The following is a 142334-nucleotide window of genomic DNA, read 5'->3' on the forward strand; positions in this document are numbered from 1 at the left end:
AAAATGGGCGTTTCTTAACAATGTGTGAAAGCTGGTCAGTCTGGACTTGAATGGGAGAGATAAGCAGTTATGTAAGCTTGACTGCTGTTGGTATGGCCTCCCTTGAAAAAAAGATCATGGCTGCATATGTTTTACTGACCTCTCCTTATTTAATACTTTACCTTTCTGTGTCTTGTCTCTACACAGCAGTGTAATGGACAGGGACAACTCAAAATGTTGAAAGATTTAAAAAAGTAAGTTTCTTTTTTAATCTAAAATTGTATTCTTTCAGTACAGTGGGTCTTAGCTTACATGAACTAGGTTACTGTGAACTCATTGTCCTCAAATACAACATTTCGTCTTCTGACACCAATACTGCCTCCGGACTACAACAAACCTGTTTTCTAAACCGCACCAACTCCCACATTGTTATGAGAGTTGCAGTACTGGCTCTTACTGGATTTTGCTTGTGTATGTGAGCATGTGTGTGTGTGTGTGTGTGTGTGTGTGTGTGTGTGTGTCTGTCTGTCTTTCTGTCTGTATGGGTGTACGTGTGTCTGTGCCCGTCTCTTGCTCCATCTCCCCCAATACACCTCTCCACAGTGCATCCAAAAAGCAGAGGAAGCAACAGTCTGCTGTGGTTGACTCAAATAGACCATATAAACAACACTATAAATCCTCCCTTCAGACCTCTAACTCCATACAGTTAAGGTTTGGATTATCACATCTCCACCTCACACATGGCAGACAGGACACGGCCATGCAACCACTAACCATCCCGGCGGCAGAGGTGACTGACACTCTGTGGCCGCTTGTCTGAAAACAATTTATTTGTCTTGCTCCCAGCTTTGCAATGCGTCCTTTAAGACGTTTCCTCCTGTTTTTTTCCTTCTGTTAACCGACCAAAGAAAACAACAAGTACAGGGAACATTCATTTGGGCCTAATCGAATCATCCTTTTCCCTACACCACAACCCTCTGCTCTTCAAAGCCTTTTCAGCCTACGAGTTGTTTCTATATTTACTGCTTTTACTACAGTCTAAGAGGTGCCCACGAAACTAGCCACTGGTGCCATAAAATCTTTTGTGACGATTAGAGATGCTGTGAGGACTTGTTTTTTAAATAACAAAACCCTCTAAAGACGACATGGCAGTGAGCTGAGCAGGGTTAACACCGCACCTGTGGGGCTGATGGGAGGACAACTTTGGTTCAACCGCTCTGTCTGTGTTTACACTGAGTGGAACTGGCCTGACCACAGTGCAGACACAACAAGACACTCTGTAACCCATACATGGCAATAGACACTTAAATTGTACACAATTCATGGCTGTTGCTGCAGCACAGAGGTGGTGGAAGAAGTATTTAGCCCCTTTACTTAAAAAAGAAAAGAAAAAAAAGAAATCAGTTATAAGTTAGAGTGCATTCAAGGTTTTTGACTGAAATGAAGTTAAATAAGTTTGTTTTCATTTTAGTGCTGGAGCATTATAAGGTCAATACACTGAGGTGTTAATAGTGGCACATGTATTTACATAGGCTATATTTTATTATTGGATTATTGATACTGAACTATTAACATATAAAAAGCAATTTAGAACTCCAGGCGTTATTGCTTTGTACTGATTTAATTGAAAGTGTGTTTGAAAATGCATCACTAAAGCACAATATTTAAAGCATGACAGCACTGACGTGATAAGAGCTTAAAGGTAGGTCCTACTTTAGTACATACTTTTTACAATTTAATCTATTTTGGTGTTGGTATATATAAATACACAAAAGCACAATAAACAAACTCGAGGCCCTCCTTGGAGAGGGGCCCTTTGTCAAAATCACATTTCAAGACCTTTATTATTTCATTCATTTTGTGATTTTATCAGTGGTGGAAAGCAAGTACATTTACCCAAGTAGGCCTACTTTACTTGTGTATTTCCATGTTCTGTCATACACTTACACACAAAATATTGTACTTTTCACTCGACTACATTTATTTGACAGCTGCAGTTAATAATTGTTCTCCAGATTAAGATTTGACATTAAAAAAAAGGTACATTGAGTAGGATTTTGCTGTGATCTGGAAGTTTTTTGGGCATCAACCTCTATAATAAAGTAGAAACAAGGTGCCAGATTGTAAGCATGCATCCAAGAGGAAGCTATGAAAATGGTGGACACGGCGCGGAAAAGAACGCAAATATAGTGAGGTGAAATGCCAAGCGGACAAAGCTTGTTCCAAAACGAGAGTCAATCTGGGGATGGCTTTCCCCGTTGGCGAGCACCGTAACACTCGTTGAGCAACTTTGAATGTTTGTGTGCTTACAAATCACACCTGACAAGTCCTACTTATTCCACCTTTAAAGTGGGACCAGTGGTTCTATAGTTTGCAATTTCACCAGAGACATTTCCCCTCTAAATTTCTCAGATGGTTTTATGTAAATTACTCTTTGAAGTTGAAAGAGGTACAATTGTCATATAATTATATTTCACAAAAATGCAAAGATTAGGAAAAAGTCAAAAAAAATAAAACAAATGTGTGAATCCTACCTCAACCCCTCAGGTTTATCCTGTGACCCTGAGATTGGGAACCACTGAGTGAAAAAATACCCAACTGTATATAAAGAACATAAAACTAGCTCCATGCCAAGATGAAGCCATTTTAACTACTTTATATATTGTCAGGTTAATTATATATGCCTATATATTATTTTATAAGCTGATCATATGTTTTGTGTATGAAATCTTTATCTGCAAAGGAACTGTCAGATAAATGTTGTGTACTGTAATAATATGTAGAATCTCCCACTAAAATTTAGTGGAGTGGAAGTACCATAGAATACAAACACTGAAGCAAAACACACTTTAAACTGTCGAAACTGTGCTTGGGTTAATTACTTCGTTAGTTACTTCCATCAATGTATACTATCTAAATAAATGTAAATGTTTTGTTTGGGAAAGATGTGGTGGTTACATAGTAAACTCGTATGCTTAAATATCTACTCTGTACCATCTGTTGAGTCAGAGAAACCTAATTACTAATGTCTCCATGCCCACTTATCCAGACTTGCGTATGTAGTTATATAAGACCTGGTTGAGAAGGGAAAGTAACCTCATTCACTGTCACTTTGGTCAGAAACACCACACAGAGATATGTTTTCCAGAACTTTCAACCCAGCTCTTCACATGGTACACAGCGTGCATGAATACTACTACACGCCAACAAAATGGTAAAACCTGAGGGAAATAATAACATGATGCAACCATCCTCAGTGTGGGCCCGAGGACCATATCCTGTTATGGTTGGTCTGGGTGAGGCCTGGTGCTACCAGTCTGAAGCAGACCACAGCCTCCCACTCCTCACCCGTCTGATTTACTGTTTACTTAGACAGGAAGGCCGTCCACTATACAGCATCATCATCTGCTGCTCCGTGTCTGTGACTCGCTTGTGGTTTTGGAGAAAGGAGGGTTTGTGTTTTCCCCGACGGCCAAGTTTCTAAAAGCAGAGACAAGTTAAAACCAAATGCTTGGAGGAGTAGAGCCTAGCCTCGGAAACCACTGCTTCTCTGAGCTGTCTACCTTTGAAGCCTCATACTGTACGCCCCCACCTCATGGAAAAAAACAGAGCCCTATTCAATCAAAGTAATAACTGATTCAGAGCAGATCATGATTCAGTAAAATGTCACTGTGTAAAAACTCAGAAAACAGAGTCAAAACAAAGTCATTTTAAAGTGAATGAATACAATAGAGATTTATAATGTGACTGGAAGTTCAGGAAAAAAATAGTAAGTAAAGGTTTTTTTGGGTCAGATTTTTGTATTTTTTCCCCATAGTTGGAGACCCAAGGGCCTTTAAAGCCTTTTTGGGGCCCTAAGCAGAACTTTATTTGCTCCCACCCTTCATTCACAAATTTGAATGACCTAAAATACAGCAATGAAAGGGGATCTGCTTATTTCATACTGGTTTCGGGAAATAAAATACATTAAAAGTGCCATATTTTACTTTAAAAAAGACTGATTTTCTATTCCGACTGAATAATAATACACCTGCAAGATTTCTCTTTTTGTTTGCCCCTGCCTCTTTTTATTACAGACCCAAGCAAAATATTTTTTTGGTCTTCACATTACAGTGACCCCGTTTTAGAAAAACAGCAACCAGTGTTGCAAAATGCATTCATATACGGAGCCACTGTATTTAGGCACACAAAGAATAAAACAAAAAAAAAATCTAAACCCAAAGTCAAGGTACTGAAAACTATATTCAAAGTGTGGTTTCCACTGCACCGCCTCACATTCATCAGCATGGAATCAGGTTGCCCTCCTCCCTGAGTCTGGACCCCTCCATGGCCACACTGTGGTGCAGTTTCCGCTCCAAGAAGGACTGGGCGGGGGTGGACCAGGCCATGTTGGTTTTGACTGAGTTTCCTGCTGTAGTAGTAAGTATAAATTTAGAGTTTTATGTGAATAGGAGGGGGTGAGCTAGACGGTTGTGTTGGGATAGAGAGGAATGTAACCTACTTTTCTGTCAACAAATGCCTGTTTGCATGGACAAAAACATCTAGTGTTTACCAATTCAGTGACAATTAAGGGTTTGTGGGGGAAAGTTGAAGCTGAATTGGGAACTAGGGCAAGAGTCAGTAAACCAAGCTCGGTCCTGGTGCTCTTATCTACCAGCTTGTTAATTACAGTCAACTACATTGACCTGGCATCCAAGGTGATCAGGTAATCTGGCCATGATTAGATAGGCCTACTACATGTAAGAAAAAAACAGCAGAGGATGATGTTTGTGAAGTAATGTTACTAGTTTACACCCTAAATGTGGGTGTGTGATGCATGGAAGACAGAGACTTTTCATGAATAATAAAAAAAAAAAAAAGATTACACAGGATGAACTAACATCAGATTTCCCTCTCTGGCTGAAGGTGTGCTAATCAGTAACATCCACCGGTGCAGCACATTTGCCCATCAAAGGTCAAGATCTGTCGAAATTCATTCTGATCTCTGCTGACACCTGGTGGACTGAGATGCTTAATGCAGTCTATACAGTCAATCATTGTGCATGTGGGACTGAAAAAAGGAAGTTTACACCATGTTGCGAGCACACACACGTTTGTTTCACTATCTTTGTGGGGACCCGTCACTGACATAATGGGCCCCACAAGGCTATGCAGACCCCACAAGTATACTACTTGTGGGGTCTGCACAGTATTCCCCGGTTTTACACACACACACACACACACACACACACATTTGTGTTGCTTTTATTACTAATTGTACAAACAGGCGTAAGTAGTGCATAGAAGCCTCTTGAAAGGTCTGTTAAACAAATTTACAGATGTTGTGTTTGGCGGGGGCAAAGTTTGGTACATATTAACATCCATTATCATATCATCTGAACCCCAGAAATACTGTCAGTTATGTTTAGTGCAGACCTATTTCAACAACATACCTGTTTTATAACATTCAACACTAACAGGGCATGAGGCCCAGGAACAACATATATTAACACTTTATCTTTAACAAAAGACAGCATACACATTGATTCTCCTGGTGGGAAGTACCAGCATTTGATGATTTAGTCCATGTCTTTGGTTTGTGGTGAACTTGGCAATGTCCGACATAAAGGACATACCAGACCTTTTGAACGTTTTAGCCCATTTACTAACAATCACATATACTGTCTATTACAAATGAACCATTTCCCAAAGCATAGTACAGTCTCGTAGTTTTTGAATGAATTTTTCCCAATCCATTTCTTTCAATAAAGACGGTTTCACACTTTCAAATTAAACAATTCTCATTTCCTACTGCAGTGTAGGTATAAAGATGGGTGAGTGTCATCATACAAGTGAGGGGACAACGGGAGTCAAGTTACCAGATAACAATTCATGTCTCTGAAGTCAAACATGATATTACAGTCTTTTCTATAATACTGTACTACTACAATACTACAAACCAAATGTTTAAAGCCAATCTCAGTCCTAGTATAACAACTTAATACCATTTCTAAGCATAAATTGTCCCCCAGAATAAAAAAAAAAGTATTTTAGTAGGTGGTAAACAGATGGACTCAAGTTGATTTCTAACACCACAATTCCAATTAAAATGGTCTGTACTTTAAAAACCCACTGAGACAAGAAACCTGCTTGATATCGGCAATAAAGCATTGTAAAAACCATGTCTACTACATAATATTCAGCGTGATAAATTACGTGTATTAGGCACGTTTTAAGTAGATTTTAATACAATACCAATATGAATGGCTGCCTGGATCTGGTTGGAAATCTTAGCTGTATCTCATCTCTCCTTCCTCTGCCCTCACTTTGATTCTCTCCTGTATTTAAAAAAAAAAAAAAAAAAGGCCTAAAAAAGACCAAGAAATAATCTTTATTAAAAAAAAATCTAAAATATTTGCACTTTGGAAAATGGTCAGCAGTAATTTTAACGTATAGCTGATATGTAATAAACAGGCTAAAGCACCTGTATGATCCATTAATATAGCAGACAGACATACTTTGGGATCCTACGTTCTTTTCGCAGGTTTGGCAATAAGCTGCCTTTCTCTCTCAAGCTCCTTCTCACGTTGCTGCTCCTTCTCCAGCGCCTCCTTCTGCTTCTGTTGCTGCAGCTTTAATGCTCTTTTCTGAGAGAAAAACAGCAGTCAACATTTGTTCAGTGTTGTGTTACTGGCATCCATCCACCAAATTTAGCTACTTATCTTTGACTATACTATGTCAGCAAAACACTCATGTTAAATCTGACTGAGACGAGAGATACCTTCAGTTTAGTTGTTTTTTCGTGAAGCATAATCATCTCTTTCCTAATGTTCACCAGTTTATTATGGTAAACCTTCGCCTCTGTAAACTGAAGACAACAAACTGGATTAGAAACCATTCCTGCTGGCTGGTGTAGAGAGTAACAAACAAGAGGACAAATGAGAGTATAATTCAGTCCAAACATACCAGTGAATTGAGGTCCAGTAAGGCATTGCATTCCCTGAACTTGGTGACTTCTTGGTCCAGTGTGTCTAACAATATCAGCTGATTTTGTCTGTTTGAGACAAAATGTAAGAGGAAGAAATCAAGCACACTTTTCCCTAAATCAATGGGTATCCAAATATAAATATTCTAATCATTGAGACAATGACAGGACGTTTCAGGGTAAAAATATGATTCTCTGCCACGATTTTTTTCTCACGAAGTGTAATGTTTATTGCACACTTGAACCATGACAAAACAAGTTGGCAGTAACAAACCTAGATTTCTTTTTGGCACCTATAGCACATTTTTGTTGTCACATTATGTTTTTTAAAACTCACAGATGAAAGTAGTAGCGTTTGTGATGCAGTCGGCTCGTAAAATTAAATTAATTTATCAAAGTCATTTAAAAAAAAAAAAAGAAAAAAAAAGATATATATATACACACACACACACACACACACACACATACATACATACACACAGTGGGGAGAACAAGTATTTGATACACTGCCGATTTTGCAGGTTTTCCTACTTACGAAGTATGTAGAGGTCTGTAATTTTTATCATACACGTACACTTCAACTGTGAGAGACGGAATCTAAAACAAAAATCCAGAAAATCACATTGTATGATTTTTAAATAATTAATTTGCATTTTATTGCATGACATAAGTATTTGATCACCTACCAACCAGTACAAATTCCGGCTCTCACAGACCTGTTAGTTTTTCTTTAAGAAGCCCTCCTGTTCTCCACTCATTACCTGTATTAACTGCACCTGTTTGAACTTGTTACCTGTATAAAAGACACCTGTCCACACACTCAAACAAACAGACTCCAACCTCTCCACAATTGCCAAGACCAGAGAGCTGTGTAAGGACATCAGGGATAAAATTGTAGACCTGCACCTGCTGGGATGGGCTACAGGACAATAGGCAAGCAGCTTGGTGAGAAGGCAACAACTGTTGGTGCAATTATTAGTAAATGGAAGAAGTTCAAGATGACGGTCAATCTCCCTCGGTCTGGGGCTCCATGCAAGATCTCACCTCGTGGGGCATCAATGATCATGAGGAAGGTGAGGGATCAGCCCAGAACTAGTCTCAAAGAAAACCATTAGTAACACACTACGCCGTCATGGATTAAAATCCTGCAGCGCACGCAAGGTCCCCCTGCTCAAGCCAGCGCATGTCCAGGCCCGTCTGAAGTTTGCCAATGACCATCTGGATGATCCAGAGGAGGAATGGGAGAAGGTCATGTGGTCTGATGAGACAAAAATAGAGCTTTTTGGTCTAAACTCCACTCGCCGTGTTTGGAGGAGGAAGAAGAAGGATGAGTACAACCCCAAGAACACCATCCCAACCGTGAAGCATGGTGGTGGAAATCTGGTATCGCGAGATCTTGGCCAACAACCTCCTTCCCTCAGTAAGAGCATGATGAAGATGGGTCGTGGCTGGGTCTTCCAGCATGACAACGACCCAAAACACACAGCCAGGGCAACTAAGGAGTGGCTCTGTAAGAAGCATCTCAAGGTCCTGGAGTGGCCTAGCCAGTCTCCAGATCTGAACCCAATAGAAAATCTTTGGAGGGACGGGGAAAGTCCGTATTGCCCAGCGACAGCCCCGAAACCTGAAGGATCTGGAGAAGGTCTGTATGGAGGAGTGGGCCAAAATCCCTGCTGCAGTGTGTGCAAACCTGGTCAACTACAGGAAACGTATGATCTCTGTAATTGCAAACAAAGGTTTCTGTACCAAATATTAAGTTCTGCTTTTCTGATGTATCAAATACTTATGTCATGCAATAAAATGCAAATTAATTACTTAAAAATCATACAATGTGATTTTCTGGATTTTTGTTTTAGATTCCGTCACTCACAGTTGAAGAGTATCTATGATAAAAATTACAGACTTCTACATGCTTTGTAAGTGGGAAAACCTGCAAAATCGGCAGTGTATCAAATACTTGTTCTCCCCCATATATATCATTTTTTTTCCTTTTTTAATAAAAAAATAAAAATCGAAGTTATTTAAAAATCAAATCGTGAACAGGGTGAATCGAGATCGCATTTTTATAACGATTAATCGTGTAGGCCTATTTAGAAGTGTCCCACATAATTGAACATGTTTGTGAAAAACAGTTAGGTTGTTTTACATGACTTAACTCATGAGTGAACGCCAGCATGTTGGTAGTGATACTTTCCCAGAGTGGATGAGTGCTTATTAACAATTTGTGGTGACATAATACTGGTTTAAGGAGTATTATAAAGTATTGCAGCACCTCAAGTGTTGTGTGTCATGAAACACTAAGCCAGGTAATACTCACGTGAGCTCTTGGAGGGCCCGTTTAGAGTTCTGTAGATCTGGTAGGTAGTGAGAGAGTAATCCCTCTGTGAGTTTGTCCACAGCTTTCTTATCCACAAACATGTTCTCTGCAGGGGCTAAGCTCTCCAGATGCAGTGGTTCCTGCTGTTGCAACTGGAGATCTGTCAAATATTTAAGAAAATTTTTTAAATATTTAGTATTGTGTCACACAAGTCTCTTCAATCTTCAAGATTTTCTCGACTTGGGCTTGGAAAATTAAATTTTTTACAGTTACAAACTAGGGATATGAAGTTTGAAACATGAGGGTCTAATGCTGCTTTCATGTCATATAGGAGAGATGGTGAAGATGAGAAAGATTGGCATGTTTATGACTTGTGAGTGTTCATGTGATTTAGACAACTCAAGATATGATTGCAGAGTTGGTTGAATTAGGGTTAAAAAACAAAACAGCAATGACAATACAACACTATATTAAATTTAGGTTTCATTACCTTGAAAAACACTTTGGCTAATGTGAGGAATCCAGAATCCATTCACTTCTTTATTACCAAGTGCCAAGTCGAATATATCAGAGCTTTCAGAGTATTTCATTCACACAGGAGTTTACAAAAATAGCAAAAACAGACTTTACCAAAAGGTTATTTCATATAGACTATTTATTGAATTAAGAGAAAACATGTTATATATCGTGATAAGATATGATCGTTATCAAGATATGCAATGACCTCTATTGGGATAGAAGATTATTTTGGCCTTGAACCTCTGCTGCTGCTTTGATTTTGAAAATGTGTCAGTTAGATTTGAATGCCCAGCCAATCTACTCCCAACAAAAGGTTAAACAGATACATAAAACAAACTGCATGCTTCACCTTTAACTACTAAACATTGTTTTGATGCTCAATGTTCCTTCTTTCAACCCCCACATAAGTTAATAAGGACGCATGAGCTCATTCATCTTCATCTTCAGCTTATCTCTATACTGAAGTTCATACAGTCTGGTCATCGCAGGCCAGACAGGTGAAGACAGCAGAGAGCGAGCAAGCGAGCAAGCAAGCAAGCAAGCACGCACGCACGCACGCGCGCGCGCGCACGCACACACACACACACACACACACACACACACACACACACACACACACACACACACACACACACACACACACCTTCACTGTGTGGAGGTTCACTATGGGTCGAAGGTCCTTCATCTTCCATCTCCTCTACCTCCATATGCAACGACTCTGTTGACCCAGACTGCTTTTATAACCTGAAAAACGGCGATACGAAATCAGACAGATTTGTTCAGATGGAAATTATCAGTTGAACGTTAGCTTAGCACCACATCGAGCATCTCCGTTGAGGAAGTATTTTAACTAGCTAACTGAGCTGCTTCATAACGTTACAGCGTGACACATTAGCAACCAGACAATCTGTAAATATCTCACCTCAGTCAACACCGTCTTACCTTGTGACTGTCAATTTAACAGTAACTGTAGGTGTGATAAGTTGAGTTATTTCAACCAAAAGCAGGAGAGACAACGTCAAAGATTTTTGGATTGTTGTTGAAAAAAAAAGGTCACGTGTCTTCCACGTCATCACGTGACTGCGGGAGAAACCAAACTTGCTAGTGTTGCTTCTTGATGCGGAGGTAACAGTGTTCCGACTTTGATGTTTACACCACTATTACCATGACAGCTTTTAATTCAACGACGAACTAAGTCAGTACATTCGTAAAGTACATCTATTAGGTAAGTCCCGGTCACATTTCTTTCCAAGTACCACACTGTAAGGGTTGTCTGTGTCGCAAATTGACACGAAAAGGTAGCTTACATTTACTAGCTAGCTTGTTACTGTTTAGCCCAGGATGTTTTTAAGAGGACTTTATCAGTTTATTATCAGCTCATGTGGGGAATATGAGAGACTCAAGGACGTATCTTTATAGTCACCAACTTGCCATGAATATGTCTGTTGGGATATTGAGTTGTTGAAACTGCTGAACTGTAACGTTAACGTAGAGGGCCGTCCACACCAACATCGATAACTATAGCCTAGATAGTTTTAAAAATCGTTCTAAGTGGATAGTGGAGTCGACTGTGGCGAACGATATCGTTGGGATCACCTTCACCTTTAATGAACGATAGAAACACTGACAGCCAATCACAATCCATCTAAATTGACACTATGGCACAGCAGATGACACTGCGGAGAGACGTGTAACGTTATTTGTTACACACAGGTGGGTCAGTGGCGTGGCGTGACCTTAACCATATATTTTTTCATAAAATGTACCCGATATTTGGATATACAGATATTCCTGTAATCTTACCTTGCAACGTCTGCTGAATTAGTGTATTATTATCATCTATATCTATGTGTGTGTGTGTCACGCACTGTTGACATCACTGTTTCCAGAACGTTGGGTAACACTTTACTTGAAGGTATCTACATAAGAGTGACATGACCAAAGGCGTAGCACAACATTCTGGGCCGTGTAGAAAGGCATTTTCTACGCTTCCACAGCTATTCATTCTAGCATCTTTTTGGGCCCTCCTCACATGAGGGCCCTGGGTACTCAGTCCCCTTTCCCTCCCCCAGGCCGACGCCCCTGGACATGACACTGTCATGAACACATGAACCCTAACCGTAACTCTAACCCTAACCCTAACTTGTCATGACAAAAACTGAATGACACTTCATGACAGAAGCGTTATGTCATAAACGTTTATGACTTGTTTATGACACGTTCATGACAGTGTCATGTCACTCTTATGTAGCTACCTTCAAGTAAAGTGTAACTGAACGTTGTTGTTCAACTGTGTGGATGCTCACATCGTTATAGTTATCGTTCTTGGTGTGGACGGCCCTTTACGGTCTCTCTGGTGTCCCTTTCATTTGGTTGTCTTCTCTCAGGTGCTTACATGGAGTAGAAATGCAAGATTTCAACCTACAAAGATGTGAATGATTACCTAGGAGGACAGTTACCTACAGGCAGTCACAGAGCCCACCCAGATATACCTAGTCGTTAAAGATGTCAGGTGGGAACCTGTTGAGCAAGGTGCGGTCGGCCTTTAGGAGAGAGCGGAGCGACTGGGACCTGAGCGACACGGCGCCCTTTGACTTCTCCGACGAGCTGGTGGACGATGACGCACCCAAATTCAACAAGCTGAAGGTTGTGGTCTCCGGAGAGATGTCCGACTACTCTGCCGGAGCTCCGTCCAACGGGATGGCGGTGAACACGCTGGTGATGGCAGATGATGATGACTCCCTGCTGGACTCATCTTCCAGCCTGGGCAGCCCGGCTGGGTTAAACATGGACCCCTGTGACAGCTGCACCAAGAAGAGGGAGAGGATCAAACACAAGAGAGTGATGAAAAGGCTCATAATTGCAGCTTTGCTCTATTTCCTTTTCATGACAGGTGAAATCATAGGTAAGCATGTGCAGAATGAACCTACATCATTATTTATTTATTAGTCAGTGACTTGTCACCACAGGAAACTTAATGACCAACTTGTCACAGAGAGGTGGAGGACAAACTGGTTAACCCCTGTAAGGCTTTGAAGATGTGTTTGCCTGAACAAGGCTGGGAACACAGGAAATTCTCTATATTTGATAATCATCTATTGTTTATCGTCTAATGTATTGTTACTTTTTCAATGCATTTAGCACCACAAATCACATTCTATTCACCCCCATTGTATTGTGGTGGAGCGAGGAATCTTAAGAGACAGATATCTCTAAACCTGGGCGTACCAACCAAAGTATTTGCATACCTTAATATCTCGAAAGAAAAGCGATCATATTTTTTATTGTAATTTGGCCGAATTGAGCCCAGGATTTTAACATACAATCCAATAATCACCAAGTGTGACCAAGTTGCATACTGACCATTTTAAAAACTATTAGGTTTATATGGCCTTTTTATTATGTTTTTGCTGATAGTGTGTGACGGTTCACCACCTTTTGGTTATTAGATTTCATTCTCTCTGGGGCAAATCATATACAATTGTATGCCACAAAATTCAATTATCTATCAAGTAAAAAAAATCCCAAAAAATGTACCTGTGGCTCCAAAGAGCATCTGTCACAGCATACCTAGAAATCTACTTTGCTGTCGATGTATATCTGCATGGAGCCAACACCCATCTAAACTTGTGTGTTGTATCTCACAATCTGTGCATGCACAAATAGCTTAGATAGATCTCAGCGGATGCCATTGTAATTGTCTTTCCTTTTTACTTTCAGGTGGTTACTTGTCAAACAGCTTAGCCATTATGACTGATGCTGTGCACATGCTAACAGATGTGGTGGGCATTTTGTTTTCTCTGCTGGCTCTCTGGCTCTCCACCAAACCTCCCACAAGAAGATTCACTTTCGGACTGCACCGCCTTGGTAAGTCTCTGATCTCAGAAGCCTTACCACATCCTCTTACCATTTCCCCTTTCTCTCCGCTCCTTCTGTGTGAGACAAACAGATTTAGGTGGTTTTGTTGCAGATGAATCATGTTCAAAAAAGAAAGGGTGTGTTCAGCAGTGCTAAAGGAAGATCAGATTCCAGATATGATACTTTGAGATTCAATTAGAAGTATATAACTGGAACAGACACAGTCATTAATAGAACAGAATAACAGACAATAAACAAGGTACGGGTTCAATTAAAGCAGTTACTGCCAGGTACTGTAGAGGACATTTATTGAATAGTCTTGAAGATACAGAGAGCTACATGTGTTTTCATTTTTAGATGACATTGCAGATTGTTCCATGAGGCTGCTGCACTAACAGTAAAAGCAGTCATTGCTAGATCACGCTGTTCCTGAAGCATTGACCAGTGACTGCAGTGGGTTAAGAACGTGCCAGAGTAGCAAATATAAGGTTAACTATGGCAACTGTCCAACCAGGGCTTTCAAAATAGCTAAATACCTGCGACCAACTAACTTTGTCATATAAAATGCAGTGGTGAGTGAGTCTTCTAATGATCACCTTTCATGATCTTAAGGACAGCGTGGTGAATGGAATCTAGGGGCCTCAGAGTGGAGGCAACACCTCAAACACAGGAAGTGAAAGAGAAACGGCTTCACAATCCTCTTTCTCCACGTCAGAGGGAAAGCTGGCTCTGTTGTAGTTGTAGTTTCCCATTAGGGTTTTCTATGTCATACTGTATTTAAACGTAATGATGCCAGATGCTAAGATATTGGTATTCCAGTACCCAGTCTCAATATTAAACCCAGTCAGAGTTAAGAAATGCTTTGTAAATTACTGTAATCTATATTTCTGGATCTGGAGAATATCATGAATAGTTTTTTTTATTTTCATAATGGACTAAAGTGGGATTAAAAAGTGAATCTTTCAATGTTTTTAAAGCTGAGAGTTGAATTTGACAGTCCCACATGAAAGGATACAATCCTTTCATGTGGGACCTGTAGGAGCCAGTAATGCAAAATAGATTTGATCAGAAACAGCATGTAGCATAGAGACTGAGATGCATCGCTATATTGCTTAAAGCTAAACATGGATCATGATAAATATTACATGTTAACAGATTGGATAATTAAAATTGTTAAATCTGCCACACACAACATATTGGGCATTTTGGTATTGTTTCCTACACCAGTAGATATTTGTAAGCAGTTTTTGCCCCATACTGTTAAGCTACCCAGTATTGTTCATCCCTAGTTATTAAGGCACATTATAAATCAGGTTTTTCTCACGGCTGTTCGTAGGGCTGGGCAATATATCGATATATCGATATATGAGGCTAGATATCGTCTTAAATTTTGGATATCGTAATATCCTGATATGACACAAGTGTTGTCGTCTCCTGGTTTTAAAGGCTACATTACAGTAGAGTGATGTACTTTTCTGAACACACCAGACTGTTCTAGCTGTTCCATTACTGTTACTTTGTTTATTGTTAGGAATATGCTCTGAATATACAACTGATTGTGATTTCCTGACATAGAGGTGGTATCGGCAGTCCTCAGTGTGGTGCTCATCTACATTCTGACAGCCATACTGCTCTATGAGGCGGTTCAGAGGACGGTACACCAAGAATTCGACATAGACGGAGATGTCATGCTCATCACTGCAGCTGTGGGGGTGGCTGTCAACCTCATGTAAGTAACTATGTATGTATGTCATATGTAAATGTCTGTTTAGAGAAAACTGTGAGGCTTTTACAAAGCAAAAACTGAAGTCCAGCTGCGTAACACTGCTGAATGCATCCCTGTGACTGTGAGTGTCAGCAAAAACAGTTCAGTCCAAAGTACTGCCTAAAAATGCACTTCATAGCTTCAAGTTGCCGGTCCTCAGTGTGTAATGTTTGACCATAGTCAGTAGGTAAATAAATAAAGACTCGCTGACTGCAGTTTCTAAGTCAGTCAAGCCATGATTGGGTAAAATGTATGTAACGTCAATGCCTAAAATAAATCCCTCTTTCTTTGTTTTCTTGTGTCTTACAGAATGGGTTTCTTGTTAAACCAAGATGGTCACCTCCACTCTCACGGCCATGGTCACTCTCACGGCCATGGTCACTCTCACGGCTCTGCAGCTGCCTCAAGTTTACAGTCAGCTGGGTCAGGTCAGCAGCAGAGGCAGCACGGCAGCCTGGCTGTAAGAGCTGCCTTCATCCACGCTTTGGGAGACCTCGTCCAGAGTGTCGGGGTGCTCATAGCCGCCTACATTGTCCGCTTCAAGGTACCCTGCCTTATTAAAGAATGGTTTGCCATGAATGTTAACAATTACCACAGTTTACTTCAAGATTAACTGTATTGTCCCACATTGTGGGAAATTTGTCTTGGGCACTTAACCCATGCTGCAGCCATAGTAAAAACATATAAACACAAAAGGCATGTACAAACAACAGATACTCTACAACAGACCGTACTATGGTCCTGATGGTGTACAGAAAACCCAACATGGTGTCATGCAACTTGTAATGTTACTGTGCAGAATCATTGTTCAAAAGCCTTTCAAATCTCTTTCATCTGATATAGCTTAACATTTTCTTCGGTAGCTAGATTTTCTTTCTATGAATATAGACAGTGGCGTAACGAGCCAACACCGGGCCCCTAAGATTATCAAGGCGGGCCCCCCTACTACAGCACGTGATGACGGCGCAATGTCCACAAGTAGGCTCCCATCAATAGGACAGGATAGGATCATAGAGACACAGCATATAAGAGATGAGATGACTGACAAAATCAGGAGTAGCCTACGCGCACCACAACAATAACAAAACACTGGTGAATGCGCACCATAACACATGAAAAAACACACAAGGGCAGTCCCTCCAGGATTTCGTGGCCTTTTTTTTAGATTGTTGCAGCCCAAAATGCCGGATTTTGCAATAAAAGTTGCGATGTCTTTTGTATGTTTGTTGCAATGAAGTTGCAGAAGACAGTGAAAGTTGCAAAAAAGGTTTTTTGTATAGTTCTTTAGGAAACTTAATAAAATGAATTACTCTGGGCTGAGATTTCCTAGGAACTTTACCAAAAAGGCTCAGGATGCTGCAGATGTTGGTATAATATGAAAACGGCTGGTGGATTTAAGACAAAAAGTAATAATTTATTGAATGAATCAAATAAAAAACGAGTGTAGCTGTCCTCAATTTAGGTCAACCTGTACGTCTCATCTCCGGTTTTTCCTGCATCCTGTGTGTGTGTGTGTGTGTGTGTGTGTGTGTGTGTGTGTGTGTGTGTGTGTGTTTGTGTGTGTGTGTGTGTGTGTGTGTGTGTGTGTGTGTGTGTGTGTGTGTGTGTGTGTGTGTGTGTGTGTGTGTGTGTGTGTGTGTGTGTGTGTGTGTGTGTTCCAAAAACCGGGGAATACTGTGCAGACCCCACAAGTAGTACTACTTGTGGGGTCTGCACAGCCTTGTGGGGCCCATTATGTCAGTGACGGGTCCCCACAAAGATAGTGAAACAAACGTGTGTGTGCGCGCAACATGGTGTAAACTTCCTTTTTTCAGTCCCACATGCACAATGATTGACTGTATAGACTGCATTAAGCATCTCAGTCCACCAGCCCCGCCCGCTGCAGAGATCAGACAGGATGTAAACAGCAGCAGCTTTCAGTGACTTTAGAGTGAAAAAACGTTACCGCGTACATTGATGTTAAAATGTTTACAGGTTGGCAGGACGGTCTGAAATGTTCTGCACGGTCTTTCGTTGTACGTTGTGTTGGTAAATGTGAGATGTTCGAGTCACACACGTGACGAGAACGGTCTCTGAAACAAGGAAATGAATTTGACCCGTTCTCACTCTCGCTTGGTCAGTGGCCAAAAGCGATAGGGGGCCCCGGCTGTCAATCAATATCTTCCAGTCACGCGGGCCCCTGATTGGTCCGGGCCCGTAAGCACCGCTTACCCTGCGTCTGAATATAGAGGATTATTTGCAGCTGAATCGTGCATAACATAGTAATGTTGTTGTGCGTACAAAAATAATAATTTTACTTCATAAAACTGTAAGCATGGTGGCCCAATGGTTAGCACTGTGGCCTCACACCAAGAAGGTTCTGGTCTTGAATCCAGGTTGTTCCGGGCCTTTCTGTGGGGAGTTTGTATGTTCTCCCCATGTTTGCGTGGGTTTCCTCCGGGTGCTCCGGTTTCCCCCACCATAAAAAAACAAAAACAAAACATGTACTAGGTTCTCCTTGATTAAGGCACTGGCTCAGACCTGGAGTTGGTCCCCAGGTGCTGTAAATGGCTGCCCACTGCTCCCTTGAGGGATGGGTTAAATGCAGAGAATGAATTTCGCTACATGTATGTGTATGTGACCATAAAGTACCTTTACCTTTACCTTACTGGTAATTTAGATAGTGGTTGAAAATGTTGTTGTACAGAGATGATCCCAGAGCACAGTGTGAACCATTTAGTTGTATATGCATGCTCAGTAACAGGGTAAATGCAAGTGTTAGTTGAGCTGACTGTTATGTGTCTAACTCTTGAAGCTCTGCAGTGATTTACCTTTGTCAAACACTAACTTTTTTTTAAAACCATTTGCATTACATTTAATCTCAAACAAAAATACAGACATTTCTTTCCACAAATGCAGTATGTAAACTTGACCAACAATACCTTATTGAACTCATGGAATTATACCATGCAGACATTCATTTTCCGGTGATGTATTTCTGTGTAATTGTTGACTTCTAATTGATGGTCCCTAGTTTTAAATAAAGGGATGGCTGAGCATGCAATAAGCGTCACAACAAATCCATGCATTCATTTGAAACTTTGACTTTAATGGATCTGATGTTACCCTCTGACTTCACAGCCAGAGTTTAAGTTGGCAGACCCCATCTGTACCTACATCTTCTCTGTTCTGGTTCTCTTCACCACATTCCGCATCATACGAGACACAATAGTCATCGTGCTGGAGGGTAAGTCTTTAGCCTTAATCCCAGAGTCCTGTCAGATTATGTTGTTGAGTATTCAGAGTGGTGTAGTTGCATTGTGGTGTTGATTTTTATCCTGCTGTGCCAGGTGTTCCCAGGCATCTGGACACCCGGAGAATCAAAGAGGACCTTCTGAAGCTGGAGGACGTCCAATCAGTGGATGAGCTGAATGTCTGGGCGCTGACAGCTGACAAGACTGCAGCGCTAGTGCACCTGCAGCTCAGTGAGTAGCTACATAACATCAGTACACCCAATACGGGAAAGAGGGATTTAAAACAATATGTTTCTAAATACAGTACTATTATGTGAATTATAGTCAACTGTGGAATTTATTATTCAGACACGATAGTAATAGTTGCCCATATTTACATTTACTTTAAAAACAGATGTTCAATATTTACTGATTTATTAGGACTTGTTTATTAACCATCTACATGATAAAGTTCTTATTGTAGGTTTTTAAGTAACATTAAGGTTTAAGTAGACATGTATATAAAGAGGCATCAGCACATATTCAGCACTTGTGATGTTTTATACAGATTGTTCTAGTGTTTCAGCCCTAATTTGGAAATGATAAAACTGAGTTTTCTTGTTCTATTTTTTGTCCTATCCTATAATTAACTAGAAAATTCCGGAAGAAATTTTGACAGTGTGCCTACTACTTGGTGCATATCCAAATAACACTAGCTAAGTATTAATAGCAGTAGCTGTATTGATGTACATAGGTCACACTGTCACTGAGAGAGACAGAATACAATTGTTTAACAATAGCAATAGGGAATGGATGGATGGGCTTACAAGACACCACAAATGCATACAGGTCAAGACCAGAGTACAGCGTAGTACCACTTACAGAAAGGTTAAAGTACTGATTATTTACATGGAGTCTGGTGGGTTTAGGATGCTTAAAGTACTGATTATTTACAGAGATAGACCATTTTTAAAACCCATTTAAGACCTTTCTGTTTACCAGAAACAGCTATGAAGTAGCTGGCGCTAAACCCACCAGACTCCATTTAAAAAATCAGTACTTTTAGCGTGTATAGAGCCAACATACATTTTCACATGTAAATCAGTAAACTATGTGTTTATTTCAACCAACACTAGAGTTGTGATGGTTGGAAAAGTGTAGAGAAGATGAAAAACAGCTTTTCATAGTTTTGTTTGGTTTCTGTCAACTTTGAATGGAGTGTGTTTTACGTTGCTAAAATGACTTTGTTTACATGGAGTCTGGTGTTTTTTTTATTTATTTAATTTTTTTAAAGACTATTTTTTGGGGCTTTTCCCTTTTTATTATGAAGTGACAGTGGATAGACATGAAAGGGGGAGAGAGATGGGACCTGTCTACCCTTTGCAGCAAAGGGTAGCAGGTCGGATTCGAACCGGCACCACTGCAAAGGACTCAGCCAACATGGGGCGAACGCCTATAGTTAATATCATTAGTTATTAACATTAACATTACATTAATATTATTAACTGATCTGAGCTACCTTTACTCTGCTGTTTGACATGTCCTGTCAAGAGAGGACAACATGGCCTACAGTAAATAGTCTTTATAATAGGAGCCTAGGAGGTGTGTGTGTAAGAAGTTGTTGCTATGGTGATTTCCACAGTGAGGGAGGGGGAGACAGTATCGTCCATGGGTCAAACATGTCCATTTAATGATAATTATACCGCTTAAGTTTGTTCTGTAAATCAAAACGGTGGGTCCAAACGGCAAAAATATTATCATCACAAGAAAGATAAAGGTCTGGGGAACGCATTGATGTGGTTTTTATGTTTATGGTGTCAAATATATGCGACACAGAGCAGGTAACAAACAGGGAACCGCCTGCGTACTTACAGATATTTAATTTCATTGTTTCTATCGGCAGTTGGTATGAACAGAGCCAAAAGTTTAGGTCCAGTGGATTCCATAGTTACATGTCTGCGACCGGCACAAGATTTCCAACATTTTGACCAACCATGATGTATGAAGAGTGAAAACTGTAGGGGAGAGAGCAATTTGTTTGGAAAACTTTCAGAGAATCATAATGCAGCTCCACCCTCTGTCCCCCCCTTCTGGTCTTCAACATTCCAGCCCCATACGAATGAGCGAGTGAGCGAGCGAGTGAGTGAGTGAGTGAGTGAGTTTTATATTTGACTGAAAAATGAATTAAATGATTCATCAAAATAGTAATCCATGAATTGTTTCAGCTTTAATAAAGTGAATTGCATAGTTACTGAAAATTGAATGCAGAAATGTAATTTAGATATATTTTAGAAATGTTTTTTCTAAATTTTTCTGACATTTGCCATGTCAACACGTGTTATAAATACCTTTTGGCAGTAATTGCAGCTTGACGTGTTGTTGGATATGATTGTTAGCTTAGTGTGTCCTGATTCTGGCACGTCATTTGTTTTAGATTTTCTCAAACTCAGTCATGTAAGATAAAGAGTGTCCAGGCACATCTACCTTCAAGTCTTGCCACAGATTCTCAGTGTTGTTAATGTCAGTGTTCTGGCTTAGCTGCTTTTGGCTTGCCCACTTTGATTTAGAGGCTTTCAATGTTGTTTTGGCAGAAATATCTTTATCCCTCTGTAGCAAGGTCTGCTCTGGAATTTGCTTGAGTTTGGCTTTGATCTTTGTTTCGGGGATGCTGCCACCATTAGGTTTCACGGTAGTGATGTTGTTCGATGAATGATGTGCTGAGACTTGTTTTTGCCGAATGTAGCACGTTGCAGTATGGCTCAAGAAATGTTTTCGCCTTTCATATCTCAAGAAATTTATGTGCCAGTTCTTCACTTTGATATCCCCCCCTTTATTCTTGCACTGCTCATGTTAAAAAAGCTGTTGTATCACAAAATGTAAAGCAAATGGGGCGTAAACCTTTACTGAAGACATTTAAAAAAAATGTTGGTCTTTGGTATTTGCTTCTGAGTCTCTTTACCTGTATTGATTTATTTTACTTATTATTTTTATTTTGGTTTACTCATATTTATGTTTGGCAGGCTCCAGATTCTTCACAAGAGGGAGCAGTTTGGTCATTTTCAAAGCAGTTCTACACATGTGACCTGCATCACCTATAGGAAACAAAAGTAATAGCAGCAGCAGTTCAGACCTGCAGATGTAGACATGTCGATCTAACCTGCTGCCGTGACTTCTCTGCGGCTCTGTCTGATTGATGCTATAGATTTGAAGTCAGAGTCACAGAAAGTACAAATCCAATTGTGACTTCACGTGTGAAACAAAATGCTCCAACCTTTGATCTCATGTCTTAATCTGTCCCCCAATCCCATACTACACACAAACTGTCGCAATCACATATATTGATTTTTTTTTTTTTAAAGATTATTTTTGGGGCATTTTTTTCCCTTTATCAGATAGTGACAGTGAATAGACAGGGAAGGTGGGCAGCAAAGGGCCGCAGGTCGGACTCGAACCCCGGGCCGCTGCAAAGGACTCAGCCTACATGGGGCGCATGCTCTTAGTGGGTGAGCTAGAGGTCGCCCCAAAAAAATAAAAAGTGGGAGTGTCTGAAGAATGCGTTCACAAGGACGGATAGCCAACTTCAATAACTTCATAAACCACAAACTGTGGCGACAACCAGCGTGCCCCAGTTCTGTGCATCACTTTTAAGTGTCCCCTGGAATCAGTTGCCGTTGTGTTGTGAACTTCTTGCTGCGCTTTTTCTGAACGCTGCGCATGTGCCATCAAAATGATGTTTTCGTGTGTTGTCAAATTAGTGAAGATGTTTCTTCATGTGCTTGTGTTGTCTATATACATGTGTTTTCTTAATTTGCAGTGCGTTGAGCTCTCAGGGCTATCGTAGAATAGACCCTTACCTCAGCAGACATTAGGCCCGTTCGAGACAAGCCAGGCCTGCGCAGAATAGATCACCAGCGATGGCCGCCCAATGCATGCCGGTTAGATTTGTGTCCGACTTGATCCCGACTTGCTCTGACGTCTATGAGTACGTTTGTGAGTTTGACACGTGGGCAACGATAACCTCACGAGATCAAGGCGGCCACATTTTTTAGAGCCAGGCGCCGCAGTTGCTCTCCACCGACTGCAAGACCCAGGGCATGATGGGGAAACGCCTGGCTCTCAGCTGATCTAACAGCTCATTGGTTCAGAATTGACTCAACAATATGACGTTTTATATAAAAGTTGTATTGTTTTTGAATTGGAGAGATTTGAATTGATATTTGTCTGATTGAAAGGCTTATTGTGTAAACAGAATACATGTTGTGTGGCTGATAGTGACGTTTAGTAGTTAGAGAGACTAAATCCGTTGAAGTTTACGGATCATCTACAGTTGTTGTATATATTAACATCAGTAAACGGATCGCATGCAGAGCACTTTAACAGCTACTCTGTCATAATAAAAACGACTGGAGACTGTGTACGAGCTGATATATGGGTCTGATACAATTTTAATAAATCGGAATCGGATCTAACGGGATGCGAGTGTTTCTGTGACTTCCTGTTCAGACTAAAGTTCTGCCTGAAACGGCTGGAAACTGTCCGGCTTGACCGCGGCCTTTTTGCCACCACCCCTGGCTACTGCCGCCTGCTCCCGTCCACTTTACAGGCGAGGCGCCGCTCATCTCTAACGAGCCTATTAACAGGAAAACACAGGCGTAACTAATGGCATTAACGATTACGGCTCAGTGTCCCTGAAGGTTTCTTGTTCCAGTGAGTCAGCACCAGTGCCCTGAAACTGGCTCACCTAATCTGAATGCAGCTGGTATTAATTTGATTGATTACACCTGTGATTTGTCCTGCTGTTACATGTGGAAAAAGATCTGTTGGGACATACTGCAAGTTGTCAATACATTATATTCAAGTGCATTTTTGTGTTCACAGCGCCCTCTAGCGCCAGCAACTGGGAGGACGTCCAGGCGAAGGCTCGCCACCTGCTGCTTCACACCTACGGTCTCACCAGGTGCACAGTGCAGGTCCAGACGCACAGGCTGAGGCCGGTACGCAGTTGTTCACACTGCCAGCAGCCCAACGACTAAAGCGAGAGACTCGTGTCTACATTGACTTCCACAGTGCATTTCATGGAGCCAGACGGCAGAGAGTACAGCACACAGAGGGCCTGGATGTCGCACCACTGTCACAGCTCAGTGCCATAGCAGGTGCCAATAAACGGTATGTAAATGCAAAAAAGACTGGTGCCAAAGGACAGTCAGTGGAAAAACAGAAGATGCACATTTCTAATAAAAAGATCACTACAGCCTCCAGGGACCTTATTCTCGCAAAGCTTAGAGTCTCAGCCAAAAAGAATGAATACAAAAAACATGCTCTTAATTCACCATTAAAGCCTATTTTAACAAGTAACTTTTTTGTATTTGACTGTTTGATTTATCACAAGTTATGTTTTGTCATCAAATGTAAACATTTTTTACTAGGTGTAAGGACTGTATACTAGGAAGGCAGCAAATGAAAAAAAAAAAAACATGTTATTTGATAAATAAATACTGTAAGCTGTCCTCGCCACAGGCAAAAGTGAGGCACTTTATCATTGTGTCCTTTAGTAGACATGACATCTCATTAAACACACTTAATCATTATTTTCTTCAGCCAAAGTCTGTTGTAAGGCAGATTTTTAAAAGGACAACAACCTTAGATCTTAAAGCAGTCTGCACCGACCAACACTTAAAATACCAACACTTTTTATCGCTGACATTTTATTTCTAGCATGTCTCTTAATTAATTGTGGGGAGCACGCAACTGACAATCAAAGTGTGACTGACTTTGAACATTTTTACAGTGGTTGGACCGACTTCACTATGGTTTTAGCTTCACATTCTATACTCATCTTTTGTTTGTATCGTTAACGGACCATATGATAATGCAGTCTGGTTTGTGGAATCTTCAGTATTTCAGAGTTGCTGTGTTTTCAGGGAGGGAGGTGCGAGTTGAAATTAGCCAGTAATGGTGTTTATAGTGTTATAGTTTAAAGTATTTCTCTGTGAAGTGTTGAGAGGCTGTGGGGGTTTATGGTCAACTTTTCCCACATCTCTGACATTAGTCAAGGGAAATCAGGAACTGGATCACTATTTGTTTGTAATAAAGTATTTCATCTTTAGTGTGGCTCTTTGTATCTTGTTTTTTTGTGGACAACTTCATGTTAGGAAATTGAAACTTTTATTCTACACAATTTATCCACAGATTTTTTTTTTTTTTACAATCAAACTGAAAGTTTCTACTCAAATCTGGATAGCTATTTTCCACTGAATCAGTAACTGTTGCAGACGGTTGACCAATCTTCGGCCACATATGTGTTATTTAAAATTCCAATCAAAGGAGTACTTATTAATATCGATTTGAGACGGTTAGTGTGATGTAGCTGACTGCATACTATATAAAGTGCTGGATATGTTCCTGTCACTTTTCAACACTAGGTGGTGTACTTTTACAATAGCTGAGAATTTTGTTGTCATGACATGGCCATTTTGATAAGATAACATGCATAAATATAGTTTGCATTACATTCTATTTAACCCCTTAAATGATGCACACATGGGCTGAACTGTAGCATAAAACACAAATTTCTGTTCTTATTCTATTCATAAAGAAACTGCTTTAAAAACTAGTTTTTGCATTATTGGTTGCACAGGTTTGGTGGAGAATAAAGCCTTCCTCTGGGACAAATATGTATGTATGTGAAAAACCAGTTCATAAATATACGGCTGAAAATTGGTGAATTGGTCCTTTTTAAAATGTCAAAGCTGAGGAATGTTTGAATATATTATCTAATTATTTGTTAAATTGGTGAAAACAACAAAAAACGATCTACTATTGTATGTATTCACAACGTATTTGAAATAATGAAACAACTAATTTGAGGCTTTTCACACAAAGGTTACAAGGTTAATAATTAAAATGTAGACATATCAAGGTTTAATATTGACAACATGAGTTAAGTGGGAGCGTCTCAGTTTCCAGGCAACTCCTTTGTTTGTATTGCAGCAGAGCCAGTGCCCTGCCTTACATTAGATTACCATAAACTTCTGTAATGAGCCCTTCATCGGTCACTAGTGAACTGTGGAGGTAGGTCTGTCAATGCGAGACTACTAGTGAACAAACCATTTAAAGAAACAATATGCAGGTCAAAAAAGTTCACTTTCTAAATGTGTTTTCATAGTTAAAGCATTGAAGTATACTACTAGATAACACATGGGGAATTCCATCTCCCACTTCTCATGCACTGTTAGCACTACCTGCTTTACATGCTAGTCACATGTTCTGTGGTGTCATGATGTCTGTGACCGAGTCACGTACGCAAGTTCCAGCACCGCTGTATACTTCCTCTTCTGTCATTGTTTCCCTAAATAACCTTTCAGGCTCAATAGGTTAAGATAAGTTTTCTCTCTCTCTCTCTCTCTCTCCCAGTATATTTAACTACATGATACTAGATAGAGTGATAGATTAAAAAGTAAAAGTGCAAGAATGATTACTAATATTAAATATAAATTGAAGATAAATATATGAACACATAACCTACAGTCCAGCAAAAGGGGATTAAAAAGTAATTACAGTGCAAGAATGATTACTGTGGAAAATATAACAAATAGAGGGTAAATATATAAACAAATACAAATTGTGCTGACTGACAGTCCAGCCGCCCAACGTCAGAATGCAGGGGAGCAACAAATGCCACAGTACCTCCTGTTGACATTCTCTAAAGCTATGAAATGCGACTGGGAATCATTTTAAAGCAGATTTAAAACATATTGGAGGGGATCTAAACAGTCGCAATAAAGAGAGGAAATGTTTAAAAAAAAAAAAAAAAAGTGAAACACCCTTTCTGACATAGTCATGTATAGCTCAACGTGCACGTACAGTAAGTGACACCAAATAGGAAAAGGGTTTCCTGATAAAAGAGCAACTCCAACAGACCAGGAAACAATACCTAAACCTTCTCTCTCTCTCTCTCTCTCTCTCTCTCTCTCTCTCTCTCTCTCTTTCTCTCTCTCTCTCTTTCTCTTTCTCTCTCTCTCTCTCTCTCTCTTTCTCTCTCTCTCTCTCTCTCTCTCTCTCTCTCTCTCTCTCTTTCTCTTTCTCTCTCTCTCTCTCTCTCTCTCTCTCTCTCTCTTTCTCTTTCTCTTTCTCTCTCTCTCTCTCTCTCTCTCTTTCTCTTTCTCTCTCTCTCTCTTTCTCTTTCTCTCTCTCTCTCTTTCTCTTTCTCTTTCTCTCTCTCTCTCTTTTTCTCTCTTTCTCTCTCTCTCTCTCTCTCTCTCTCTCTCTCTCTCTCTCTCTCTCTCTCTCTCTCTCTCTCTAGTCATACCCTTTGCTTAATAATTCATTAAAGAGTTTCAGATTCAACAGTCCAATGGGCTGTGTATTCCCAATCTTGCCATAGTCGGACACTGTAGGAGGGAGGGTTTTCTGATGTTGTTGGTCTCTTCTGAGATATGAGAGCTACGATAAGAGGATTGTCTGTTATTATGAAACACAATGAATGCCCATAAAGCCATAAACTAAGCAGATGAGTGCATATGCCCATTGCTTTCATGGCAATAATTACTTTACGGCTGCCCTAGCTGTTTTCTTGTCTGCAAACAACATTCAAACAAATACTGACTGCATCTTTTAGATAAAATAAAAAATATTTTATTATTAAATTAAGTCATTATTGACCTTATTAACTCACTCTCACACAACTCTGGTTTTGTGCATGTTGGCTTCCTGGCAAGTTTCACTGCCATCCTTACAATTATTAGTTACAAACATGGGTGTCACACTGGGGGTGGAAAGGGGACTGAGTGGGGAGTGAGTACCCAGGGCTCTCATGTGAGGAGGGCCCAAAAAGATGCTAGAATGAATAGCTGTGGATGCGGGGAGGGGCCCTTAGTGAATGCCTTTCTACAGGGCCTAGAATTTTGTGCTACGCCCCTTGTTACAACTGTGCTCTTTGTGCTGAGTCAAACTGTCTGCTGTATTTAATTATGTTTTTACTGAACATAATCACAACTCGAAAGAATAGGCTGGCATTATCTTTCTTAATGTGAACAAATCCTAGGAAAAGACTAAAATCAACAATACATTAGTCAATTTTTGAATACATTCTGACTTCCCCAGTCTGTCTGAGGCACTCAGCCACAATGCCCATTTGTTCCTACGTAACACATAAATCTTTAAAGGAATAGTTCGACATTTTGGAGAATACGCTTGTTGGCTTTCTTGCTGAGAGTCAAATGAGAAGATCGTCATGTTTGCATGCTAAATAGCTATGAAGCTAGAGCCAGCAGACTGTTAGCTTAGCTTAGCATAAAGACTGAAAACAGCCCTTTTCTGTCTAAAGGTAACAGAATCCAACTACCAGCAGCTCTAAAGCTCACTAATTAACATTGTATCTTGTTTGTTTAGTCGATACAGAGAGTAAAAACAACACATTGTGGGTTGTAAAGGGGGGTATGTGTGCAGGACTAATTTTTATCCAGGTGCAATAACTTCCTTTTACACCTTAGCCTTTACATAGTATTTGTACGGATTAAACAAACAAGCTGTAACATGTTGATCAGAGAGCTTTAAAGGTGCTAACAGGCAGATTTTTTGAAAGTTTTCGATGGAACCAGGCAAGCTGTTTAAGCTAACGCTAAGCTAACTGGTTGCAGGTGCTCGTGTCAACCCTGTCATCTGACTTTCAGTACAAAAGTGATCAAATCTGTCAAACTATTCCTTGGGTCACAAAAATATATTTAAACTTGAAAAAAGGCTTAAACAGCTGGTCACTGTAGTTTTTTTCCAAATCTTGAATGAATGGTGGCTGAATTGTAGCTGCTTTGGTTTCAAGGTCCTGGTATTGTGAATGCTGGCTCACTGTCACACGTTAATACAATGGACCCATCGTTAATGCTTTCAGTAACCCCTGTGGTTTTCCTACTATACTAAATCAAAATGCCTGCCGTTAAGAAGGCTGATGGAGCTCTATGGCAAAGAGCAATATAAGCTAAATCAGGCTTTGGCGACACAGACTGTTAGTGAGATCAATTCATTGTTAGTTTTGCTCTTTTGGGATTTGGTGACAAAAGAGAAAAATATAGTTTTTTATTATGTTTTGTGATATATTTACATTAAAAGAGGGGATCGATGCAACACCTCTTCTAACCAAACTCAACTTGTTAGCACTGCATTTATAGGTCAGACCATAGGGTCGGACACACTTTTTTGTGAGACAAATGATGCTAAAAGGAGCTATTACTATTAGCTCTGTAACACAATCCAGACTAAGAATATCAGTCTAAAGACAAGAATACAAATATTCCCGCATAAATAAAGTTTATACTTTTTTGAACAAAAGACACTGATGTTCACAATAATTTATTGACACTGTACAGTACATTACTTATTAGGACATTATTATATTACAACTGTGTTTACATTTAGAAACTATCGTACGTTCACATCTACTGTAAGAGCAATTAGACACCACAGCTTATTCAATGTAAATGTAGCTCTCTAGCTGTAATGACAGAAACCTGGAGTAAGTATTTTTTCAGTTTATGGGAGTATGAGTATCAGTTACCATAGTTTTCTACTGTTGTGGATGGATGTCTTCGGGCTGGGCCACTACAGAGCCAAGTGAAACCCCAACAGTGGAGCAGAAGCATATCCGCACACTGAGTGTAAAAGCATCCTAGTTTGTGCAGAAAGGATTCTGTTAGACTGATGGGGGACAGGCAGGTGGTCAGACTGTGGATCTTTCTAGCAGATGCCCGCCTTCTTTTACTTGGTGAGGCTCTTTACATACTCCAGCTCCTCCACTGGTTTCCATTGCTGATTGATGGTGATGAGCTGCAGCAAAATGTCAGAAATAAAAATGAGGCTTTGCCGGACGTATTTACCAGTGTTACATCAACTTAAAGTGACTTGTAACATGAGTAGCATGCACCAACATGTGTGGCTACACAAACAGCATTAATCTGATGTTGCAATCGCATGCTGGTACTAATTTGATAATATTTCCTCCTCAGTGACTCAGCAGATTATAGCTGCATGCCAATAAGAATAAAAGGGCTTGTTAACCACCATACAATTATAACAATCCAAATTTTATAAAATGTGAGGAATATTAGAGATTACCTTTTGGGGTTTTGATGGGTTAAGTCTCTCCCATGGTTCTGGGTTTCTGGTCTTATTCAAGCTAAAAACAGGGAATGAAAATGTTGCATCATCATTAAGCATTTTTTTTACATGCCAGAGGCTGATAGAAGTCAGAATAAAGCATGAAAACGGGGAAACAAATTAAGTGCATTTAAACCACTTTATATTTTAAAATAAATACAGTGGAATATAGTTTCATCAAAATCAGAAAAATATAAAAATAAACACTCACATAACATCAGGTTTGGTTAATAGAAAGTAGATAGCAGCAGAGGTGGCTCCTGTTGCAGCAAAAGCCATGAACCCTATTAGAGGGATCAACTGAAATACAAAAGTTAAAAAAAATAGGTTTTCAAATGTGCATCATAATATTAAAATGCATGTAATATTCTAAATGGGCTACAAATCCAATATCCACAAAAAAAAAAAAAAAACTTAACATAGTAAAAATGTAGACAGCTCACCTCCTTTTTCTTCCTCAACATTTGGAAAAATCCCACCATTTTTGAAATTTCTCAAATACCTAAAAGAGAAATTGATCATATTTCCACTTAATGATGCTGATAGTCAGTTCACTGAAATAAAGTCAATAAGTCATAGAGGCAGCTGTGTGGAAGGTCTCACCTGTTGTTGCCGAGAAGTCCTTGATGTCTCTTAGTGCAGCATCCTGTGAGCCTGGCTGATGTAGGCTGAATGACGGGAGGTAGGACGAGGTGAAAGGCACGTAGACAGACACAGCTTCCTGCACCGAAATGCTACAGTGGAGTCCAATCCATTACATATCTAGTTTGCTGATGATCAATACATTTTCTGGGTGTGCAGTACCCTCTTGTGGTCACATTTGATAACTGAAAGTCAATGGCCAAGTAGGTGGTTTGGAGTGCAGATCACAAACATTAAGACATTTTAAATGCTTGTCAGCGACGAAAACAAAAACAAAAGAAAATACCATACACCAAAAGTCAAGTTTTACTTATTTTATTTTCAAACCATGTAATAATACATTGTATCAATTCAGAGAACATGGTCGTATGTGGTTTGTCATCTTGGAGGTTTTTGATATGTTTGGATCTGCTGAGCAGTGAGAGAGGGTCTCATTTTGCTGAGGGCCCGAAGGAAGTATGTGTGTTTGATTATCGAAGCCTCCATGTTCTCCTCTTGTAGCACCAACAGAGCAGCCTGGAAAAACAAAAAGAGTTTTCAGGCATGGGGGTGACCTCTAGCTCACCCAGTAAGAGCGTGCGCCCCATGTAGGCAGTCCTTTGCAGCGGCGCGGGTTCGAATCTGCTGCCCTTTGCTGCGTGTCATCCTCCATCTCTTTCCCCCTTTCCTGTCTATCCACTGTCACTATGTAATAAAAGGGAAAAGCCCCAAAAAAAATAATCTTAAAAAGAATATATATTAATTAATTATTAATATTAAAATAAAACTATGTTTGTCTATGTCAACACTTGGTACCAGGATTATATTTTGTATTTCAGAAAAGAAGGTCTTCACATTACCTCTTTACACAGATTTTCCAAGTCCGCTCCAGAGTAAAACTCGGTCTTTGCGGCCAGCTCCTCCAGACACACATCAGCACCCACGGGCATCGACTCTGTACACACCTTCAGGATGCAAAGACGAGCCTAGATACACGGATATACAAGGTTAGTTAATTAAAGATACGCTGATACAAAAAGGCATGGTTATCATCTTTCAAATCACTTCTGACAATGTTCTTACAAGATTGCTCTAGTACAGAACTTTTTATTCCCTTGAGACAAATGACTTACCTGCTGGTCAGGGGGTGGGACATAGATGATGTGGTCCAGTCGGCCAGGTCTGAGGAGGGCACTGTCTAAGCAGTCAGGTCTGTTTGTGGCGGCTACAACCATCACATCTTTGTTGCATACTTCCTGGCAGTCCAACTGTCAAAGAGCAAAAACAGTTTGTAGCATAAAGTGTTGACTAAATCACCTCATACTAATCAGGTGTTGTGTAAAGTAATAGAGGGAGGAGTGACAGACCTTTTCCTGCTTGCGATTCTCCTCCACTCCCTCTGCCTGGAGGATCTTCTCTGTTCCTCTCCTCTCCAGCGTCTTCAGGCCAATTCCATCCATCTCATTAAGCAGCACAGACAGGAGGCGTGTCTGCACGCTGTTCGGTGTCTGACTGTTTGACCGCGAGCCAATCAGAGAGTCAATCTCATCAAGGAACAGGATACAGGGAGCACAGGCCCGCGCCTGGCGAAACAGCTACATGCGGACAGACAGGTGCAGGTGTTTATGGATGAAACAGGAGGACACAAACACAGCAGCCATTCTCAGCTGTTATTATAGACTGTGAAAAAAGAAAGTACCTGCGCTAAAGCCTTCTCCGAGTCCCCGACATAGGGAGAGTAGAGATCAGCACCACCGACAGACAGGAAGGCACAGTGAGATGAGCTGGCTGCAGCCTTGACAAGCGTCGTCTTTGCACATCCTGGAGGTCCGTAGAGCAGCACGCCACGGGGCCGACACAGACCCAGACGGACAAACGCCTCAGGGTATAACATCGGCCACTCAATACTCTTCGATGTTTAGACACAAAAAAAGGACAGATGAGAGAGATATGAGTACTTAATTCCATTCACAGGAAAAACATGCTCAGATGACAACTCTATGAATTGTATGTAGTATAATTCAAGCACTGCCGCTCATTTACCTGTCTTAGTTTGAGTTTGACCTCCTCCAGGCCTCCTATCTGTTCCCATGACACTGAAGCGAGCTCCGTCCTGCCCAGGCTGCTCCGCAGGCAGGAGGGACGCACCGCCTTCAGGGCCTCCTGGAAGTGCTTCATCCCTAACGCCTGCTCTCCTAAACTCTGCAGACAACAATAACAAGAACACAAGAAAAAAAACATTCATAAATCTTCAATGGAATCAGTTTTTACACTCAATGTCAGCTCTATTCCATTGATTTGATTTTTATAACCCACTTAGTATTAATACAAATTTCCAAGGAGTCCTGGGTACATACACTGCATGTTATGACCCACATTTTAGGTTTATTAGGTACACGTGTCCATATATGCAATGTAGCATGAATGCAAGTGCGTCTATGTTTTTTCAAAGGAATGCCTGGTCAACCTTAACACATACAGCACAACACAAAGCCCAAACAGTTGTTTTGACTGTGCCACAACTTTAAAATATGCATACACACATGTTGGGTTGCTGAATAACCACCATAATACTCTTTTATAGCTGTACAGCGATAACTAATGTTAATTATTCATGTTCAGCCCCACATATATAAACAAATATGAGTGAAGCATAGGCCTGTAACAATTATTACTTAATTGTTTTTACATAGTCGCTTTTTCTTTGTTTAACCGTAATTAATTGCTAACATTAGCTAAGATCTTAAGGCGCGTGACTGGTTATTGTTGATTTTGTTTAGATATGCCAAATTGTTATTATATATATATATATATATATATAATTATATAAGTGATTATTGGTCAGACTATATATTTTAATTATAATTTAATTGTTGGCACTTGACCCTATACACGTTCATAGCAACAAAATTGACATGTTTTATGATAAGAGGTGTAGTTTACTTCATAGGCTGCGTATTTGCGTTATTACAATATCTGGGTCACATGACAGTGATATATAACCAAAAGATGTATCCTGGGATTCCTTTAATTCATTTAAAAAAATAATAAATAAATTAAATTTGACCAAAAGAGACAATTATATTGTTAATCGCAATTATTTCTGAGACAATTAATTGTACAGCAAAATTTGGAATTGTAAACGGCTCTAGTGAAGCAGCATAATATCATCACAATCATTGGAGACACATTTGAGACAAAATGTGTAAACTGCAATCCAATCTGGATAGATCTTGACAGAAGGTACTACGTGTAGCTCTGAAGGGAGCTGCCAATGTTTCCCTAAAAGTTATAAAATATTAGTATCTTATTTCTATGTGATACGTTGTTCGATTGCTGTGATTGCTTACCTTTGAGTTTTCCCGTATAGCTTGCATGGCAGCCTCTCTGCACAGGGCGCTGAGATCTGCCCCGACATAGCCTGTGGTTCTCTGTGCGAGCTCTGCCATGTCCACACTGGGACACACAGGCATCCTCGCACACAGAACAGACAAGATGGCTTTCCTCTGCTGCAAGGTGGGAGCTCCAATAAAAACCTGAAGGAAAGATGTAAAAATTCAGAGCCTCATAGATGCATTTACATTTTGTATTATGTATTGGGTTATGTTTTTCATAATACATGTCTATTTTCATCCGCACCTCTCTGTCAAATCTTCCAGGCCTGCGCAGTGCCGGATCTAAGCTGTCCGGCCGGTTGGTGGCTCCGACGATGAGGAAGCGATCTGACTGATTCATCCCGTCCATCAGTGTGAGGAGCTGAGCAACCAGGCGGTTCTCTGGCGCCGACGAGCCGGTTCTCTTCGGACAAAGAGAGTCTAATTCATCTAAGAACAGCACACAGGGACCCTCTTCAGCTGCAGATCGAGCCCGCTCAAACACAGCACGCAACTTCTCCTCGCTCTCACCCGGCCGTGATCCCACCACCTGAAATAATCAATCACAATACAATAATAATAATAATAATAATAATAATAACAACAATAAAGTAATTTATTTTAAGCAATCTCAATCTATCGGGCACAACTCCTTGAAGCCTATAATGCAAATAAATATAAGGCACATTATTATAAAAAGAACAGTACTTTTTAGTAGTTTTAGAAGACTTGAAAATGTGAAGGAGAACTGACTTTCCATGAATGGTCAAATCCTCTTATAAAACCAAGGTTTTAGCCTTTAATATCTGTGGTTTTACCACTGGGCAATTGTGGCCGATGTTGCAAAAAGGGGAAGGTTTTATATCAATATTGGATTCAGACAATTCATCATAATACACATTGGCTTTACGGAATACAATTGCACATTAAAATGTAAAAGTTATTGTTATTATTTTTTTTTTACCTCTGGCCCTCTAACCAGCACCAGGCTGGCTCCCACCTCCCCCACCACTCTGCGGACCAGCAGGGTCTTGCCCACACCTGGCGGCCCAACCAGGAGCACACCTCTGGGACACGACACACCCAGAGAGCTCAGGGTGCCTGGATAGAGCAGGGGCAGCTGCAGTATTTCTCTCAGGGAGGCGCTCACCTACCATACAGTAAAAATCTAAATTAGTTGTCACATAGTGGAAATACACACTGTGGATGAATACCAACAATGTCATTACAGTGAACATATGCTGACCTCCTCCAGTCCCCCGAGTGGGACGGTGTGCTGGTCCTGCAGCTGACTCATGTAATGGCGGACTGTCTGGATGGCAGCTATCTCCACACCAGTTTTTGAGGTGATGAATCCAGCACTGGCAGAATCCAGATTGATGCTTTCAATAATAACATATTTAATCTCTGTATCAAAATCCTCCAGGTTGATCACATTCTTCTTGTGGACATACACACCTTTAAGCATGTCCTTCACTAGCTCATGAACAAGTCGAAGAGATGTACGTTTCTTAAAATCAACACTCTGGACCGCCACAGTTATCTTTACAGCTTTCAGTTTGGGACAGGGCACAGGTGTCAGCTGGCCAGGGTCCAAGTTGAGATGTGTGGGTGGGTGAGAGATCAGGCTGGGAGAGGAACATTTCAGGTCCATTTGCAGGAAACCCTCTGCCAGGTCAGGTCGAGGCCAGGCGGTGCACAGGCAGCTTCCCCCGGGAACAGACACCAACAGAGGGGAGCCCAGACTCAGACCAAGCGCAGACATCAAGCCTGGACCCAGCCTGCATCTCTGAGAGCCCCGGTCTGATGGATCCACTGACAGCAGCCTCAGAGACATTATTGTCCATCATCTAACAGTGACACTGACAGAAAAATAAAGGCAGCAAATAACGATACAGAAGGAGTGAAGCTAACGTTACCTACTCTAGCTGCAGTGTAAACCTTAGCTAGGCTTACGTAACATGCTACTAGCTGTTAACTGCTAACAATTCTTAGCTGCGATAAATACTTCTTTTTTTGTTTTTTGTTTTTTTTAACACAAACTGTGAGACAGTTATACATACCAGACAATCGGTGAAACTAGTGAATGGTGGCCAAAACGTGGTTTTGGCTGGCCGAGTACTTGTTTACAAAAATCCATGCGGCGTTAAAGAAAGATGGCCAACCAAAACGTTTTCCTGTGCTAGATTGTTTACAGTGTGGACGAGACGTTGAATTGTTAAAGCTGGTTTCCGCTTCGCAAAATGTATTATGAATTCATATCGAAATAAATCATATCTGGTATTATCTTGAAAGTCAAAGGATATGATCTGATCCGTAACACCATTATTATACTTTTGTTACGGTTGTAATTTGTTTAAAGATTATTATTATTATTATTATTATTATTATTATTATTATTATTATTTTTTTTATTTTTACATTATATTAATAGTCTATATTTTTTATGTAATAATGTACAACTTAATTCTGCAAGTCCAGAAGGTGGAACTATTTCTACTGAAATACATATAATTTACCACATTATACTGTACAGCCTAATAAGCAACAACATGAGTATGGTACATTTAAAGAATTAAATAACCGACAATTTTAATAAAAAGTCTACAGTAACTAAGTTAAACTTTTTACATAAGGTGAGAATTTGGAAAACTTTAATTTTTTTCGCAGTTTTAATAAAGGTTTTATTTTGTCTGTTTGGTTTTATAATTTCCTCTGCTACTCAAATACATATAAATAATTACTAAATAATACAATTAATTACTAATTAAATAATAAATAAATGCATGCCAAAAGATGAATCATCACCGCTAGTACAATAATAATAATAATAATAATAATAATAATAATAATAATAACAATAACAATAATAATAATACGTATTATGATTATTAAAAAATATTATTATTATTATTATACATATTTAATAGGCCTATGTAAATAATATAAAATATATTCCAATAGTTTGGAACACGAAAAAGGAAATAGTCATGATCGTCCAACAATTAAGTTACATTTACACATTTCTTGTCTCTGGCACTCTGGCGTCACCCTGCGTCCAGAAAATAAAATGCCGTGATTTTAACGAATGTAAACAAACATATGTCTAGTAGATAGTCCCCAATAATGTGTGTGTGTGCGTGTGTATAACTTGAATATCTTTGTTTTGTTTTAGAGCTGCATATAGGAAGAGAGAGGGAGGGACTATCGCGAGACCGCGTGTGTGTATATACCTTTTGAAAATAAATTTACCAGGGACTATTTGTGATAAACATGTTAATCCAGCCTTTAATTCGCAGGGCGTCTGGCAGCGGGGAGTTTATCTGCTTCAGGGGTGGTTCATGAGTAAAGCCACATGACTTTCTATTTATACATAAATAGTGTGGCAGCGATGTCGAAACTGCGGAAGGTCGTTTGTCTGTCGGTCTGTTCCTGCAAGCAGACGAGGAAAGGGTAGGACGTCTCACAGGTGACCCTGCTGCTGAGAGAAAGTTGAAACATAAACAGCTGCTCTTTCTGGAAATCTGAAAGGCAAGTCTGGCAATAACAACGCAATCAACAAATCAACCAATGTATTAATGAATTAGTAAAAGTGGATACTGAAGAGATGATTGACTGTGTGATTCAGTGAGTGAATGAATGAATGGAAAAAATAGAACTACACAGTTGCCACACTTTGTATTTGTTTTTTGGTGATGAAAATTGTGTTCTTTAAGAGACCAGTATTTATATTTAGTACCTTTTTTACAACTTGCTTGTGTAAGAAGATGTGTGGGTGTCTGAGTCCTGAGCTGTCCCCTCTAGCCCAACAACATTTGATTGGATTTCTCTGCCCTGCTCACAACCATAGACTGTATCAAACAGCTTCCAGCAACCAGGCCAGACTTGGCACAGTCCCCCCCACCCTGTGCCGTCATAATTCCAGATCTCGCGAACAAGCCCGGAGTGTGTAATCAACCCTGGGCCCTGTGTGTGTGTGTGTGTGTGTGTGTGTGTGTGTGTGTGTGTGTGTGTGTCTCGTGTCCAGCAGAGCTGAAATGTCACTTTGCTGTCTGTAGGCCTTGCAGCACAGGCACCCTGAGTGTGTGACTAGGGCTCAGGACCTACTTGTGAAGGGGGGATTATAATGTGCTTTGTTATTTGACAGCAAGTGCAGAAGTAGTGTTAACTTACCATCTACCTCTGCTTGTTTGTTTTCATATTCACGAGCCAGAGAGAGGACACTCAGTGGCCATGTCGACCCTCCTTCGCTGCATCTCCAGCTCTTCTGTCGTTTTGTTCCAGCGAGGGGTCCACCAGAGGATACCTGGAAGAAGGCATTTCAGGACTTTCCCTGTGTTATGGGACCAAAAGGCCTCTAGAGGTAGGACATGTACAGCTCTATTAAAATCTCTCCGCTTAACCTTACAATGTCTTTCATAGAGGACAGCCTTTGCCTGCATGCTTTCTTTTCGTTTGGATTGAGAGTTTATTCAAGGACACTTTTCCTCTGGCCAGAAGAAGGGAAAACTCCACAGATCATTAACTGTTTGCAGCAGGTTGCTAGATATGTTCCCAAAATAGGGAGAGCTGTAGTGAAGCAGGCTGTGGCTATACTCACTGTAGGAGCTGCTGCTAACATGTGAGAACATATGAGAGGTCAGTTAAAGGTGACATGTTAAAGTGTAACAGCAGTCTGACAGATTATGTTCAGACATTTGTTTATGGAGTCTGTTCGCGGGGGTACATGTCAGCAAGTGTTTGTGAGAGTTTTGCGAGTTACTGAGTGCTTTTAAGTTTGAATTTTGAGAGTGTCTGTGTAGGAGTGTAGGCCTCTCTGTGTGTGCTGGCTCCGAGCCAATCACCTGCTAATAATGTCTCCATGGAGGCGAGGTCACCATGCCAAGTATGGAGAGAAATGTGTAACCTGACACTGTTTCCAGCTACACAATCTCGGCTGTACATGCAAACTCTCCTGTGTAGTTGCACAAAAAGATAAAGAAACAAAAGCTCCCCTATATTTTATTATAAAGTGATGTTGCTTTTTGTATGAACGTTTCTAATAGTTATTTTAGTTTTTAGGAAAGAACTGTTGATGCATTCCATAGCTTTTTTAGGTTCTGCAGACTCAACTATTAGCTGGTTTATGTGCTCAGGTGTGCTCTACAAGGACCTGGTGGTTGGGGTTCCTAAGGAGACGGTACATAGTGAGCGCCGCGTGGCGTTGTCTCCTGCGGGGGTGGAGGCGCTGGTCAAACAGGGCTTTAACGTGCAGGTGGAGAGTGGAGCTGGAGAGGAATCCAAGTTCTCTGATCAGCAATACAAAGATGCTGGAGCCACCATCACTAATGTCAATGGAGCCTTTGGCTCAGACTTGGTCCTTAAGGTCCGTACACATCTTCTATTTAGTTCTAATAAGACAGTTCTGTGTATAGTTTGTTTGAGTCTAGATAGTACTGAATTTCTCTTCCTCTAACATCCCTTTTCTGCTGTAGGTTCGAGCCCCCAGTTTGAGCGAGGCAGACCTCCTGAAGCCTAACTCCACCTTGGTGAGCTTCATCTATCCAGCCCAGAACCCAGAGCTGATGGAGAAGCTGTCAGAGAGGCGGAGCAATGTGCTGGCCATGGACCAGGTGCCCAGAGTCACCATCGCACAGGGCTACGATGCACTCAGCTCCATGGCTAACATCGCTGGGTAAAGAAAAATATACATTTACGTGCAGATTCCTATATTTGCAGCTGTTTGCAGGAATGTCTTGTTACTGTAAATGTAACTTGGATGTTTGTTTTGTAGGTACAAGGCTGTGGTTTTGGCTTCTAACCACTTTGGCAGGTTCTTTACTGGTCAGATCACAGCTGCAGGAAAAGTACCCCCAGCTAAGGTAACTGTATACATGTTATGCAAGTCAACATGAGTGTCTTCCCACAGTCTTTCCTTTTTTTCTTTTCAATCGACCTCAAAGGTCCCCACTTTGTACAATAATGCTTCTGTTGCACTAAGGTCCTGGTTATTGGAGGTGGAGTGGCTGGCTTGGCAGCAGCAGGTACAGCCAAGTCGATGGGAGCCATAGTCAGAGGGTTTGACACGAGGTATAAGATGGAACATTATGTCTCAGACTGCAGACTGAGTGATGATCATGACATTGACAATAACCTGACTGTTTCTTGGCTATCAGGCCAGCAGCCTTGGAGCAGTTCAAATCATTTGGGGCAGAGCCTTTAGAGGTAGACATCAAGGAGTCTGGCGATGGAGTCGGAGGTTATGCCAAAGAGATGTCTAAGGAGTTCATTGACGCTGAGATGGCCCTTTTCGCCAAGCAGTGTAAAGAGGTGGACATTCTCATCAGCACTGCTCTGATTCCAGGTCAGTCGCACTGGTACCTTCTCCCTCTCGTCTTTTCTCTTTTGGTGTTTAAAGCCGCATTAATCAATAGTTGTTACATAGTAACATTGAACCAGTGGGATGAACCCACTGAGAACTACGACAGAACTCTACAAGGCCTTTTGTTTTAGCAGCCTGGAAATATACTTTATAGTAGAGACTCGGCTGTTCTCATCAATCCTTGTTGGCAGCTGTTTCCAGCTAATAAAAACCTGTAGGCTACCTGCCCACAGCTGACAAAGTTTCAGATTGGCTGGTGGTAAACATACAAAATTTATCATCTAACAGGTAAAGACCCAGACATTTTTCTTAGAAGTTGGTGGAGATTAAAACACAGCTGAAAGAAGGCTAAATAAATATATGTCAGGTGGCCAGACACACGATTTCAAATAGATGCAAATGTTGCTTTGTGTCCGTTGATTGTGTGAGTAGGCAATTAACTGCTAACACATTTGCCATAGCAACTCGATAAGCTTGTTCAGATATTTTTCAGCCCCCTTGTGGCCAAAAATTGAAATGCGGATCCACTATCCTCTGACTTTCCTGTTTCTTAGGTTGCATGATGTAATGAACATTAGATGCATCTCATCTGTCCTGTGTTTCCTGTTCCCATGTAGGGAAGCGGGCTCCCATTCTGATCAAGAAGGAGTTTGTGGAGTCGATGAAGGACGGCTCTGTGGTGGTGGATCTGGCTGCAGAGGCAGGGGGCAACATCGAGACCACCAAGCCTGGAGAGCTGCACGTTCACAAGGTGAGGTTTCTGCGTAGCCAGCAGACTTTGATAAAGAACAAAAGAAACCTGTTTTTATATTTTGTTCACCCCTGTGTAAAATGTACTAATGATGTACTTTCTTTTTTATTAACTAGGGAGTAACACACATTGGCTACACAGACCTGCCCAGCCGCATGGCCACCCAGGCCAGCACTCTGTATTCGAACAACGTACTGAAGCTGCTGAAGGCCATAAGCCCAGACAAGGAATACTTCCACTATGAGCCCAAAGATGAATTTGACTATGGAACAATTGACCATGTCATCCGTGGGACTCTTGTCATGAAGGTGGGTTTCTATTTGTTGTAACTGTCCACTGGCAGCCTCCGTCTTCGCTGGCATCCCTCCCTCCCCCCCTCTTGGCACATCAGATCCTGTCATGCTAAGATACTGTGCCAAATGAGTCCTAAAAAACAAATCCCAGCTGGGAATAGCTCATGTTGGATCCCAGTAAGAATGTTATGAACGTTTCAAAATATACTTATCCAGGAATTTTGGCTGCGACACATTGTTTATGGCAGAAAAGGCATGCAACCTCAACAGGACATATCAGGTTACCCCTTGTTAAACTAAGCATTATTCAGGCCCCTTAAAAAAAACACTAGTAACTGGTTCGTGATTGCTGTTTGTTCAGTATAATCGCCTATGTGGTCCATGAGTTTGTGTTTTGAGTGCTTCCACCATGGAGCTGAGATCTCCCACAATGCAAGACTCCAAAGTCTTGATGTCTGTTTCTCACGCAAAAATCTGTGGATGTCCTCTGTGTTCTCACACTAGTCCTCTTGTGTGTTTTCTAATGTGTCCAGGAGGGCAAGAACATTTTCCCGTCCCCTCTTCCAAAAACAGCCCCCCCAGCCCCAGTGAAACAGAAAACAGTGGCAGATTTGGAGGCTGAGAAAAAGGCGGTGATCTCTCCCTTCAAACGCACCCTGACCTCTGCTAGCGTCTACACTGCAGGTCAGATACGAATACACAGATGCATAAAGAAAAAATGACTAGACATCTGGCACAATTTCATGTGCAATGAAGTTGTGTTGTTACAAGGAATTGGAAAGAGGTTGTTTTTTCCAATTCTGAAAAAGAGACCCTTCTCTACTGAAGAAAAAACAAAATTAACTGGATAGCAGTATAATGACTTATGTAGCTGTGTTTGGCCTAAATTGCTTGTTAAAAATTTGTTAAAAAGCGTTTACCATATATTTCTTATCCTGTTAAATGTTGGTTGTACAATTTGTAGCAGTTCAAAACAGAGCTTAAACAATTAGGTGATTGAAAAAGTTAATCACCAACTATCTTGACAATCGGTCAATCGAAAGTACATTTTCAAGCAAGAAGGCCAAACATTTTGATGATTTAAGCCTCTCAAATGTGATAAAGATTTGCTGCTTTTCCTTTACATCATAGTAAACAGCATCTTTGGTTGGACAAAAAAAAGCAATTTGAAAACATCCCCATGGGGAAAATATCACCTTGGGGGAATTATTTGGACTATTTTCTGATGTTTTATTGACCAAGAAAATGAAGAAAAAAATCTGCACATTAATTGATAATAAAAATAATTGTTCGTTGCAGTCCTAGTTCCAAACAATATCTGGACATATTTGGACATTTTTGCCTTTTTTTTTTTTTAAATTATTATTATTATTATTGCAACAGCACAGAGATCACCACCTTAATGGAACTTAAATCTCTTTTTACTCATAAAGAACAATCAAGTTACATTCTTACATGAAATACATTTGTTTTACTTTTTCATTTCCAAAAAAGAACCCCCCTGGCCACCCTCCCCCAAACCCACCCTCATCAGAACCTCTGTGTATCTCAGTATGTCACCGTTCAAACAAAAAACAGTAGTGAGTCACCCGTACATTTACACATAATCCAGTAATAAAAAACCAAACCAGTAGTACATAAAACAATAATGCAGACTTCTTTAGGCCTTGGCCATCAAACTGTCTTAGTGCTTTACATGTCATTAGGGAATCTCAGGCAGAGACTTCAGTTTTTCAAAATATGTTATTAATGGGTTCCAGATACCATAAAAAAAAGGTCATTGGACCCTCTAAGTACATACTTTATCTTAGATACATCATAAGATCAGTTAGCCATACAGATACTTTTGGTGGGTATGGTGATTTCTGATGTAAAAGAATTTTCCCGCTGGCAGTCAAAGTTGAAAAGGTTAATACATCTTTATACCTAGCAAGCCCTATATGGTCGCTCTGCACTGTCCTTAATGGAACAATTGAATGCAGACACTCCGTTATAATGAAGCACAGTGGGGAATACAGTTTTGGTAAAGTATGACGTATGAGTTCAGGAGAAACTATGAATCATCACACATGCATAACCTGTTATGAAAATAGAAGTGTTTGTGTTTTTGCCTGTTCAATTATTCCATTGCTTTAATTGTGAAAAAAAAAAAAAAGACTAGACGAGACTGGAAAACATAACTGCATATTTTTTCCACTACATCAATATGGAAAGAACTGTAAACAGGCAACACTGCTCTCTCTGTAGGTGTGTCCACCTGTCTGGCTCTGGGAATCATCTCCCCCAACGCAGCCTTCACTCAGATGGTCACCACCTTTGGCTTGTCTGGGATTGTGGGATACCACACTGTGTGGGGCGTGACCCCCGCTCTGCACTCACCCCTCATGTCTGTCACCAACGCCATCTCAGGTTAGAAGTCAATATAAGATGGTGGCCAAATTGAGAAACACGGTATAGGTGTTTTTTTTCAATTTTAATCCCCCCCCCCATATGTTCCGTCTGTCCTCTCCGACAGGTCTGACAGCAGTTGGAGGTCTGGTGCTGATGGGTGGAGGTCTCACACCCTCCACCCTTCCTGAGGGTCTCGCTCTTGCTGCTGCCTTTGTTTCCTCCATCAACATTGCTGGTTTGATGTTCAACACCCAAACACAAAAATGAACAACAGAGAACAAAGAAAGATTTTTCCCTATCCAATCAAATGAAAAATGTGTTTTCTTCTAGAAATGTGTTTTCTTTCTTTTTCTGTGAATGCAGGTGGTTTCCTGATCACCCAGAGGATGTTGGACATGTTCAAGCGTCCCACTGACCCTCCTGAGTACAACTACTTGTACATGCTGCCTGGGGCTGCCTTTGTTGGTGGATATGGAGCCTCAGTGGCTGCTGGGTACAACATCGAGCAGGTCACAGGATAAATATATCTTCATTCCACTCACATTTGTTCTCATTCAAATATACACAAGTAGCTTGTTTTTATATAACCAGTATTAAGTAGCTTGTCAGTCAATGTGGTATGTGCTACCCAAGATGACTGTGGTTGAGTTTAAAGTGAATGTTCTGTCTGATAATTGAATTGATGAGTATTAGGGTGGCAGTGTCCTTAAAACTATAAAATGTCAGAATATTTAAAGGACAATTCCAGCACGAAATGAACCTAGGGGTTAATAACACCTGTGTCGACCGTTCTCTGGGATATGTTTTCATGCTAATCCAATGTGTCTCTAGCTTGAAACAAGCTACCGCAAACCGGGGGTTAGCTGCTAATGCTAGCTTTCGGGGCAGAGGGTAAATCGCTATTTGATACCACTAACAAGGCTCGAAATAGCACCACACTTAAACGGTGACACTTAAATCTTGGATAACGGTCATGACCAGTCGAACGACGAACGCCGTGCAACCAGTAACCAGTAACATAGCTCAAACACAGCGTTCGTGATTCGACTGCTCATGACTATTATCCAAGATGGCGGCCGCATGTAAACATTAACGCCCATATATAGAGATTTACTCCTCGACGCAGCAGCCGCAGGTTCGACTCCGCCCTGCGGCCCTTTGCCACAGGTCATTTCCCCTCTGTCTCCCCTTTCAGGTCTTCAGCTGTCCTAAAAAAATAATCTTTAAAAAAAAAGAAAGAAGAAAAAGAGTCCAGAGTGATGCCTTTAACTTGTTTTGGGAGACCAATAGTCCCAAACGTAAAGATATTCAATGCACTTACATTAACAGTTTTTTAATTAAGCTTTTATTCATACTTTTAACTTGACTGTGTCTGTAACCGTGTTTAAGCACTACACAAATAAGTCAGACTAGTGTTTTTTTTTTTTTTTTTACCTCAGATGATGTACTTGGGCTCAGGTTTGTGTTGTGTCGGGGCGCTGGCAGGCCTCTCTGCCCAGGGCACCAGTCGCTTGGGAAACACGCTGGGCATGATGGGAGTGGCAGGGGGCATCGCTGCCACGCTCGGTGCCCTCAAACCCTCACCAGAGCTGCTGTCTCAGATGTCTCTGGCCATGGCCACTGGGGGAACCCTGGGTAGGTAGCTTCCTGCTTTTAGAAGATCTACAATTGAGATACACGTGATGATCGACTGGCTGCAAAATGCCCACTCTGGCACTGATTATCATCACCACCTGATTAAGTTTCAGAACAGATCTTGTTGTTATTCACTATCTAAAGCCCCTAGAAGGCGTTGTGTTCTGTATCATGGCAAGGAGACTCACAGCTAACCAGGGAGCGTTTTAGTTTCCATTTAAATAGAAACAAAAATAATAAAGCTTGGGCATGTCTCCTTTTGAAGTCAACAGTTTGTTTAGAAAACTACAAGATCATCATGAATGAATTACATGTTATTAACTCTGTATGCAACTCCTCCGGTCTTTGAAGAGTGTGAATATTTTGCTAATTCATAACAGAACATCAATCATCCTGCCCAGATACAGTGGATTTCGTCCTTGTGTGTGATTGTTGTACATGTTAATAGTAATCTAAGAAAGCAGGATGATAAATTACATTTTAATCAACACACACACACACACACACACACACACACACACACGCAGGCAGCAGAGCATGAGGGTTTGCTCAATGATAAATTAGTGACCCTATGTTTTTGAGGAAACGCACTTAAATACTTAACTTAGGACTCATTAGATTGTCTTTGAAGACAAGGCCCTGTTTGTTAAGAGTAAAATTACTGAAAGCAGGTGTTTGCCTTTTAACCATTTGCTTTTTAAAAACTTAATATTTTCACTCTTTTGTATTATAAACATAGCCAATGTGCATGAGAAGTGGGGGGCCTGGTGCTTGACTTAGCCAGACAAACTAGTAGCTCCCAGAGATTTACTCAAGTGTTTGTTGGATCTTCATATCTCAGGTCTGACCCTTGCCAAGCGTATTGAAATCTCAGACTTGCCGCAGCTTGTGGCCGCCTTCCACAGCCTTGTGGGGCTGGCAGCTGTTTTCACCTGCGTTGCAGAGTTCATGATTGAGTACCCCCACCTGGACACTCACCCAGCCGCCGGTGTACTCAAGACTGTGGCATATCTGGGCACCTACATCGGAGGCGTCACTTTCAGTGGCTCACTGGTGGCCTACGGCAAGCTTCAAGGTAATGGATGTAACTTATATTTTTAACAGAAACAGTATATAAGTACATATATTTTGCGTGTGACATGTTTTAAATTCTGTGGAATGTTTCCTTTACAAGTCTGATCATTGTTCTCCATTTGACACAGACACACTAATATCTATATAAACACACTGAGCTTTGCGTCCTCTGGTGCTGATTGTCTCTTTCATCTAGTTAAAGCCAAAGATCCTCTGGTAAATCCAGGCCTGGACTGGGGGGGATTGTTTGCATGTGTCAGCAATTACTAATTTACATTGCAGTGTGACTGATCAAGAGGAGACACATGAGACACATGAGAAGCTTTCTGGTAATTTGTAATGGGTACTGGCCGCATGGCTTTGGCTGGTGAAGGGCGGCTGTCTGATTTGTAGATGGGACAGACTCTTAGACGGCTGATGAGAGGCCTCCACAGAGAAGTCTCAGAGTTCAAAGACACATGACACTGCTTAAGAGAAAAGCGTGTTTACATCTTTGTAAAAGTATTCCCCTTCAGCCTTAAAAAATGAGTGACAATCATTTCTGGCTTCTCTGAATATTTGTTGGAAATGTTTTTGGTTGTAGGCATCCTGGACTCTGCCCCCCTGCATTTGCCAGGACGACACATGCTGAACGCCGGTCTGATGGCAGCGTCAATGGGAGGCATGGTGCCCTTTATGCTAAGTTCTAGCTACGGTACTGGCATGGGGTGTCTAGTGGGAGTGTCTGGGCTTTCCACTATTATGGTGAGTTCCATCGATTCACTAAGCTGAGAAAAAGTGAAGCAAAAAACATATAAAAAAATAACTGGATGACGTTGAAGATGTGCAACTTTTTGTCAGTAAAAATGTATTTCATCAATTTAATATTAAAAATGGATTTGGATTGTAATAGAATGCCAATCACTCTTTTTAATAACAAACATGGATTACATTTTTACTTTACTAAGTTGGTACCTTGTCACGTCAGTGACTTGTACTCTGTGTACCCAGTGAGTAAAATGTGATGTACTATTGGTTAAACATAAAACATTAAACTGCCGGTTGTTGCTACAGATTATGCAGAAGCTGGGTTTTAGTTGGCTCCTATGTGGCTCCTATGTTTTCTTTCATTTCTTCTTCAACCTCCCCATAGGGTGTAACCCTGACAGCAGCCATCGGGGGCGCTGACATGCCTGTGGTTATCACCGTGTTAAACAGCTACTCTGGATGGGCGCTCTGTGCTGAAGGCTTCTTACTAGATAACAATCTGATGACGATTGTTGGAGCTCTGATTGGCTCCTCCGGTGCCATCCTCTCCTACATCATGTGTGTGGTGAGTAGACACATACATGTATTTCCAGCCACATGTGTGATCTTGTACAGTGTACTCAGCACAATGACCTGAGCCTGTGTCCTCTTCTCTTCCAAGGCTATGAACCGCTCCCTGCCCAATGTGATCTTGGGTGGGTACGGCACCACCTCCACAGCGGGCGGTAAACCCATGGAGATTGTTGGCACTCACACTGAGGTCAATCTGGACCAGACCATTGACATAATCAAAGAAGCCAACAGCATCATCATCACACCAGGTACACACTACATGCAACACGAGACTTTCGTGATTCCACTGGGTATTTGGGTATTTTTCCCCTGGGTAGTTTTAACTGAGTGGCCAAAATTAACATATTGGCTCACCTGCCGTAGGTCGGTTAAAAAAAGTCAATCAAAAACTGATTTTAATTTTTTTTTTAAACAGCACATTTTTATTATTTGCTGTATGGAATCAGGTTACAAAACAGTAAACAAAGTGACAGAGGTTTAATTTAATATTCATTTTTTGTTTTGTTAAAAAACTGTCAAAACATGGGAATGTTAAAAGAACTGCCGATTTAGCATTTCACTCTTATAACATTGTTGTTGAGTCCCTTGAATGTAACGATTCGGGTGTTTTATGCTAGTAGCGGCTAAGGTAGCCTCGAGCTGCTAGCCTTAAAGTGTAACTCTCGCCAAAATGCAACCTAGGGTCTTTTTGTGAATGTACCCGAGTCAAACTTTCGTTTAAAAGCATATTTAAGACGGAAGCGTCACTTTTAAGATTTACCGTTTTCTCGTTTTTCGGTCAAATGGCCTTTTGAAAGGGAGTCCTAGGGGCACTTTTATGCTAGCCTCAAAATAGCTATTTTTAAAACACTAAGAAGGCCGACACAACATGAAATTTGCTCGAAGTATCGCCAGGGGCTCTACACATGAACGCAAGCATTGAGAACATTGTTTGGGTACACAGAGTTTACTAAAAAAGGTTTTAAACAACTCACTGTAGCTGCTGTCCGGTCACTGTCTATCGAGCCAGTCAAAAATAGTCGAGGGAGGAGAGTAAAGATAGAGAGCTCCTAAAGCTTAGTTCCATATAAATGCACGGATAATTCGTTGTTTTGTTGCTAGTGAAACACAATATTGACCATGTAGTTGAAAAAGGAGCCTCATATGACGAGTCCGTTCATTCGCATTCGGAGATCGCCTATTTTGGACTGGGAAAATGGCGGATAGCGTAAACAACAACTGCTAATGTGAGTTGCTCAAATTTTGTATATATTTATAATCAAATTTGTAATCAAATTTTATAAGATTTCACGCAGCTCCCTCTGGAACCACAAAATGCATTTGTACTCCTAAAGTCCAACAGATAGCTTAATCAAGAGAATATTTGATAATAGCTCATGGTCAAAAAGACTGCAATAGTGAACATGTATATGGCTTGAGAATAGGCAAGTTAGGCTAGTTTGGATTTTGATTAAAACCAAACCATTCAAATGTTATACTTTTTGTCATTTTAGTCAGCTAAAGTCATTTTACACCATGCATACATATAGTACAGTAGCAAAAGCTTTTCCCCCAGTAGAAAGTGGAGACACTGCTGAAAAAGACCATAGCCTTTGGGAAAAATAGGTGTAGAATGAGGTTTGGGTTGACATTGGAGACTTTAATATCAGATTCTCTCATCACTGGACAGTGTGGATCCTCCACTGCACTCCAGCTGCAGCTTTTCAGACTGTCTGGATCAAGGGACTAAGCCTCTCTCCACAACCCGTAGCTCCTATGGCGCCATTTTGATGCTAACAAGCACTCACCCGCCGTTAGCATTTCATTGACTGCCATTCATTTTGACGTCACTTTGACAGCGAATAACTTTACATCTGAAGCGTTTAAAGACTTTATTTGTCCATTGTTTATTTCTAAAGAAACACGACAATGTATAAAAGGCTCCATTACCTTGTACCTCACGTTATGGCTCCGTAGTAGATGTTTTTGTAAAAATAGGCGACTTGCTGTCGCATAGTGGAGGAATTACCGTATAGTACAGGAGAAGTTCGCAGGCAGTTTCGACTTACATTAGCTGTTTAAGTTTAATTACTAATGTTAACTAGCATTTTAGTTAGCAATAATTAGCCTGTGTCCATGTTATCTCCTTACATATACCTATGCTCTCCGTCTCTGCAAGATTCGGAATGATTGAGATTTCTCTTGGCACAGCTACCAGAAGGCTTCCAACTTTCAGACAGGTTGCTCACGTCACATCCACGTCATCAAGCTCAGTTGGAGGCTGCGCAGTAACGCTCAGCCCTCACCGGAAAAGTGCTTCTAATAGCCTTCACTGGTCTCTGTCCAGAGCAACGGGATCTCTTGGTCCATTTATTTTACTGTCTATGGTCTGGATCAATTGCATCTGCGATCTTTCTCTCGTCTGATTAACTTCACCTGATAAAAAGGCAGAGCCTGACCGTTCTGCCAAAATGGGGATTCGCAGCAGCTCTGGAAAAGCTAAAAGCTTTTGCAAAGCGGGATTAACTCAGAATATTAAAGCATGGTAACCAGAAGAGAGATCCCCCAGACACCTGGACTCTTAAAAGTAAATAAAGTGAGTTTGTCAGCAAAGAGTAAAGGATGATGGATTTAACTTTTGAGTGTGAGACAGTCACCACATCCTGATTTATTAAAAAGAAAAGCCAGATTTGTCTGACAACTGAGTAGTTGTCGAGTGGCCTGGGCAAGAGGAACCAATCTCAACAATAACTTGGATAGCTGTTGTTTTCAAGTGGCTCCAAACCAACCCAAGGACAGCTGTGTGGTCCCACATGCTGGTTAGATTAGAGAAACAGTGAAAAGCCATAAGAGCAATTGAGTCCAGACCCAAGATTTCTTCATGTGCTGTCAACAACAAAGCAAGGCAGTGAAGAAACAGAAGGCTTAGTTGTCTGGGGAATTAGAAGATACGGGTTAACGGTAACTGGCTTTAAAAAAAACTCGATTAGGGGTAATGCTGAACTTTACAAGGTACCTGACCACCAGGGTTAAATAAGGGTTAGGCAGACACAGAGAAAGGAGTTCTTTGCACGCAGGGGACCCAAATGCACACCACACGTGAAAGTTTTCTGAAGAAAAATGTCTCTCAGACCAATGACCCACTATGATTTAATACAGAGAGGAGTCTTGTGGTTGATGAGGACAAAAGAAAGAATAAAGGGTAGAGGAATCACTGGTTTCATTGTTGTCGAAACCCCTGCTGGATTGCTGTGCTTTCATTTAAAAATGAACAATAACTGTGTCAAATGCTCATTTATTCCAACAGGGCCATTAACAAAACACAAAACCAGAGTAGGAAATGCTATTGGATAATAGACTCCAGCCACTATAGATTACATTTCTAGATACTAGTAAAACAAAGATGATTAAGATTAAAATGCACTTGTTTTAGGCTATTGCATATTTATTCTCTGTATGTTTTTGTGCATAGGTTGGGGTCTGTGTGCAGCAAAAGCCCAGTACCCGATTGCAGACATGGTGAAGATGCTGAAGGAACAGGGCAAGAATGTCAGGTGAATGTTAGTCTTTCTTTGCCAGACCCTCCTCCAAAGCGCGCTGGAGGAGACTCTGGCTACTCTACATAGCATTCAGGGATGGGAGGAAAACGTGCTCTGGTTTAATGGCATTTCTTTAAACCAATCACAATCGTCTTGAGCGGTGCTAAGCACCGGAGAAAAGCCGCGGTGCCGCTGCAAAATGGGCTCGGAAGGAACTTGTTTTGGTGGAACGTGTATGTTTAAAAGTTGTTTTAGTCGTGCAACAGAAAACTCAGATTGGACAGATAGTCTAGCTAGCTGTCTGGATTTACCCTGCAGAGATCTGAAGAAATGTTAACCATAGTCCTCATGAATCCACTGGAGTTTAAAATGCCAAAACAAAGGAAGCCCAAGGCAACGAATATCCGGCCTAAATGAGTGAAATCCGTCGGATTTTCCGGCGGCGACGGAGCAATCCCGGAAGTGGATATAGACTAGGTGAATATCTGCCCTCATGCTGTTCATCTCCTTTATAAACAAGATTATTGCTGCTTATTTCCTCAGTGGGTTTGCCCTGAGGAAGTGTTTTAAAATATTATTATAAATGAGGCACTCTAACCAAAAAAGCAACTCTCTACCAACACCTGATATGTGAGAAATATTTGCATCATCTCCTGTTAGCAAAGTGGGAAATGTACTAAAGTACTTTTTTTTTTTTTTTTTTTTTTAAGTATACTACAAAGTACTGACTTAAAGAAAGACAGAAGTACCTTTTTAGTACTGTACATTTATCAGATTTGACTTGAGTATTCTAATTTGAATGCTACTTTATACTTTTACTCTACTACATTTCCGAGGTTTACTTTTTATTCCATTTACGTGACAAGTTACTATAGTTACTTTTCAGATTTAGACTTTACATAATAAACATGTCGACATGTTATAGATCAAACTACCCAGCAACATATAAATAAGTTAATAGTAGCTTCATCTCCACCAGCTACAATATAAAAATGCTACTTGAACAATACATCAGTATTAATCATTAAATAATATATATCACTGAGGAGTCATTCTGCTGCGTAATAAGTACTTTCGATACTTTAAGTACATATTGCTGATAATACTTTGACTTAGGCATGATTTTAAATGCAGGGTTTTTACTTCTAGCAAGGTATTATGACCATAGAAATAAAATGTTCTATTTCTATGATTATGACAGGTATGTTGCTACCTTTAGTAAAAGTACTAGCAGTACTTTAAGTAAAAGATCTCAGTACAACACCACTGAATATTCCACCACTGCTTTCTTTTCTTTTTATGTGCTTTACAACAAATCTGAACTTGTTTAGAAAGTGACGTGTGCATTTTTAGGAGCATCATTGATCAGGGAGCTGTGAGTTTTCAATGTAAATCAATAAGTGTTGATGAGCAGTAATAATTTGTGTCCATCCCCTCCAACAGGTTTGGGATCCACCCAGTGGCCGGTCGTATGCCCGGCCAGCTGAACGTCCTTTTGGCTGAGGCTGGTGTTCCCTATGATGTGGTCCTGGAGATGGATGAGATCAACGATGACTTCCCAGGTAAAAAAAAAAAAATCTAGATAGAATATTTGCTACATGTTGTCACTTTGGCAGGAAGGTGTCAGATAATAATACAAGATCAATTATGTGTAATAATCTCATCCGCACTTGCAGCAGCCTTGTGTTGTGTCTTGATATTTAGACGTGTCATGTTATCAGGGCAACGGTCTTGTTTTCTTAGCAACCAGGCATGCAGTCTCGAGACACATGGTTCTGTTTATGACAGAGGGAGATAAGTGCGGTGCTGGGGAACCCAATGACATTCGTTAGGACAATTGCAGAGCATTTTGCCAGCGGTTTGTCTGTCTTGTGTATAAATGTGTAAACGTCTGTGGCCCACAGAGACAGACTTGACACTGGTGATCGGAGCCAACGACACAGTGAATTCTGCAGCACAAGAAGATCCTAACTCTATAATTGCTGGTATGCCTGTCCTGGAAGTGTGGAAGTCCAAACAGGTAGGTCGTTTAATTAGCTTTGATTGCTGCTCAGACAATATCACTATTTTTTAGCTGTGATACAAAAAGTGACCATATACACTTAATTTAAACTTTCCTCCAGGTGATAGTGATGAAGCGTACCTTGGGCGTGGGCTACGCTGCAGTAGATAACCCCATTTTCTACAAGCCCAACACATCAATGTTGCTGGGAGATGCCAAGAAGACGTGTGACGGCCTGCAAGCGAAGATCAGAGAGACCTTCTACTAGTGACTCCTCATCAGCTCACCATCATCGACAGTAGTTTTAAATACAGAGGCACGCTGACCGATAATGCATTTCCACTATTGGCTTTCAGGATATATATTTTTGGAGAGCAGATTTATGGGATGTGAAACAAACGTTCAATTACAAAGATGCCCAAGATTCATAAGATGATTTTTTTTTTTTTTTGGAAGGGACATGAATAGCTCAAACAGAAATGTGTACGGATTTGTAAATAAAAATATTTAAACATATCTGAAGTCTTTTTCCTTGCACATTACATCTTAAGATTTAAATAGGAAAATCATACTCACTGTTCATCATGGATCAAAGTGGAAAGAGTATTGATTTTTAAGTCTCACACAAAAATGTCAAACGTGCATTTCTTTTTTCGATTTAAATCTGAATAATTTCACACTTTAATAAGAGAAAGGACCAAGACTATTTCCCATCCGATTTTAAAATACCATAATTAACAGTTTTTGTGTTTGTCATTTTGCAGATGGAGTTGTTGATTTTTTTAAATTGTTATTATCCAGTTTGTTGCAACTGTAGGATTTTTTATTTCAAGAGCTATGTGTCTTGTATCATGTATCAAAACACCTCATTCATGTTTGGCAACTGCAAACTTTTTTTTATTGCATATTCTTATACAAATAGTATTCCTTACAAAATGAAATGACACTCAACCATAAAATAAACCCGGTCTTAACAAGGGCTTGCATGTGAATGTACTCTTCAGCTACAGCTCACAGCAGTCTCTTGTAGTTGATTTCAGTTTTTCCTCACAGCATTTCTCAGCATTTTCCAGCGGCAGTCTTAGCTTTGTTGACAACTGAGTGCAGGTAGGAGTAGAAGAAGAGAAGGTTATCATATTCTCCTTTGTACTCCTGAGAAAGGCAATGCACGTGGAAGTCATTGAGGAAATAATAAATCGCCTCGATAGTAGCTAGGTATGTGTCTGGTTTGCCCTTCTGATGGCGCCAGAAACACGTTTTCCTCGTCTTCAGCTCTACCCGGAGCATATCTGGACGAGAACACACGTCAGTCAGAAGGGACACACGAACACAGAGTGAGATCATGTTAAACAGTGTTGTGGGTGAAGGAAATTTGCCCCAAATAATTACCAGCAGTCAGAGCTCTTTGAAAAGCTGAACAAACACAATCTTTCATGATTACCTTGCAGTCTCTCATCTGTGCTGATCTTGTTGGTCTGGTTCCATGTGCTGTCAATGAAGACCACCCTCTGTAGGGGATACACCCTTGACTCCAAGCCCTTTGCTTCTTCTGAGTTCCCTGACTCCGGGTTCTTTGCGGTGTGTGTGGCGCCTTGGACTTCCTCACTTTTCAGCCTCTTTATGCAGGGTTCATCAGAGGAGCCATGTGACCTGCTTTCGGGCATGTCACGCAAACACTGCATCATGTCTTGAACTGAGACAGCCCCTGGGCCAGGGAACACCAACACCACCTGGAAGAGAGCAGAGGAACAACCCCGATTCAGAGAGGAACAGCATCATACAAACCAAGACTAGAGTACTAAAAACTGTGTTTCTACAATGTGGTGATTTGCTACATTTAGGAAGCACTGAAAAAGAGAAATACACTTTGGTAGGAGCAAAATATAGTTGAAAACATAAGATCATTCAATTGAGTAAAATAGATAAAAGCACGAAGGAAAAAAAATCTAAGTTGGAAACTGTCAAATACAATCAACAGACAAGGCTTGTGCACTAAAGCCACTAATTCTGTATGTCAAGTTAAATTACAGTATCGGATTTTGCCAAATATATAACTAGTGCTATGAAATTTAAACTTGTCAAGCATGAAATGAATGAAATGAAAATGCTGCAACTGACAGGATCCTCTAAATGTATTACTAAAATGAGTTATACTACAACAAAGACAGGAGTGCATCATGCACATAAACAGACATTTACTTTGCTACAACAGTTTGAATTTAGTGGTTAGTAACAATATAGTTTCAATCAAGTATTAAAAAAGTAATATGAATAACGTTTTTCCAATAGGTAAAAAAAGAAAATTAAGCAGCAGAGCTATGAAGATAATAAAGAGCACTAGAGCTGAAACAATTAGTTGATTAATTGATTGGTTGATGGATGAAAAGAAATAACATCTTAATTATGAGGACTTGCTGCTTTTCTTTGTGTTGTGTGATGGTAAATTGAATCTCTTTGGGTTTTGGACTGTTGAGCGTGTGACGTAACGTCTTTTTTTATATATTTTTTTTTATCTTGGGCTTTTTAAAAAAAAAAATGTAACGGGCAGTTGAGTTGTCTCTTTCGATTCTATAGACCAAACAATTAATCTGGGGAAAATAACAGGCAGATTCATTGAGAATAAAAACAATCATTAGTCGCAGCCATAAAGGGTACAGCTTCACAGTGACACTCAAAGGTGTTAACATTTTTTTATGTAATTTGTGGGGAAATACAAAAAAAACCTCCATTCGTTCATGACGAAAAACAACTAACCTCGTCCTTTTCATAGTCAGGTATGCAGGGGTAAGTGTATATGGTGACGTCACTGGGTGCGAGGATCTTGGCATGGATTGCAGTGCTCTTGCCATCCGTCTCATTGGGATGCTTGATGATGTCTATCTTCACAGGAAGCTGAGCACGACATACAATATGTAGAGTCACGTCCAGAAGACAGTTCAATTTCAACCACAACATGTGCAAAATTGTATAGATCTTTCATTAAAGAAAGAACATTAACATTTCCACATTAGGATACGACTATTACAGCAACTTCATACTGTAAAGGCTGAAGGCCTCTCTTAAAAGAACATGAAGAGGGTCATGACCTCTTACTGACCGTGATTAAGGGGATTTCTTGCAGGCTGACACCCAGTAATGAGCAGCATGTGTAGCAGAAGAACATCCTTGATCCTCCGCATTTCGAGCATTTCAACCTGCCCCTCTCTTGTGCCTTCTCCAGCACTGCATGCGATGCCAATTTTAGACCTTGGAGAGGCTGCTCGGCAAGCTCACAAGTGTCTGATGAATCACTAGAGACGGTTGTTTTGTCACGGCAACTAGGATGGAGACGCTGGTTCTGATCCAGGCTGCTCATGCTTGCTCTTTAAATGTTGACGATCCAGTGCTGAAGTATGTGAGCCCTACATTCAATAGCTGAACAATAATGACAAAACAAATGATGTAAATATTGGCAGACAGAAATAATCCAACAACTACACAACTTTCAAACTGAAGGGCGCAATAATGTGGAAAAGCCATGAAACAAGCTAGGGGTTGTTACTAAAAAGCTCACGCAGTAGTCATTTTTCAGACAATTTAGTTGAATTTGGTTGGGAGATATTGTGCATATGAATATAACAGACTGGATAATGTCTAGGACTTTAACTGGAATAATAGGATGTAGCTTAGCTTGAATGCTGTCTTTATAGTCTCACATCACAAGCTTTCTGCTCGTGTACCTCAACTCTGAAGTGAACTGCCTGATGATGACTTTTTGTATTACCTCATTTGACTGTTCATCAGAGTTAAATGATCAATTGGATTCTGATTATATCCACAATAATGACATAATGATGTTTTCTGACATCACATTAACCCAGTGGTTCCCAACCTGGGGTCCGGGCACCCCTCAGGGGGGCGGCAAAGATCACAGGGGGTGCGCAAGTATTTATCTGGTTTGAGGTTGAGGTAAAAAATAAATATTTGCACATGTTAAACAAATCATGATAACACACTAGAATATATAATGTATACAAAAGTCTGTATGAAAACTATATATTTTTGTTCTCGCTTAATTGTAGGCAGGCTACTTAGTAGGCCAAACCTCCGGGACCTCTTAACCTGGGACCCTTGCTGTCATCAGGTCAGCTGCTAGCTGACCTAGCTGCCGCCACAGCATCACTATTTTATGAATGAAAGATGGCGGAGAAACGTAAAAGTGCTGATAACTGCTCTGTATCAAAAAAGAAAGTAAGGCTCTATCTCGAGAGTTACCTCAACTTCGGTTTCGGTTGTTATTTGTTAATAATATGTCTACTCTTAGACATGAGTAGGGGGGCGCCAAGGAAAAAAGATTGGGAACCACTGCATTAACCCATTCCTAGTATAAACATGAAAGCAATAACAATCACTCTCGAAGTGGTGTCACAGTAATAGCGGAGTTAAAACATCCTGATATTTGATTTAGTCCCTATCGACCAGTTTAACAGTTCTGAGAAACGAGAAATAAAACGTACAAGTGAGGGAGGGACATGCTGTTGCATTATAGCATTAAACGACATTTAGTTCAGTCCGTTAGCTACGAAACTTTTGCCACTTGACAAAAGTCAGTAGAAAGACTGTTGCTACCTAGTTAGTTAGGTGCATAGGGAGCATTAGCTAATGTCAGCGCGCCTGGGTGTGATAGCTAGAGAATGAATGTAAAGCGAGCTAAACACAGGCTACATAACGTCACAGCTCAGTGATTGCATTTAAGTTAACATTGAATCCTGAGGTAACGTTATCTTTCTCTCCTCTTAAGCTCAGTGAAATCTGACAGTAGACTATACACTGTAGCTACATCTGCCCCGGTTTACATACTGTAGCTAGCTAACTTTGCAGTACAGTCAACATTACCTGATCATGCTAGTGAAGCTAGCTTCTGTTAGCAAGCTTGAGATAAGCACAACATCTGTAGCTTCGGCTACGAGCAGACAAAAATCACAGTGGCTATGTAGGTTAGCTAATAGCAAAGACCAAAAGGAAACCGAAGTGGGTGAAGTTCAGTTGATTTGCAAGCAATACGTTGTCCACTTGTTCGTCAGTCGCGTTCAAAACGCGTTGTTGTACAACAGCGTGACTATCTTCTTCTACGCCGGAAATACTGTTCCGTATAAAGAAAAGAGTACTTTGTTGCTAAGCACCGAATTCCGAAGGTGGTGTGTGTGTGACCCGATGTTACCTGCAGGTGGTGGACAAATGATGCACTGCACGATAGGTAACGTTCCTAACGTTATATAGCAAACGAGAAGAACCTCGTAGTTAGATAATGTTAATTTAATAAAAGTTATTAGTTACTGTAAACGGAGGACTCTGTGTTAGCTAGTTAAATAAACCAATACGTGTTGAGTTACCGTTATTAGTTAGCTAGTGTAGAGGCTAGCTAAGCGTCAGGGAACCTTAATTTAATTTTGCTCCGTGAATCACGTTGTCATGTTAGCTAAGTTAATGGTGTTGGTAAATTTGTGTAAAAAGTCTTACAAATTTGTTTTTACAGTGGAGTAGAGTATTATATTTTATCAAACATTAATTTACCTGCACGTTATCATATTTTCAAGAAAAATACTGGTTACCCCATTTGACAGAAACCAGTTACACCTCCTGACGTGATGCTTCTACAGTCAAAAACCTTGTAAGTGACACTATCAAGCACTGCAGTCAAAGTAGTATATTGAACTTGGCGTTTAATTTCATTTCAATGACAAATAGTTAAATATTTAAAAGTCATTAGATTAAATTTAACAACTAACATCTTAACAAAGTGTATGTGTGAACAGAGTGTTTGTGTCTGAGAAAGAGGTAGATAGATGGGTAAAAGAGAGAGGGAGAAGCACGTCTGTTGTGCATACCCTTTAACATATTTACAGTTAAAGAGATCATATTATGTTTTTTTGGCGTATAATAGGTTTACAAAGTGAAAAAGCCCAAAGTCCATCCCAAACAGACTTACCATCTCCAACAGAAAACACAAACTGCTCCAAACAGCTCTATTGTAGTCCAGCCTTTACTTCCGTGACGAACGTGCGTCACTTTGTAACACACGTTATAATGCTCGCCTAGCTGCTAGTGTGGCACGCCCTCATACTCTGCTTCTGACTGGCTAGTAGACCTTACCTAACTACTGCGCATGTGCGACTCCTAACAAAGATTGTACAGAAGTGAGATGCCTCACTCTGTAGCTAAAACAGAGAGCTCAACACACAGGGTGAAAAGAGGAGCTGCAGCAATGTTCAGTGACTGGGACACACTGTTTTTTACAGGTCGCTTTGCAATGTCAATGTTATGTTATTGTGGCTAACGTTACTATTGCCATCTTCAAGGTTATGATATGATGGACAGTAAGATGATTCCCACTTTCTTACAAACTGGCATGCAACCATAATGTATCATGTGTAATGTACTGACGTACAGTCTATAGACAAGCTGTATAACGGGTCTGGAAGTGGTAGTACCGACATCTCTCCCCTGCCGAAATTGTTCCCCCGCTTCTGTTCAGCGGGCGTAGCCTGTGCCCTGGGTACAGACGACCGTGAGGTCGCGGTCTATTAAGCGGCTGTTGCAGTGACGTTAAGCCGAGTAAAGGTGACTGTCAGTTGGGTATAAAGCGCCGCAAGGTTGCAGTCTTTTTAGCGGTCGTTGTTGTTACAGTGAGTCAATAAAAGATGACTGTCAGCCGGGTACAGAGCTCCGCAAGAGCACAGGCTTTTATAACCGTCAACATAGCAGCATCTAGCAACTCTGCTGTGCTGTGGAGTAATGTCTGGCAATGCGAGACTAGCATCAAGCTAACTATTTTGTGGACTATCCAAAGAGCTTTCATCCTGGACCTTTCTTTCATTTTCTTGCCCATTTAGTATTTTCGCTGATTTTCTTTCCAAATCATACTCCCCTCCACACAGAGCATATGTGCCTGTGAACAATTAATGATATTGTTTAATCTTTATGTTTATAATGTCTATGTTTCTTGATGGTAATACAAAAAGTACATAAAACAGTCCCTAAGCATCTGACATTCTTCCCCCGAGCTAACTGTTCAACATTTAGTTACAATAACAGACTTCCCGGGCTTAGTGTATGTACAATGATAATATGAATAACAATTAATATTGAAGTCAAATAAAATGGTAATTCAGTCTAATTATTATGATTTTTTTCCACTCTACTACAATGGAAAGTTATGGGGTGCTCTGCAACCAGTCATTCTAATCTCTAGTCCAGGGGGCTTCAACATTTTTTAGGCCAAGGACCCCTTAACTGAAAGAGAAGCAGAGCAGGGACCTATAGACATATATTGTTTAAAAGTTTGCATAAAAGTTGCATATTAAACTGGGCCTACAATTACATGTGGACGGCCTAAAGCCTTTATACGTACCTTTTTAGTGCATAGACTACTAAGCTATTAAATAATTGTTGGCATGATTTTATAAATCATGTTTTTTTTATTTAAAAAAATACATGTGGCACAGTGAATCCTTAGGATTAACTTGGGCCAGTTAGCCTATCATCAATAGTTGTTTTTTTTTCACAAAAAGGCTGATTTATATGTGTTAATAATATGTTAGATTAATGTTAAAGGGGCGCTATGCAGTTTTGGCCATTTCTTTGCGGTTTTCTGGCTTTTTGCCGCAGGTTTCTCTATAGAGCTCCCCCTACAGCTTCGGAATAGATATTTGGCAGCTCTGATGTTTACTCGTGTCTGACTCCTCGCTCGGTCAGTCTGCCGTTTCCTCTTTCTCTGTTACTCCGACAATGCTTTCCTAGCTTTCTGCTTCTTTTTTGCCGGCTCAGCCATGATGATAGTGTGAAAAACTCCATCGCTACCTTGTTAGCCAGTTCCTGAATGGGCGTATGTGTGCAGTGCTGTGAAGAAATTCATTACATTGCGAGACCTGATATCACGTGATACTTCCTGACGCTGAGGCCGAAAGTTGCAAGGGTGGTTTTTCCGCTCACAGGTGCTAGGGGGAAGCGAGACGACCACCATTCAACTTGAAAAAAGTCATATAACTATTCCAATGACTCCAAGGCTGTTCAGTTAAGGTAAATTAAGCTAAAAAAAAAACTGCATAGTTCCCCTTTAAGACACTTAAAGTTGTTGAAAAAACTTGGAAAAATTAACAAAAAGTTGGTGGCCCCTCTGCAGTAACTCTAAGGACCCCATAGGGGCCCCGGACCCCCTGTTGAAGATCTCTGCTCTAGTCCAATCAAAGCTGGTACTATTTAAAGTCATGTTGCATTAGCAACATTCAAGTTTCACAGATATTTCCGCAATGTGGCTGATCAAAACTTGAAAGGTTAGTTCAGGGGAAACTTGTGTAACATATTAATATGCATTTGTCTCATCCAAAGCCAGATGTGCTTGATCTGATGTGAAACAGATTGCTTTACTGTATGTCAGATTTAAAAGATACCTGAGCTGTCACACTTTTTTAAATCATATTTTTCACATCATGCTTACCTTTCTTTCCTGCAGGCTGTGATGTTCAGGATCTAGGAGTCACTTGGTGGTTGTTCATCCACAGGTTCAAGGTGATTATGCTCTCTAAAACTTTACAGAATGTTTTAAATGTTTCGCTTTAGTTTCCATAGACAGGGTTTTTTGATTATGCCTTGCACTGTCTTTTGGTCTTTTATGATCTGTGTTGCCTTTGGCATTAAATTGTCAAATAGCTAGACACAACAATATCATGGTTGAGATCCATCCGCCTGCATCAAACATCAATGGATTGACTGTTCATGACATGTCTTATTAAAATTCATTTCTTTTTCTGTTTAGTCTAACACAGAAGAATGAAAAACAAACTGTCAGGCAGCTGCATTTTCAGGAATGTTTGTTTTACTGTAGACAGCAGTCCATATAAAATACAAAATAAAACGTCAGTCAGAAATGTAAATATAAAATCAAAACTTTGAAATATGGTCTTTCAGGTGTATCCAGGTTGCACAGCCCAAGCAGTCAACATAGCATTTCATTGAGCATTCCCTGAATCAAAAAGGAAACTGGATGACTGATGGCACATACCTGAATCTCATTTCTCTGTCTTACCCCTTCCCCCTACCCCTTCGTCTTACCCCTAGCCCTTGTCCCTCGAAACCGAGTGGTAAGGGGTAGAGCTGAAAACATACCCCTATGAAATGAGACCCCACTTGGTTACGGTTACGTCATCATACATACTTAGGTCTGTTTGCAATACATATTTCTATACACACTGCATGGTGTGTTGTATATCTGTTTCAGTTATCACTGTTTTGAATGTCACTGATGTTCAGAAACACTTTCTTTGTTAACAAAAAGCTGTCTTTATTGCCCAATAAAGGTAACATAACATTATTACAACTATTACAACTATTAGAACCATAACTTACATGTCACACACATAAAAAAGGCACTCAAATGTATAAAACTAAAAAAAGACACACAAGACCACAAACAAACAAAAAAACTACAGCTATTCTGAAATTCCAGACCACAGTCTAATGCCTGTTGGCCAGTAACCCTTCCCTCCAACCCCATTTCTTTCATTAGGGACTGTTCACTATTTACTTCAGGGGCCACCGGAGGAGTTTTGGGATCTTTAATCAAAAAAGACCTGACCCTCCCTTTACCAGCAATACATTTTGGATGACTCTCCAAAATGATATGGAAAAAAGGGATGACCCTCCCCAACAATGTATTGATGCATTCTGTACTGGTTTGCACTTGGCAAAGATATACAGATTGTTAGATAGACCCATTGTTTTTTTAACAGCCATGACTTATGTGATTAAACCTCTGCATTCTCATCTTATGCATCACACTCCTCTGTTATTGTGTGGTGGCCATTTCAGTAGATTTACTCACTAAAACAGTTGTGGAAACACAATAAGCATGAAATCTAAATGCACACTTCCTGCATTACTGCATTACTTCAAATACTAAGTTACTCTATTAATCTAGTAAACTAGTATTCGCATGAAATAAAACAATAAAACATTGAAACCATTCAACAAAGGACACTGGGAAATAACAAATTCAACACTGGTTGCTATTGACTCGTCACTAGGCTTCCTCAGTCATTGTATATTTTAGCATATAGGTGAGCTTGCCGAAGCTGAACATTATCCAAAACTCCATTTCTCAGACGAGCGTCGATTTGGGGGCTTGCATGCTACCACTCCTTTCTTCTCAAATGCCTTGAAAAGGCTGTCGTTTGCACAATTTCACAAATAATCACCGGGACCGAAAGGATATTTGAGTCGGTTATGGCTGCAACCTGGAGACCTCCCGTCTCATGCATGAATTTCATTATCGATTCGTTGTATCAATATGCCACTCAGTCGCGAAAATAAATTGAGTTGAGCGCAGAGCGGAGCAGCGCATAGCGCAGCAGCGCGAAAGAAAAGAAAAAAGAGCAGAGTGGGGGTAGAGGAAATATGCAGCCCAGCCCCGTAGTCGCGGCCACTTTGCGGCCGCCTCCCAGCATATGAGGCATCCTTTTCGGCCGTCTCCCAGCGTGTGAGGCGTCCTTTCCCCGTAGGGTATTTCATGCTGGCCACCACGAGAAAAACGTCCCTGTGAACACATATCAATAGATTAAAAATAACGTGATATTTACACGAACTGCCGTGAGACCGGGTTGAAATATGGAGAGAGACCGGAGAGACCCGTAACGTTGTTCTGAAACACATGGCGGAGCCAGAGAAATCAGTACGACCTAAGTCATCCAAGGTGTGGGAGCATTTCACACTAAATAAATATTTGTGTGTGTTGAACTTTTTAATTTCATTTTAAAGTTCTTTTATAGCACTTGGTCATCTTAAGCTGTGTTTAAATGTGGTGTACAAATGAACTTAACTTGCACTTACTACAATGATGGTAATAATTTAATGAATAAGCTTCAAGTGAACGTGTGTGTGTGTGTGTGTGTGTGTGTGTGTGTGTGTGTGTGTGTGTGTGTTGTCTGTATCTGCTCTTTGGGTTACTTACCTTTACACAACTATTAACTAAAACAACAAGTATGTATGTAAGTATGTATTGAGTTGATGTAAATTAATGCTTTTTTGTTTTTTTATCCGATTCATCGATTAATCGAACAAATAATCGATTATTAAAATAATCGTTAGTTGCAGCCCTAATCAGCTGCCTGGTTTCCTCATGCGTCCCTGTGTGATACAGGACGGTATATGTAAAGCATGTATCGATGTCTCCAAAGCAAGTAGTGTTATGCACTGATATCAATATATATATATATATATATAATGTATGTATGTGTATATATATATGTCTCCAAAGCAAGTAGTGTTATGCACTGATATCAATATATATATATATATATATGTATATATATATGTATATGTGTATATGTGTATATATATATATATATATGTATATGTGTATATGTATGTGTATATATATGTATGTGTATATATATATATATATCAGCTCTAAAGCAATTGCGTTTAAAATGGTTTACGGCAACATCTACTGGCTAAATTCTTGGTATTGCATTTCTACAAATGAAGTAAATCTGAGACTGTAATCAAACGTCAGAGTACTTACTGTTTTTGTTATTGTTATTTTGTTCAATAAAGCTTGTATTATAAAAACAGATCACGTTTTAAGAGACTTTACAGCTCTGTTTTTAAATACAGAGGCCTCTTTTGGGATGGACACGTGATTTTTAGCATTGTGAGGCATCCAAAACATCTCGCCACAATATATCTGCTTTGAAAGGTTGATACTGTGTCGATTAAATTGCTTCAAGCGCAATATCTCTACCTCTAATGCACACAACATTTCCTGTCCTTTTCTTACTGGAACAAATACAGTTGGACCATGGAGGACTGATTTAAGTGGGTTACATTTCAATACAAATTTCAAAAGTATGTTCATCCTCGATTTCTGCCTGACTCCTGGGGGCAGACACTTGGCTTGGCAATGTAGTAGGTGACGTCGAGCCAGCTAGTGTTGGTACCACAGTTGGGAGCGTCAGCAAATTATATATGCAGTCTTGGCTATTTCTTCATGGCTGGGGAGGGGCCACAGAATTTGGCTCAACTGACCTTTCAACTCCAAGGAGACATGTACTGTACAAGCTAGTTTTTGCAAACTGTGTAATGTTGGAAAAACAATATGGTGCTAAAACAGTCTCATAAGGATTTGCAACTTGTAAAACACAATTCAGAAATGAATGCAGAGTGATTTGAATTCGTAAATCTGTGTTGTATCTGTGTCTCTAATTTGTGACTTGTGAAACACAAGTCTTCTTTCTTGTGTGAGTTTGAGTGTGTGTGGTTTCTATAAAGAGAGAAACAAAATACAAAACATATGTATACAATCATTCCTCCTTAAGCAGTAATATACATTACCAAACATAAACAATAGTCGGAATATGGCTATACACCTCTTAAACTCCAATAATGTAAGCAGAGAAAAAGGATTCTAATGCTTATATGGGATTCTCAGACGTTTTCGCCCATCTGTTAAGTTACCGCTAACGTAGACAACACTTCCTGTTATCTATGATACGCTTTAAAGCCTCCAACTAACAAAATGGCTGGATGCTTTTATTTTGAAAACTCCGGAACGGATGCTATGTTCGCGAGTCGGTTCAACCGGACGGTCGTTGGTTGGCCTACCGAGTTAATAGATCCGGTCACCGGTTTGCGTTCCCGCGGCAGCGGCGGGGGGGTGATCGCGCGTTTACTTCCCCCGCCAGGAACCAAGACACTGCTTGATTACATTAGACTTGAGCGGTTGCGGTTACATTCGGTCTTGACATACTATTTATACACTCATACTGACCGACACTAGACTCACGCACTGGCCACGGTTACATTCGGTAGCCTGGTGCGCGGTCTCCTGGTGACAGTCTAACTACCATATAGCAACATTCACTTCTAACATTTAACTTAACATAACTACCAAGATAACATTACGTGTATTTGTATGTGATATAATACTTTCCCCTTGGTAATGTAGCCTATGATTTTCCATGAACACAATTCTAAAATGCACGAGACATAAAGGCTTCTGGGATCGGTTGATAACTCAAACTTGCCGAGAACCTAGACACCCGTTTGATTACATAGACTCATGCATTTAGGCACGGTTACGGTCTTGTTCAGTAGCCTGGTGCGTGGTCTCCTGGTGACAGCCTACCTACCATATAACAAACATTTAACTTAACATAACTACTAAAATAACATGACGTGTATTTGTATGTGATGTACTTCCCCTTCGATAATGTGTGAATTGCCATGAACACAATCATCTAAGATGCACCAGAAACAAGGCTTGGTTAATAACTCAAAATTGCCTAGAACCAAGACACCGCTTGATTACATTAGACTCGAGCGGCCGGTTGCACGATTACATTCGGTCTCGTTCAGTAGCCTGGTTGGTCATTTCCTCATTGATTCTACCACCACCACTGCAGTGGAGGCACTAATGAGCTAGATTACTACACACACAGTAGCAGAAGAATACCAGCTACACACACACACACACAACAGCATGAATGAGGTGAAAGAAAAAAACAGGAGTGAGTCGGTTCATTGACGTATGGCACTCGATTCTCCCGGTTCCTTGACACAAGTCGGGTTAATTAACCGGCTCTTTGGTCAGTTCGTCAACACCACTTACTTCTTATTTTACTCAACCATAAAGTCCTAACCAATCCTAACAACAAGTAGTAAAAGTAAAAAACATGTTTAAACACAATGTTACATATTTAGACCCGATGTACTGAGTCAGGTGAGCCGAAGCTCGTGGATATAATTAGCACAATGGTCGCGTAGCGTAGCTAACTAACTAACTAACTCTCATCCACATCAAATAGCAGAAATAACAGCTAGTTTAACAAAGAAATACAGTATCACGAGTGATGCAGCAGATTTACTTACTCTTCTCATTTACGCACACTACAGAAAGGTGCCGCTCACAACTACAATCCAACTGACCGACTAACTCTATCATACTGCTTATTAACTGTGTGACGTCAGCGTTAATATATCCATAGATATATATATATATAGAGTATATATATCTTTGTAATATACCAACCAGCACACGCTTTGGCTACCCTGTTACCAGCACTGAATAAAGGAGAATAAACGTGAAACATAAAACACAATATGGTCACCTGTACTAAATAATAGCAACACTAACATAACTTGGGGGCTTTTCTACAAGCAGCATGTATTTAACCCGGTGTGTGGCAATTACTGTCCTAATAATATCAACTTACCCGGAGGAACGTCAAGTAGATTCTGCCAACCGTCTCTAAAGGTAGTTACACACCAACCAGACGGCCGACCGTCGGCAGAAAAGGCGCCTGGTCGGACTGATCAGTCGGGTCCCCGAGGTCCAAAAAGTGCCTCAGAACACACTGAAGAGACGCCGACTTGAGCGTACACTCTGCGCGTGCGCGAAACATAATACGTCTCCATAGCAGCAGGCGGCGCTGCTCTGTATTATTTCCATTAACAGTCTGATTGTTTCCCAGAAAATGAAAACCGGCAGCTGATTGGACGAACGCATCACGTGGTTCATTTTTCTCCGGAAATTCACAGCCAGACTGTCATGGCGGCTTGTTCAGAATACGATCTCATAGTTTACTAAAATAGTTCACCGAAACGTGTTTCTGAAAACATTTTAAGCGAGAAATAGGCCATGCAGTTGCAGAATCTGTCTTCATTTCAGATCGACAAAGGTCAGTTTAAAAGATTTTCGTCAGATTTTGAGAGGCTCATCCGCTTGCCATTTCCGGGTGAGTCCCGACTGCCCTGTCTCCGACTGAACATGTCAGGTCGGCCAAAATGAAGGCCGACGGCTCCTCCAACGGACGACGGCACAGAACACCGAACAGACTCGAGTCACCGACCTCGCCAGACGGTCCGACGGCTGATAACCGGCTCTGTGTGTCAGCGCCCTAAAACATTTAACTAGGCTTCTTCACAGTTTTCATGTAGTTTAACAGCGGTTGGCATCCATAAGTGTTGCATTACCGCTATCTACTGGAGAGTGCTGGGATCGTCACTGGAGACATGAATTGCTTCTGACAACAACGGCGCGGAAAAACAGTCTCAAAAGTACCCACACAAATAGGAGATTTATACATATATTTACATTGAAAAATACTAAGTTCATTTATAAATGAGGAAATACGAGTTACAAATTAGATGCACGGACACAGACACGCATTTGCGGCTACAAATCACTCTGCATTCATTTGTGAATTGTGTTTTACGAGTTGCAAATCCTTATGAGCCTGTTTTAGCACCATAAAACCGCCTGTATTAACATAATACGCCAACAAGAATCTATGTAATTATGTGTAAAGCACAAAATGAACACTGAAAGCAGAACCTTGCAAGTTTGAGAAAGTTTTAAAATCATAAATAGGTTAACAGATATATCTAGGTCTATCTAGTATTTTAAGGCTGTCCATGTGAATCTGTTTCTTTGTAAAACTTTTTGTCTTTGTTGACAATAAACCAATCGTCCCATGTGAGGCACCACATGAGCACATTTTGAGTTTACCCCCACGTGCATCTCATTTATGAAAGTGAACTTTCATAAATGAGATGCTGGCTGGAAAACAATCTGTAATGTCCTCATGGCAAAACACAAAGAAGTCGTTAATGTTATATTTGAAAACTTTGACAGACACTATACCATTTCACTAGATATGTATTGCTATAACTTGGGTCTAACCTGTCAGCTATTGACTTTTGCAACCTGCAACAGGTTAGACCATTTAGAACATGCAATGTTTAAAATTGTGGTCTACTACATTGGTCTACTAATCCAGTGGAATCTTGGCCATTAAACAGTATTATTTGCTCCTGTAGTTTTATAATTGGGTATTTGTTTTATTTGTTCATAGTCCACAATCATTTCCCAATGTACCTCAGTTCAGGAGTGCTAAATGTAGCCTACCTTATATACGTACCTTAAGCCAGGAGTGCCAGTTGTCTTGACTTAGTGATGGTGACTGAATACGTTTGTTTTTCTCTCAAGTCTTAAATATTGTAGGTGATTATAAACATCTTTTTTAATCATAATCTCTCTGTGTGCATTTAATTCACTGTCTGGTAAGTGCAATATTGCGGTGGAGGTCCCTCTTTCACAATGATCTGGTGTTCTGGGGGGTTCTGTACGAAGGGCTGCAAACAGAATTCCCCATGTTCAGTGTTGGGAAGGATACTTTCAAAATGTGTTCCGTTACAGAATACAGAATACATGCCCAAAAATGTAATTGGTAACGTATTCCGTTACATTACTCAATCTGAGTAACGTATTCTGAATACTTGGATTACTTCCACAAGTGTAGGAATGCGGCCATCAAATCCTACTTAATAAACAGGCCTATTCTGGTGTGTTCTTCTGTTCTAACTGGTTGAATGTGTTAGGTCTCCCTGAAAGTGCAATATATTATAATTTGCTGTAGAGCTGCACACTACAAAAACCGCAGTCTAAGCTACCACGAGCTAATTTTAGCTATCGTTAGCTAGCATGTCAAACAGGTCTAGTCAGTCTTTCAACGGCTCTGGGGCTAGTAAATCAGCACATAGGAGAATGTGAAGTCGCATGTCAACTAAGCTATTAGCTACCTGATACAACTATAAAATAGCAAGGTGACCAGTAAAACTACAGCAGACGACTACCCCTGGCTAATTAAAAAAAGTAACTTACTTTAAGATGCTTCTTCAGGTTGGAGGTGGAGTAATTTGGACGCTGAAAGGAGGTTGGTTGCTGGCAAGCAGAGGTTGCACTGCACAGTTATATTTCGTTCTCCCTTCTCTTTCTTTAATGTGAAATGCTGTTTGAAATACGCATTCCTGCCCTGGCTCTGTTGTGCCGGTTCCGACTCCACCTTTACCTCTAGCTCCTGCTGCTCCTTTTCCGAATCCATTGTGACTGATCACGCAAATAGCTCATTTTTTTGTTTTCATATTGGGGCTTCTGGGAAATGCATGGAGTTGCCTTAATTTATTTAGAGAGTGAAACAGAGAAGTATCATCATGTAATCCATTGATTTCAACAATGTAACTGTATTCTAAATACCAACTATTTAAATTGCAATACAGTTACTCATAATTTGTATTCTGAATACGTAATGCCGGTACATGTATTCCGTTACTCCCCAGCACTGCCCATGTTGCATAACCACATATTTCTTCTGGGGAAATGAAGGTTTACGGCCCTGAAATGTATCAAGTTCAGCTGCGTGTTCCCCCTCCTCCTCATGGCCTCCCCTTTCTCCCACTGCCCCAAGACCACCTCTCCACATCGCACGAGACTCCCCAGCCTCTCTCCCTGTTTATCTTCATTTGCCTTACTTTCTCGTCAGGCTTCCTTCAACCTCCCCGTAGATGTTGCCCTCATCTGCACATGCTGTTTGTAATATGGGACACATGTGGTTTTGTGTTTTCATGCTTCCATATAAATGTGAATATAATACTGCTGTTTTTAAGCATGGCAATGAATAGTAAATCATTGTCATCAAGTCATTATTCAACCCAGAAGGTCCATCAAACTGCACAGTAGCTCTTCAGCTGCTTTATGAGCGAAGGAAATAAAGAAGTATAGACATGCAATCAATAAATTGATATAATTTCAAAAATTGTGCTTTTGCTGTTCTTTAAAACCACAGCAGACCACTGTAACTAGATGTGTTTACAGCTAATATAGATTATAGTTAAACTATACATTTGACCCTAAGTTATGACTGCATCTGGTAAGCAATTACTAATATGTAATTATTAATAATACAAAATAAAAACTATTTAGACATGCTGTTTAAACAATCTATTGGCATACATTCAGTGACGACATTATAAACAATATCTTTTACTGGACAGAAACTCTGTCATTGCTTGAAAGAGAACTGCCAGATTTCATAATTTTGCTATTTGATAACTTTAATGCACAGCAGATGAAGAAAAGTGCACGGGAATCCCACATTTTGTAAAAAGAAGGTTAAAAGGATTTATGATTTCAGGAGCAATTTATTAAACAAAATCTTTAGGTTTTGGAACACCTTGTAAGTATAATTTATGTGTCTGGTGTGCATGTGTTGTGTCTTTTCTCTCGGAAGTCTGTTGCTTCACGTCTATGACAGTTCTCTCTCATTCTCCTTGGCTTCAGCCTCTCCTTGTCCTGCTGGGAATACACAGCCTTGAGTCTGAAATGTGTTTATATTTTGAGCATGTTACAAATTATCTGCAAAGACTAACTTTGCGTGACTTGGCAGAAGCCTTCACCTTGCTCAGATGTTGTTTGGGTCAAATGTATTTCAGGGGTTTGCTCTCTCAATTTGACTGTCTTTATCTGAAAGGGGTTCTCCAAACCAGATGTGAACTCAGGAAAAAGGTAAAGCTTGTGCTCTGTGTGTGTGTGTGTGTGTGTGTGTGTGTGTGTGTGTGTGTGTGTGTGTGTGTGTGTGTGTGCGTGCGTGCGTGCGCGCCTGCCATATGTTTATACGCATGTATGAACGTATGGTGTAGGCAGCCTGCCAATATGTCTGTGATATATTTCTGCACTGACAAGACTCCACTACTCTACTCATATACTCACTTATACAATATAAACCCAGAGGGAATTAACGTGACACTTGAACCATGTCTATGTATTTTTTATCTTCCACCATAAATTAATGGATTTATCCCAGAGTTGTATTACCACATCTCAACCTCTCTTATCAGATTGAGGGATCTTATTCAGCATATTATAGGTCGAGGATTATCCAAGGACAATAAAGTTTTCCCAAACGTATCTTTCAAATGTCTATTCAATCTTCATAAAGAACAGCTCAATAGATTGGATTATCTTGTCATTTAATCGGCTAAATTGGGAAATTGATTGCTTAATATCTCCAGAGGACTGCAGTCATATCAGTTTGAAAAACTGTAGTTGCTTAATGTGTAATACGTTTTCTCTACATGCCTGTGCAAATTATCGATTTAAAGGCTGAATAACCCCAATTTTATTTAATATTTAATTAGGTTAGAAATAATCCTCAAACATTTTCTAATAAGATCAAAATCACAGCAAATAATAGATCATACATATTGTACTTATTTATCATAACAGTTTTTTCATGTAGCAAAAATGAGGCCATATCGCTTGAGATTACAGATATTTAAAAAGTTGTGATTAGCTATGACAAGGTCAACTTTCTTATTAATGGTCAGCATACAAATAGTAAAAAACAAACTTGTTTATTTCTCAAATCTGATTTATTGAGTTATTGAGGGTGTGTTTCATTTTTTTATCACAGTGTGTCAGCAGAATGCAATTCTCTCTTCATCTCACTGCAGAGCTCGCTGCTCAGCTTCAAAGTTTCATTATGTGGCAGAATAAAGGCATGGTTCATATCCAGATTTTCTTCCTGAAGTTGCATGAAGCAATATTTTTTTTTACAGGAATCAAATTACTTCCTATAATGTGAAATTGTTGCTTGTACTGCCAAATCCACATTCACTAGCAAGGACCACGCCACAACAATATGTCATTTAGAAGTTTAATGAAAATACGGGATGTATAGACGTTACAAGATGGATGAATGGATGAAGAGGGAAAGGGGGATGATGGAAGAAGGATGTCGTCTGATAGGCTGGTCTGGGAGGATGAACAGAAGACCGGGTGGAGGAGACTCAGTGTGGGGGTTCCGTCTCGGAAGAGTTTTTCGCCCGAGTGTATTACGGACCCCCCAGACAGTACCTGGATGAGACATGAGAGAAGTGTGCACCAGATTGAATAGGAAGGGAAGAGGCTAGGAGGGGTGAGGAGATGAAGGGATGAGTGTAGGAAGGACGAGGGGATGAAGGGATGAGGGAGGAGACGATGATTCAATTAGTGTAGGGATGAAGGGAAGAGAAAGTGAGGGTGGGTCAAGCAATCAGAGACAAATGGGGCAGGCGCAGTAGAACAGGTATATGTAGGCTTTACGGGTGATTAAAGGTGTGGTTGAGGCGTGGCCCCGCTCCCGAACCTTAGTCAAAGCTATAGTGTGTAGTTTCTGCCGCCCCCATGAGGAATTCTAAGTAATGACAACAACACTGTCGGCGCGTCCACATGATACAAGCCTTGCGTGACCGCGCACAAACAGTAGTCTACAGCTAGTAGCCAAGGAGGACACGGAGGATTAAAAAAAAATGATAGACTCTTCAGAAAAGGTAATAAAATTCACTCGAGTTTCTGCACGGGAAAGTCACCGGACGCCACAATCCTCAGAACATAGCTATTAATTAGGTTTGTAGCAACTCATTTGGCAATGGGTTGAAAATAACGGACGTTCATTAATGTTTCTGAAGTTCTACCATGGACCCATGAAAAAATGCCTTGGTTACCTTGTTTCAAGCCATTCTAGCGTGGTATAGAAAGCCTGCAGGAAGACTCAGCTCGATTTGTGCCAGTTCTCATTAATACTCAACGAGCTAAGCTGCTTGACTCTGATTGGCTAACAGCTAGCCAATGAGAGACTGGCTATCAGCATCCTTTACCCAGCGCAACTGGGCGAGCTCAAGAATAGTAATGAGCTCCGGGAACACCATGTCAGACTGACTGGCTTTTGTAATTGGCCTGATTTCTCCGCTTATTTCTTTTCGGTGGCTAGAGCTGACAGAGGAGGTAGCAGTTCATTTTCACATTCACGACATAACACAAACACATATGGACCTAACATATTTAAAAAAATACAAGTAAAAACAGTTTGGTGTGGCAGGGCACCTTTTAATATCAAGAAGTTACGCACTAAAGCTTTAACCAGTTAACTTTGTAAGAATCAACAGTGCTCGCAGATGTGGGTTGTACATTAGCAGGTGTCTGATGTGAAATATTGACTTGCTGACGAAATGCAGAAAATTTAGCAAGTCAAGGAGCGCCAGATATTTTTTCTCAAAAACTGTCACACCAAAGCAGGAAAACGTGCTTGTGAATATTGGAAAACAAATGACATAAAAGAGATGTCCGTGTTTCTCTCTTTCTACTCAATGTGTAAAGGCCCTGACACCAAGCAGATGGCCAAGAACTAGTGGCGACAAAGGCTGACTGTGACGTCGCCCCACTTTGTCTGCGCCTGCGTGAGAGGAAATAACTCCCCATGTCAGCCGGCGGTGGTAATCTATTCTTTATTCAAAAAGGAAAACCAGATACAAATGTTACTATGACACCTACAACAAAACAGTGTGGAAAAAGCAGTGGACACCGGGAGGTGGCTAACCAGACTGTCCATCTCCCCGGCTGTCATGCTTTCTCTCGGCAAAGAAGTCTCTCGGCGGAGGGACCAAACGGCCTGCTGCTGGCTTGTTAGCTAACGTTAGCTTGCTAATTTTACCCAACGTGCCTTCGTGCTACACTGGTTACAGAAAATGAGCCGAACAAAGTTGTCACTCATCTGGCGATAGCAATCTGCTTTTTAACAATGTGACAAGAGCGTGTGAATGAAACATTAAGTTGTTAAATCTTACTAATTTATTTGCCGGCTGGCGGGTCGGCTGGCTCCAACCACGGTACAGAGAGAGAAGGAAGAGTGATCTATGCTCTTTATAATACGTTTTATGGTATAGGATATTGAAATGTCATTTTTTGCTAGTTTTGACTGCTATTGAATTAATCAAATGAGATGAAGATTAAAAAAAAGGGGAAGAGCCTTCTGTGTGCGCTCTCATGGTCCTTTGTTTGCTTTCCTCACAATACTTTTCTTGTTGTTACTAATAGAGCTCAACAGTGGCCGACCCACTTTTTTAACGGCTCTCGTTCTGGAAGTGTTTTCCCCGTTCTATATCTCCATTGATGTTTCATTACTGTAAATGCTTATATAAAGAGTTTTAAGCCTGGAACCAAGCCAACCAGCTACGAGATGAGTCGTGACCTTAAAACATTTGATTAGGCAAAAAAAAGGCAAAGGTACAAGACTGTGTACAGAAACTATCATAGACTTCAATGGTAGAAGCTCGCTCTACCGTTCGTGGGTGTGGTAAACATTTCCATGGTCCCATCGCTGCTATGCTTAGGATTGTGGGTGGTGAGGTATTTCTCTATAAGACTGCGAATAAAAGATGTTTTTCTTAAAACATGATGGAGAAAATGAATGGGGTTTTACTTCTACTTTTACTACACATTGTTGAGCTCTAACGTTATCAACTGTATGGGGAAATTGCAGTGATATCATGCAGAGAGAGTTGGCCTTTTAAATTTGAAATTGGATGTGGGAAGGTCTTAAAACAAACAAAATAAAATTGCCTTATAAATACATATGTGATCTTGTAGTGTACAGGGCTATTAACTCTGATGGAAAGAGATTGCATAGCATACACATTTATTTTGTTCATTTTGTATTTTATTCTGGATATCTTTTCACCAGCAGCAGCAGAATATTTTAGCATTTCAAAATCACACCTTGATAATGAAGAGGGAATCAGTGAGCAGCTACGATGCATTTGACCACAGTCTGGTCTTCAATGCAGGAAGGACAGACAGATCATCCACAAACAGATTGTCCTACATACTCTAATTTTACTGAACATGCATTTGTAGTTTATTGTGCTTCTAATTTGTGTGCTCTGAGCACTTGTACCAGTAAAAAAAGACAAGTCCAGCTTGCTTCAGCACATCTTGGTCAAGCCAAATCTACATTCTGGACCTTACTGTTGATCATACAGGTCTCCTTATCTGGCTGGGTGTAGATCATCTTTGGAAAAGGATACAGTCCTGACTGCGTAATACATTTTACTGTTTTATAAGTAAACACTTAACTGTTTTATAAGGAAATATAATATTTAACTCAAAATAACAATAACATTGAGTAGACTTTAGTGGTTTTACAGTTTGTGTACCAGTTGAAGCTATTTCAAATATTTCCTTGTATCAACATCTTATTTGAGGATGTTTGAAATAGTTGAATGTGCCCATCTGATATCTGTTGCTTATGAAAACTACAACGTATTATTGAACACTACATAACTGGTCTATAACAGGAGGAGAGTGGAGCGTGATGTCAGTAATGAGTTTACGTGTGTCTGTTAACATATATAATATGTGATTGAAATCATACACAATTTGCGACTCATTAGTCCTCAGCTTTTTCAGTCCACCCTCCTCTCCTCTTCCCTGCACTTCATAGGGATGAAGTGAGATGCTATATGCTCCCTCCTGGTCTTCTTCCCTCTCATTGGCCTTCCCTTCTGAGACAGGGCTATAAACATTTCTTTGCCATTTTTAGTCCTCTTTACAGAGGAGTAAGCGTTGAAGTAGTTTTCTAGGAAAACCTCCTTGAAGTTGCAGTTTTCATTGTAGATCCTCTGTAAAGGATGAGACAAACATTACTGCAATATTATTGTCTTTACTGGCAGTTCTTGGTCTTGATTATTTCAAATGGATGTTTTGCAATATTTCTATTTCTGCACGACTGGATCATCTTAAAAAAGTGTATGCCTTTTCTCACTGAGGAAGACTATTACCTTGCCTTGCAGCTGTCCAGCCTTGTTCATAGAGATATAATACTGACTCTTCACGCCTTTGATAGCCAGTATGCCCCCCTCAGACACTGTCCTGATCTCCAGGATACCTGCCAGACATTCACACAGAAAAATGAGACATATTACAGGACAGATAAGACACTATCGACATCCAGCCTTCACTCCAGCTCTACAACATTCATCTTCATTAACAAACTGGATGGAAGTTCCTGTGGTTAATCAGTCTGTGGTTTCTCTGGCTTTATTCAAGCTTTGTTAATTGGCCTTGGTGGCCATTACACAAACCACAACCTATGTCATAGCACATATGGGAGAAAGATTAGGCCTCTCTCTCCTGGGATTGAGAAAACTACCTCCTTGAATGAGCTTTGCACGCTACGTTTTAGGCCTGCTCTTCAAATCTGTGGGAGACTAAAAACACTATTTTGGTTTGTGATTTCTTATTATTTTGTTATGCAATATACATATATCTCTTCCAGCTAAAGGCCTGCATCACTTTGTCAGGTCTCATCATAGGAAAAGCTATTATAAGGTGTTCCCTTAGTTCTTGTGATTAAAGGTATGACATTACAAATATGGTGAACCATAAAACATTAACAAATTAACATTATGTCCAAAACTTGTAACAGTAAAACTAAGATTAACACACAAATGTGCATTTCAAGAACTCCAACAAAGTCCAGCTCATTGATTGTTAGGTAATATAAAAACCTTGTTTTTAATGTTAATGTATTGCAGAAATTCATTCATTTGACAAGCAGCTCCTCAGACTGACTTTGAGCATGCTGCATTTTAGTATTTGCTCGATCACAAACAGATGGTAGTGACCCAATCTTGATTTGGAATGTTGTTTGTGCTCTGCTCTGCTTCCATCCATCCATCTTCGTCCGCTTATCCGGTATCGGGTCGCGGGGGCAGCAGCTCCAGCAGGGAACCCCAAACTTCCCTTTCCCGACATTAACCAGCTCCGACTGGGGGATCCCGAGGTGTTCCCAGGCCAGGTTGGAGATATAATCCCTCCACCTAGTCCTGGGTCTTCCCCGAGGCCTCCTCCCAGCTCTGCTCTGCTTGCCTTTGATATTTGACTTAATATTACAGCCCTTTGACTGTGCACTCACATGTATTTAACCCTGCTTTTCTATTCCCCTGTTTGATTTTATTTATCATGACTTAAGGTGAAGTTCAAATTAACACTGTTTCAGCTACATCTTCATTTGTAAAGCCCTTATAAATTCAAAGTCAGTTGATCATTAATTAATTGTAATATATATCGGTGGCTGTAGATGCAACTGCATGTTTATTTCTCAAGTAGGGATTTCACTAAGTGCTTCATGCTTAGTTTGTTTTTATGGTTGGTAAGAAGCATGGAAATGCTATTCCCATAATATTACATGTAACAGCTACCATTGTTTGGTCTACTGTGAAAAGATGGAACACATTTCCACACACATGCACACATACATATTGTTAACATTTTGGCTCAGACGCAGATAGGCTAGCCTCAGCTTGGACAGATTAGTCATCACTCGCTGGTCCAGCCTCTGGCTAAATAAACTAATTTGTGGATAATCCCTAATCTTACTTTCTCCGAACAGAGTCTGAATCCATTGTTTACATTTGCTTCTAAGGATGTTCTGATGTTGAGATTAATATTGCCTGCTTCATACTAAATACCTTAACAACACTATCTGTACTAAAACTACAACATGCTCCATATCTTTATCAGATTATCGGCATTTCATTTTTGGCAAAATACAGTGAATTTAATTGTCGGGTGTAATCAGTCTGTGTTATTTTTATTTGGCTGCATTTGAGTGACTTAGTAGGAAACTACGTTAAAACATACTACTACTCTTCTGTCTTTGAATTCCCTGTTTTCTAGTTGTCATGCTGTGGTTAGAAGTTGTTGATTGCCTACTTGTAAGTTGTTTATCTGCTGTTTGCTGTTTCTTAAAACAACGTTTTTGTAACTATTTTTCGTAACAATATTTGTTAGAAGTAAGTCAGTTATCGTATGCATAAAGTGTTTGTTTGCTTTTGAGGATTTCTTTACACATTCAGAACAAAATTGTCCTAGAAACTGTTGCAATACTCCTAAATCACCAGAATGCACACACAAATCTTTTTTTCAGAAACATTTCTACAGCACACACAACTCACTTACTTTTCTATAATGCCCAATATCAGTGTTAGACATTGTAGTTCTCTATACATTGCAGATACGAAAGCTACAAAGAAATAACAACATCCACGTCTTAGACATTTAGATTTTTGATCAAAACAACCCTTTGAAATGCAATAAAGTTGGTAAAAACTTGTGCGGTGCAACAGATGAGTTCACTGGCAGTAAGCCTATATCTTCGTTGCAGAGGCACACAGAATGTGGAGGCCAAAAAAAATGCAGTTCCAAGTTTCTCATTTTGGTTTCTTCTTTTTTGTAAAGAAAAAAAAAAGGCTTTCATGCAATCAGCTTTTCAGGACTTCTTCACTGCAGCCAAAAAGTATGACTCACTGATTTATTACATATATATCTGCACCACGCTGGTCTCATCAAAGGCTTATTGATTACATTTCTGTGTGCTTTTAGCGTGCGATTGTCAGCCACATATGGGTGTATACATTTTTTTGTCTTCCGTAGCCAATTGTTGCACAAGCATCTTTTCCATCCACTTTGAGGCATTTCCCTGTCAAGTCAACATTCCAGCCTACGCCAGACTCTCAGATAGGAGGAAATGATAACTACTTAAAACATCCTCATCGTGACAAAGATTTCCAGTGGTACACGTTGGCTCTAAATCAACAAATTTAACAATTTACTGTGTTAAATTACAATTACGATGGTTATTAAATAAAATGAGTCACTCAGCAGTCAACTGGCATGCCTTATTTGACAGTTGTGCTTTTAATTGTATGGAACAGTAATTTTGGACTAATCACCGTATGGTGGCTGTGTTTGTGTGAGATGTCAGTTGCTAACCATAGGTTCATCAGAAGGTTAATATCATACATTTTTCCATTTCTAATATTCATGCCAATTCTTTGTCCTAAGATCTCATTCTGATACTGCAAGTTTCTGGGAGAGTAAATCAGGCTGAACAAATGTGTGCCTGTGGCGGTATGAACTCGAGGTCAGACGGGCCTGGCACCCATCAGGCTCCAAGACCTTTCAGTTTACTTCATTAGAGCCTGTGTTTAGATGGTGTTATGGTTTAGCAAGCCAAAGCCCCCACCTGCTATATTTTACCTCTGTCACTTTGGCTGCTCTAACAGAGACACATGACCCATTAACATTGTGATTACACTGTGGAGAATTCTGTACAATAACACCTCCCATGTGCTTCTGTCACCTTGACAGGCCAAAAGTTCCTCACTGACTCAGTGGAAACATCTCACAACTAAACTCTGCATTGTAAAATTTCAGCATTTCAAATTCTAGGACTCAAGCTCACACCTACATTTAAGTTGAATCACATTTAGAAAATATCTTCTGGCAAATTAGTGGTGTTTGTTTATTACTAATAAATGCAGAGGAACTCATAGTGATCCATTGGTTTTATAATTAGACAAAAAAGTCATCCTTACTGTAGCAGTTGGTGGGATCTTGAGTCCCAGTGATGTTGCCATAGTCATCAATTGTTAGGAACCACTGCGTGCGGCTGAACAGCTGTCGGATGCGCACATCTCCTCCCTCCATGTAGTCGTAGTTCCTGGTGTGGCGCTCATGTTTGGAGCAGTTCATGATGGCAGAAAGTTGTTCTGGAGTGCAGTCACTGTAGACCACACACACACTGCCGAACAAGAAGATTACATGCAGGTACAGTCCCGAGAACAGATTTTGAAGGTTCCATGTCAGCATCCATTTGTGCATTATAATACAATGCAGTGGGGATCAATGAACAACATACTTAAATGTGAGATAGAGATCTGTGCACTATCCCTCAGCCCAGCAACCCCCTGATCGCTGACTTGTAAGACTTGTGTTTTGACCTCCGGGTTCCTGTTCCTGCAGCAGGGGTTCCTAGCGGGACGTTGAGATGGGGTGGTTGTGGAGGAGACTTTGTGAAGCTGGTTGGGGTTGGTTGAAAACTGTTGCTTGGTCTGAAGACAGGTGACAGTATTATGAGATGATGTCTCTCTTTAGTCCTCGGTGACGATCTGCGTTGGCGGCTTCATCCTTAGAGACCATAGTCCGACAAGGGACGTCATAATCCAGGTCAGGAAATGTTACGCAGGATGTCACTATAAAAAACAAAAACTGTTTGATTCTAACTAATGCAGTTGGAAAAAAATCAAACTCACAGGTTCGCTTGCAAGTTGAGATTTTTGTTAAAGCCGCTTCAAAAAACTAATAGATGATTACTAGGATTCAGACAGTTCTATAGTAGAGTTCACAAAAACAAACACCTTACAAAGAGATTCTGATTTTCTGTTTGTACAAATATGTTTTGAATATTTCCAAGCAATAAATCAAAATCCCTGTGGTGTACTTTGACAGGCATATGTCTCCCTGTCATGGACCCAGAACAGTGAAATATTGCATCAAGTCCCACTTGCTGCACAAGTCTATCGTCTGTAATCTTCTCTGTATCAGCATACACACAGTATGTACTTTAAAACAAACAGCTTTTCTTGTATACAAATAAACAAACAAAAACAAACCATAGTTTATGACTTACATGTACTCTGAGTGATGACAGGGAGTTGTCAGAGGTGTGTTCCCTTTCAGAGAGAGTTTTAATTTGAAGACTCTGTAGTTCTAAAGCTGTAGTCTCAGTTGCAAACCAAGCCCAGTAATGCAGTAAAGCTAAGCAAGAGCTGGCAGCTTCTGTCAATTCCCATAGATGTCTCCCTGATTCTGGCAGGCTGACTATGTGCATCTTCCACTGTCGCTGTGCACTCTGCTTAGATAAATGCCTCCTGCTGACCTCACTTGAGAGCAATTAGATCCCAACCAGTCAGCTGTCCCTGGCCGAGATGCAATGGAGAAACACCCTCTGCCTTCCTCTCGCTGTCACTCACCCACCGGACATGAGAGGGAGCTATAAACGCTTATAATAGCAGACTCTCCTTGGTATGCACTCCTAAATACTTTAAGAACATTTGCATGCACACTCACCCTCGCAGAACTTTCTACAACCTCTCTGCCGTTTCCAAAAAAACATCTCACACTTAAATAGTTTTTTGCTTGTTACTGATCTCATTATGACTCACATTAAGATGTAGTGACGAAGCTTTAAAGAATTTATTCCCCATCAATTTAAATGTCAGCATTAATTAAAAGTGGTTTTGCTTACCTGCACTGAATCATTGGTTAGGATTTGTTGACTGAAGTAAAAAAAACTTCAAAGAAGCCCTTTAGTTCTCATTCTTATTGAGTGTAATAGTGGGAAGCAATAAGTTATGGCTGACATGTATCCATCCAAGAGGAGAAAAACAGAAGACATAACTTCTCAGAAGTAGTCATGTCTTTGTCAGGGGTCATGCACTCTTTCACTTTTCGTGTTTGTATTTAAAGTCACAATTTATTGCCTTACATACCTGGCCTTTCCTTGGACTCACTACTTCAAAAGTTTATATGGGCCCTAATGACAAGCTCCCCTGTGGAGGTCAGGGCTGTAGGCCTGAGAGAGAGAGACTTCTGGCAGTTCTGGCTCTTCAGTAGGTCTCCTTCTCATCTCTAAACTGGGGGTCGTAAAGGCCTGATGTATTAGGTGTCACTCTGGCCTAGTCATCTGTCCCTTCTATCACCTCAGAGACCATTCACACTGGTCTTTAGAACGCATAGGCCAAGGAAGCATCACTTAATATGTAACTTCAGGAAGCCACCTTCTTAAAAACACCAGAGAACTAGACATTAAAATGAATGCAAAATTCTAGATTTTTATAAATTAACATTTCAATATAAATAGAAATATAATTCCATGACATACATGTACTTCATATGCAATACTTTGAAAGCAGAGAGCAAAGAGTTTGACTCTTGAATAAAAAATATATTTCCAGACAGGTGGACTGCAGTTTATGAGAATTTTACAGAACCACTACCCATAAATTGCCACCTTCTCATGGTGGAGGGGTTTGTGTGACCCTGTGTTGTCAAGGCCAGGTAGCATCTGGAAGGGTCCCCTGATTTAAATTGCTGCCAGGAGAGAGGCCAGATAAGGTGATTCCAGAACCCTTATGAATTGGCCTAAACAGAAATGAGTGACCTTGCCTGAAATTGGGAAGCTGGGGCCCCCTCTTGTAAACAGGCCTTTAAGGGGAGCTTGCAGGTGAGACCTTAGTGGCTGGGCCTGGTCATGATCAAAACAATGCAGGGTCTCCATGTGGGCTTACTTCCTGCGAGGATCTGCGTTGGGTTATAGTACCATGCCAGTTGGGACCCTTGGAGGACTGATCTTTGGCTTTTGAATGTCACTTTCTTAGTGGGGAAGGAGCTGAAGAAACTCAGACCAGAACTGTTGCTCCTTCATTTTAAAAGGAGCAACAGTTGAGTTGAGTCAGGCATCTGATCAGTATGTCTCCCTGTGGTGGTATTTCTGGTATGTTCAACTGGGTGCAGACCCTTGTGCTGATCCAGAGTGTGCTTGAATGATTGTGTATTCTATCTGGCTCGGGAACACCTCAGGATCTCCCCAAAGGAGTTTGACATGGCTCCAGACAAGGGCATTTTGGATTATTTCCCCAGCATGTTGCCACGACAATTCAGACTTGTTGTGCAATGTAAAATGAAAGGATGGAAGGCTCTGCCACTCCATCACTTCCTTTCAATAAATATCTACATGTCTCACCATTACAATCCGTAACGTCTCGGGGAAAGGTCACTCCCAGTACTGTCAGTCATCCACATGCTGACCATTTCATGGCATTTGGTATAAGGTTGGGATGCTGGATGAATGGAGGGTACTGTATGTATCACTAGATAAACAGTTATTCAATCAGTGACCCTTGTCAGCGGGGAACAAGGAAATTATATCTAGTGAGGCCGCTTGGAGATGTGTAACAACTTTGCTGCCGTTATTGAAAACAAAGTCATGTAATAAAGTGAAGGTATACATTTAGGGAGCTGAGGGTCCAACAGCATGCCACTGAAACAGCTCTTGGGATATTTGATTGCAGCAGTTAAATGCACCTCTTTCTAGAGAACTTACAAGAGCCCTGAGTTCACAAGTTAAGAGTCGCATCATTGACCATGAACAAGATGAGGAAAGGGGAGACAAGTAAGTTGTAAACTTGGCAGACTTCAAACTTTCATTAACATATAGTATCAGGTTTTTGTGCTCTCACTTTGTTCTCGAAAGATGTTTGTGCTTACCCATGTGACCTTTGCTTTGACTTACAGCACATCAGATCAGTTTTTATCCTCTGCACGAATCAATTACCTTTGTTACAGGAACTTGCTTGTTTCCTCAAGCATTAATTACTAAAGTAGTCCCCTGTTTTGCATGTCAAATTTATCTTACTGTGTATTCTGTCCAACCCATTCGCTCCGAGACTGTAAAATGATCTGCCTGAGGACCAACTTACTTACTTGCATCTATATTGGATTTTAAATCACTCCTTAAAACACATCTGGAGACAGTTCTTTTAGTTGCCTTTTTCGTTTTACTTGTTTTGTTCATTTGTCATTTTTTCTTATTTCCTTCCTTTATAATAATGAGACTAAAATATAAAACTATTATAGGTAGTAGTAGTAGTAGTCGTAGTAGTAGTAGTAGTCGTAGTAGTAGTAGTAGACAAGTAATAATTGTTTTATTAGTGGTGGTATTAGATTTACTTTAGTGTAATAAAAGTGAAATAGCAAAAGTAATGCAATGCCGCAATAAGAACATCATAAGGCTACTTCAACGGGCTACTAACATGCCATGTGCGTCCTCAGTTGACACGCCATGTATAGTGTATACACTGTTATCAAAACATACTTGTTTGTGTGTGTGTGTGTGTGTGTGTGTGTGTGTGTGTGTGTGTGTGTGTGTGTGTGTGCAGGTAGTGTGGTTTTATAGTCTGAATGGCCTCCTGCTGCCGTTCAAGGATCAAAGGCCCAGCTCTGTCGGGAGTTTACAGTAGCATAGGAAGTGCAGTGGCCGTGAGGCAGGCACACTGGACCTGCGTGAGTGAGCCTCTTTAAATTTCATTGACCGTATGCCTTCACTTTCATCAGTCTGCCTCGCTTCTTTGTTTATCTCTCTGTTTCTCTCTTTTTCTTTCTAGTTAGTTGCAGTTTTGACGAGTGGGTCGCTAAAATCCTACAACTCCTTTTAATTAATTTCCATCCTCGAATGTTATCTTGGATGTTGTTGAAGCCAGTAGAGAGTCTGTGGGGGTACAGATGATTGCAGTGTAACACGCAAGCATATCATGAACTCAAATCCCTTTCCAACTCCAAATTCCGACTATCCTCCAGCTCCAGTCTCAGAGCCTCGCTGTGTGTCTGCCTGCCGTATTCAACATAAACCCACTGTGAAATTATCATTAGTTCGTCTCATTGCTGCTTTATGTGAAGTTAAAGTGTCTATTAGGTGCATGTCTAACTTTTCCTGCACCATTGTACCATTTTACTAGTTATCATTGAGATAATTAAAAACAACAGTTATTGTTTTAGTAGACTGTTGTATTGTTTAGCTTTTTGTTGCATTGTCTTTTAACGTTAACTTGTTCAGACATGATGAGTCTACAGCATCACAGGCACACACAATTTGGGGATTAAGTCACTATTTTTATGAACGAAATACAATGTTGTAGGGCTTAGCTTTCCGGGAACTTGTTTTAATAAAACCGTTGTCGTGCAAATCACACATCACGTCATTGTCTGTAGGCTCACTTGATATGCAGTTGTTCAACAAGTTGTTTCCCTCCTGTGCAGGACAGGAATATTGCTTTGTGATGTATTACTGTGTTATATCTCAAGAACCTCTTGGAGTATTAGCACATGAAGCTAGATCCAGAATTTATAATAGTTTCTATTGGAGCTGCACGATATTTAGTTTCATCGTCTACATCGCGATGTGCGCATGCGCAATAGTCACATCGCAGGACGTTGCGATGTTGACGCTACAACTTCTTTGCTGCTTGATAAAATAGTACATTTTCACCTTTCTGCTTTTACATGATTGTTAACGGCCAAGCCTTCCCCTTTGAGACAGGTAGCCATGTGGGCAACGTGTGTATGTGACGTAACGTTAGTCCGACGGGGTTTGTTATGGAAAGTGAGGCTCTCCTAGCTACAGTAGTCAGTTTTTTATGTTCGTTGCAAAGACAAACTAAATCACCTGATTAATTCAACTTAATCACGACATCTCCCGCCCATTTTTCACTGCAGAAAGCTGCTACCAGAAACAAAGAAACAAGAAGAAAGAAACAATGGGTCTGTCCCAACTAACATTACGGTTCTGAGCCACAACGCTAGAAACATGACACTAATCTACAACAGCAGTCTGTGTCTGATATAACGTAAGTTACACTGATTTAAGTGTTCTTGGATACACAGTTTGTTGCTAGTGCGTGACATGCAGGTCTGCATGCACAGCCAACCACCAATCACAATCAGTGTTGATCAATTTATCAAACAACCAAAGCAGGCCCTGAGGAAGCAACATGCATGCATTATTAATATCATTCACTTTAGCCTGGATTGATAGTATTATATGAATACAATGGTGTCATGTCAGTCAATCAGTGTATTTCTACCTAAATTCCCTTTCCAAAATCTCTTCAGAAGAGTAATCACAGCGCTTACTTGCTTTGGTGTTTGTAAAGCATTAAAGTTCAACAAGGAATGGTTCACATAAGAAAAGTTGTTATTTTCTATGTAGATGCACTCTCGTACAAAATCACCCCAGTAGTCGAAAATGATTTATTATTTCCAAATAGAGTTATTTATGTAATCCTGTAAAAATTACAGTCTTTTTTCATATTGCAATATATATCTGGGGGGAAAAAATATCGCAATGTCAGTTTTTTCCAGTATCGTGCAGCCCTAGTTGCCACTATTACTACAGAGACATTTGCCTACACACAGTGTCTGCTCTCAACATTCTAAAGGCTCTGACACACCAACCCGATTATCAGCCGTCGGACAGTCTGGCGAGATCAGTGACTCGAATCTGTTTGGTGTGTTCTGTGCTGTCGTCAGTCGGAGGAGCCGTCAACTTTAATTTGGGCCGATTTGACTTGTTGAATCGGCCAGTGGGCAGTCGGACTCAATGACCAATCTGATTGGTGGAGTGAATCAGTGCATTTATGTTAAAACACTTATCGGAAATGTCGAGCGGGATGACGAAAATCTTTCAAACTGACCTTTGTCGATCAAAAAAACAACTGTATGGCCTATTTCTCGCTTAAAATGCTTTCAGAAACACGTTTCGGTGAACTATTTTCGTAAAATACGAGATTGTATTCCAAACGAGCCGCCATTATGGTCTGGCTTTGAAATTCGGGAGAAGCCAGACCCACGTGACGCGTTCGTCATTTCCGGTTTTCATTTTTTGGGCGACAATACAGATTAACGCCGCCTGCTGTTATGGAGACGTATTACGTTTCGCGCACGCGCAGAACGTACGCTCAAGTCGGCGTCGCTTCGGTGTGTTCTGAGGCACTTTTTTGACCTCGGGGAGCCGACTGATCAGTCCGAGTGCCTTTTCTGCCGACGGTCGGCCGTCGGGTTGGTGTGTCAGAGCCTTAAAAGCATTCCTGGAGAGAGAAGAGCCTCTTTGTCTGTATATGTGTTGTGTGTGTTTGTGCTCTTTATCCTGTCTTATAGTGATATGACTGCATTTATGCTGGGAGAATGCATTATGTCTAAGCTCAGTCTATTCTTAGCACTGTTTTAGACTGTTTGGGTTTAGCTTTTGCTTTCTAAATTCCATGATAATTGGGGATCTCTAGGGATGGAGCCTCACAACATTAGCTCCAACTATAAATAACTAGCTTACAAACACATGCACGCTTGTAACAACACTGTACTGTACTGTCACACACACACACACACACACACACACACACACACACACACACACACACACATACACACAGATTTTAAGTGTTTAGGCTATACTCACTAGTTAAGGCACTGTGCAAAGAGGAATATTGAAGCTTTGTCTGTGACAGCAGGCTTTACTCTCTTATCACAGCACGCATGTACATACACAGTGTCACGCACACACAACCACACACTTCCACTTTGCTCGGCTCTTTAAAGCTTCTGTCCCTGGGTTCTGCTGACACAGAGTGTTAGTGCAATAAAAGGTGACACATGGTCACAGCTCAGGAGGTCATTGCTGCCTCTTCCTGGTCTGAGGTGTGAGATGGAGCTTTCTAATGTCCCTTGGTCTCCTTCAATAAATGGTATTACCCACAGCAATGAATGCAACCTGAGTGAGTTGAGTGAGTGACAAACCTAGCAGCTCAAATATTAAGCAATGATGAAGTGATACAAGTGAGTACAGCATGCATGTGTTGGTAGTCACTCTTCATGTTGTAGGCAGTTGCAATGCATTAGGGCTGGTGTAATCGGCCTTGTTAGAGAATGTGAACCGGTGTTGTGCTTCACTGTTGGGGGAATACTCTGATCCCATTTAATGCAGGAACAGCTGTTAGGGATCAGAGTCTTAACTGCTCACCATATCTGTTCATGTATCAGAGAAAGCAGAGCCTTGTTTAGAAAGACATGCTCTGCCTTTGTGGCTGTAAAGGAGAAAGAGGTTCTAAAGATATTTATAATTTGAAGCATCAATGCATGAAGAAAAGTTACCAGCTGTTTCTGGGGTCATTTTGTGCAACCTGTAATTTTTTCAGTAGCTGTTTATCAGTTTCTTTGTATTTTAAGAACTTTGTTGTTACTCCTCATGCAACGTCTTACATACAGTATGGGGGTTTGTGGGTCAGTTTTATGAATAAATGCCATACAGTACATATGTACATATTTGAATGTCCTTGCACATATTTGTCACTTGTGTTTGGGGTATTTCAGCAGACACGGTTCATATTGTGTAGACCAGAGGACACCGTTTTTCAAAGCATTCTTATTCGTTACATACAATTGACAGCACAATGTAGTGAACTTCAATTACTGCATCCTTACCCATCCTTAGTATTAGGAGCAGTTGGCAGCTATACATACAGCAGCTGGGGAGCTTGGGGTTCAGTGTCTTGCTAAGGGACACTTTGACATGTGGCCAGAGGAGCCTGGGATCAAACCACCAATCTTGTGGTTGAGGGGCAACCACTTCACCACAGCCACCCCAAAGTCAAGCTAGCCAGGAGTCAAACCTAGAATCTTCTGATCCGTAGTCAGACATGTTATCCATTGCGCCACTGACCCTACATATACGTTGCACTTACAATTTTAGTGAGAAACATGGGCTTGTGCTTCACTGAGGATCTTTGTCATTCTCCATTTGCATTCACATTTGTGCAATACTTTGATTCATGACCAAATATCTGCTAAATTAAAGGTCCCAGGGCATGAACATTTCACTTTATGAGGTTTTTTAACATTAATGTGAGTTCCCCCAGCCTGTCTATGGTACCCCAGTGGCTAGAAATGGCGATAGGTGTAAACCGAGCCCTGGGTATCCTGCTCTGCCTTTGAGAGAATGAAAGCTCAGATGGGCCAATCTGGAATCTTCCCTTTATGATGTAATAAGGGGAAAGGTTACCTCCCCTTTCTCTGTTTTGCCCGCCCAGAGAATTTGGCCCACCCATGAGAGAGAGAGAGACATCATGGCTTGAAAACGTGCGAAGCATGGCAGTTGGTCAAGGCCACACCCGCACCCTCCACCTTTCTCTCATTGTGGGACTGGCTCTAGTGGCTGTAATTCTGCATCAAGGCTGAATTTCAGAAAGAGACTTCAGATACAGTATTAGGGGACCACTGAGGCCTATATAAAAGCATCCAAAAAGCAGCATGTCATAGAACCTTAATGTAAATCAGCCTCAGCTGTACTTTGTGTTTAGTACTAATTGTAAGTGTGCTAACACACTGATTTAAAACACTATACCTGCTAACAATAGCATGTTTGCTTTGTCATACTAAGCATATTTGCATGCTGACTTTAGCATTTAGCTCAAAGCATGGCTGTGCCTAAGTACAGCCTCAAAGAGCTGATAACATGACAGTAAACTCTTAGTCTTTGTTCAGCTTTCAGTTATGTGCTCTGCCATGCATTGTATCTCTATTATTTCACAGTTATAACAGTGGGTACTTTTGGAAAAAGAGCACATTGAAATATATAATAGTCTAATCTATCAATACATATGATACATATTACATCACATTGATGTAACTTGTCATAGTACTAGCAGTCCGTGAAAGTTCTACATAGTGCAAAACAGTGGGTGGTAAAAGCTAAAAGTTTTCGGATCTTTGTATGTAATTTGTTATTTATTTGGTGTTTTGGTGCCTTTTTCTCTGCTCAGCCAATTCTTGGTAACATCCACATGAAGCACCATTCAGTTTTTGTTTACCTTCATTTCTTAATCTTAAGCCTATAACATCCACGGTACAATCGTGGCTGAAATGAATTGTTTGTTGGAAAATATATCTATTGAGAAAACCATTAATAAATTATAAAATGCTAAATGGCAAATTCCATGCCAAATTCAAGAATTCAGTCCTTATTATGAACATGGAGGTCTTGCTGTCTTTCTCTTTCTCCTGTCTTATGTACTGCCTTGGTTTGGCCCCTTGCTTTTGACCCATCTTGTTATCTTAACTTTAATATCACAATGAAAAAGAAATTAAGTTTTTGACTAGGAGTGAATAGAGAAATTTCATATAGCCATAATATGTTGCTCTCATCAGCCACATAGTTACTCAGTTGCCTTTTCCCCTTTTACTCTGGCTTTCTGGCAGTCTATGATTTTAGCATTTGAACTAGTTAGTTCTGATATACAGATGTATTGCCAATTTGGTGCAAGAGAAAAGCAGGTACATCAAAGTCAAGTCTGTTTTAAAATCAAAGAGCTGTACAGTTTGGTGCAGGAATGTGCAAAATATTGTACAAGGAATGTGTAAGAGTTCACAGTATAAAGTATAGAGAATATTTGGACGATCATAATGATCCAAAAGATGTGTGTTAATGTAATGCATTGTGACAGATGCGGAGACTTAACTCTGCTAACTACCAGGCATCAAAAAGTAGCTTGTTACATACAGGTTACAGACACCATAATACATGCGTTACAAACAGTTAAGCCTAGCCAGGAATATACCCGCTATTTGTTGTTAATATATTCTGATTCATAAATATTCTTATTTTAGTCTTATTCTTATTACTTATTCTTATTACTTCTTCCTTCTATTAAAATATCGTCGCCTGATAATACGTTTAGTATCAGAATTGGACTATCCAAATAAATTGTGATCATAATTATTCCCAGCAGCCATGTGTTCTCTAACGAGAGCTTTATAATTATCTGAAATTAATACGTCAGATAACACTCTCGGAGATTGCTGTCACGACCGTTTTCAGAACCACAGTTGCTTTCCTCTTTGACACAAAATACTTCCAGATGAGTGTCCCATTATTACTCTGATTCTCTGAATCACTGTCTTTCTCTAGCCAGTGCCTCTTGGTTAAGTTAGCTGTGCCTGTCTACTAAAAAAAAACAAAAAACTGCACAACATGCCTTTAAAAACACACTAACAAATAGCGTGCTGATAAAAGGCCATGGCTCATCTAGGTGCAGCACTTAACATTCAAGTCTAATCATTAAAAGTAGGGGGGGTGGGTTTCATACAGCAGGGTGCAGGGATAATAACATGTGTGAGCACACCAAGTGTATTAACTTTATGAAAAGAGTCATGTGGGGCTTCACTGAGCTAAATGGGGCACTTAATGAACTTGGCATGAATCTGGCTTTGGAGGGGGGATGTGAAAAGGAGGGCTGGGTCATTGGAAACTGTTTGGAAAAGGGTAGGCACTTTCAAAAAATACCTGACAGGTGATTGGATGAACCATCTGTCTATTGATGCTGGCCGAAGCTAGTCAGAGATGTGCGAAAATATCTTTTCCACTGAGAAAAGCCTTCAGTGACGTTTTACGAATTAAGAAATACTCTCGATTTCTGATACAACTAATGCTTTTGCAGCATCAACTCTAACTTCTTTAGGTGAGGTATCATGTCACCTGCAAACTCCACAGGGTTCTTTTAAGTTTGGACCAAATAGGGAAATGTCAGAGGAAAGTCCATGTAGTCGCCTTAGTTCTTTGTACAGGGGCCATTGAAGGCCATGTCAGGCTCAGCTCTCAACGTTGGGTGCTGGCTCAACTTTTATTGGTCTACAGTAAGCTGCACATTGTCAGGCCAGCCATCAGCTTCAGCTAATGCCTGGCCCACTCTCCCCTGGAAGCCAGGTCGCCCTGGTGAGTGTGAGCTAACCATGGAGCTAACAAATGCTCTGCACTGTAGCCTTTAGCGCTGTTAGCGCTCCCCATCTCAAACAGGTGAGGTTATTTGAATTTTACACAGTATTTGTGAGACCACATTTGCTGAACTATGATGACAGGAACTGCCCACTGTAACATTTTTCATCACAAGACAGAATCGATGCCAGACTAGGGTATTTTAATATTATTTTTTAAGCAGTTTTGTTCATTAACTCTAGCATAATAGACATGTTTGTTTTATCAAATTGTCAGAAATGTCAGGCAAATGTATATAGATTTCTGTCAAATAAGGTAACACCGACTCATTGCCTTGTATGCAAACCGATCATGCTTACTGTCGTGAGTAAAAAAAGGCCCATTCTGAGTCAGGAAAAATCCTGCAGGCACTTATTTAATTATGGCAAAGAATGATATTTCATGAGGCACAGTTTAGCGATCCGTCAGTTTTACGGAACAAATTGTTGTTTAAAAACAACTTCCAGAGTGGAGATAAATATGTACTGTGCACACAATAATAAATTAGAGCTCACTGCTTAACATCTTTCACTTTTCACTCTTGTACAGTATATGATTGACACTGGTTTTAGAATCCGAAAATAAAATGTGTGCCCTGAAAGTAGATACACTTAAAAAGAAAACTTGGCAACAAAAACCAAAGCCCAAAATAAACAAAGAAAGTGAATGCTCTGTGAATCACTTGTATGGAACACTTGAGCTGTGGTGTGGTTTGAAGTTGTTATAGACATACAGACAGCAGGAGAGGCCAGGGAGGGAGGCTGTGAGCAGAGACACCTCCAGTCAGTAGTCAAAGACACACACACACACACACACACACACACACACACACACACACACACACACACACACACACACATACACTAATCAGCTGTCCTTCAATTTTGTATCTGCAATGGCAATTTGTAAAATAATAAGCAGGCAAAATGGCTCATGATCGGAATTAATCTCCCTCAAGTGAAAGGCCAAATAAGATTCCTTCTGGGGCAGAGCTCGTTTTGGATCTATCTAAAGTCCTCCTTAATCTTCTCATAGCTACTGGCTTTAGTGGAGCCATAACCATAACACTGAGTCACTCAACTGTTCATTAGCTTCTGAGAGGAATGTCTGTGTCATTTGTTATGACAGAAGTGAACGAGTGCCAGTATTTTGTGTTTTATTTTCATAACCCTTATTGCAAAAGGCTTACAAGTCCATGGATTCAAGACTACACACACACACACACACACACACACACACACACACACACACACGCAAGGATTTCTCAAAACATGAAGAAAAATCAAGTTAATATCTAGTGCTTTCAACACTGAACATAATCTCAGTGGTTTACATGTTTATTTGCATCCACAAGTTAGTCATCAGTCATGTTTGTCCAAGCGCATCATCTATGCAAATGTCATATGTAAGTGAATCATGCACATGCCGAGGCTCAATGTCCATGTGGTTTTATTTTTTGACCAGTAAAGCACCGCTGTCTATTGCTTTTAGATAACAGTGCCTTTCAATCTCCATCGTGCCTTCATCTCTGTCTCATTGTAAAGATGGATGTCATTTTTGAATGGTGGAGGTAGGGGAAGCAGAGCACAGCTGGAGAACAGGAGCTGATGTTGGAGAGAGAACAGACACATTATCCCTATGAATTCCTGATAGCAGCTAACTCACCAGGAAGTTTCTCTGTCTGCCTTGTGATTGGCCTTGAACTTACTAGGTGATTAGGTGATGATCTATTTTATGGCAGCCTGGGTTTTCCTACTTCTATACACCTTTTTATCTCTACACATTCGTCTTACATTGCTCAACGTCCCCTGGCTGAGCATTATTCTCGGAAGGTCACAGATCAGAGTTTCTTAGTGTTTCATTAAAGTCCGCCATCCCCTGGGAAGACAGGACTTACCGTAAGGAGAGGAGAGTTTTGTAGACCGAGATGAATGAACTGGGGTTGTTCATGTGGAGAGCAGGTGTTGTCTAGAGGAAAGAGCCTGGTGGGTGTTAGGGTTAGTTAGTGTGTGTGTGTGTGTGTGTGTGTGTGTGTGTGTGTGTGTGTCTGTGTCTGTGTCTGTGTCCAACAGAGACCCATGTGAGGCAACATGCATGCGAGAAGCCAGGCCACAGGCCAGAGGAAATAACTTTTGAGATCAGTTATGTCCTGAACTGGCCTGGTTTATAACCAAAGGTGTGCTGCTGTCGTCCGCTTGAGCAAAACAAATTGCTCGAGCTGCATATGTTTCTGTTTACCTATGACATCTGTTGTAGGGGATTAGTCATATAAAGCACTTGAAACATTTACTTAACTGGCATTCTGCTTAGTAACAATGCACGGATAGTGAAAACTATTAACATTTTTGAGTAAAATGTTAAAGCAATTACTAAATTAGTGCAGTTGAACCATGCAATCAATGTTTTTTTTTTTTTTTAAATGTTTCCGTTTAACTGTGCGTAATTTTCAGATGATGTTAAACTGGCAAGCTTTTTCCATTAGCGAAAGAAGACATTGTCCCTGTATTTGAGAAGAATAGTACAGTGCCCGTTCAAAAGTGCCTCTTCGGAACGGGCCGATTGCTTAGCCTCCGACTTGCAGCTTTCTCCAGAACATTGTACCCCGAAATAACGTTCCAACTGTATACTACTGACTTGCTTACTTCTACTTCATAGAACAACAAACAAACATTGTACTACTACATTGACAAAGAAATGTTACTAATTACGTTGCAGATTCAGATTTTACTTCAAAAATATCACAATTAAAATATGATGCATTATTATTCATGAATCTATCCAGCATTATATTAGAGCTGAAAGATCCACCTTGAACAGATGCTAAGTAATTCAAAGTGTTCATTACATTGTGCTGATAATGCCTCTCTTTGACTCTTTACTTGCTTACTTGCTGATGTTATCATCTGCCTTTTGCTTAGAAGTTGTGAATTTACAGCTCACAGCAACTTAATACATATAGTGTCTGCCATTTGTTTGATATGTAGTGTCTGCAAAAAATGTCATTAGTGTAGTGTGAGTGTATTTTACTGAGTTTCCTCTTAGCGAAATGCTGTGTGAATTTAAGTTGTGCTTTATTTATGTTCTGCTGTTGTCAGTATGGAAGTCAATAAAAGTGTGTGGTTCACACTGGTTTCGATTACGGACCCTCCGGTTTTCGTTTTATTACCTTCGGCTACAGTAGTTAGCATGCATTAGCTCAGAGGGCTAACTTTGCTTGTTTACTTTATTACGTGAACATCTTTGTCACCCTGAATGTCTCACCAAACCACGTTAAAAAATCTGGCAGCGTGCTGTATTTGACTTTGCCCATGCGGGTCACCACATTCAAAGACAGACAGCCGGATGGACTCACTCACAGAGATTCCTGCCTTTATAGTATGATGACATGCCAAAGGGATGAAAACACTGAATAAACAGTCCTGGCGAAATGGAGGGATAGCATGAGTTTACAGATTAGTCCTTCCCACAGGGCGGAGGGGCCTGTTTCACAATGTGCTTTCACTCAGCCCATATCTTGAGTTGCGTGAGAGATTTCCATATCTCACACACTCTTGTAAATCACAATTGAACAGTAGTAACTCAAATAATGAACTCCAAACACGTCTGTTTTCAATTTGGGCCCAGGAGTCCTGCCAAGGCTGGGGCAGGCTCAGAGACCACCCCTCGGCGCAGATTTACTGGCCTCATCACCCCAGAGGACTGCAGGAACGCCTGCCCTGCTCCTGTCACACTAGGACACACACCTCACACCTATACAGCTGGGGGTGGGTGAAGTGTAGGAAGGTGTGTGTGTGTGTGTGTGTGTGTGTGTGTGTGTGTGTGTGTGTGTGTGTGTGTGGGGGGGCTCACATGCTGGAATATTAAGACCCCACAAAAACACACATTGATGTACAAAGAAAAGGAAACCACTCACATTAAAGTAAAAACAAAATGGTTAGATATGTAATTTTCTTTTTCTTTATTTCACCTCTTTCACAATTATAAATATTTTAAATTACATTAAAGATTATAATAGACTAGAAGTTGTGATAGACTCATTGAAATTTTTTTTCCGCTGTATAATGTGAATGCTGGCTCTATCTGATTTTTAAAATTACACAATTCGTGCAAGCCAGAGAGCTACATTCTCTTTCTCCAGCCCACTGCAGGCCTTACTCAGCAGCAATTGGACACACCAGTTCACATTCTGGAAATTAAATACTCTCCAGTTTACATCCAGGGCCTGTAACATGGAATGCGTGCATGAATCAGTTTCAGAGCTCATCAATATAGTCTCTGCTGTGTGACTTCCATGTGGTCACACCACTCACCTGTACCAAAGACCAGTGTTGTTCAGGGGCCATAGCAGAGAAGATTACAGTGATGTTGTAAATCCTGCAGAGGTTGAAGAAAGATGTCTGTTAAATTCAGCTCACTATGGTGCTTTGCATGTTCTTGAAACAGGCAGTGTGGGTTGCCATATCCCCTGTGGGTGGTCTTGCAGTTGTGGTTTGCACAAACAGTGGGCACAGTGCTCTGTTAGCAGTGGAATCTTTTTGTTAGAGCTGTCAGATCAATCACATGACTAGTTGATGATCATGCAAACTTTGGGAGCAGCAACTCAAGATATTACGTACACTTTATCACCAAAGCTGAACTGAGTGTACTGGCCAACACTCACCAGTGTCACTGACTGAATCAGAAGCTTTTGGCACTAGAGTTTCCCTCACTGGTGTTTAAAAGTGTCTTTGTCAGCTCAGTCATGATGTTCAATATGTTTATTCCCAGTGTTGGGCAAGTTAGTTCCAAAATGTAATACAGTATTGATTACTAGTTACTGTCATTTGAGAGTAATTAGTTATATTACAATATTACTGTCTCTGAATTGTAATGCTTCACACTACTTTTGCGTTACTTTTGAGTTACTTTTACCAAAATAAAAGCGGAAGTATTACTTTGCAGGTAGCTTGTGAATTTCACCACGGGATACAACAAAGTCTCATCTTTATCAACTATACATCATAATTTATTCATATTATTTTGTATTATTAATCTGAATCTGCAAAGTAACTAAAGCTATAAAATAAATAGTTAAGTAAAATGTACAATAGCCTACTTGACTCTGAATTGTGGTGGACTAGAAGTAGCCTTATAAGTAGGAGAAAATGAAAACACTCAATTAAAAGCACCTTACAATTGAATCGAAGTAGCCTACGGTATAGTTCCTTTCCACCACTGATAAAATGTAATGATATTACGTGTAGCAAGACTAAACATTAACTCCCGACATGTTGTTATCTGTCAGTTGCTGGGGCACATTGCTGTCGGCACTGACAGGACACAGATGTCCCTAGCCTACCGTCTCTGGTTCTGGCTCTGACCACGGGAACAGTGACGGGACAGCTCGCTTCAACGCAGCGTAAAAAAATAATGTCCATGTCGCAAACGTATCTGTCTCTGCAGTCATTTCAACCACCGAATCCAGCAACAGGAAATAACACTCGCTGACTTTTTCTTCTGTGCCGAAATGTTTCGCGGTGTTGGTGAATTCTTAAAAAAAACAAAAACACCAAAAATGTGCTGTAACTCGCATTACTGAGATTTTAACAGGTATAATATTACCGACATTTTATTAGTAATGTGTTATATTACTGCGTTACAGCAAAAAGGAATACATTACTGTAATTGCGTTACTTTTGCAACACGTTACTAGCCTGGTCCTACCAGACTCTCATACATTTCATTTGTACAGAAAGTCTGGCCACTCTCCATTGACAAGTGTTATCTTCCTTGAAGGCGGGTACTCTGTTGAAGTTTAAAACTATTGGATCTGCCCGGAGCCACTCTGGATCTGCCATAACCAATCGCTAACGTTTGGTCGTGACGTATGTCATGCGCATGTGCAACAAGAGGGTAGACCGACAACAACTATCGGCTTATATTTAGCATTAGCATCGCTAGCATTAGCCTTAGCCAACTCCTTCACCACTAACGGAGCGAGCTGGAAAGCAAAGATTGTTCTTGCTCGGGCTTTAACTTCTAGATATTCGGTAACTTTGAATGGCTTCGCTCGCATCTTTCTAGCGCACGTACTTAACGTCATCGTTCTCAGCCACTCCCTCTGTTCGCTGATTGGACCGCCAAATATTTGGCCAGAGAAAACCCAAGAATAGACAGCAAACCCAGACGGAGTACTGAAGGAAACTGAAAATTGAGCGGAAGTACGTAGGAGGGCGGAGCCAGGCTAACGCGTTACTCCCATCACTGTTTATTCCTGGGTAAAGGTTTACTGAAGGACTGTGTAATCCACATAGATAATCATGATATACAGTAGGTGTACCCTGGTGGCCAAAGGGTGAAGGTGCTGATCATGAAGCTTAATGTGCCTGGTTCGCATCTGACTGGGGACCTTTTGTTGTCTCTCTATTTCCTTTTTTTCTTTTCTGTCTTTACTCTAAGCTATATAATAGAGGCATAAAATGGCCAAAAATAATAATAAAAACAAACGGTCATTATGCAATACCTCATTTGCAGACGGGTGGTTGCTGAGCTATTAGTCTCCCACTGCCAGACCTATCGCCACAGCGCTCCCAGCGCAGAATGAATGTCTGGCCACTCCACACATTCATTCTGGGATAGGAGAAAAAAAAAACGCTCTAGCTTTTTTGCATTTCTTTAAACCAATCACAATCGTCTTGGGTGGCGCTAAGCTCCCGATGCAGCAGCAGTGCTTCTGCAAAATAGTCTCGGGAAGGAACTTGTTTTGGTGAAACATTTGTACGTAGGCAGCAGCAATTTTTTCATCTGTCTTTATCTTGCCCAGCGTAAGCTGCAGCTACCCCCCTTGACTGCAGGGTTTTCACCTGGTGCTCCATTATCGTGACCAGAGGAGACACAACCAAAACCATGGCTGTTTCATGCAATTTTTCTGTGTTTAACGTTACCCCCACTAGCTCACTGCACACGATAGGCCATGCTTGGAAAATAAAACTTTTTCCACAACCGGTGGGCAAACATGCTAGCACGTCCCTAGATAGTAAATGCCGTAAACATATTCTTTGTGCATTTTTACAATCATTCACCGAAATAACCAAGCAGGTCTGTCTTATTGCACGATGCAAATCTTCTTCAAAACTTGCCATTTTCAGCATGTAGCTTCCTAGCTCGGAGGTTCTGGTTGTTGTTTCCCGAAGTGAACGGAGTTTAAAAACGGCAACACACAGAGAGTGGAAGAGGAGAAACATCGGCTGTCAGGCAAGTATCCTGGAAATGTACTTCAGTTGATCCAGACTACTGAGCTATTAACCTTATAAACAGTGCTTATATGAGCCTAGATTTCTACCGAACTAAGTAAAACTGTTTGAACCAACAGTTTACTGAGCTTACTTAGAATCAAAGACTGAACTAAACAGAGGCAGCAACATCACAGAATTTTGAACAGCGATGCAAATGCTTACAGATGTGCAATTGCAGTGTCACTATTGTAACGATAGCGATGCGATTGCTTAAAGAATAAACAACTAAATAGTCAGTGACTAGACATCTTTGTGCTGAGCTGGATGGAACAATAGGCAGTGATAAAGTAAAACTGTTCTCCTCTACTGTCATGCTGCAAGTTTTTTTTGATGACCCTGGTGGAGTCATCAACAAGCCTGAGATCATAGGCTTTGCCCAGACAGCCACACTTGACTCTGCAATTCCTAGAAAATAGACCCGGCTGTCCAGTAGGCCTGGTAAACTCGATTCCTTTTAAGGATTTGGGTTATTCTGAGTCAATCACTAAACTGATCCGGGTTGTGCGAGTCACTTGAGTCACTTGAGTCAGTATTGTATGCTACATCCAAGGCGAGCTTTTGATTTGGATAAAATGCCATGTTTTCATTTAGAATCTTTTAATTTTATTTGGAAAACGTTATATCCATAAATGTAAATGGTCTGAAAGAAAACTGAATATTCATTTAAAAATGACTTTTGAAATAAATTATATTTTGAAACTTTAATAGGACTGACAAATAAGAAAGCCATCCGGACTCTGAACATTCACATTGACTTACAACCTCTTTAATGTAAATTCCATGCGCCCCTTTTTCATGTATATATGTATGTATGCATTTAATGTTTTCAATGTGTATGTGTATCTGTACTTGAATAATAAAGTTTTTTGAAGACAAAAAAAACATGAGTTGTCGGCGAGATGAGCTTACGGACTGTCTGCTTGCCCTAATTGCATTTTAATAAACTACATTTATACACCAAACCTACAGTAGGCCTAGCTAGGCTACGTGCAGAACATTTTATGTTATTTCAGAAGTGAAAGAATGGCTTTTGTTGTGGATTTGCTTTACCCTGAGCTCGAGGAGAGACTTCACTCGCTCGTCTGAATCAGATCCACTCATATAGCCGGCTGATTCGCGCGAGAACTCATGAATCACCGACAACTCATGAATCACCCGACAACTCACGAGCCCTCATTGACTCGTGAGTTCTTGAGTGAATCCCATGGTCTGCGAGCTTCCGGCTCTGAGTCTGCGGGTCGGGACTGTCTCTCTGCTCACTCAGGCGCTTGAGTTGACTTGTGGAGTTGCTGTTGCCTACGAAATTGTAAGTTATAAAGCTTTTTGCAGCTAAGATGGCTAGCATAGTAGAAGATAATGTTGCAAGAGGTTTGTGTGTGGCGCTGTTATCATTTTAGATTGAATTGTAGTAGGACTCAACTGAACCGGGTTAATGATACTAGAGACTCACGATTCGTGAGTCAATTTAAAGACTCGGGTTAAAGATCAGGTCTACTGTCCAGTGATTGCATGCCCTGCAGGACCTCACAGGGATAATGTTTAATTGATCTGATTGAGTCATTGGCTGTTTACAAAGCAAATTTCAAAGCAATGAAAGATATCACCATTGTAAAATTTATTTTCACTTTTTCAGTTGTCCAGTAGTAACACTATGCTGGAATCATGGCTTGCTAGACAAGGCAGAAACCACAACCATGTAAGACTAGAAAAAAGAGGCTGGTAGAGTAAACATAGCTCTGTGGTCTGGATGAACCCCACACCAAGGCCATGTGGGATGCGAGGAGGGCTTGTTAAAGCACCCAGAATAATGCATGTGAGATTATGGACACCACTGTGTTTACTGATCTAAAGATAACCTGTAACAGATTCATCATCATATAGACCTGGCTCACACATGCTGAGGTTTCACAAGGATGTATATTACCACATTTCTTGGAGTATTCCCCACTCTCTTAAACTAATGGTTGATTCCTACATATTTGACTATATTACATAAAGACAGGCAGTAATAAAACAAACTCCCTGGTCTTTGTGGCCATCAAGGGATGGGAGTGTCACAATTTAAACCTGAATACATTGGAGCTAAGTAGGAACAGAGGGTGGTGGACTCGTGTTTGCTTTCCATTTTCAACAGATTCAGGCCACCTTGAAAAATCTGAAAACCATTATCCAGGGCCGTCGGTCAAAAGTGCAGACTGTATTGGATATCACAGTGCTGTGCCTCATAGAGAGACAGAGTGATGAGGATGAATATAGAGGGGGAGAGAGAGGATAGCGGGGAAGGGAAGTATTGGGGGTGAGATTTCGTGCGAGAAGGGGAGAAATTGAGACTAACAGAAGTTCAACACGCCTTCCTGCGTAGACCTCTCAATTACAGCCAGCTCACCATGTCATTCATGTGGATGTCTTTGGTTTCACAGAAACAAAGGCATCCTCACAAAGTGATGTAATTCAGGGTGGCCGTTTGTCCATCTGAAGTTACCTTCATGGTTGTCTGACACACCACCTTTTGCATGCAACAGCAGATTAGGTATAGACAGGCCTGCAGACAGGCTTTCCCCCACTATTGTCTCTTCCACACGCACCCACTGAACATGCATAGAGAGGGGTCACGCACATGAAGACAACATTAATCGCTCTCTCGTACGGCTCTGAGCAAGCTGCCTAATGTCTGTTAAGGGGAGCTAGTAATAAAGATAGGTGTGCGTAAATGTAGGTCTGTGAGTGTGACCTGACCTCAACTTTCATTAGTCTTTTTCTTTATTTGGATCCCCCTAAGTGGTTGCTAGCGTTCTTGAGGCCAACACAGAATAATGATACAAATTTAAATAAGCAACACATTAAACAAGGAAAAACAAACACCACAAAATAAGTAGTCTGATGCAAATGAAAGACTAAACTATAAAATGACAGTTTGAAATCAAACACATACTGTTGAAAAACCTCAAATAATAACTAAAACAAGATTACATCTACATGAGATTAATTTAGTTTTGTTTCAGCGTCTAGGAAAATCTACTTTTGCTCTGTGGGTATCATATTTGGGACAGAGGAAGCTCTAGTTTCGATACATATATCGTACATAGAGTTTTGATACATATACATATTTGTAACCAGATGACCTTTGCTCAATTTACATGTATATCTATTACAAAAACAATGTATACAAGTTTTTCATATGTATCTATGTATGTATTATATATATATATATATATATATATATATATATATATATATATATATATATATATATATATATATATATATATATAACATTTTTATTTAGCACAAGAAATTTCACAAAAGAAGTGTGATATGACATAATTAGCTAATAGCCATCAGGGTGTCATCATTAAACTGAATTGCTACCCCATAATATAACATACCACATCATCGAGTCATTTGTACAAAAATAGTGACTACTTTACAGCATAAGAGTGGAATGCTTTTCAAAGAGTAAATCATACAGTTCAATACTGGTCAGTTTAGTCGTGTCTCTTTGTGTTAGCTTTAATAATGGATTATTTGTGAATGTTTCCAATTTCAGTTGATCATATTCTCTGGAAATCCTTTGATATGCAAGGGTATTGTCCAAGTATTCTCCAAGGAGGAGGAAAGGAGCCCAGGTTGATTTTAGGAAGCAAATTATCCCCCATTAATGATAGGAGAGTAGGGCGATATCTTTTAAAATATTAGATCATTAAATGAGATCATCTTAAAGTAATCATCCCTTGACAGCAATCATGACAGATCCTCAGCAGTCTACCGCCGACTCTCACGCTAACATGCTGATGTCATTTAAAGCTTCCTCTTCTAAAAGGATTGTTGTTTGTAGACACTTTGACAATAATAGACTCTCGTCACGTTATGCCGTGTTAGAGAACAAACAGGTGTAAAAAAACAAAGGAAACAAGTAGATGATGGGACTTCATTAAAGGATTCAATACTATAAATAAGAAACTTCACGTCACATTTGACAAGTGATGATTACCTCCCTATATGTTTTCATCCACCATTTTTATAGTCTGACCACCTGCTACTTGCATATGTCATGCTAGTTAGTGCCTAGTCATGCCAGTGAAGACATAAAGTAAATGAAAGCCAGATCTGTGCTTTGGGGTCTAGTGAGTTGTAAGGGGGATGTGTAATGGGAAAGCAGCACACTCCCTCTGCACTGTACACAACAGTCATTAGGCAACCCATCTGCTCAATGCTTGCATGCTAAGCTGTAATTTTCAGGCTCTGGTGTGTGTGTGTGTCTGTGTTTCTGTGTGAGCGTGTGTGTCTGTGAGAGAGAGGCCAGTAGTGGCGGGCTTGGAGCAGAAGAGAAGCTGCGTGCGTGCGTGCGTGCGTGCGTGCGTGTGTGCGTGCGTGTGCGTGCGTGCGTGCGTGAGTGTGCGTGCGTGCGTGCGTGTTTCTGCTATTATCTGGATGTCATCATCAAAACCACAGAAATCAGGGCCTGATAGTATCTTCTCCACCCCCCTGCTTCTATCCCCAGACAGAGTCACGAGAGCCGAGGGTCTCCTTTGACCACACACACACACACACACACACACACACACACACACACACACACACACACACACACACATACACACACATACACACACACACACACACACACACACACACACACACACACACACACACACACACACACACACACTTTGATACTGACACATAGACACTCCATCATGCTTCCACATTTTGTAGGTAAACATCTCCAGATTGGTGTAGCAGGATGGAATTCCCGCCTTTGTGGGAAATGTGCCCAGACCCATTTGTAAACCCTCTTCTCCGCCGCCTCCTAACTCTTTACAGATTGTAAAACTCGTAGGTTATACTGCTGAGGTTCTCGACCCTTCTTTCTGTGGGTCGTGACAGACCCAAAAAAAAAAATGCAGTCACACACACAAAAAAAAAGATATATTTATCTTTGTCGGGCTGAAACCTCTCAGTTTGGTCACATGTATTCATTTCCATGGTATTATGGTATATAAACAATATATATGGTATATAAGAACATACGCACACTATGCTATAGCCTGTTGCTTCTGTGTAAATATGTGGTTAGCATTCAACATAACATAGACAGTTTACATGTGGACAACACAATGATATAGTAAATGATATAGATTTACTGTATTGTGTTGTATGTTAAGCATTAAGCCCATGACTTTACTCAGGGGGAAAGTGTTTGCCTGTTTCCCCTTTACAAGCCTAATCACATGAAAGCGTTGGCAGTCGGCCAGCCTTTACTGTGGACATGGCTAAACCTGAGCCATATGCCTCATCTAAATCAGTAATATATTGTGTAATAACATTTATTTTATTATACTTAGCACGAATCTTGTGCTCATAAATGTTGAAATGTTGTGGCAACCGAGTTTGAGTTCATAAAAACGTCTGCACGCAAAGTGTCATCTGATGCAGCGCTGGCCCTAGTAACCTAAACACTAGCCCCAGACTAAGCCCCACAACATGCCTTGGTCCCCGCTTCAGCTCCGGTCTTACTCCAACTTGTGCAATAGGCTTTTGTCAGTTATTTAGCCTTATCTCGGTTCAGCAGGACCTTACTCATATGGGACCACAGAAAAAGAAAAACACTGAATGCTGAACTGCTATTTGTCCTTCTCATTCCCCTCCTCATTGGATTGCCTAAATCTTGCAAATGTGGTTTAGATGTGTGTTTAATTATGCCTCTTGTGAAATGTCTCTGTTTACGGTGATCTGTGACGATTGGAGTTATGTCTGTGAGTTAATATTTCCAAGTGTTGACAGCTATGTGTGTGTCACCTCCACAGCAGTTCCTTATCTTGTATGAGCAGCGATTTCATCAAGTGTGGGAAATGGATGATCACAGTGGAACGTCCATCTCTGGGGAGGTTGTGCAACTAGGCCAAAAACAACTTACATCCAAGTAATGATGCACCAACTAACAGTCAGGAAGACACACATGTGGCACTTGCTGTCTCAAGTGTAAACAAGGCTAAAGCCAATGAATGGCCATCAATCCACGCTATGAGCAAGACGTTTTCTTCCCACTTAAATGTCCTCTGCCTTTCTTAGAACTGTAATTTGTTGCTATTTAACATTGAGGGCACTCAGAGACAGATAAGGTACATCAAAGTAATCTCTCAGCAAGGACCCTGGTCCCATGCAATGGAAAGTTACTATTTGTGACTGACTGGAAAATCTCACATGCCGCCCTGGTAGTAGACGACCAGTCTCAGCTCACAATATGGGCGACTCACTAGTAGAGGAATAAACAAAGTAGATCCTAATGGATGAATGTGAGGGCTTTTATTTGATCCGGGGAATGCTCATAGACTTTAGCCTTAGACATAACAAGGTCAGACACACAAGGCTGCAAAAGACTCTGCAGTATATACAGTGATATATTCAGCAATGGTGGAATGTAACTAAGTACATTTACTCAAGTACTACTGCACTTAAGTACGAATTTGAGGTACTTGTACTTTTGTTTTTCTTTTCCATGCCACTTTGGTACTTTTACTCCACTACATTTCAGAGAGAAATACTGTACTTTTTACTCCACTACATTAATCTGACAGCTTTAGTTACTAGTTATTTTACAAATTAAGATTTTTGCACACAAAACACATGCAGTTTATAAAATACGTTTAAACTAATCAACAATATATAAGCCTACGTGCAGTACAGCTGAAATGATTAGTCGATTAAACAAAGAACTGTTTTGATCGTTTCCAGTTTCTAAAATGTGAGGATTTTTTCGGCATTGAGTACTTTTAATACTTTAAGTACATTTTCCTGATGATACATACTTTTACTTAAGTAAAATGGTCAATGCAGGACTTTTACTTGTGACAGAGTATTAGTAGTATTAGTACTTTTTAGGCTCTGAATACTTCTTCCTAGCCTGGCTCCGCCCTCCTACGTACTTCCGCTCAATTTTCATTTTCCTTCAGTACTCCGTCTGGGTTTGCGGTATATTCTTGGGTTTTCGCCGGCCAAATCTTTGGCGGTCCAATCAGCGAACAGATGGAGTGGCTGAGAACGATGACGTTGTGCGCTAGTTTGAGTTGTAGTTCCGTAATGGCGGCTGAGAAAGATGCGAGCTAAGCCATTTGGTCCGCTGTGGCAACGCTGCCGAATATCCAGAAGTTAAACCCCAAGCAAGAACAATATTTGCTGAGTTTTGTTGGTGGCCATGATGTTGTGGTCCTCTTCCCCACGGGGTTCGGGAAAAGTTAGATTTTCCAGCTCGCTCCCTTATTGCGTTTTTCCATTACGTGGTACCTGCTCGACTCGCCTCGACTCTACTCGCCTTTTTTGGTTTTCCATTACGAAAAAAAGTCCCTGGTACCTGCCTAACTTTTGTTAGTACCACCTCCGTTGAAGTTCCAAGCGAGCTGAGGCGATACCAAAAGGTGACGTGAAAGCAACAGACGGGGGTATCCTGAACAAACCTGCCATTTTTAAGTAGTTTAGCCAGCTGTGTTTTTTTTTTTGCTGCCTCCAGCTTCATTTGAAACAAAATGTGTCTTCTGGCTGTGGCAACAACAACACACCTTTGACATTCTGCGTGTGTGTCGCGTTAGTCACGGCAGTTTACTGCGGCGCCGCTATGACAACCAGCCAAGCTTGTCTCACGCATGAGGCGGTACTAAATCTGCAATGGAAAAAAGGAGGACGGGGCCCCGCGGTCGAGTCGAGCCGAGCCGAGCTGAGTAGAGCTGGTACTAGCAGTGGAAAAACGCCATTAGTGGTGAAGGAGTTGGCTATGGTGAACGCTAGCGATGCTAAGCCAATAGCACTTGTCAATGGAGAGTGGCCAGACTCTCTGTACAAATGAAATGTACGAGAGTCTGGTAGGACCAGGCTAACTTCTTCCACCACTGACATTCAATCACTATAGCATCTGTGTTATTGTAAGTTGACTGCATGTAACTGTGAGTTTTGGCTCTTATTCTTGTCAACAACATTTTGGGGCTTTCCTTTGCTTTGTCCTTTTAAGATCTTTCCTTTTCTTTTAGCTTCGTCGACAGCCCAATGAATGTTTGTGTACAATCTCGTCTAAAAAAACAAAAGGTTGCATCATCTGTTACAAAACCAACACAGGTTGAATCCTGGATACATTTTATGTCTGGGGTTTTCTGCAATAGCTAAACTATTATTAAGTGGTGGATCACATAGTAATTTAGCAATTACTCACTGATCTTTATCCAAATGTATTGATATTCAGTATCACACTGGGGGACATTGGTTATAATATTACTGCTAGTATTAGTGTTGTTTAGTCTTATTTACAGTATTTATCCCACAATGTGTTAACTGAAATACAACACATGGTACTTTACGGAGAGCCAAGCACAATCACAACTTTGACAAAACAGAAACTACCATCATTGCCTATACTCCCAGGAAACCACACAGAGAGCATATCAATTACAACTACATATTTTTAAGCTTGTTGTCATCTTCTCTTCCAGTGAAAGAATCACAATTAGGGCAGATGGCACAATAAAGCCATGCCAGCTGAAAAGAAACCAGAAACTAGAAAAGAAATGACAAACAATACACAGGAAATCGAACTACGAGGTAAAATATGCACGAAAAGAAAGACAATAATCCACTATTCGTAGGCATTCTGAGAGTATCCAATGCACAAATACTGTGCAGAAAAATGCATGGTATTTGATCTATATTTATAGTATTTGGAAGCTTAAGACATACAGGCCTTTCAACAGGAGCAGAGTTATGTGCAAGCGGAGGTTTTATTGCTATTATTTTTGACAAGCACTTGTGGCTCCTTTGAGCTTGGCTGTCAGCTAAGGGCATACATCACTCTGCTTACTCTGACAGGTCCAAACTGTTACAACAAAAGGTAAGTTCATTGCTACAGTCTCACACTGTTATGGTTTTGGTGGTTTATCTTATTTTGGTAGTCTGTTTCTGTTCTGTATTTTGCTTAGTTTCCTGTTTTATTTTGATAGTCTGGTTTTCTGTCTTGTCTTGTCTGGTTTCACTTCATGTCTTGTGTTTTCCCACCTTTTTTGATTGTTCTGCCCAGCCCTAATGTGTTTCACCTGTTTCCCAGCCCTTGTGTCACCTGTCTTGTTACCTCGTTACCCTGTGTATTTAGTCTTTGTGTTTTCCCTTATCCTTTGTCAGTTCATTGTTTGTAGTATGTCAGCGTGCTTTGTGTGTTTTTTTTTTTCCTGCCAGTTTGTTTGTTCCAGTAGTGTTTTGTGTGTCAGTCAAGATCAAGTTTTTTTGTACTCCCTGGATTTCCTTTTGTTTCTAGTGCCTGTGTTTTGGACACCTTTTGTTTTTTTCGTATTTCCAGTTCTCCTTTTTACCTTCGTCCTGGAATCAGTTGTTGCCTGCTCATTCGGGACTCCCTTTGTTGATAAGTACTTTGTTCTTTTTGCCTAATAAAATCCACAAGCTCAACTCTCGCCTATTTGCTCTCTGCTTTTGGGTCCACCATTCCCTGCAACATACATAACACCCACTGTATGAACCAGCATCCTGTCCGCCAAAGGATTTGATGCTCTCTCATGTTAATGAAAGCATCTAAAGGGTCACAAATCTTCTGTCAGACTGGACCTGAATGTGGTCATGTTGCTTTGCATAAACATGAAGTTGGAAACCACCAATCCCATAGCCTCAGCCTTGGCATTTGAAATATGTAAGGGCATCTAAATATACCCCATCTACTGGTTTGATTTCCTAAACTGAACTCACAGGGATAGTGCACCCAATAAAAAAGGGAGAGAACAGAGAAGGGAGATGGCAGAAAAGACGATGGGTATTTCAGAGTCCCGTCATGCACTCTGCATCCTGGACCTAACCTGAAAGCTGGACACGCTTTTGTGCCACATCTGTTTTTATTTTCAGCTGCAGAAGAGAATAGTGAAAACAGGACAGCTTAGAGCTGTTAGTCTGCCATCCCATTGTCAGGGGGGGGAGTCACATAAGCAAGTATGGGTGGGATATTCTGGTGCTCTGTGCTGCAGGGAGAGCTTTGGCTGGCTGACTTCGTGACATGTTTGCAGTCATTAAAACAACAAACTCTTACAAACTTCCCTTGTACTCGGACGAGTAATATCATTAACACTGTAGGCAGAATTGCTCTGCAATTCAAAAGGTTTAAGGGATTTCACTTGACCTAAACCACAGATATGTCTGACTTCACACTCTTTCAAGGAGTAATTCAACATAGAAACGTTTTGCAGTAACTTCCTTGAGTCTTGTTGTAGAGGGATTTTGTTACCTTTGGACAGAGCCAGCCTAGCTGTTCCCCGTGTCCAGTCTTTATGCTAAGCTAAGTCATATTTACTGTACAGATATATTTGCTGTACATGATATGAGAGTGCTATCAATCAAATTCCTTTAACCTCCATACATTTATATTATACACAAACTCTACCCAAACACCGTAAACTCCAACCCACATGCCCCACTCTAAGCACATACCACAGTATGCTAGCGTGTGATGCTGAGGGGCTGCATGTGGACTTGGCTGCATTGGCTGTTTCAGCTCTTGGAAGTTGGATTTCATCTCTAATAACAGCCCCATTTGATGGAAGGTGTTGCATAAAATTGAGAAACGCTTCTACATACCTTGTAAAAATGAAAACAGCAACAACAACAAAAGAGAGAGAGAAAAACAAACAGGCTAGTCACGCATCTTGCACAAGTTGAGAAGTGAGAGCAGCCATGATGACCTAAGGGTAGATGTTACAAGGTTGGCAACTGCAGATTCTCAGGGCATTTAACAGTAAGACATGATTAGGCAGGTGTTTATATTAGATCATATATATACACTATATGAATATCTTTGTGTGTGACTGTGCGTGCATTTGTGTGCATGTATGAGTAATGACCTACAAGGGAGTTGGCAGCAGTACAACAAGGGTAAGCACCCTTGTGTTAGCACTTTAGTGGTGAGAGGCACTTGTGTAGAGTATACAAGCAGGCTGCTGAGAGAGGTACACAGGATTTTGCTACAGTTTTTGGCAACCAAAAATTAAACGGCTTATGAATCCCAGTGTATATATTGACGCCAATGGAATAATATATGTACTAATTTTATCAAATGAATCATGAAAGATTATCTGAAAAAAGAAGGGCTGCTTGGAGGTGTTTATAAGGCTTAATACCACACTTGTTGATGTCTAAATAGGGTTAGTAGGTTTACATGGAAAGGTTAAACATGATTGCTTGTGTTTATCACACCATCCCCCTGAGTCAGTCAGATAAAAGGCTTTGGTGCGCTAAGTTGGTGCCTGAGATAGAGTTGTATTAAACTTGGGCAGGGAGGGTCCTCCTTTGCCCTTCAAGTACTGTAGTATCAATCCACTGCAGCTGGGGAATGCCTTTAGAGATTTTCAATGTGTTGAAAGGTGTATTTCAGGTATGTGAAGACGTCAAATGCCATATAATTTGAGGAGGTTGTGTGGGCGTTGTGATGACAAATCAGGGTGTATTAGCACCCGTGTGTCTTTTGTCTCAGACCCACAGCTTTTCTATCGTTTCCAGTAAAAAAGCACTTCTCATTCGTTAAGTCTTTACGTTAATGCAAACCCAGCGCAATTAATAACAGACTGCTGACAGACACTACACGCACCACTACTGCATCTCACGCATGTACTAAATGGGAGTGCACATACTGTATTATGTCACTAGAGTGTGCACACACACAGGTCACCATCCCATTGCTGATGCAGAGCAATTACAATACGTATATTGGTTTCTTTGTAAAAACCAGTAGACAGCCACACTATGGCTTCAAGTAAGAGATGCAATAACTCTGTCAGTGCACACATGGTATATAATATAGCTGAGGAAAGTGCACTGTCTATGAAACATTTGTACACAAACACTTGTACAAGTAATGTTAATCTGGACATTCTTAATGCTTTTAAAGTCTGTGAATACATTTCCCCCTCTAGTATTAGTGTTGGTGATTCATGTCTATTGTAAATATTATGGCCAAACTGACTGTGTAGGATGATGGATTTCAATTTTTCACCCTCACTTTTTTTTTTTTTTTTTTATAAACTTATGACACATAACTTGATGACACACAATCTGATTGCGTAAATTATCGGAATAGGGTTGTCATCTCTTCAGTAATAAAAAAAACTTTCACAGGGTTTAATGTGGAATGACTCCCTGAGCGAGGCAGAGAGGCTGGAGAGGGATATGATGCTGCCAATGGTCTCTCTGTGTGGTAGCCAAGGCTGTTGAGAGAACAGTCACGAAATCTTTTTGACATGAACCTGATTCACAGGGCTGACTGAAATCAGACACACACTACTAAAGTTGATGGGATATTTGCAATGATGGAAATTAACAAAATACATTTTCTCAAGTACTGTATATAAGTATGCATTACAATTGATCCTTTTTTATACTTTACATTTCACTTTATTTATTTGACAAGTATAGTTACTTTGCAGATAAAGATTTTCCATGCAAAACATAATCTTATAAAATCTGCTTAGTTATTGATTAAAATGTGCAACAGTACAGTAATTAAAACCAACTCCACTCAATAAATCAACCATAATGAATACTTGAATAACATTTAGCTGATAACAGTTTTGTATTTTTACTTAAGAGATCATCTGAGTACATAACTGTATTGTGAGGGGTATATATTCACATTTTAAGAAGTAAGTAAAGGTAAAGGTGCCATGCCACAATGTAAAGTATAATACATTACAAGAAACTGTCTTGCATTCAAAATCTATCCAAAACAATATTATCAACAAAATGTATACATTATTAGCAGAATAATAATCATAATTTAATGTTATATCATTACATTAAATATTATTGGTATTGATTGTAGATGCATGTGCACAGTACAGTGTAATCTATAACAATGCATCATATTTTATAATTTAAAAAAAAACACCAGTATGTTTTGTATTTATAATCTGAATCTTGAAATTAACAAGTAACTCCCTAAATATGTCAGATGAATGTAAGCAGCATCAAATGGAAATACCCAAGTTAAGTGCAAGTACCTCAGATACAGTAGGCCTAGGCTACTTGAGTAAATGTATTTAGTTACTTTTGACCACTGGATGTAAGACTAAAGCCCATTATAATATTACAGTAGTATACTGTTTCAAAATCATGCAACTACAGCCATGTCATACTAAAATACCCAGAGGACTGCAGCTGATGAAAAATGTTCACAGTGTAAAGTTAATCAAGTATCAGAGGCGATCCAATAGCACCATCTATGGACGGAAATCGGGCTGTTGCTTCCTGGCATCCTGACAGACACACACACACACACACACACCACACACCACCACCTCACCTTCGCTGCAAAACACAGCGCAGGCCGGGCTACTGACTATCCCTGAATACGAGCAAGGAAGACCATCAGGATGTCTGACATGGAGGACGATTTCATGTGCGACGATGAAGAAGATTACGACCTGGTATCTGTAACTGAAATTATTTACTTTTCGCTTATACATTGTAACCGTTTAACCGTTGAGCGCTAACAGTGAAGGGCCGACATTACGGGCTAGCTAATGTTAGCTGTTTAGTTAGCTTGTTGGCTAATACCAATGATGACAGCAGATGACTAACGTTAGCTTCCTAGCTGGCAGCTACAATGGAGTTGGCTAATATTAATAAACTTGAACCATGCTAGATAAGTTAGCTAATATAGGGTGCATGCGTTCAGCTGTCTTTGGATTTAAATTACAGGCATGAAAAGCAAACCAATCGGCTAGTTAGCAATCCATGGCATTGGCTAACTTAACGTTAGCTTAAGGCTCATACCTGCAGATTTATATTCAGGGGCAATTTGCTACCCCTGCCTTTGTGTTAGCTAGCTAAGAGTTACTGATATGTTTTGTTAGCAAACTTGTAACTTCTATGTTTGGCTTGGATCTTGTGATTTGAACTTTGACATGATTATGTGCTTACATTCAGGAATACTCAGAGGACAGTAACTCGGAGCCAAATGTGGACCTGGAGAACCAGTACTACAACTCCAAAGCCTTGAAGGAGGATGATCCCAAAGCAGCACTCAGCAGTTTCCAGAAGGTGGGGTGGTACTCCATAAAAACATTATGTTCTAATCTCAGTTATTTAGAAGCACAAAATTTGCTGACATCTGTTGGTTTTATCGTGTGTTCAGGTATTGGAACTAGAAGGAGAGAAAGGAGAATGGGGATTCAAAGCACTAAAACAGATGATCAAAATCAACTTCAAGCTGGTAGGTTCAGCAACACACGCCACAATTTGTTTACACGTATTCCATCAGACATGACTTTTTGAGAAGTGTTTTTCTTTGTGTCTCAACCCTGTAGACAAACTTTCCCGAGATGATGAACAGGTACAAACAGCTCCTTACATACATCAGAAGTGCTGTCACCAGGAACTACTCAGAGAAGTCCATCAACTCCATTCTGGACTATATCTCCACCTCCAAACAGGTAGGGATTGACAATATGAGATGGGAAAATCCAGCTGGCAGTTACAAATGTTGTCTTGCAGTTTTCTAAAATGTGTTTTATGTGTTGCTAGATGGACTTACTACAGGAGTTCTACGAAACCACATTGGAGGCTTTGAAAGATGCAAAAAACGACAGACTGTGGTTTAAAACTAACACAAAGGTAAACAACAGTTCTTCTATGATTCCAGGTAGTCTTAAACCATCATTTCCTAGTAAAACAGGTGTTCAAAATGCTAATTTTTTTTGTTCCTCCCCTGCAGTTGGGGAAGCTGTACTTGGAGAGAGAAGAGTATGGGAAACTGCAAAAGATCCTTAGGCAACTTCACCAGTCATGTCAAGTAATTAGATAAATTCTTAATCGATTTGTCTATATATGCAATAATAAAGTTAATAACTTTTTTTGGTTTGATACAAAAAAGAGGTTTTACCTTGCAGATCTCATAGAATATGTTGTGGTCGCTCAACTTGTTGATTGCTTTGTCATTCAAACCTTGTTAAACAGTTAAGAGTATCAGTATATGAGACCAAAGTTTTTTTCTCAGCATCTGTATGTGTGTGTGTATATGTATATATGTATATATATGTATGTGTATATATGTATGTATATGTGTAGATTTAACCACAATAATGATCTAATAGGTGGTTCTATATTTAAATCAACTACAGACAGATGATGGAGAGGATGACCTGAAGAAAGGCACACAGCTGTTGGAGATCTATGCTCTGGAGATCCAGATGTACACAGCACAAAAAAACAACAAGAAATTGAAAGCCCTGTATGAGCAGTCACTTCACATTAAATCTGCCATTCCTCACCCGCTCATAATGGGAGTTATTAGAGGTATGATTGTGCACATATCTCCTTCATCCATAGCTCAGTTGTTTAGCTTTGTCTTAAGTGTGACTGCCAACACTATGCACTGTCATAGCTGTTCACTGAATGGCCTGTGCTTGTCTGCTCCTGACCAGAGTGTGGTGGAAAGATGCATTTGAGAGAGGGTGAGTTTGAGAAAGCGCACACAGACTTCTTTGAGGCCTTTAAAAACTACGATGAGTCTGGCAGCCCAAGAAGGACGACATGCCTGAAGTACCTGGTCCTAGCCAACATGCTGATGAAGTCGGGAATAAACCCTTTTGACTCACAAGAGGTATGAAAGTCATTGTTACCTTTTTGAAATGTTTGCTTTTAATAATTATGCATATACTGTATGTAAGAATTTAAAACACGAGAGACACTAATGGCTAGACAAGTGGTTGCCACATAGGTTTGTGCAATTGTTTATAAAGCACAGCCAGAATGGCTTTGTTCAGAAGGATATGCTGAAAGTATTTTGGAGGTTTTGTGCTTTTTCAGTTGACCTTTACTTTATTTAACTTTTAGTGCTATGCATAACTTTTCATATATTTTTTTCCACAGGCCAAACCATACAAAAATGACCCAGAGATCCTAGCAATGACAAACTTAGTAAGGTAAGCATACATGAATGTATTAATGTATTTTTTTTTTGTCCTTTGTTTACAACCAAGCTCTTGCTATTATAGTGTTGGCTATTATTTCTATCTGTAACATTTTAGTCACCAATTTTATTCTGAGATCTATACCATGTTGACGGCCACAGTTTTTCAAAGCAGCGACAAGAATAGTGAGACTACTTTAGTACTGACAGTTGTTTAACCCGACTGTCCAAACTGTTTGTAAGTGAGAACAAAAGTGAATGCACCTACAATGTTTATAGCAGATCATTTGGGTAAAGACTTTATAGTTCACTTTTTCTTTTCTTTTCTTTTTTTTAAACAATAGGCTTACATAATATGGTTGAACTGTCTGACCCTTGTATGGTTATCCCATGCACTCAGTTGTAAGGTTGTGTTTGGCAGAGTAACTCATCTTGTCACGCTCTTAATTCGTGAAGGTGCAAAGCCACCTGCTCCATCACTAAACATCAGTATGTCATTGTGAGGAGAGAACAACTTTTTAAAAGAGAAGAAAAGAGAGATGTGATTGGCCTTGATTGTCGGCAGTCCGTAACACATCACATATTATAATTGAAACTCCAGAATCCACCTTTTTGTTCAAGTGCACCCTAGGTGTGTGCTAGCAGGCCCTCAGCACACTGCACTTGACTGTGCTTTGTGTCCTGCATCTTTATATCACAAAATGTTGGTGAGGAAAATGTTATTGTTGGTGGCCAAAACTATAAAAATGGAACCAGAGTGCTAGTAATGAAAAACTGTTTCTATAATGTTTTGAATGGACAGATGCTTACATTATTTCCTTTGGTCAGTATTTGAGCCGTGCTTGTCTTTCCCCGTGTCACAGTTGCATACTAGTGATTACAGTTTGGTGTGTAAAGTATGTTCACATTTTTAATGGTTATCTTGCATCATTCCCTCTTAGTACAAAATGGTACATTACCAACATACCAACATTATTATCTTATTATAATTTGTACCAGTTGCCAAAACCGAGCCCTGTGAACCTAGTGTACATTTCACAGTATTTGCAGAAAGTATGGAACATGACTATTGTCTTCCTGAAGCCTTTAGTTGTCTTCTGCTTCCTTGGTTGCTCTCTTTTGTCCTCATGTTTACATAAATAGCTGGCACTGTCTCAAATTGCTCAGGTTCCATGCATGTATTTAAAAAATGTTACTGCATAAACAAGAAACTAAGAACACACACCCAAAACTGTAACAAGAATAGTGTTTACAAAAAGTCTGATATTTTGAAATGTGTTTGACAGCTATCAGGATGAGACTTTTCATGTGGGTCACGGAGACACAATGTATAATATAACAACACTGACTGTTTTTCCTTCCAGCGCCTACCAGAACAATGACATCACTGAATTTGAGAAAATCTTGAAAACAAATCACAGTAACATAATGGACGACCCCTTCATTAGAGAGCACATAGAGGGTGAGTGGTGAAAGGGACTTCAGTCCACATGCGTGATACATGTGTTGAAAAACCTATAAAGCTGTTGACTTTTAAGCTTTTTTGTGTAACTGATCATTGATGTTGTGTTGCAGAGCTCCTGCGGAACATTAGAACTCAAGTACTTATCAAACTCATCAAACCGTACACGAGAATACACATCCCTTTCATTTCTAAGGTAAGTCCACGTGATCGAAACATTTCCTGTACTGTACAGTGACTATCTGTTATCTTTCCTCATTGATCACAGTCTCTTGGAATATTATTAGAAAGCTGATCTGTCATATAAAGAAAGAAAAGGGTATGATTGTAAGAAAGCACAAACATAATCACATATTTTAGTAAAAGCTAATGTTGCAAGATTTCGTCGGGCTTTGCAGGGCTAGCACTTTGGTAATAGGGGCAGAGCTTTACTGGCATGCCTTAAGTTGCATATAATACAAGTAAATTAAATACAGTTCCAGCAATAACATAAATCATACATAATAGTGAAATCCACACACAAAGTAATACGACCAAAAAAAAAAATGTATATATATATTTCAGATTCATGCCTGTTTTTCTTGTCAATTATTTATTTTAAAGATTCTTCTAAATACTTTTTTCCCCACACTAGTTATGATCTTTATCTTTCATTTTTCAGCTGTACATGTTCACAAAGCGTAGTTGAGTTTGTATTTTACTTAAAATGACGGTAACAAATATAGAAAAGCCTAAAAAGGCAGCATCAACATGAGGATGTAATAGCATTTTCTCATGTCTCGGGTTGATCTCTCAGTATGCATGACAGTCATCACTAATGCTTTACATGAATGGTATTTACTGAATGGTAAAAACTAACATTATTTATTAAAGTTTGTGTGCGGAGGTCTGTATCACAAGCAAGTTCTACTTTGGATTACCTGGCTTCACTGAGCCTAACATCAGTGAGCTTGGCTCAAATGTTGTTCAAATGTGTTTTTTTTAATGCCTTTTTCAACACATTCTGTGTATTTATTTACTTATTAGTTTACATACTTGTATGATAGATTTTCTCCACAGGTCTTTTGCAACACGTCTAACAAAATATATTTACAACAGGATTTTTTGAAGTGTGTTGAATTCTGTGCATCCTTTAATGTTGAATCTAGTTTCCATACTTTACAGATGTGAGGATGATTTTTGGCTGTTTCTCTCGTGTTTCAGGAGCTGAACATCGATGTGTGTGATGTGGAGAGTTTGCTGGTGCAGTGCATCTTGGATAAGTAAGTTACTTCCTCAAGTGCCTTCTGAGAAGTCAAAGAAAAAAATAGCTCCCTTCCTGTTATAATAATTGTAGTTCCTCATAGTTTCCATCTTTTGGCCCTTAAGAGAGCCAGGGGGTATGACTTGACAGTTATATCTTTTACTAAATTAACATCATTGTAATAGTGATATGCTATTACAGCCTCACATCCCAGCTTATCTCATAACACTTATATATAACACTGTTGAGTACAATGTTTAATGACTTTTACATTGTTTAACATTGTTGCCATCATTCTCTGACATGTTAGAGGTTATTTTCTTAATTAATGCCACTCATTTTGAAAGCATAAACAATTTTTAAAAAACAAATGGATTTTTTTCTTCTTCTTAAGTACAGACTTTCATGTTTAGGAAACCGTGGACTCTTGAAGATTGTTTTGGGGATTTTCAGTACTGGGCATTCCCAATCAATCATGCCACATATTTTTTATTGTTGTCATTCCATGTCTTTACTGCATTATCCCACAATGAACAACCAGCTCAGATATACAATTGCAACTACTAGAAGACTGGAACTGTTGAATTGGCATTTTAAAGCTCAACTATAAGAGCTTGACTAAAATGTTTAGGGAATTTAGTTTTTATTGCAACATGTGTGGTTTGTCTGATACCTTCTTTTTATTTCTTTTTCTCAGCACAATCCACGGCCGAATTGACCAAGTCAACCAGCTACTAGAACTGGACTACCAGAAGAGAGGAGGGGCTCGCTACACAGCTTTAGACAAATGGACAAATCAGCTGAACTCTCTCAACCAAGCCATTGTTAGCAAGCTCACATGATGGCATGTAAAATCAAGAGACAAGGAAAATGGCATGTTTGAATACATCCAGAAAGTATGCTACTGTGCTTCTTCAAGTAAATCCTCCGAGACAAGATACACAGCACAGGTTTTGAGAATGCCACCATATTCAGGAAGACGCCAGGAACTCAAAGAACGTGTTCAAAGTGTGTTGTTTTGTGGTGATGAGAGGAAATCACTGACACGTATTTTTGTTTTTCATGTTCCTGATTGGCAGATTCTTCCATGTGCAACACACAAATGCTTCAGTTGTTTAAAGTCCAAATGTGTATGAAAACGTGTACACAGTATTTTAATGTACACTGTTGCCTGTTGGTAATAAACATTTCTCTCAGCACTAAAAGGATTCAGCTGCCTTTGACTAGCTACAAGGTTTGAACTCTGTGACTGGCGAGTAGGAGTCGAATAAAATGTTTTTAACTGTCATAAATGAGACAAAAATAAATCTTTCTTTTACTTGGATTTCAATCACTCTTTGAAGATATTTCTGTGCTCACATGACATACTGCATTTCCTAACCAGTAAAAGCTTTTTGAGCCTCGACGGTTTCCGTTCCAGGTGACTCCAGTTAGCTGAGCTCACTCGCAGGAAGCTAAGCGACCAAGCTACAAGTTAGTCTGGAGAGCGCAGCCGCAGCCAGCTGACGCAGCAACAGTCGGCGGTCAGTAGGACCTGGGTGTGTGTCTCTAAGCCTTCAGTGATTATTATTATCATTTATAATGAAGAAATTAAAAAGACCCACATCCTGACGTCCACATTTTGGTCAATGACTGTCTGTCGCGGTGACGGTTCCTGACATGGATGCTAGTGACAATAAGGTATCTATATCTGTTTTTTTGTTTGGGGTCTGGCTAAAGCTTTAGCCTGTGGACGAAGGGTGGTTAGTTTATGCAGCCGAGGCCCAACATCGCACTCTCGTTAACGTTATTCAGAAAAGCCGCTATTCCGTTATTGTAATTATAATGTTAATTAACAGCGTTGCTTAGTGGTGACTTAAATTTGCTATTTCATACCAACAGCACATTATTAGGTATGGGTGTTGTGTCATGGGAAGCAGCAATCCAAACAGTTATCCAATTTGGCTAGTGAGCTAACTGCAGCACATTAGAAAATAACTTATAATGCATGTCTTGTCTTTTGTCACAGTTCACGTATTTTCGGTCGTTTTACAAAATGATTTAGATTTATTCCCGTGACAATATTTCTATGCAATAAGACCAGAACGACCGTCTTGTGTTAAGTGTTAGCTTGGATAGCTAGCTAGCTTCAAAGCTAAATACCTCAGCTGTCATTTGACGGTGCTTGTCATTTTAAACAGAGCGATAGATAACGTTACAGCTAACGTTAGCAGTATTTTGGAACATGTATTATTTGGTCACATTGTTTGGAGAGGTAACGTAAACGTAAAATGGACTTATGTAGAAGGTTTCAGTCGGACAGGAATGTGTGCATGAGAGCTGTGTTGTTGTCATTAAGTTAGTTTCGTGGATCTTCAGTAGAAGAATATCTGGTTCTTCTGCATGTATGGCATTCCTCTGTCGCTGTTTGCAATGCAGAAAGTTTAGTTTAGTGCGGTTGGTTTTGGTCTCCCAAGGCGTATTGCCAATGCCTCAGATTAATCCGTTAGCTGGCACATTGAACGATGGTGTTTTCTGATATATATCAGTTCTGTCTTCATTAACGTAAAACCTCCTTAAAAGCTTTAATGCATATACTCTACTTTCAACACGGCCCATCCGTGTTGCAGTACAGAAACAGATACGGTCTGTTAGTGTTTGGAAGCAACTGGTGTGAGAATAAGTGCTTACGCAAATGCATAAAGGCGTGTGAGATCAGTAGCCCCCAGTGTAAGCACTCCGAGATTTTTCATCCCCAACGAAAGCACATCTGGGTCTGACCTCATTGTATTTTCCACAATCGCAGCTATTCTCACTCACACTCTCACCAACAGCTACTACAAAGACACACATGGTTGTTTCAAGAGATGGATCATCTGACAAGCTCTGTTTTTTTTCTTCACAACTGTTCTTTTTTGATAGTTAGATTTTTCACCACTGTTTAGAAATCAAGGTTCACCACCAGTGCACACAAGGTCTTCTATGCTATGGCTTGCTTTATAATTAGCTTATCCGGTAGTACTGTTCCTATTTTATCCTGTCACACTTAATCCTATAACAACACCCTATCAGCTATACCTTACCAATGTACAGGTTCAGACCAACTACTGTATTCCTAAACCCTTCAGCATCAGTTTGGGCATGGATGCTGCTTCCTGAGGGTTTGTAAAAATCTTTCCTTACAACGGTAGTTTGGTCTTCTTTAGTGAACTGGTAGAACAGGCTCCATTCACCATGATACTATTTACATATGGGATCTATAGATTATCGAAGGAAAAGTCAGAGAGCCACCCACGGACAGTAGCAGTGGGAGACAATAGCTGTCTGTGTGACTTCCACTGGCCACACTGGTTACTCTATTCATGCATCCCGACCACTGTTTCAGAGAAGTGAGGGGGCGCCTTTGTATTCTGAACCCTGTCACCTTTCCCTATACTTTGCAAAATAGCAGATTATTTAAATGGGACCTCTTAGACAGAGTGGCCTCCTCAGGTTAGACCAATGCCACCATGATGTTAAATGAGGAGCACCCTGCCCTACTGCCCTTCTTGTCATGTCCTTCAATTAGGAAACATGTTTTGGGGTTTTGCTACAAATTGGTAATTTCAATTACTTCTTGATTTAAAGTTGTATGGCAACTCTTTGACATGTTGAACAACATATTTGGGTGTTGCCCATTTTCAGGAGGAATTCTTGATAGTTCACTTTGTCTGACAAGCATGTAAGGAAATTTAGGAAAAGTGAATGCATTTATACTGGCACTAACAAACATGATATTATATTGGTATTAGTTCAATGTTCTTTATATGTCATGAATAACTTATTAACAAATATCAACATAATATATAATAATAATTTACAATTATGACTGTTTAGATAAGGATCACTAGGTTTAAAAGTGTATACAATGTGGGAAGCATTGTTCTGTTGGTTTTTACATATAGTATACAGTACTGTACATTATTTATTCGATTTTTGCTTAATTTATTAAGGTAGGCCTGCTTGTTAGTTGGTGTCATCACCAAGCATACCCTATCCATTTGAGGCTGTGTTTAGTTTTTCTACATAACAATTGTCTGAAGTGGCTGATTGAGCTTGAAAAGTACTTTAGTGTTTCAGTCCCAAGCCTGCCTTTGAATGCCCGAGACCTCTAATCTTTGGCATAAAGAGACACTTTTGTCATGAGTTTAGAAACTAAACGGTTTAGTTAAGTCCTTAATTTGGTGAAATAACTCAAGCTGAATCTGGTATTTGTCCCTCATTGCCATTATGCGTCTTTGTCAAAGGCTTTGAGGGAGTTGAACCACATATCATTTACTGTAAGGCCTCAAACACCAGCTTTAAATGTGACTATACTGTTTTTTTTAGCCGTAGATGACAGTACAGTATAAACTTGTTTTTGGCTTTGAGGTACAGAGACTCACCTCACTCATATTACCAAAGTGTTGGTCATTGTTTATATTGTTCACCTCTGTTTATCTAACTGCAGATGTCTTAGTTAGATGAGAAATTGACAGTCAAATAGCTATAACCCTTTACTGATATGTTGTGTATTTAGCTTAGATCCTCTGGCAGTGTGTATTATGTTATCTTTGAACTCAAAATGCTTGTGTTTAGGCCTGATACCTTCTTTTAATGATGGTAGGTAGACACTCAAGACTGTAAACCAACTGGAACAGTATGTGGAAATCAGTGATCAGCTGTGATTACCACTAAATAAATAGGTTGGTCAGAGTAGACTATCTACAGCTGTCTCTCTCTGTGGAGAGAATGTTAATACTCCATTTAATAACTGAAACATGCCTGTGCATAAATCTACTCATACAATTATAGTTTTTAAACAGTCTTTTGAGAGTTGATGTTGGTAAGTTGTGTCATTAGTCTTATAAATGTTAAGCCCTAGAGAGATAGCTTAACAAACTACACAAACCTACCCTAACAAAGTCAATTTAAGAAGAACGCAGGTAGATTTTTATAACTATGCTGATATGGATTGTTGCTTCCACCCTAGAACTAATCCATTTGAGGTGTGGGATGGCAATAACAATAATGAAACAATATGATCCTTTGTACTGTGTAGATAGAGAGAAGACAAACGGTGGGCTTGATAAAATACAAGCCGAGAATGTGGTAACAACTTTGAGACCTACTTCTCACTCAAATGAACCATGTATTCAAATAATTTGGCTGCTGTTGCTCACAGTGTGACTGTAATGGCTGTTCATTTTTCGTTTGTGCAGGATGTGAAGCTTTCAGCCGAAGTGGAACCATTCATCCCACAGAAGAAAGGTCTCGAAGGATCTCTAGTCAGCATGAGTCTTTCTGGAGAGGCAGGCGGAGGAGGAGGGGGGGGAGGTATAGGAGGGGGCGGTGGAGGGGTCGAAACCACTCCCATACCCAGCTACCTCATCACCTGCTACCCTTTCGTCCAGGAGAACCAACCCAACAGGTATTGTCTCTCAGGGGGGAGATTTGAGAATGGGTGAAACTCCAAAGCCAGTCGTTTTAACCCCCTTTAAGTCTGAGCTAATGGCACCGGTGGTTCTAGTTCATGACAATTATGGATTTTGTCAGTGCTGTCCACTTTGGCAAATATTGCTATTCCTTGTGGTATTGTTTAGAAGTCTCGTGTCCCCATTTTGAACCGCACAAGAGCAATCTGCTCTCTTCTGGACCTTTCTATTTTCAGATGGACTCATTCACTGCACTGTTTACTATAACAATAATAAGAAACACTGTGTCCCTGTTGTGTTTCTCAAAAGAGATCCCCATCAGATCCTTTAAACAGTGTATTGAGTGAGAGCCATTAGATTGCTGAATAGTTTAATACTGCTTATGGAAATGGAAACCTCCCCAGAGTTAGTTTACATGGAACAAACTATGCTTCCAGTGGCTCTTTCTTTGTCCAGTGTGATCTGCAGTATCCTTGCACACATCCGTTCCTCTGTTTCCTTCCCCCCCTATTTGAATTCAAGGAAATGCCCACTATAGTTGGCTGGCTGTGAAAATGTCATCTGGATCCTTATCAACATTTCTGTATACCATGTACACACCCCCTCACAAACCAACCGTCATATCGTGCACAACATCACTGCGGCATCACAGATGTTAACCGACACCCCTTATTTGAGCCTTCTTATTTTGTGGAACACATTTTAATCAGCCTCACCAACATTGCTGGATGTTTAGAGAAAATACAAACTGAGAAATGTTTAAAATAAGGGAAACAAAGTCCCAAAAACTTTACACAATGCCAGGATTAATTTCAGGATGTCGCTATCATGTTTCTCTAGACTGAGTATGTGAGTTTTATAAACATTGAGTTTCTGCCAATACAGAGTCAATACGTTTCTTTTTAATCTCTTCCTTTCCCACATAATGCAGGTCATTATCATTTAAATTGACCTACAATAAAATGCCATTTGACAGCTAAATAGCTTAGTATTAAGACTATTTAACCTGCATCACAGCCTTCCTTTTATGGTTTCGTATGACAAGTGTCCTGTAGTGTTTCTCATAATATCCATATGTAGAGGAGTTTCATTATGTTAATGTTATGACAATAAATTTAGATTGGATTTGGACAGCCTCTCAAAGAGCCCCCTTAGCTGCCACAAATAGTGAAATGCAGTTATCAACCATGAAAAAAGCACTGAAATAGACCAAAAACAAAGGAATATCCAGAGTTGTTGAAAGACTGCACTGGCAGAGACAAATTATTTGAGTTTGGTGGCTCTTCTTAGTTGGAAGAGTAGAATAGCAGAAGTAATTTATCATACTCTTACTCTTACTCCTTCACAGACAACATCCTATGTATAATGGAGGGGAGCTGCGCTGGCAGCAGCCTAACCCCAGCCCTGGTGGTTCATACCTGGCCTACCCCATCTTGTCCACGCCCCAGCCTCCTGTCTCCAATGACTACGCTTACTACCAGATTATGCCCGCTCCATGCCCACCTGTGATGGGCTTCTACCAGCCCTTCCCTGGCACCTATGCAGGTCCTGTGCAAGCTGGAGTGGTCAACCCTGTCTCAGCAGATGTCAGTGAAAGACCACTGCCTCTGGGGCCAGCATATGGGATGGCCAGTCAGAGGGGGAGAGGCATGGTCCGACCTAATGTTCTCCCAAAGGTCAGCAGCTTATTGCGATACGGTCACATTGACGCCATTGATGTTATTTGTATCACTAAAATACAGTGTCCCGCCTCATCCTCAATCTTAGTGAGCATGCCCTGCCTCTGTTTCTTTCTCCTACAGCAACAGTTAGGTGTGTGCCAGCCTCCAAGGGGTCGCCGGCCTCCAACCAGAAGTGTAGCTGTGCAGAAAGAGGTTTGCACCTTGGGGCCTGATGGTAGGACCAAGACAGTCACGCTGGTGGATGCAGCACAGCAGACCGGTAAGAATACTGCTGCAATAATTAAAGATGCATCCAAGTCCTACCATGCAGGGTGTATACAGATGTTTTTTTTAACAATCAACTTTTACACATTTAACAAAAAAAAACTAACTAACAAGCCAACCAAAGATAAGAAGCCTGTTAGCAGGGGGAAATTCTGAGCTTGAATTGATAAAGCGAAGTGTATGACCAACGTTCGTGATGTTCTTCTGTCCTGTGGCTGAAAGGAAGCCGACACTTAAAACATTCCAGACTTTGTTGTCTGCTGTGCCTGTGAGCAAGAATCTTTCCTTTCCGAGAGGAATCCGTACACAATGCCAGTAAGAGCGGTGTCTGGTCGTACAGGTTGATGTTGATGATGCGTGTGTTTAACTTATAAAAAGCACTGGAATGCAGAGTTTCCAGTTGGAGAGGTTAACATGTGTGCAGCTTATGATGTCATCATTGATGTTTCTGGTCCTGAGAAAGCTAATTAGCCTGTGTAAATAGTTTGGCTACTCAATTGTGGTTTTATGTGGCATGTGAAATGTCCTACAGTTAACTCAAAGTAAACTCGGTCCAAGTTTGTATTCAATGACTCTCGATTGATTCATCATTTTGAACTCTTGAGCTCATCACCTATTCTACTTTACCTTTATATAATTTTACTTACTGTTTTACACCTGTGTGTGTGTGTGTGTGTGTGTGTGGAGATATATATAAAAACTTATTGCGCATATACATCTACTACATCCCTGTTTTCATTACAGTTGATTCATTATGCAATTATCGTCTACAACAAAAATTTCATTTCATGTCATATTTTATCCCTGTATTTTAACGTTGCACTATTTTATGGCTTAGATTCACATTTTTACATGCGTGATTTTCTTTTTATACATATTTAATGAACATTGTTGAATTGAGACCTGAGATTTAAGATTTTCATTGCCAATGACTGCTTCTGTGTAATTGTTGTTGACAATAAAGAACTCGAAACGTGAGCTACTATATTTATATCGCTTTTTTATTATGGTAGGCAGTTTTATTCCACTTTGTAACATGTTAACAAGTTAATTTCAGGTCTGAGTTTCTCCTACTTTGTCCTCAGATTTCCCAGGTGAGGTGTCAGGGCGGTGTGCTGCTGAGCGGGCTAGTCCCCTGCTGTGGAAGAACCGGACAAAGAGAAGACGGGCGTCCCATCCAGCTGAAGGCTACAACGAGCAGGGTGCCAGTGAGGCAGATATAGACAGCGACAGTGGCTACTGTAGCCCCAAACACAACCAGGCGGCAGGGATAGCACAACGGACAGCAGAGAATACAGCAGCACCCACAGTAAGTTGGCTACTTACCATCAGCTCCAGACTCAGCAGACTTACAGTGAACAATGCATAAATGTCTATTTTGACTTGTGTAATTGCAGGTAGGGAATGATGATTGCAAATGGTCAGATTGTAGCTGAAGTTAACTGAATTTCTGGCTGGAAGTATGTTCATTGCATAAGTGGAGTACACTTTTTAAATCTAATAAATATTATGGTCATGGCAGTTTTTTGTACAGTAGTAGCAATGGTAGAGGTCATAGACATACCACAGAGAACAACTAGGACGTGTCGCAACAAACAAGACTCCACTCCTGTAACAGCACTGTACAGAGCAAATACCAATGGGAAAGGTGTAACGTAGTTTTTTAAATTTCCTTTGCTCTCACAGTGGTGTTGGCATATTTAACTTACACTTGTCTTTTTTTCTTTACCCTCTCCATATTTTCTATGATATATAGGGAGTAGAGGCTGGTGTAATGACAGGTATGTTTGATGCAACATATTTTTGAACCCCTCCTTCACCTCACATGTTCACACAGTGCTTTTGTAGCCATATTTATTATGCATCCTGTATATAATATATATTTTTTATTTTTACATGTTATTTACTAGCAGGTACCTGGGTAAATGTAGCCTCTCAGGCTACCCAGAAGTCCTGGGGAGACAGGAACAGCCAGTTCCACAGAGCAGACCAGAAGAAGAATCCTGAACAGAGAAACTTCTCACAGGTACTGTATAGTAGATTCCATTGCAGCAGACACTGAGTAAAAAGGTTGCCGTATGTTAACTATGGTATTAAGTAATGAGAATAGGTCAAATGAAATTCATTTTGGCGTAAAGGCTGCATTCTGTAAGTTGCACTAAAGCTTACTGAGCAGCAGATGAGGATGGATCAATGTACAGTAATTCTCCATTCTCTCGGGAACAGAGCTTGCATGTGTATACTGGTGTTATGGCTGGAACAAAGAATGCAATGAGACAACACATAAGGAGTATTTTAGCAACAACTGAAGACAGTGGTACCAACAGAATGAATAGCCAGGTGAGCAGGACAGCACATGAGTTGGTGTCAATATTTTCTAATCCTGATTTTGGCTTCATAAACACCCTGACAGTTTTGAGAAATATATATTATTACAATTGCATGAATTATTAGCATACTGTTGTTGGTTTAATGTGGGATTTGAAGATGGAAGTTCTTCAGCAGAGGGCTATCTACACTTGTCGCCAGTTCCAAACATTCATCTCTCACATAATGCGCATCTGTCCGTCACACACAGTCAAACAATTTAAGAAAAACACCTACAGGCATATGAGCAATATTAATAAATATCTTTCCTCATTTCCTACCATGTTTTCATCACTTGACAGCATGCACACAAGTACACAGAAGATCATGAACTTATGGAATACCAGTGGTACCTTGTCTGACTACTGTGTTCTCTCTCTGCCGCTGCCTTTTAGGATTTCCACAGTGGCTATCCAGGGCGTGTGCCGCCGAACCAATCGGAACAGAGGCTGCAGCCAGCAGTGGTCACTGGTACTGAGCTCACCCCAGAGCCCCTCTACTTTGAGGTGAGAGGTTTCTTGCAGCACTGTCACCATCACACTCATTATAGATTTGTTTTAGGCAGAGTCTGTTGTGCTAAAACGTTTTCTATATTCTTGTCAGGATGAAGATGAGTTCCCAGATCTCACTGCTGGAGGGGCTGTCCAACGCAGCACCAAACCAGAATCTACTTCAGCCCAGACACACGCGCAACCTAAACTGCCCAAAAACTTGGTAAGGAAAAGTGTTTTTTTTTTTTTTAAAGATTGTTTTGGCATTTTTTGACAGGACAGCTTAGACTTGAAAGGGAGAGAGAGGGGGAATGACATGCAGCAAAGGGTCGCAGGTCGGAATTGAACCCGCGGCCGCTGCGGCGAGGACCGAGCCTCTGTACGTGGGGCGCACGCTCTACATGTGAGCTACCCAGGCGCCCCCTGGAAAGCACTTTCTTAAGACAACTGGCTCTCTGTGCCATGTACTGACTGAATGCAGTACTTATTAAATACTATGAGTGTGTATCTCTCCCTCTCAGATGAATTAAAACATATCTGCATAAACGGTGTACCATCTTATACAAAAACAATGCAAATTAATAAATCAATACATTTGTAAATACACTATATACACAGTGTACATGTCGCCTTCTTAAGTTAGGAGCAAGGTATAGTTGTTTTCCTGGCATATTTTACCATACTGCTGCACGTTTTGAAGACTGCAAATGCGATGTAAACATCAGGCAGCGTTGTACGCGGTGCTGCTGACCTTTCTTTCAGTGTGTGAATGTTGTGGATCCTTGATTATGTGATTGGGGAAACGTCGCAAACCAGCAGGAGAGGCACAGGTCACACTCACCGACACACAAGCACAGGCTAGAGGCACAGAAGTGCGGAGGGATCGAGAGTGCACTTTGGAAAGGTTGTTTTTTGACAAACATATCGATTTCTGCAGAATTTGCGTTGAATATCTGACTCTTGTATCGGTTTTCTTTACACCCCTACTTAATACTAACTTGTGTCTCTGCATGCGTCACAGCTGGATAACTTGCCAGAAAACTCCCCTATCAACATTGTGCAGACACCCATCCCCATTACCACCTCGGTTCCCAAGAGGGCCAAGAGCCAGAGGAAGAAGGCTCTGGCTGCTGCCTTGGCCACTGCACAGGAGTACTCTGAGATCAGCATGGAACAGAAGAAATTACAGGTATAAACTTCTACTATGTGAGCTAGTCATGTCGGATGGGTTCAGACTGAATGTTATGGCTTTTTGATGCGTTTCTATGCCTTATTTCATCAGTTCTGGTCCTCACCACTGTCTGGCCTATGATTACCATTCTGATCCTGAGTTGTATTTGACTGGTTCATTGGTGGTGTGACCTCGTTCTACCTTATCTTTCCTCGTGCGGCAGGAGGCATTCACCAAAGCAGCAGGGAAGAAGAGTAAAACCTCTGTCGAGCTGGACCTGGGAGACATGCTGGCAGCTTTGGAGAAACACCAGCAGGCTATGAAGGCCAGACAACTCACCAATACCAAGCCACTGTCTTTTACAGGTATTCATAAACTCAAGTACAAATGGTATAAGAAGATAAACAAGCATCTCACAATACAACAGTCCTGCAGTAAATGACAGTATTGGGTTTAAGTTTGGACTGTAAGTTTTTTTTGTGTTGAGGCTATAGTAAGCAAAATATCCTATTAAGTATCTTTCATTCAGTGTTGGTAAATTTATCATCATGATTTTTAGGTGCCTCATTGCGTAGTTTTGCTGTTTTTGGCTAATGCTAAAATTCTGGCATTTTTATGCCTTTGTAAATGTCCCATGAAAACAAAACATTAAATATCTATTGATTGTCCGACTCCCAACACTCACACTCCTAATTTCTTTTTAACCTGCATGTACTTACACATTCTGCCTGCATTTTGACTTTCTTGTCGTCCTCTCCAGTTGGAACAACTACTCCATTCCACGGTTCAGGCTTGACCAGCATGCCATCCATGTTGAAGGGTCATCAGCAGCCATTCTCTGCCCCACACAATGCCCTGGATTCCACCGCACCCCGTATCAAGAGAGGGAAGGAGAGGGAGATCCCTAAAGTAAAACGGCCAACAGCCCTTAAGAAGGTTAATGATTTAAGTTGAAGTTAATCATTTAGGAGACTTGAGAGGAAGATGTTATTTAGTCTACATACAAATTGGTGAAAGAAATGGAGATCTTTGAACCTGCACATCTTTTTTTATGCCCTTGTTTTTGACATTTTTGTTGTGTTTTGATAGATTATCTTGAAGGAACGTGAAGGGAAGAAAGGGAAGACGAGTGTTGAACAAGAGTCTTCAGGCCAGGAGGAGCATGGGGATGAGTCTCTACATTTCACTGATGATCTTGCACGAGAGCCTGCCTCCCAAGAAAGTGAGGGTAATTTATTAGTAAGAAGTGAAAACAATTCAGTTGTGTACCCATATTTTTTACCCATGATATATTTTCTAACTATTTCTGGACTGCTGTATTTTACCACAGACAATGGTCTGAGTATGCCCAGTGATGCATCCCTTTCCCCGGCCAGTCAGAACTCTCCATATAGCATCACCCCAGTGTCCCAGGGTTCTCCTGCCAGCTCTGGCATCGGGAGTCCCATGGCCTCAAATGCCATCACCAAGATCCACAGCCGACGTTTCAGAGAGTAAGTACACACTCTGACCCCACATGAAGTGAGAAAAATAATATTGAACAGGGCAGACCTTTTTGTAGGAATCCCTGGCATCGAAATGTCTTAAAAATGCACCATGTGGTGGCAACAAATGGTTAGCGAAGCAAATACTTCTCCCACTCCAAAACCAGAGCCTCGGCTGTGAGAAGTGTACTCTAAAAGTTAACGGGTGTTTTTTTTTTTTTAAGGGTGGAACTGTACAATAAAGAATTGTAGAGTGTGGCACAGATGCCGAGCACATTGTTCCTTCTCAGCAAAAATGTATGCCAGTGGTAACAAACGCAGCTTTGTCTGTCTGTGTCTTCAGCTGTAGGCCTATTGTCCCAGCCCACCCTTCTCGAACAGATTTTGCATTTAAAGCCTCCAAAAGGCCTCTGTAGCCAAGCTCCTCCTCCTCAGCTCTAAACGCCAGGACGCTTGTTCCTCAGGCCACACTACGTCGATCTTCCGATTTTTATCAAACCACAAAGCTACTGGGAGTATGCATGCTTGCTGATGGCTCTGCCTTTCTTAAAAAGGCTGCAAGGCTCATCCTAATTCAGAAAAGTAGTCCGATAGCAACAAAGTGTAATAGCACAAGTATAACCAACAAGCAGTTCAACAAAGTTGTGTTAAACAGCTGTATACACTTTGAGTGATTTTATTTTCAGAAGAACAAAGCTTAAAGCCTCATAGGTCTTTTTCAATTATTATTGACATCAGACTGCTTGATGGTTATTCTTTTTTTCTATGAAATGTCAGAAAATACTATAAAATGCCCATCACAATTTTCTAAATCCCAACAAAATTCGACCAACACTCCAAAACCTAAAGCTATTCAGTTAACTGTTGCATAAGACAAAGAGGAGCAGCGTCTCATCACAATTTAAAGGCTGCAACCAAATAATGTTTATCATTTTGCTTGAATTTTTTGTTTGTCTCTATTATCAAAATTGTTCTTGATTCTTTTTTTTTGTCAATTGACTCAAATTGGAAAAACATTTTGTAGCGTTATTTGTGCTAGTTAATATTTAAGTCAATCATCATTGTTAGCTTTGTAGCCACCCAAAAGATGAAAACGCTGTTTTGAACCTTTTTTCTCTGCCCTCTCATGGTTTTGTTGTTGCAGGTACTGTAACCAAGTGCTGAGTAAGGAGATAGATGAGAGCGTGACGATGCTGTTACAGGAACTGGTTCGCTTCCAGGAGCGGGTCTACCAGAAGGATCCTACCAAGGCCAAATCCAAGCGCCGCCTGGTAATGGGTCTCAGAGAGGTCACCAAGCACATGAAGTTGCATAAGATTAAGTGTGTCATCATCTCTCCCAACTGTGAAAAGATCCAGGCCAAAGGTAAAGAATGTTGCAATTCAGTCTGTAAACTACCTGTTTAGCACAAAACGGCAGACTGAATAGCTTGTACGCTTGTGATTTTTCCCCTTAGGAGTTATAAGAGAGTGAATATTGGGCTTGCATTTGCCAAGTATCCAGAAATACCACTCCAGATGAATGATAATGTTGCTCCGTAACTGCTGTGTGTGTGTGTGTGTGTGTGTGTGTATGTATATATGTGTGTGTGTATATATATATGTATGTATGTGTATATATATATATATATATATATATATATATATATATATATATATATATATATATATATATATATATATATATATATATATATATATATATAAATAAAATATAATTGTGTCCACTGCCCCCAAGTGGGCAAAAACATATTGCAGGTTTAAATTTCCAAAAAAGAGAAACTCATGATAGATACTCACCACAGGACAGAACCAACTTAGATATTCCCAGAACTGCAGGTTTTTGCACTTTTGAGTTCAAGTCATTAGCTGATATCTTCTGCTGTTTCTGTTCATTTCTGAAATTTGATGCATTTGAGTCACTGATTGTTTACTGTGTTGCAGGTGGATTGGATGAAGCTCTATACAATGTAATTGCCATGGCTAGGGATCAGGAGATCCCATTTGTGTTTGCCTTGGGCAGAAAAGCTCTTGGACGCTGCGTCAACAAACTAGTGCCTGTTAGCGTGGTTGGCATTTTCAACTATTCTGGAGCTGAGGTAAGTCCGACTTATCCACTAAAACCCTTTGACTGTTAATACTTTGTCTGTCTGTCTGTTGTGAATGAACAAATAAAATATATACAATGGGTCAGTATAGAGCAGTAGAAACACCGGATAATCTCTGAACATCTCATGTGTTTTTTTCTTCTTTTTTTTTCTTACTGACTTGGTTGAACCTCCTTCAGGGTCTCTTCAACCGTTTGGTGTCTCTGACAGAAGAGGCTAGGAAGGCCTACAAGGACATGGTGTCAGCTCTGGAGCAGGAGCAGGCCGAGGAGGCTCTGAAAAATGACAAGAAAGTCCCACACCACATGGGACATTCCCGCAACCACTCTGCTGCTTCTGCTATTTCCTTCTGCTCCATCTTCTCCGAGCCTATCTCAGAGGTCAATGAAAAGGAATACGGTAAGCTCCCTCGTTTTCTGTCATCGCTTTTTAGGGTTGTCTGCAATCAATGTTGGAAGACGTATTCAGATTACTTAAGTAAAAGTCCCAGTTATGAAGCATGCCAAATCTATTAATCCCTTCAGAGACCAACTGGAGGAGTATGGTGGAGACTTCAGATGCCCTGGAGCCTGTAGAGGCTGAGCCGAGTCGCCCTGCACCTGCCACAGCCACCCAGAAAGATGGGGAGACCCTGGCAGCCACCACCAACACCGCCCCGCCTGGCTCCACTGCTCCCCAGCCCAGGGCAGTGCCTCCGACACTGACACAGGGTACCAGTGAGAGAGACGAGGTCCGGGTTGACGACAGGCTGGAGCTGGCCTCTCAGCAGAGCACAGAGACTGGCTCATTGGATGGGAGCTGCAGGGGCCCGCTCAACTCCTCCATCACCTCCACCACTTCCACCCTGGTCCCCGGGATGTTGGAAGAGGCAGAAGAGGAGGAGGAGGAGGAGGAGGACTACACCCCTGAACCCATTTCTGTGGAGGTCCCCACCCTCAGCAGCCGCATCGAATCCTGGGTGTCAAAGACCCTGGAAAACCTGCAGCTGGGAAAGAGCCAGGAAAGTACGGAGGAGGAGGAGGATGAGGAGGAAGACGATGAACAGGAGAGAGGGCAGAGTGAAGAGGAGGAGGACCTCGATTCCGCGGACATCACAGAGACGAGGACGGAGGGTAATGAGCAAGAGGAGGCAAAGAAGGTCACTGGTTGATGTCACCTCTCCCCCTCGTCCCTCTGTTCGTTCATCCACTCATTCCCTCTGTCCTCTGTCGCTGTCACATCCCTCTTCACAGCAACCAGCAGCTTTTCTTCTTTGTCTCTAACCCCTGACACCAGACATAATCTCAGGTATCCAACCAATTGACCAACACTCACACGCATTACAGAGAAACTGACGAACTTACCAACACACAGCGTCGCAGACCCAACACCAACTAACACAGTCAAGCCCTGTTCAGACCTGACATTAGCATACGTCTTGAGTCTTCCGATCACAAGTGGACAGCTCTAAGTACAGGTGTAAACGCACATCCAAGATGCATTGAGGACGCATTGAGGTATGAGTATTTCTCATGTCAAAGAACCACTGAGAAATCACAGTAAATGTTGTGTCTTGGCTGTTAGGGTTAGATTATTGTACTGTCTGCGATGTGTCGGCGTTTTTGCTCTGCACAGATCAAAGAGCTCTTTGTCCCGGCTTTCTAAAGCTCGGTGCCTCGATGCCACCTTTGCCAGGTAACGACTGCGGTGTTGGCTCCTGGTATAAAATAACCTTATAGTTTTAGGTTAATGAAATGTTCCCCAAATCACAGATATGTAGGATATTACTACAGACGTTCCTGTAATCTCGCGTCGCAACAGCTGCTGTATTAGCCATGTGTTTACTGCGTGTTTATTTGCATATAGAGTGGGGAAGTGATGACAAGGGGTCACTAAAGACTCATGTGGAGAAGCACTCCAATGCCTGGTGTGACCACGACGTACTGAGAGCTGTCCACTTGTGATCGGATCACCAAAGGCGCATGTTAATGCCAGGTCTGAACAGGGCCCAACACTCAATCTTGTAATCTAAAAGGATGCCCTCACTTCTTGGGGCCATAACCTGCTACACTTGAATTCAGAGGGAAGTTTTTGACTTTCCTCCTCCAAAACCGAACTCTTTTAGAGACAGGGACATTTCTGGGAGCAAGTGATGAGCGCTAAAAAAAATGTTGAACTGCTTTCTGTAGCTCACAGAGGAGGAAAGTTGGAACCTTTCAGCTCCCATCTTACTTCATACAGAGCTCAGAAGGTTTACAGCTCTGCAAGTATTTGTGTGTGCGTGCGTGTGCGTGCGTGTGTGTGTGCGTGTGTGTGTGTGTTTACAGGCACATTGTTTGCATTTATTATTGCTGTGTTCTTGAGCTTTATCTTTGTAAATACTGTAGGTTTTTTTTCACCTGCTCCACGAGGGAAGGAGAGACGTGCGTTTCTTAAATACTTCTTAGTTATTTAGCTTTCCTCGCAGAATATTAGTGTCAGGGGTTCTGTCTTTCTACCCAAACCACTCCCACCTATCGATCTTCGGAGAGTGTTTTTTTTTTTTATTATTTTTTTTATGTTCAAATAATAAGTGTCCCATTCTGTATTCAGATGACTTTAACTTCTAAGAAGCAAAACAAGCTTTGTGTATATAACCTTGTGTATGTGGTTCTACTACAGTATATAATGGTTTGTCATTTTGTCATTGGATCTTGCCTAGTGTGAAACTATTTGGGTTGTTTTCCTCTTGACTGGAGTTCCCCAAATGCTGTCTGTGCTTCATAAAGTGCTCCTGTTCTGTTTTCTCTAGTGGTATTTGTTCTCTGATGGGGGGCCTCCCAAGGCTTGGTAATGACCTAACACCATCTTTAGAAATCCTAACAATGGGCTCTTCTCATTTTCTCTACTTTGTGCCTCCTCGTCTCCTTCTCTCCTCTGTCCTCCTGCCCGTGACCCCAAAAATCCGATTTTAGCACGCCATCTTGAATGATGTCTCAATTCCTAAAATGCGTCTTGAGGATAGAGGAGGCTTGCCAGAGGGGCTATGAGCGAGGATGCACAGGTGTATCGTCTGCAGAAGTCTTTTCAGCACCTGTGACATAAAAAGAGGTGTGACACACAGCAGGAATATACAAAGCGTGGCGGCTGTGCCACACGTCCTATTTAATTGACGTCGCTTTAAAGTGACGACTCGGAAGCACGGATGTGTCATTTCTCCTGATATGAGAAGAGGGGATTCAGAATTTTTTATTTTTTTTTCATCCAGAAAGATACTTTTCAAATGTTTTGTTAAATAAGCAGTTAGAGAGAACTTGGTTGTAAAGCCTTAGGCCTGTCTGAAAGTATCAGGGTACTGGAAAGTTACGCTAAGTCGTTGTTTTTTCCAATGTATACTCTATCTCCTTTTAAAAAAACAAAAAGCCTCTTAAATCAAATTAACCGATAGGACAAGCAGGTGTTTACTGGTATCAAACATTAAACGTGAATTTTAACAATGCCGTTGTTGACAAAAAAAATAAATATGGTTGCTTACAAATGCAATGGAGCACCTAGCTGCAACCACCAGCCTAAAGTCCAATTCCCCACAGCTGAGAAGGTCCCTCATCACTGGAAGTCAAACAAGCAGTCACAAAGTCATGCACATGCTAATGATAAACCCTTGTAAATACAAGTGTACAAAAGAGATGTTGCATTGTATTTAAAAATACAATCATCCTGTTATTAAAGCCATTTTGATAGTTTTAACAGTTGGAATCCAATTTGATAATGGTATTTGATAGTGAATCATAGTGACCAGTCGATGATGATGCGGTGTGTGTAAATGCAGTATGCCGGGCTGTATGCAATGTAAAGCCCTCAGATGGGAGATGACATGTACTGAATATCATACTTATGAAATTGATTATGAAAGTATTTCTAGTATGATAAAAGGTACGCTGTGTGTAGGCTTTTTGTTGCTATGACTTCCATCAAAGTGTTTTGAAGTATGTTAATTGACAACAAGTGTGTTTCTTTGCACTATGTAAATACAGTACTGGTAAAGGTCTTGTAACTAATGTGAACGAAAAACGGTTCAATGAAGTACTTTTTTTCAGCGTGTTCCTCGTCTTTATATGGCTATTTAAGACCGTCTCCTTCAGACTGTACATCACTAGCAACATTGTTATAGGCCTGTTTGTCATAATCCTGTTATCACTCTTAACCTATATGGACTGATGATTAACATCATTAAAATGTTGTTTAAGTAAATCCTTTTGACTGATGCCTTGTCTTCTATCCACTGATTGCAGCAGAGCTGAAACAGAATAGGAATCTGCAACTAGTTTGATAAATGATTGGTGATGAAAAGATGATTATTCAGTTCAGTCACTTTCCGAGCCAAAGTGCCAGCTAATCTCGGTTTCCAGGTCCTGAAATGTGTGAACACTTTTCTTTGTTGTATATGATCGTAAATACAATGTCTTTGGGTGTTGGTTGGATAAAACAAGCTATTTGAATCATGTCATGTTGGACTCTGAGAATAACAGGCTTCTTTTTTTTTTTTTATTTTACTATTTTTGCAACATTCCATAGACCAAACGATTAATCGAAAAGCCTTCAGATATTCGATATAAAATAGTTGCAGGCCTAGATTGCAGTTTTACTAAATGTCCACTAGGAAGGGACAAAACTCTGCTGTACACTATTTTATACACTCAGACTTGAAGACTTGTCTCTTTTTATATTGTCACATCCAGCTTATTTACATATACAGTTGTCAAGGTATTTGCAATTAAGCTGTTAGTTTGAAGTTAGAAATAGTTCTTTACTCTTACATTTATTTAATTTAATTTGTAATTCCAGGTCCAAGTATGGAAGTGCTTCTACACTCTGACTACCTTTTGCTGTTGTTAGATATTTATCTTTTATTCAGGAATAAGAACAGTATGTAAAACACTCTTTAGTTGGTGCTTGGCATATTGCTCTGATTGGAATCAAAGGGAAATGCAAATATTTCAGATAAATCACCCTTCCTCTTCGCAGGTCAATTGAATATTACATGCAATAGGTACACTATTTAATCTCTTTTATTGTGTAAATCAAGTCAGTTTGATCTATTTCTACAAAAGATGTTTTTTAGATTAAGTGAAAACATTTTTAGGGGGAAAGCCGGTGTATTAATTACTCATCTGATGTTAGAAGAGAGGAATAGAGCGCTCATGTACTGTATTGGCTGTGTGTGTGTGTGTGTGCAGCATGAGTCACCCTACCGTCCTGTGATTGGATGGTAGTTTATGGGTAAGGGAGGGGGAGAGAGCCTTAGGGGCAGTCTGTCAATCTCTCCTCCGCTCCATTCACACATTCATCTGCATGCACCGTCATAGAGAGATAGAGGAAGTGAGCGAGAGTCTCTCATTCATAAAAAAAAGAGAAAAGTTCATTCATAAAAAGCTGTACAGTTCTGCTGTACATCAGAAAGAAAAGACCGAGGGGAGGAAAGTTGATGTGGAGGTGAAGCCGAGCTGGAAGCCTGGCAACTGACTGAGAAAGTGTATGGGTTGTGTGAGAGTTATGATGGGGGTGTACACAGCATGACTAGAGCAAAGCAGACTGGACTGTAGACTACACAGGACATCCCCAGTCCCAAGCTGGTGAGTTGAATCTACTGTAACGGACCGTAATAATTTGAGGACATAGTACGCCAGATGCTAAGTCATTTCCCAAACATCAACTGATAAGCAATTCAACAAAAAAAATGTCAACCTTAATGTATTTCAAGCCTCTCCTGTTTTCTGCTTTCTGTAGTCAAATCTACGTTATCAAGTCAAACCTCTGTGTGTAATATCTGTGAATGTTTAGTCTAATTCCTGGCAGGGTTTCCTGCTCTCTTTTCTACTTTGTTCTAGTGCTCTCCCTTGTCCAGTTCCCTGATTATGAGAGAGCAAACCTTACCCAGGTTCAAATCACAGAAAGGACTCTTACCAGGTAGCTCATCACTTTTGTCATAATACATAATCAGTACAATGAAAGTCACTGCTGCATATCCGATTGTCACACTTTCTCTTTCATCTTTTACAGGCATGCTGAAGCGCACCAAATACAGTCGTCTGCGCAATGATTCGCTGACATCTCTGGAGGATCTGCCCCAAAGAATGCTGCCCCCTAGAGAGGACCTTTGCTTAGACTCTGATTTTGCCCAGTTGGATCCCGGGACGCCTACACATCACTGGCCGTCCACCCTGAGGGACTTCATCCCCCGTGTGGCCAACATCCGATTGCAAAGTCCTATTTCCCTGCGGGGCATGAGGGGACAGACGGACTCAGAGGACAGAACCATTGATGGACATACTGACAGACCCTTGTCCAGAGCAGAGTGGGGCTCAGGGCCTAACCAGAGATTTTGTAGCCAACCTTCCCTCAACGTACCCCTATCCACTAATAACTTGGCTCTGCGCTGCACAAAAAGACCCATAACCCTGCATCGGATGGCCGGCTGTCCTTGCTCACAACACAGAGACGGTCTCTGTTGTTTGAAGACCTCCTCGGCGGTAGATGACTGTACAGTGGAGGAGACAGCAGACAGAATGGTTCACCATCACATCAAGGTACCTGTCACATGTTAACTAATAACACTCAAAAATCTAATGGAGTAGCAGAATGCGACTAAGAGTGTGGGATGTTCTTTGCCCGACTAATCTTCATGTTTTGACAATTTGTCTAAAATTGTGAATGTGTTATTACTAAAATATTGATTGTGTGTCAGTGTGAAAGCGTCTTCACTTTACACTGCAAGAAAGTCTTTATTAATAATTCCTACCAGTGCCAACAAACACACAGACATACAGAACCATTGACACGCACGCACGCACGCACGCACGCACGCACGCACGCACACACACACACACACACACACACACACACACACACACACACACACTCTGTCTCCCTGTGCTCTTTCCACACCATCACACTCACTTTCGTACGTTCATCCCCTCCCTCTCAGATTAAGCTTCCTGTGTAGGCAGTAGTGACTCATCCTGGCTCTCTGCTTCTCTCTAGGTCTGCTCTACTTCTCTGTGTCTGTGTGTGTGTGTGTGTGTGTGTGTGTGTGTGTGTGTGTGTGTGTGTGTGAATGTATCCGGTATCGGCAGAGCCCATGCTGTCCTAGAACCGGAGGTGTGTCCGCATGGGTGATTAAGAGCAGGGCCTGTGAGCTGACCACTGATGGAAATGAGAACGGACTGTTTTATTGTCCTTTATAAACACACACACACACACACACACACACATATTGATTTAAGTCTGGTCTTCATCAGTAGACTTACTCATCCTGCCTCCAGCCTATAGGCTCTGGTCTGCTCTGTTGAAGCGCAGGGCCAATAGAAGTGGGACTGGCCAAAGTGTATCCAGGCACATGGCAAAAATGTTGTCTGGTTGCATTAACTACATGTCAAGATGTCCAAAACTATTTCTTAAGTGCAGAAGTTGCATGTCGGATAACTATGGACAGGCTAGTCCACAGTTTTGGTCCATAAGGATAACTGTATGTGCATACATTTACTGCTCCACTTGATGATTGCCTTTGATGATTTCTCCTCTAGAACTAATAGCCGGTCAAAGTTTTCTTGTACGATGAAATATCTCAACATTTACTGAATGGATTGGCACCAGAATTGTTTTCTTCATGGGTACCAGATGATAAATCCTAACGACTTTTCATCTTGTGCCATTATAAGGTTTTGTGTGAAAGATTTTGTCAACTATTGGTAGACATATATGTCCCCCTCAGGGGGCTTGTAACAACTTTAGTGATCCCTTAATTTTTTATTTGCCATCATCAATTTGCTAAATACTTCGATTAATGACCAATCCCTGAAAAACAAATGACTTTCAGCCTCTAAATATGCTAAACATCAGCATGGTAGCATTGTTCCTGCCAGCATATTAGCATGCTGATGTTAACATTTAGTACAGCCTTACTTTTAGTCTTGTTTTTCTTAAATAGTTTTTTATTGATTTTCTCGGTAGTCCAACCTGCCAAAGATTATCGATTGTTGAAAGACAGCCATGAAGAGAGAAAATAAAAGCATGACCGAAATGTGCAATGTCAGCAAAGATATGGTTTGATTTTTGCTATTTCTTGGAAAAATGCAGTATACAATAAGTGATCCCTAAACTTTTTTCTACAGATTGAACCTGTCGCCAAGTCCACTTAAAACTTTGTCTTTCTTTGAATCTGCTCCAGTATTTATAATGTTTCTTGAGCAGTTATTAATCAATTTAGATTTTTGAGGTCATCAGGAACTACAGTTATACAGTTGGCTGTCATCTGCATAGCGGCGGTTTCAAACCAGACGCGCAAGTGAATCGCTTGAGTTATAGTAAGAGCACAAAATGAAGCGCAGACCAACTAGACTCCATTTCAATAATCAATACTTTTAGGGTGTATAGAGCCAGCATATTTCCATATGTACATGGGTCAATTAAGGGTTTATTTCAACCAAACCAGAGTGGTGATTGTTGGAACAGTGGAAAAACGAACCAAAACGGCTTTTCATAGTTTCATTTTGTTTCTGTCGATTTTGAATGGTGTATTTTACAATGATAAAATTACTATTTGTTTACATGGAGTCTGGTGGGTTTAGCGATGGCGATCTCAGGGATGTTTTTATGGTTAAAAAAAGGATCTTACTCTTTAACTGAAAGGTCTATCTCTGTGTGGATCCTTTCCATAATGTTTTAGACACTTGGAACAGTAATCTGAGCATGTCAGTGGCAATACAAGCATTTTTCTGACGTGAATTGAAGGTGTGCAATTGCCCATTAACTTACATTGTAGCTTGTTTTGCTGACTGTCGACTGCAGCAATCTTGCTTATTCTGGACCAATTTCAAAGATTCTTGTTCCATTTTTTTCCATTCTTGTCACTTAAACACAAAAACATAGGAAAATAGGGTCCAGGTTGAACAAAAAAAACAAAGTTATCCTTTAAATTAAAGAGAAACAGGCTGGAAACATTGCCCACATAAGCACTCTGTCTAAGATCACTTAAGACTTTTATTATGGCTGTTTCTAGATATATTATTTTACATTGGAATCTGTGAGTAACTGGTGTTTTGTTGTGTTTTTCTAGTACATGGGTAGTGTGGAGGTGACCCAGTCCATGAGAACCCTCGACTTTGATACGAGAATGAAAGTCACACGGTAGGAGGTCCTCCCACTACCACCGTGCGCGCACACACACACACACACACACACACACACACACACACACACACACACACACACACACACACACACACACACACACACACTCTCTCTCTCTCTCTCTCTCTCTCTCTACTGTATGTGTATGCATGCGTGTGTGTAAAGGAGTTACTTGTGATTCTGGAGTTTGGCCTCTGGAGTTTTTGTCATGAGGTTAACGTAATTATAGAATAGAACTGTTTGGACTTGGCCTTCCATTATCACATATGGTCTCCTTCAC

At 40.5% G+C, this 142334-nt stretch overlaps 10 protein-coding genes and 1 long non-coding RNA gene across 19 annotated transcripts in view; 6 read left to right on the forward strand and 5 right to left on the reverse strand.

The window, feature by feature from the left end:
* Nucleotides 1-5207: 5207 nt before the first annotated feature.
* Nucleotides 5208-10826, reverse strand: bloc1s6 (biogenesis of lysosomal organelles complex-1, subunit 6, pallidin). Of its 3 annotated transcripts, XM_078277735.1 has the most exons (7): nt 10722-10826; nt 10423-10523; nt 9261-9420; nt 6925-7012; nt 6740-6826; nt 6477-6605; nt 5208-6325 (listed from the first exon to the last, which is right to left on the reverse strand). In XM_078277735.1, the coding sequence occupies exons 2-6, from the start codon at nt 10484-10486 to the stop codon at nt 6486-6488; spliced, it is 519 nt and encodes a 172-aa protein (XP_078133861.1). In that variant the 5' UTR covers nt 10487-10523; nt 10722-10826; the 3' UTR covers nt 5208-6325; nt 6477-6485. The 3 variants fall into 3 exon arrangements, with proteins under 3 accessions (XP_078133861.1, XP_078133785.1, XP_078133944.1); XM_078277659.1 differs by having other exon boundaries at nt 5208-6605; XM_078277818.1 differs by having other exon boundaries at nt 5208-6605; nt 10702-10819.
* Nucleotides 10827-10890: 64 nt separating this feature from the next.
* On the forward strand, nt 10891-24725 carry slc30a4 (solute carrier family 30 member 4). Its single transcript, XM_078277528.1, has 8 exons — nt 10891-11004; nt 12167-12684; nt 13500-13646; nt 15213-15366; nt 15712-15946; nt 18523-18628; nt 18732-18866; nt 23493-24725. The coding sequence occupies exons 2-8, from the start codon at nt 12285-12287 to the stop codon at nt 23645-23647; spliced, it is 1332 nt and encodes a 443-aa protein (XP_078133654.1). The 5' UTR covers nt 10891-11004; nt 12167-12284; the 3' UTR covers nt 23648-24725.
* A 4217-nt stretch (nt 24726-28942) lies between these two features.
* On the reverse strand, nt 28943-30472 carry coxfal3 (cytochrome c oxidase associated subunit FA4L3). Its single transcript, XM_078277942.1, has 5 exons — nt 30366-30472; nt 30206-30264; nt 29974-30062; nt 29721-29781; nt 28943-29432 (listed from the first exon to the last, which is right to left on the reverse strand). Exons 2-5 carry the CDS (start codon nt 30242-30244, stop codon nt 29364-29366), a joined length of 258 nt encoding a protein of 85 aa, XP_078134068.1. The 5' UTR covers nt 30245-30264; nt 30366-30472; the 3' UTR covers nt 28943-29363.
* Nucleotides 30473-30703: 231 nt separating this feature from the next.
* On the reverse strand, nt 30704-35941 carry afg2b (AAA ATPase AFG2B). Of its 2 annotated transcripts, none has more exons than XM_078278137.1 (11): nt 35821-35941; nt 35004-35607; nt 34722-34907; nt 34023-34307; nt 33734-33919; nt 32427-32585; nt 32083-32292; nt 31751-31978; nt 31517-31651; nt 31244-31369; nt 30704-30920 (listed from the first exon to the last, which is right to left on the reverse strand). In XM_078278137.1, exons 2-11 carry the CDS (start codon nt 35592-35594, stop codon nt 30783-30785), a joined length of 2244 nt encoding a protein of 747 aa, XP_078134263.1. In that variant the 5' UTR covers nt 35595-35607; nt 35821-35941; the 3' UTR covers nt 30704-30782. The 2 variants fall into 2 exon arrangements, with proteins under 2 accessions (XP_078134263.1, XP_078134194.1); XM_078278068.1 differs by having other exon boundaries at nt 35004-35619.
* Nucleotides 35942-37754: 1813 nt separating this feature from the next.
* Nucleotides 37755-53618, forward strand: nnt2 (nicotinamide nucleotide transhydrogenase 2). Its single transcript, XM_078278251.1, has 21 exons — nt 37755-38120; nt 38893-39122; nt 39232-39431; nt 39531-39618; nt 39738-39826; nt 39913-40100; nt 40736-40869; nt 40986-41177; nt 41696-41846; nt 43410-43571; nt 43678-43788; nt 43917-44062; nt 44993-45188; nt 46030-46263; nt 46846-47006; nt 47395-47574; nt 47671-47830; nt 51034-51115; nt 52544-52662; nt 53005-53120; nt 53224-53618. Exons 1-21 carry the CDS (start codon nt 37991-37993, stop codon nt 53368-53370), a joined length of 3216 nt encoding a protein of 1071 aa, XP_078134377.1. The 5' UTR covers nt 37755-37990; the 3' UTR covers nt 53371-53618.
* Nucleotides 53619-53971: 353 nt separating this feature from the next.
* dtwd1 (DTW motif tRNA-uridine aminocarboxypropyltransferase 1) lies at nt 53972-58210 on the reverse strand. The gene is made up of 5 exons (XM_078278377.1): nt 57978-58210; nt 56200-56516; nt 55857-55994; nt 54544-54832; nt 53972-54391 (listed from the first exon to the last, which is right to left on the reverse strand). Exons 2-5 carry the CDS (start codon nt 56455-56457, stop codon nt 54162-54164), a joined length of 915 nt encoding a protein of 304 aa, XP_078134503.1. The 5' UTR covers nt 56458-56516; nt 57978-58210; the 3' UTR covers nt 53972-54161.
* Nucleotides 58211-58248: 38 nt separating this feature from the next.
* LOC144535801 (uncharacterized) lies at nt 58249-63109 on the forward strand. Its single transcript, XR_013503700.1, has 3 exons — nt 58249-58338; nt 61594-61649; nt 62049-63109. It is a non-coding gene; the product is annotated as an uncharacterized LOC144535801 (long non-coding RNA).
* Nucleotides 63110-75426: 12317 nt separating this feature from the next.
* On the reverse strand, nt 75427-81569 carry fgf7 (fibroblast growth factor 7). The gene is made up of 4 exons (XM_078278593.1): nt 81263-81569; nt 80169-80825; nt 76569-76675; nt 75427-76409 (listed from the first exon to the last, which is right to left on the reverse strand). The coding sequence occupies exons 2-4, from the start codon at nt 80452-80454 to the stop codon at nt 76194-76196; spliced, it is 609 nt and encodes a 202-aa protein (XP_078134719.1). The 5' UTR covers nt 80455-80825; nt 81263-81569; the 3' UTR covers nt 75427-76193.
* A 31013-nt stretch (nt 81570-112582) lies between these two features.
* Nucleotides 112583-119233, forward strand: cops2 (COP9 signalosome subunit 2). Of its 2 annotated transcripts, none has more exons than XM_078278715.1 (13): nt 112583-112724; nt 113221-113334; nt 113429-113506; nt 113601-113726; nt 113818-113907; nt 114008-114085; nt 114414-114588; nt 114717-114895; nt 115165-115217; nt 116569-116666; nt 116780-116862; nt 117870-117928; nt 118607-119233. In XM_078278715.1, exons 1-13 carry the CDS (start codon nt 112665-112667, stop codon nt 118749-118751), a joined length of 1338 nt encoding a protein of 445 aa, XP_078134841.1. In that variant the 5' UTR covers nt 112583-112664; the 3' UTR covers nt 118752-119233. The 2 variants fall into 2 exon arrangements, with proteins under 2 accessions (XP_078134841.1, XP_078134931.1); XM_078278805.1 differs by having other exon boundaries at nt 112583-112718.
* A 122-nt stretch (nt 119234-119355) lies between these two features.
* Nucleotides 119356-136577, forward strand: secisbp2l (SECIS binding protein 2-like). 5 transcript variants are annotated; one of them, XM_078278930.1, is made up of 19 exons: nt 119356-119589; nt 123129-123337; nt 124690-125017; nt 125144-125282; nt 126373-126596; nt 127044-127068; nt 127198-127313; nt 127514-127627; nt 128050-128160; nt 128258-128368; nt 129167-129334; nt 129540-129681; nt 130077-130252; nt 130406-130544; nt 130647-130809; nt 131945-132165; nt 132744-132898; nt 133087-133306; nt 133432-136577. In XM_078278930.1, exons 1-19 carry the CDS (start codon nt 119569-119571, stop codon nt 134055-134057), a joined length of 3408 nt encoding a protein of 1135 aa, XP_078135056.1. In that variant the 5' UTR covers nt 119356-119568; the 3' UTR covers nt 134058-136577. The 5 variants fall into 5 exon arrangements, with proteins under 5 accessions (XP_078135056.1, XP_078135224.1, XP_078135145.1 ...); XM_078279098.1 differs by having other exon boundaries at nt 130406-130538; XM_078279019.1 differs by having other exon boundaries at nt 127201-127313.
* A 1650-nt stretch (nt 136578-138227) lies between these two features.
* LOC144536292 (SHC-transforming protein 1-like) overlaps nt 138228-142334 on the forward strand; it is a 12016-nt gene continuing 7909 nt past the window's right edge. The window contains exons 1-4 of the mRNA XM_078279393.1: nt 138228-138498; nt 138754-138832; nt 138926-139452; nt 141981-142051. Of these exons, the coding sequence (XP_078135519.1) occupies nt 138781-138832; nt 138926-139452; nt 141981-142051 (650 nt within the window). The 5' untranslated portion in view covers nt 138228-138498; nt 138754-138780. The remainder of the gene's footprint in view (nt 138499-138753; nt 138833-138925; nt 139453-141980; nt 142052-142334) is intronic.

Source organism: Sander vitreus, chromosome 1 (genome assembly GCF_031162955.1).
Source record: "Sander vitreus isolate 19-12246 chromosome 1, sanVit1, whole genome shotgun sequence".
NCBI classification, from domain to species: domain Eukaryota; kingdom Metazoa; phylum Chordata; class Actinopteri; order Perciformes; family Percidae; genus Sander; species Sander vitreus.

Bases quoted from the DNA above. Each gene is read 5' to 3' on its own strand.
- bloc1s6 (XM_078277735.1), bottom strand. From the start codon at position 10,486: ATGGAGGTAGAGGAGATGGAAGATGAAGGACCTTCGACCCATAGTGAA. The intron at 7,013-9,260 runs GTGAGTATTACC...TGTCTCAAACAG, and splicing joins CGGGCCCTCCAAGAGCTCAC to ACAAAATCAGCTGATATTGT. The intron at 6,606-6,739 runs GTATCTCTCGTC...TTTTTCTCTCAG, and splicing joins AAAAAACAACTAAACTGAAG to AAAAGAGCATTAAAGCTGCA.
- slc30a4 (XM_078277528.1), top strand. From the start codon at position 12,285: ATGTCAGGTGGGAACCTGTTGAGCAAGGTGCGGTCGGCCTTTAGGAGA. The intron at 12,685-13,499 runs GTAAGCATGTGC...TTTTACTTTCAG, and splicing joins CATGACAGGTGAAATCATAG to GTGGTTACTTGTCAAACAGC. The intron at 15,947-18,522 runs GTACCCTGCCTT...CTGACTTCACAG, and splicing joins CCTACATTGTCCGCTTCAAG to CCAGAGTTTAAGTTGGCAGA.
- coxfal3 (XM_078277942.1), bottom strand. From the start codon at position 30,244: ATGGTGGGATTTTTCCAAATGTTGAGGAAGAAAAAGGAG. The intron at 30,063-30,205 runs GTGAGCTGTCTA...TTTGTATTTCAG, and splicing joins TGTTGAGGAAGAAAAAGGAG to TTGATCCCTCTAATAGGGTT. The intron at 29,782-29,973 runs GTGAGTGTTTAT...CCCTGTTTTTAG, and splicing joins TTAACCAAACCTGATGTTAT to CTTGAATAAGACCAGAAACC.
- afg2b (XM_078278137.1), bottom strand. From the start codon at position 35,594: ATGTCTCTGAGGCTGCTGTCAGTGGATCCATCAGACCGGGGCTCTCAG. The intron at 32,293-32,426 runs GTAAATGAGCGG...TAAACATCGAAG, and splicing joins TCAAACTCAAACTAAGACAG to AGTATTGAGTGGCCGATGTT. The intron at 31,370-31,516 runs GTAAGTCATTTG...CCGTGTATCTAG, and splicing joins TCCCACCCCCTGACCAGCAG to GCTCGTCTTTGCATCCTGAA.
- nnt2 (XM_078278251.1), top strand. From the start codon at position 37,991: ATGTCGACCCTCCTTCGCTGCATCTCCAGCTCTTCTGTCGTTTTGTTC. The intron at 40,870-40,985 runs GTGAGGTTTCTG...TTTATTAACTAG, and splicing joins GAGAGCTGCACGTTCACAAG to GGAGTAACACACATTGGCTA. The intron at 44,063-44,992 runs GTCACAGGATAA...TTTTTACCTCAG, and splicing joins CTGGGTACAACATCGAGCAG to ATGATGTACTTGGGCTCAGG.
- dtwd1 (XM_078278377.1), bottom strand. From the start codon at position 56,457: ATGAGCAGCCTGGATCAGAACCAGCGTCTCCATCCTAGTTGCCGTGAC. The intron at 55,995-56,199 runs GTCAGTAAGAGG...TGTCGTGCTCAG, and splicing joins AAGAAATCCCCTTAATCACG to CTTCCTGTGAAGATAGACAT. The intron at 54,392-54,543 runs GTAATCATGAAA...GTTCTCGTCCAG, and splicing joins CACAGATGAGAGACTGCAAG to ATATGCTCCGGGTAGAGCTG.
- fgf7 (XM_078278593.1), bottom strand. From the start codon at position 80,454: ATGCACAAATGGATGCTGACATGGAACCTTCAAAATCTGTTCTCGGGA. The intron at 76,676-80,168 runs GTAAGGATGACT...AATGTCTGGCAG, and splicing joins AGATCCCACCAACTGCTACA to GTATCCTGGAGATCAGGACA. The intron at 76,410-76,568 runs GTAATAGTCTTC...CATCCTTTACAG, and splicing joins CTGGACAGCTGCAAGGCAAG to AGGATCTACAATGAAAACTG.
- cops2 (XM_078278715.1), top strand. From the start codon at position 112,665: ATGTCTGACATGGAGGACGATTTCATGTGCGACGATGAAGAAGATTAC. The intron at 115,218-116,568 runs GTAAGCATACAT...TTTTCCTTCCAG, and splicing joins GCAATGACAAACTTAGTAAG to CGCCTACCAGAACAATGACA. The intron at 117,929-118,606 runs GTAAGTTACTTC...TCTTTTTCTCAG, and splicing joins GTGCAGTGCATCTTGGATAA to CACAATCCACGGCCGAATTG.
- secisbp2l (XM_078278930.1), top strand. From the start codon at position 119,569: ATGGATGCTAGTGACAATAAG. The intron at 125,018-125,143 runs GTCAGCAGCTTA...TTTCTCCTACAG, and splicing joins GACCTAATGTTCTCCCAAAG to CAACAGTTAGGTGTGTGCCA. The intron at 126,597-127,043 runs GTAAGTTGGCTA...TATGATATATAG, and splicing joins AGAATACAGCAGCACCCACA to GGAGTAGAGGCTGGTGTAAT.